At 35.6% G+C, this 144179-nt stretch overlaps 4 protein-coding genes across 4 annotated transcripts; 3 read left to right on the top strand and 1 right to left on the bottom strand.

Annotated features, from left to right (window-relative positions):
* The first annotated feature begins 22916 nt into the window (after positions 1–22916).
* On the top strand, positions 22917–28410 carry LOC100373595 (uncharacterized). Its single transcript, XM_002740893.4, has 5 exons — positions 22917–23123; positions 23578–23656; positions 23975–24436; positions 24965–25321; positions 25771–28410. The coding sequence occupies exons 1-5, from the start codon at positions 23121–23123 to the stop codon at positions 26037–26039; spliced, it is 1170 nt and encodes a 389-aa protein (XP_002740939.1). The 5' UTR covers positions 22917–23120; the 3' UTR covers positions 26040–28410.
* A 10574-nt stretch (positions 28411–38984) lies between these two features.
* LOC100373745 (uncharacterized) lies at positions 38985–55556 on the top strand. Its single transcript, XM_085496462.1, has 5 exons — positions 38985–39065; positions 52091–52169; positions 52714–53178; positions 53458–53811; positions 55120–55556. Exons 1-5 carry the CDS (start codon positions 39054–39056, stop codon positions 55554–55556), a joined length of 1347 nt encoding a protein of 448 aa, XP_085352588.1. The 5' UTR covers positions 38985–39053.
* Positions 55557–89343: 33787 nt separating this feature from the next.
* On the top strand, positions 89344–120571 carry LOC100373893 (uncharacterized). The gene is made up of 25 exons (XM_085496461.1): positions 89344–89564; positions 103180–103249; positions 103674–103853; positions 103951–104140; positions 104334–104578; positions 104690–104932; positions 105347–105542; positions 105677–105885; positions 106293–106399; positions 107873–108073; positions 108208–108279; positions 108931–109036; positions 110476–110592; positions 111163–111344; positions 112599–112645; positions 112739–112850; positions 116244–116353; positions 116890–116992; positions 117282–117432; positions 117639–117778; positions 117990–118075; positions 118191–118317; positions 118423–118464; positions 118610–118736; positions 119311–120571. The coding sequence occupies exons 1-25, from the start codon at positions 89514–89516 to the stop codon at positions 119343–119345; spliced, it is 3249 nt and encodes a 1082-aa protein (XP_085352587.1). The 5' UTR covers positions 89344–89513; the 3' UTR covers positions 119346–120571.
* Positions 120572–125724: 5153 nt separating this feature from the next.
* Positions 125725–141436, bottom strand: LOC144341642 (uncharacterized). Its single transcript, XM_085496460.1, has 25 exons — positions 141401–141436; positions 140654–140717; positions 140254–140433; positions 139981–140164; positions 139500–139768; positions 138862–139104; positions 137962–138163; positions 137653–137843; positions 137337–137425; positions 136575–136775; positions 136378–136440; positions 135716–135830; positions 134712–134828; positions 133895–134076; positions 132719–132765; positions 132507–132618; positions 130362–130471; positions 128919–129021; positions 127992–128142; positions 127707–127846; positions 127436–127521; positions 126628–126754; positions 126389–126430; positions 126062–126188; positions 125725–125914 (listed from the first exon to the last, which is right to left on the bottom strand). Exons 1-25 carry the CDS (start codon positions 141434–141436, stop codon positions 125883–125885), a joined length of 3213 nt encoding a protein of 1070 aa, XP_085352586.1. The 3' UTR covers positions 125725–125882.
* Between the last annotated feature and the right edge of the window lie 2743 nt (positions 141437–144179).

Here is a 144179-nt window from a genome sequence, read left to right as displayed (position 1 = left end):
TCAGTGGACAAGTATTTGCAACACAGCGTTTTGAGTTTTGTGAAGTTTTATGGTGTTTTAATGAGTTCATGAGTAAGGGATATGATGGGAGGAATGATGCCCCCGTGTGTTTTTAAGAGTTTTGAGATTTGTCGATGTACAGAGGTATCGACGTTTTAAGAGTTGTTTTTGTTTATGTGTTGTTTCCGCAATACTTGTGACGCTTTTTGAGTTGAGAGCACTTTGTAACGTTTTTTTAATGTCTTTTTGGAATGGAGGTGGTGCGCTTGTATACGTATTGTTTAATAACGCAAGCTTTTGTTCATGATTGACAGGATTATATGTAACTTAGTAGTTTCTATCGTTTTAGCCTTTTCCCCGTCTTTTTTGCCAGAGGAGTAATGTGTTATGATAGCTTTGTCTTTGCATTCTGTTTCCACGCCGTATGACTTTTGTTTAGATTAACGACTTGTGAGTTCAGTTGAAGTTTATAAGCGTATATGACAGGAGTTTGATTAATAGCTTTTTATTCATTGTTTATTAGTTACCGCTTTGCAAAGCTTTAACGGAGAGACGCATTCCTGGTAATCACGTGATCATGCTGTCGACTGCAGCGATTGGCTGATCGCTTGGTTACACCGCCACGCCTTAGTTTTTTTTGACCTTTTGATATAGAGTTTGTAACCTTAGTAACGAGAGACAGTGCAGCGAAGGGTTACCTCAGCGGACCGTTTTGAGAAAAGTGAGTCGATTGGTAGCCTTTCCCTTTTTTTTTGATTTATAACCGTTGATATTTGAGACTTTATAACCATTGTATTTAGACATTATAATCATTGTACTTAATTAGTGTGTTTTACTCTTTTTTGATTTATACCTTTTATTAGTATTGTATTTAACCTGTATGACGAGGAGTAGTGGACGGTATCTTTGATTTATGAACGTGTTATGCTAGGAGGCATAATCTCAGTTTGGGTGAAGGGCCGTGTCATGAATTTGTTTTTGCGTATCTGTTGACTGACTTAATTAGCTGATTATTAGCGAATTGCTGTGTTATGTATGTCATCATTTAGGCCTATTTGAAGTTTTGGACGGAACTTGGCTCAGTGATTTGGAACTAATTACGAGATAACCGTCGCTATTCTGACTACGATTTCTGACAGTTAGTATCCGTAGTTATTAATGTAGTGAACGATTAATCAAAAGATATGACGTACTAGTATACAGTACTTAGTGTGATTGGCTTTATGATTGAAGGTTACGCCCTAGAGTCTTTTTACTGTTTTGTAATTGGTTAGAGTTTTGAAAATGAATAAAGAGAGTTTGAATTGGTCTTGGCGAGTACTCCACAAAAGACGCAGTCCTGGAGAGTTTTGGGGCGAGTCTTGACACAGTCTTGGGTCAGCCTTGCGATAGTCTTGGGGATTTTTCCCCAGGGCGCTGTGTCTTATAGAGTGCTCGACTGATCGACTAAGACGAGAGTTGAAACGTATTTTGTTGTGTGCGTCTATTTGACTGTAAAGTTTAGTGACTTTCCCGATCCCGTACCTCAAGGGGACGTGATATAGAGCCGAGACGCTATTCCCCCCCCCGACACGTATCACCACTTCCGCCTTTTATTCTGTTTGATATTATTTGCATCCAGTCGTTTTACAGTGTGTATAGTAATACTGGTGGCGGGCATTTCGCCAAGGAAGACGTTCCAATGGAAAACCGCCACCAACAATTCACAATTCTGATAAATCGCGCTCTCTAGTGACAAAGCGCTGTGACATAAATAGACGACTTTCCCGGAATTATACCGTTTTTGCGGTGTAACATAAACTTACACGCGTTATTGTCATTTGGATTGTTCATGCACGGCGACCGGTTATGCAAATGAGCCAGAACGCTCTACAATTTCGAATACGCTCACAAACTACCATCTCTGTGTTAGGTTTTAGCTCTTAGAAGCTACGAAATTGATACACTGAATAAACAGCATATACAATACCAGATTTGTTAAACGAGAATAGAAATTTTCATTATTTCCCCGCAAAAGGCCCGTTTAATAAATCTGACAATGCAGAGACTAGGTCCAAAGTCGGCTGATGTAATTTCCATGTTTGCTTGCATATTCAGGATGGTGTTGTTTATTAATGTAAAAAGAACGAATAGCATGGTATTGATAAAACAATTGACTTGTCCGTGTTCTTGTATCCCGTCGGATTTTAATATGAATCTGACAACTGATTGGCACGTCGTATTACACTAACAAGTACTGCAACTACTACTAATATCAATCTGATTTAAATAAGATTCTAGTTTTAGCTTTAGTTTTTAAATATGTTTTTAAATATTTATTTTCATCATTCACTTGCTTTTATATCATTTAGTGGTGGCGCCGATATGTATTATATGTTGTGTCTTACAAACCAACTATGTACAAAGTCGGTAGTTTTGTTCACTAAACTTTTCTTATTACGAAATACGTATATGAACATTCTAAAACAAGATCTTTTATTTGACTTGGCAATACTAATAGCGTTTAGGTTTTCGTAATGAAACATTTTCGGTTTTTATTGAAATCATCGCTTATATATTGTTATAAATTACCATTACAAGCAATTCATTTTCAAATATGGCTTAAAAGACTAGTTATATTGTTAAGCTTATGGGCCATTCTGGTAAAATATGCTTTTTAAGACAAAACACAGATTATATGATTTTATAAATAAGTTTGTTTGCAATCAAACATCCTATATGTGTTTCCCATATGTGTTTATACTAGTTGGACTGTCCACATATATATGCTAATTTTTAAATATGTTTTTAAATATTTATTTTCATCATTCACTTGCTTTTATATCATTTAGTGGTGGCGCCGATATGTATTATATGTTGTGTCTTACAAACCAACTATGTACAAAGTCGGTAGTTTTGTTCACTAAACTTTTCTTATTACGAAATACGTATATGAACATTCTAAAACAAGATCTTTTATTTGACTTGGCAATACTAATAGCGTTTAGGTTTTCGTAATGAAACATTTTCGGTTTTTATTGAAATCATCGCTTATATATTGTTATAAATTACCATTACAAGCAATTCATTTTCAAATATGGCTTAAAAGACTAGTTATATTGTTAAGCTTATGGGCCATTCTGGTAAAATATGCTTTTTAAGACAAAACACAGATTATATGATTTTATAAATAAGTTTGTTTGCAATCAAACATCCTATATGTGTTTCCCATATGTGTTTATACTAGTTGGACTGTCCACATATATATGCTAATTTATTTCAATTGAAGAAAATATATGTTTTTTGATCCAGAACACATGCACAACGATTTAGCTATAACTTTATCACGTAATTGCGAAGCGCAGAGCCAAGCGACGGGAATGAATTGTTATGGAATGTACCTAGTGTTATGGTATGTAGCGGGTCTTCACTCGTTAACTACTACTTAAACATTCGGTTGTTTGCTATATGTTTGTTATACTCATACCACGCTTCAACAGACAGCACGTACTGTCACGTGATTACACTCATTCGTTAATTTACACATATATATATACCCAAGACCGAGTGACAGTCTAGAAACTAGCAACAGCGCTAAAAACTGGTGAGAGGGATAATTTGTATCTGTGAGACTATCGGACATGTAAGTATCATTTTTGACCGATCTCACCAGAGCATCTCGTGCATTCGAACTAATCACTAGAGAGTTCCCAAATAGACAAATGCGTATATATTATAATTCAACATTGAATTTTTCTTAACTGCATACTGATAAAACACTAATTCAACTTTACATATTTTTGAACTCAGTTTTAAAAAGTAAGTAACGAAACAGAAACCGTCTGTGTATTTTGGTCATCACCAATTGTCATCTGTTTTATTTTTTGTACTACTATGTTTCATTTCTTTTGACAATATTTATTACAAATAAGTACTAAATATATTATTTAACTATGATCCTTGATATATTTAAAACTATGGTTATAATTTAATTAGCCGTTAAACAGAATTTGATTCCTAAAAACGTTTCATAACTCGTGTCGACAACACCTTGATTTTATACTGGGAAAAGATCACACGGACAACAAGAATACAGGAACAATAAGTCAGACTGCTTGGATATAAACATTACCCAGGCATGGCGTGACTCTAAAGAACCCGACAAAGAACAAAACATTCATAGAAATCGGTGTGTATAGCCCCATATAGTAGTATAACAATATGAACAACAGGACCAGTCGATTTATAGTAGAGATAATATAACTTGTTTCCGCTTCAAAGAAATCCAACATGTACAGATTCACATCACGTCTTTTCAGCGGTGCTTTAATTTGTCCCAAATAAACAGCACATAATTATACAGGCACAGATCAAATGCATAATGGTTAAATATTCAATTTATCATAAATCTTGTAAAATTGGTTGAAACATATTACTTGTGATACTCATTTGGATTTGGACCATACCATTTCAAGCTGCAGGGTGTCTAAACAATGACTCAACAAACAATAAACACATCTTTCACCCACCACACAAATTTTAGCCACAATTGAACAACCAAGAAAGCAACAAATATCAGGCTGCATCTTGAAAACAACGAGATACTACATTACAACCAGTCATTACAAACATGAAATCCTCCACCCCTCCCAGTACACCCTACAACATTAATGGTTCCTATACTCATTTGCATCTATGTACAACAAGCTTAGCCAATAAATGCACCTGACTCATCAAACTTTTGACCAACCACTCATTCTAAATATTGTGGAGTGAGGGCGCTATACCCTGAGACATGAACTAGATCTATTAGTTGTAAGTCATGAGCATTATATAGTTATATCATGGGGAAAATTCTTTTCTGGTCTCGGGGTTTCTCCAACACGTGTCAGGGGGAAATTCTCGTCTGTCTATATATCACGTCTGCTTGAGGTACCGGACCGGGAAAGTCACTTAAACCTTGCAGTCAAATAGACACTCACAACGAAATACGTTTCAATAGCTAATCTTAAGCCACATCGAGAACGCCTCGAGGCAAACTGCCTCCTCGGGATCTCTCCCCAGCACTGACCAAGACTCTCTCGCCCCGTGGAGTTCTCCCTCTCTCTCTCTCCGTGACCAACGACTTAGTATGTTTATTACTTATCAAAACCTAACCAATTACAAAGCAGTTTAAACATTGTAAGGCGTAACCTCACACATTCAACTTGCACATAGCCAATCACACTAAGTACTGGACACGTCATATCTTTTGATTAATCGTTCACTACATTAATAACTGCGAATACCAACTGTCAGAATTAGCGGTCCGGATTGCGACGGTTATATCGTAATTAGTTCAAAATCACTGAGTCAAGTTCCGTCCAGAACCTCGCATGAGCCTAAATGATGACAGATATAACACAGCCATTCACTAGTAATCAGCTAAATAAGTCGGTCAACAGATACGCAAAAACTAATTCATGACAGTTACATTAAAGATATTATATGACATTGATTGCAATACTAAAGACCCCATGCTGAGATGCACAAAATTCATACACATACAGAGCAGATACAAGTAATACGCATGCAAATACAATATATTATTATACATCTGTCACCGTAACGCCATAAGTTACAGCGTGCCGTAATTTTGCGGTAATATTTTGTTTTTATTGTCTGTAAAAACGCATGTTTTATTAGATATATAAATATATTTATTCAAACCGTTTGAGTTTATTTTATGAATGATATCGTAAGTAGTAACAGCATGTAGTGTGGTGCGTAAATACTTTCTGGCGGGTCTGTACATCTGTCACCGCAACGCCGTAAGTTACAACGTGCCGTAATATTGCTGTATTTTACGGGGTATTTTCATCCTACCATATTAGGAAATGCGAATTGCAAATATGGAATGATTACGCGCGTAAGTGCCCTCTAATAATAAAAACAAACATGGCTGCCAACAGGGTTTGACTGGACTCAAAACGAGGTAGTTCGGTGATTCTGTTCTATACACTTTAATACTCCCGCTGTACTGTCTTCGTGCATACTTTGAGGTGTCCTCGTAATAACCTTATTATTATTCAATCATTTCGATAAGTAATTCATCAATGCAGAAGTTGATCTTGCCATATTTTATATTGCTGAGTCAGTGTTATATCATGAAGATGTATTTATTGCATTCAAACTTTAATTTATATTGCACTTTCATAATATGAGTTGTTATTATTTGACTTTTTTCTTTAGAATTACAGTTTAAGATGTCAATGACTGGTTTTCGTATGTGTGTTGTGTGTGTTGTGATGGCTTCTATTATAACAGCACAGAACTGTGGTAAGTGACCTTCCTAAAATCTACTGCGTTTCAATGACAATTTTCAAGCTTAGTTTGTATATTTATTTATATTTCTTTATACTTCAGTGAGTCGTGTAAAATATTTTGCACGAAATTCGCAATGGGGAAAGGAACATTATTTTTAAATGGAATATGCTATAAATTTCGTCGAACATTTGTTACGCAATGTTTGAATCAGTACATGTGCGCATGAGCGCTGACATTTTGAAATGTGCAGTCATTAGTTTCATATAATTTACATACTAAAATTAAGCCAGATCGTATACGTTTCTCTACATGACTAGAATGGTATCAGTAAATATTTACGTATATTTAGGCGGTGTTCATAGTACGTAGTAACAGGGTAGGAATGGGGATGTGAACAATTACTTGTCCCAGCCACGTTGTCTCGTTGCAATAAAGAGTCTGTTGTATTAATATGATTAATGAGAAAACAAATCGTCCATGTTGTAGTCATGTTATGCGTAGAACGTTTATTAGCAAACGACATGCAAAAACACGCTCAAGTGAAAATAGCCAAGATTTCTTAATGTGAAGGAATCGTGGTTGGTTTGCTGCATAAACAATTCCTATAAATCTGGGGGACATGGATAATTTGTTTTGTACGTTTATTCATTGACCTAAACATTACGCGGTTTTCGTCTGATATCCAAGCTGCACGTGACATCAATCTACCAATCACAACAGTAAAATATTTGGTGTCACACGATATTATATTAGTAAATAACCATAATTTGTGTACTTATGTTAAAATGTATGTCTCACGAATTCACTCAAATATTTGTATTTTTCTCTACTGTTAGATTTACATATTCATGGCATGACTTTTACAAGTCCAAATCCAAATACTGACGACATTGTCTTCAATACAGATGTTGATACAATGGTCTATGCTCTATCTTTCAATGTTACAAACAATGGACCAGATGTACTCCCAAGTAGCAGTGAAGGGACTCACTACGAGATAACAATGCGGATAGCAGCATTGGATGGTGCAAGCAATATGGATGATCCTTATGACTTGTCATCGTTTCCCAGTACGCTATCAAAATCTGAAGAACTCGAGGTCGGATCCTCATTGAACTGTATGACTTCCGCCTATGCGATCAAATATCCGTCATCACTATGTCATTTTCACAGTCATTTGTGTCTTGAGATTAAAAAGAGCGGAGTGTACACTGATGACGATCCAGCAAATGATTTTGTATGTCTACCATTTATTAAAGGAACGTCTACAGTTGCTGTTGGATTGACTGACTGTCCATCAGGTGTGTATATAACATATATATTATTGGGTTGCATTGTATAAACATAATCACTTGGTTCGAAAAGAAAGAAATTATTCTCAATATATTTAAATTAACTGCCCTAAATTCTCCAGTCTTGTGCTTCGAAGCTGCTAATAAAATATATGGGACAAACATTTTACTCAATTGATATCATAATTCATATCCCATATAGAGAATTCACAAATAGAGATCAGAAGATCACAGAAGAAACACATTATAAAACATGGCTAAATCAGTTGGAGAGCCATGGACCCCTATGCACACAGGCATTACGTGTTTTAAGGGGTTTTCAGAAAGGCGAGCTCATCATGCAAAACATGTGGCATAATATTTAACTTTGTAGTCATAGAAATAATAAAGATAGAACATAACACAAACATTTTCAAATTGTTTCAGATGTTATTCCAGAATTCATAAGAATCTCCGATCCTAAATCGGCAGTTTTCTGTTCAGATCAAATGAACGTTACATTCAGTGTCAGTCTTAAAAACGCAGGCGGGACGAAAGTACCCGGATCAACATCAACCTCGGACAGCATCGCATTTTCATCAATGTTTATTGCGAATACAGCGAGTGAATCTGCATCGATAAAGAGCGACCTCACCGATTCGTTAGTATACACATGGAATGACGTCAGTACCGGTATAGATGAATGGGGAGAAGTGACGTATGATAACTTGAAAATGACAATGTCCATTCCGGAATTACTCATCGAAGAGTATAAATATTTGTGTATAAAATTTGCAAAAGGTATGTGTAAGTGTATTATAAATGGCTCATAGTATACATAGTTATTGGTGGATATGGCAGCAGATCATCTTTAGTAAGCGTGGTGTCGTATTCCGTATTGACAATATATTGTAATACATTTTATTTTAATATTTATTAAATTTATTGCTGTGCGTTTTAACAAAATAATGCGTAACAGTGTTGCAATAAAAATGTCATTGTTTTATTGTGCTCCCATTACTAAGTAAAAAGTTCAGTATTTACATTTATATATATTTTAGTCCCCAATAATGTTTCAGTGTTCCACTTGAACGAGTTTAAAATATCACTGACCCACCTCTGATTCATTCAGTCTCGTCGACGATTAATAATGACTGTTCCCTAACTAGGTCGCGTTATTTTGCCGTCCGATTACATGTTGTACAAGCTCGCAAAATTAGATATCACGTTATGTGTCAAAAACGAATAACATAAACACCCTGAACTCGTACAGTTTATTTTTTTTATTTCTAGGTGATGATGCAGCATTCGATGACGACGAATCAAACAATTTATTGTGTAGTCCATTTGGCGATAATGGTAATGTCGGGGATTTAGACTGTTCGGTACCAGCTACCACTACAAGCAACGACTGGGTATCGTGGTATTCAAAGTACCCGGATACGCCGACTAACTCCTTGATGGCTTCCAATACTTCTAGCACAGATCACACCATAACAGTAGTAGTGGTACTAGTAGTCGTAGTCATTGTAGTAATCTTGTTGATTCTAATTCTGCTGATAATATATAGGTGTAAAATAAGAAAGTGGAAAATCAAACCGACACAATAAACAATAATAAATAAATTGATTTGAACGGTTTTCATTAAGTACATTATCGCATATAAAGTGGACGCTTGGTATATCTTTGTTCACCACCCTTACTCTCTTGTCTGTATGTGTATTTTAATGTATTTATATATGATAATTACGAGAATTATTGTCAAGGGTCACGCTCACGTATTATTTTCAGTAAATTGATGACAAAACAACTTTATGTAACTTTATGAGGTGATCCTATCATATATCAAAGTGGTGTGAGGATTTTCCGGCTTCTGTTAGAAATCTACCTTCCAAACATAAACTCTATTGCACCCTGATTGTTATATATCACATATCTGTATTTTAACGACGGGCACATATACCCGAAAGTTGAACAGAATTATAATTTAAATTTGCGACACAAAAACATGACTGTTTTTTTATTGAAATGTCCATAACTATCTGTTATCAAAATGTTCTACAACTAGTTGTCATTCCCGTGGTAGAGTGGTATGGTCCATGATGCAAGGATTTCCCGGGTTCTGCTAGAAATCTACCTTCAAAACATAAACATATATCTGATAGATAATTATGCAAAATTATGTTTTATCCCATGAGATGTTGTACGTCTGAATTGTCAGTCTATTATACTATCGTAGATGATTTCTATATATCACATATCTTTATTGACTGGATTTTGACGACGGATACATATATCCGGAAGTTGAACAGAACGGAATTTAAATTAGCGACACAAAAACATGAATGTTTTTTTATTTAAATTTGCATAATTATGACTTAGCCACTGGAAAAATACATTTGTACATACTATTCGGCGACTTAGTTTAGTGATTTGTTTTATTTTTTGAAGAAAGTTAACTTTATTATAAATAATAAATATAATCAGAAATTTGTGAAATCATATCTCCACAATGACCTGATAATATATCTATGGATGTAGTCAGCCTTGGCACTGCCGTCGCGTCGCTATGTCATATACTTTCCTTATTTTTCTTGGTGACTTTTTTATTAATGCAATTAAACATATCAGCTTTAACATAACAATTTGTGAGACAGTCTATTTAAAATGGAATGCTTGCCATTTTTCATAAATAATTAGAAATTAATTTGAATGAATGGTGATGCAATGGAATATGCACATTTTATTTGTGATGTCGTTCCATACTTGTAAAAGCACGTATTTATGGCATTACGTCTTGAAGGTAACTACTAGTAATTGTGATTTTAAGAGAGAAAAACAGTTGTGTCTACCGCTTATTTCGTCTTGTATATGATTTATTGCCGTCTACCGTGAGAAACGGATCGCTTTAGCTAGCAAACTATTAATTATACAGCAAATAATCAGGTAACCACTATTATTACTTATAACATCCACAATAACCCTCCACAGTGCGATTTAAATGTCAGTTTAATGAATGACACGCTGATGACAGAAGCGTTGTGCTGGAACCAAATTACCACAACTGAAAAGAAAAACCACAATGCCGCTTTAATAACGTAATTTTTGTTTACTGGTGTTTTCATGGTGATTTTCAAGCTTTTGTTTGATGGTCTTGTGTGTATAACGCAATTAACTGGTCCAAACCTACGTTTAGTTTGCAGATGAAGTATTAGGGCGTGTATTATCAGAATAGTTTCTACGAAAATATATACCCTTTCCTGGCCTATGTACACCGGTCAATATAACAGACCGAATTATATAACCTAGTACAAGTCATTTTTTACCTGGCTGTGTGTATACAGCCCTGTTGAATAATGGATTGTCCCGAATAGGAAAAGACTATTCTAGTTGAAAAAGTGGTTTACGCCGGCGGAACAAATTATATATTTACTCACAATTTCTCATTGGATCGGTTCACTTTGATGTATACATTGATATATCGGTATCTCACCTGGTAACAAATCAAGACGATGCAAGCAAAGTGATATACAATGTAGTTGTATACCGGTACCATAATTGACTCGACTGAACGATGCTTTCAGGCTCAATATTAGAACTCTTGCAGTTACTCCCATTTTGTTGCCAATAAATTATATTGTTCTCCTCAACATAAAACGTCAATTATTTCTCCACATGCAATATTGACAATAAAATGGCAACAGCATATAACTGAATTTCGTTTATTTCACGGAAAATAAAAATTAATGAAACAATTTGCTGTTACAATAAGTGTCCCCCTACATCTACTACCGGTAACACCAGAGCGGAACGAAACGGCTACTCGGTGTAGTCGCCAATGACGGTTACAATGAGAGTAAAGGAGTAATATTGATTGCTCACTACAATATTGTTTGCATTTTCATTTTGAAAACTGATGCCATACGTCAGCCAGGCACAGGGCCGGCCATGTTCGTTTTGAGGTTTAGTGTAAAGTTACAGCTTTAGTCTTGAAAAAAAAAAAACGAAATGAGTTTATACGTTTACCTTAACTTGGTCATGCATACACTCTGGTTTCTAATACCCCCCATCCCACAGTCACGTATTATGCTGTGCCACTCGTCTAATAATTCCACTGGGGCACCTCGTTTCACGGGAGACTGAGAGGGGAGGTCAAGAACTTACCAATAGCTGTGAGAAGCACCCAGGGGTAAGGGCCTTCTCACTATGATTTTGAGTCAGTGTATATGTGCTTGTGTTATATTCAGTTGATCATGAATCATGTAATAAGTACGTGTCTTCGTATCAACGATAATCCCTCAAACGACTATACACTCATGGAAAGTTTAAGTTGTTGTACGAGTACAGGGAATAAAACGTTATTCACTTAAAAGACTGGACTCTCATGGAAAGTTTAAGTTTTTCTACCCATATACGGAATAAAAACGACATTAGCTCATAGGACCGCCAACTCATGGTAGTAATGAACGTACAAGCCTGAGTAAAAGGTGAGTATACCACCGTAACCTTAGTTCTAGATTCGTCTGGTCCCCTGCCTCAATTTCAACGCTGAGGGCGGTTCTTAAGTTCTAGATGTCTTAAAGTAGGCTGATGAGGGCGCTTGTGCTAAGACAGGAACACCGTGACCCAAGAACAAAAAAGCAACAAAGACATTACGTACTTAGTCAAATCAGTAAGGAAAAAATAAACATGAAGTGATGTCAGGCGATTGGAATATAGTGAACACATCATACTCCACATGTGACCTGTGTGAGAATCTCTAGGTACAGCTCAGTGAAAAATTAACTTGTAGCAATAGCAAAACAACTGGTCATGTCTAATCCTAATTCACTGACTTTAAAATTAATTAGGCATGTTTCCAAAATTCAATAAATGAAACCCAAAGTGGCAATATTTATTACAAACAAAAAGTTTTGAATAGAAAAATGTAAACAATGCAGTAAAATTAATGTTAACATCAAGCTTCAGACAGTAACATTGAAAACCGTGATTGTGTTAAAGGGCGTTGGTCGTCGTGTCGCGCATGTGACATTTGTGTTGATAAACATTGAGTTTTCCACAAACCAATGCGCTGATCTAAATCACGAGTACGAATTTTTATCTCGGCGCGACGTGGACTAATTGCCGTCGACTGGATGACTCCTCCGAAATCTCCTAATATCTAAAGAAATTGCCTAATTAATATTTTCTTAACCGCCCTCAGCGTTGAAATTGGGGCAGGGGACCAGACTATTCACTTTCCCAGGTTTACAGCATAACAACGCCCCCAGTTCCCATGTTTACTGACTACTTAGGCCAGCCATATACCCTTCAGTGACAAGTCGGGAGCCCTCACAGTTTTCTGTGGGAGAGTTCTTTCAGGTGGACTCAGAAAGTGGCTTGTATGCTTGTAGCTATCAAACTCTCATCCCGTTCAAAATTTCAATTACTAGGAATAAGTACATTTTCTTAAAAGCTCACAGTCTCACTATTTGTAATATCAGCCATAGCAATATAAAAAGTCTAAGATGGTTATTTTTCGGTATTATGTCTGTTGGCAAAGCAACCTGAGTGATTCAGGTCAACACATCTGAAATGTAGAAAATACTGAAAAACTTTTTATTCCAAGACAATATTATATTGACAAACAAATACTGGGCATCAGGTCAGTGACCATAACGAAATGTTTAATTTTGTTAGACTGAGCATTGATCTATGGCTCTATTTTCATTATTCTCTCATAAACGTGTGCATATTTATAATTCCATATTTGATTTCCGTTTTGATCACTGGATACTTTTGTTTCTTACGAACTATAAAACTGATTTGTAGAGAGGAATAGTTTGTTTACCTGATAAATAATACATCGTCTTCAACGTAGGCTACTTCAATCCAAACGAGCCAAAATTGTTTTATATCATAAATCAAAACTTACAATTGTAAATTAGTTTGTATATGACAAAGTTCACTGCCGAATTAAACTCCGACAGAAGTGAGTGATGGAAGCAGAACTCAAGTATTTCTAAACACTGGAAATCATCAAGAATTGGTGTTAATGTTTAGAAACCAGTGGCATGCCATGAAAACTACCACCTCTCTTAATTTGATATAAATGAAATAAATAAAAAAAAAATTCCATGACTGATTTATTATACCGATTTATCATTTGTTTCATATCAATTCTACCCGAGTCATACTATGACAGAGAGAGGGCGCTAAATTCCAATTTGTTAGTTTGTCAGCCCCGACAACCGATTTGCTGAAAAATATTTGATAAATAGATAATTTTTCGCCTGGTTATATTTAAGGAACTAATAAAATAATTGAATTTAACTTATTGTTTATGGATTTCTTTGGCATGAAATGATTAAATTTGGATCTGAAATATGTCACATGACCAACAAACAGTGTGTCATAATCTCTTCATCAATGTGCATGCTATCCAGTCAGTAGTGAATGTGTATCTACAAAAGATTTCTGGAAATTATATATTCACTTAATTAATGAGGTCATATAACCAGCTAGTATGTTATCCAAATCTATTTACCCATGTGCACAATGTCTAATTAGTAGTAAATGTGTATGTGCATGAATAATAAGGTCACATGGCCAACTAATAATTTATTCAAATTCTCACATTCATATTCACAATATTCTGTTAGTAGTAAATTTGCAATATATCACTTTGGAATTAGATATGTGCATAATTAACGAGATCATGTCATCAACAACATAAATGACAATATATTATGTTCAAGCAGAGGTATATTACTTGGGGTTTGCAACTACGGTGACATGAAACCAAGATCCCGTTTCAATCTCGCTCTCGCATAAGCGTTCCAACTCAGAAAAATGCGAATGCGCATGCCCGAGATAACTAGGATACTGAGATGTCCAGGTGGATCAAAATAGCTGCTCACGGATGACGGATTACGATAACTATATTTTCTGTACATTTTCGATGTATTACATTTTTTCACTATGAATGTGGTAATACATGTTTTATTGTTTTATTACAAACCGCCTATGTCATGTCAGAAGGTCGTAGCATCAGTCTCGCTATATACGAGATCTTGGCATGATGTCACCATACAGTACTATGCGCGTTGCAAACCCCAAGTAATGTACCTCTGGTTCAAGTAAGTTTTACCATAGGTGGCGCTCCTTATAGGTTTGAGACGAGTTTCCATGAAGTAGTCCCATACGGGTAAAATTAAAGAATTGCACAGGAAAAGATGGATTGACTTGGGTATAAAATGTCTACTTTTTTGTAATAAATCCAAGTACGGGAGATACATCAGATCTTCCTATTAATGTGTTATATGTGCCATTGACGTAAAATGTGACAAATATCAGTTACATAATGTTGAATATGTTCATACCGTTAGTAATTAAATATAGATTCAGACGGGATAGTGGATGCCTGAAGATACGGGTTTTGTGGTGTGATTCATAAACTCAGTTTGCTAGTTCCAAACCAAAACCACTCTCTAGAAATTGAACTTCCGCTAAAAAGTGTGAACTTACTATATTGACTGACATATGGAAGTAATTGGAGGGCCATTCTTTGTTAACAATCGTGCGGATAAAACTTAACCAAGCCGAGGGGTTATTTGTGGACCCTTTATGTTATTATTTATCGCAACTCTATAATATTATTGGCATATACACTAACAATGTTATTAATTATGACATTGTCATGGATTTGTAGAATGTAGTCGACATATTCAGAAAGTGATGAAAATATTCTTATATATATATATTGACGCATTCAACAGATAATCAAATCATGATTTTCCCCATACACGTAAAACACACGAACAAGTTTATTTATTCTGCAATTTCTCAGAGGTCAACTCAGGGTCAACTACTCGACTTGTATTTTATGATGATAAAACGCAATTGTATCTACTACCTTTACCGTCTTATACATGGGTTATGTACCGTGAGAAACGAAGACAGACGTAACGAGTGATTGGACACAAACCCAACAAAACAAACAGTTAAATCGTATAGTTACTCGGCACACAAATGCATAAACATAATACCTTAACAATACGGTTATTATGTGTCTGATTACTATTAATAACAGAGGTGAATGACATGCTGGAACCAAATTATAACAGTTGAATGTCATTGGCATTTGCGCTGTAAATGTGTTTTTTTTCACATTGGAATCCTAGACATAAGTCTTACCGTTAACTTATCATTTCCGCTTTAAATTGAGGTTGAGATACTGTTCAGATCTATAACCCATTTCAGATCGACAGTCGCACTGAAATGTGTACACCGATTTGCAGACACATATTTATTAACCCACATATAACCCTTTTCATAAATAAATAAACGCTGCTCGGACTGATAAATATGATATATAGAAGATAATATTTGGTAATCGTAGTCCTAAATAACTATTAAAAATAGCTAGACGTTTCGAGCAATGGCTCTTTATCGATAGCATAGAAGAAAGTGTAATAACGTTGAATTGAACTGTTTGTTAATACCATGGGGTTCTTTAGTTCCAAGGCGGAATATAGTTTCCTCCTCGACACGCCTGAGCTGATTTTCGTTGCCATCATGATTGACAACACATACACCAGAAATAGACATATCTGTAATATTATGTCCACTAGAATTAAAATGAAGTGAAACCGGATAATAACGATTTTTCTGTCTAGTTTGCCGTAGATGCTCAGCAAACCGATCACCCAGTCGACGAACTGTAGAACCAATATAAAGTTTACCGCATTTAATACATGAAATGCAATATACAACATTCATAGTGATACAACTGAACGGATATTTGACCTCAACATCTCCCTTGGGACCAAATATACGATTAGAGTCTGTAATAAAAGGACAAGTATTACACCTAGGACGATTACACGGGACAGAACCATATTTCTCAGGGTCTCCCCTTTCACTCGTATGCACCAATAACTTCCTTAAATTAGTGTCACGGCGCCAGGCAGTAGTAGGCATTAGTGGAAATGTAGAACTTGTCTCCTCGCTGGTCTGTAAAATGTGAAAATGTTTGTACATAATGTTTTTAATCCTGACATTTAAAGGATGGTACGTAAGTGCCAAAATTACACGATCCTGATTGTCACGGGAAACCGTAGATCCAATCCGTTCTTGACATTGTCATGAATTTGTTTTTGCGTATCTGTTAACCGACTTAATTAGTTGATTACGAGCGAATTGCTGTGTTATGTCTGTCATCGTGTAGGCCTATTTGAAGTTTTGGACGGAACTTGGCTCAGTGATTTGGAACTAATTACAAGATACCGTCGCTATTCTGACATCCATAGTTATTAATGTAGTGAACGATTAATCAAAAGATATGACGTATTCAGTACTTAGTGTGATTGGCTTTATGATTGAAGGTTACGCCCTAGAGTCTTTTTACTGTTTTGTAATTGGTTAGAGTTTTGAAAATGAATAAAGAGAGTTTGAGTTGGTCTTGAAGAGCACAGCACGATAGACGCAGTATAGAGAGAGGGCAGTCCTGGGCAGTCGAGAGTCCGAGAGAGTCCAAGGGCGAGCCTTGAGAGAGTCCAGTCTTGGGCGAGTCTTGGTTCAGCCTTGTGAGAGTCTTGGGGACTTTTCCCCAGGGCGCTGTGTCTTATAGAGTGCTCCAAAAGATTGACTAAGACGAGAGCTGAAACGTATTTCGTTGTGTGTGCCTTATTTGACTGTAAAGTTAAAGTGACTTTCCCGATCCCGTACCTCAAGGGGACGAGATAGAGAGACGAGACGAGATTCCCCCCTGGCAAGTGTGGAGAACCCCGTGGAAAAGATTTTACCCCCCCCCGTGACACGTGGTGGAGAATCCGGGCAGGTGTTTAACACATATTGACATCCTGTGAAGAGAAGTGAATGGCGAAGGTGTGTCTTTCTTGCGAACCGAACTAACTGGCTCGATGGCAGAGACAAAACCGCGCTTGACGACTAACGACTTTACCCAACGGCACCGATGAACGACGCTGAAGAGATGAAGACTTCTGAACCCCTTACGAAGGATGAGTACCGGATAGGACTGTATAATTAAGAATTGAGCGACATTAAAGACAAGAAGAAGGTGAAAGAACGACCCAGAATAACGCGACAAGAGAAGAGACGCTTATAGACTTTTACTTTAGCTATCTGTGTATTGCTTAGAGTACTGCTCGCTGGACACTGTAACTGACACTGTGTAACTCAGGACGTTGAACCCTTTTTCACAACCCTAACCCTATTGCTCAGTAATGTAATGTATTGCTTGCTTTTTCTATTGTTTTACCGTTTTTTTGTGATGTTGAATTGTATGTATGTAAGCGCCCAGATTTTTGTTTTGAACTGATATTTAGTGACGTTCGAGGTCCTTTATAACGATTTAAGCGCATTTCAGTGGACAAGTATTTGCAACACAGTGTTTTGAGTTTTGTGATGTTTTATGGTGTTTTAATGAGTTTATGAGTACGTATTATGATGGGGAAAGTAATGCCCCAATGAGTTTTTCAGAGTTTTGAGATTTGTCGAGTACAGAGATATCGACGTTTTAAGAGTTGTTTTTGTTTATGTGTTGTTTCCGGAATACTTCTGACGCTTTTTGAGTTGATAGCACCTTTGTAACGTTTTTTAATGTCTTTTTGAGGTGAGAGTTTGGTGCGCTTATATACGTATTGTTTGATATCGCAAGCTTTTGTTCATGATTGACAGGATTATATGTAACTTAGTAGTTTCTATCGTTTTGCCTTTCCCGTCTTTTTTGCCAGAGGAGTAATGTATTATGAAAGCGAATTTGTCTTTGCATTCCGTTACCACGCCGTATGACTTTTGTTTAGATTAACGACTTGTGAGTTCAGTTGAAGTTTATAAGCGTATATGAGAGGAGTTTGATTAATAGCTTTTTATTCATTGTTTATTAGTTACCGCTTTGCAATGCTTTAACCGAGAGACGCATCCCTGGTAATCACGTGATCATGCTGTCGACTGCAGCGATTGGCTGATCGCTTGGTTACACCGCCACGCCTTAGTTTTTGACCTTTTGATATAGAGTTTGTAACCTTAGTAACGGAGACAGTGCAGCGAAGGGTAACCTCAGCGAACTGTTTGAGAAAAGTGAGTCGTTTGGTGGCCTTTCCCTTGTTTTTGATTTATAACCGTTGATATTTGAGACTTTATAACCATTGTATTTAGACTTTATAATCATTGTACTTAATTAGTGTGTTTTACTCTTTTTGATTTATTCCTTTTATTAGTATTGTATTTAACCCGTATGACGATGAGTGGCTGACGGTATCTTTGATTTGTGAACGTGCAATGCCGAGAGGCATATCTCAGTTTGGGTGAAGGGATGTGTCATGAATTTGTTTTTGCGTATCTGTTAACCGACTTAATTAGTTGATTACGAGCGAATTGCTGTGTTATGTCTGTCATCGTGTAGGCCTATTTGAAGTTTTGGACGGAACTTGGCTCAGTGATTTGGAACTAATTACAAGATACCGTCGCTATTCTGACATCCATAGTTATTAATGTAGTGAACGATTAATCAAAAGATATGACGTATTCAGTACTTAGTGTGATTGGCTTTATGATTGAAGGTTACGCCCTAGAGTCTTTTTACTGTTTTGTAATTGGTTAGAGTTTTGAAAATGAATAAAGAGAGTTTGAGTTGGTCTTGAAGAGCACAGCACGATAGACGCAGTATAGAGAGAGGGCAGTCCTGGGCAGTCGAGAGTCCGAGAGAATCCAAGGGCGAGCCTTGAGAGAGTCCAGTCTTGGGCGAGTCTTGGTTCAGCCTTGTGAGAGTCTCGGGGACTTTTCCCCAGGGCGCTGTGTCTTATAGAGTGCTCCAAAAGATCGACTAAGACGAGAGCTGAAACGTATTTCGTTGTGTGTGCCTTATTTGACTGTAAAGTTAAAGTGACTTTCCCGATCCCGTACCTCAAGGGGACGAGATAGAGAGACGAGACGAGATTCCCCCCTGGCAAGTGTGGAGAACCCCGTGGAAAAGATTTTACCCCCCCCCCCCGTGACACGTGGTGGAGAATCCGGGCAGGTGTTTAACACATATTGACATCCTGTGAAGAGAAGTGAATGGCGAAGGTGTGTCTTTCTTGCGAACCGAACTAACTGGCTCGATGGCAGAGACAAAACCGCGCTTGATGACTAACGACTTTACCCAACGGCACCGATGAACGACGCTGAAGAGATGAAGACTTCTGAACCCCTTACGAAGGATGAGTACCGGATAGGACTGTATAATTAAGAATTGAGCGACATTAAAGACAAGAAGAAGATGAAAGAACGACCCAGAATAACGCGACAAGAGAAGAGACGCTTATAGACTTTTACTTTAGCTATCTGTGTATTGCTTAGAGTACTGCTCGCTGGACACTGTAACTGACACTGTGTAACTCAGGACGTTGAACCCTTTTTCACAACCCTAACCCTATTGCTCAGTAATGTAATGTATTGCTTGCTTTTTCTATTGTTTTACCGTTTTTTTGTGATGTTGAATTGTATGTATGTAAGCGCCCAGATTTTTGTTTTGAACTGATATTTAGTGACGTTCGAGGTCCTTTATAACGATTTAAGCGCATTTCAGTGGACAAGTATTTGCAACACAGTGTTTTGAGTTTTGTGATGTTTTATGGTGTTTTAATGAGTTTATGAGTACGTATTATGATGGGGAAAGTAATGCCGCAATGAGTTTTTCAGAGTTTTGAGATTTGTCGATGTACAGAGATATCGACGTTTTAAGAGTTGTTTTTGTTTATGTGTTGTTTCCGGAATACTTCTGACGCTTTTTGAGTTGATAGCACCTTTGTAACGTTTTTTAATGTCTTTTTGAGGTGAGAGTTTGGTGCGCTTATATACGTATTGTTTGATATCGCAAGCTTTTGTTCATGATTGACAGGATTATATGTAACTTAGTAGTTTCTATCGTTTTGCCTTTCCCGTCTTTTTTGCCAGAGGAGTAATGTATTATGAAAGCGAATTTGTCTTTGCATTCCGTTACCACGCCGTATGACTTTTGTTTAGATTAACGACTTGTGAGTTCAGTTGAAGTTTATAAGCGTATATGAGAGGAGTTTGATTAATAGCTTTTTATTCATTGTTTATTAGTTACCGCTTTGCAATGCTTTAACCGAGAGACGCATCCCTGGTAATCACGTGATCATGCTGTCGACTGCAGCGATTGGCTGATCGCTTGGTTACACCGCCACGCCTTAGTTTTTGACCTTTTGATATAGAGTTTGTAACCTTAGTAACGGAGACAGTGCAGCGAAGGGTAACCTCAGCGAACTGTTTGAGAAAAGTGAGTCGTTTGGTGGCCTTTCCCTTGTTTTTGATTTATAACCGTTGATATTTGAGACTTTATAACCATTGTATTTAGACTTTATAATCATTGTACTTAATTAGTGTGTTTTACTCTTTTTGATTTATTCCTTTTATTAGTATTGTATTTAACCCGTATGACGATGAGTGGCTGACGGTATCTTTGATTTGTGAACATGCAATGCCGAGAGGCATATCTCAGTTTGGGTGAAGGGATGTGTCATGAATTTGTTTTTGCGTATCTGTTAACCGACTTAATTAGTTGATTACGAGCGAATTGCTGTGTTATGTCTGTCATCGTGTAGGCCTATTTGAAGTTTTGGACGGAACTTGGCTCAGTGATTTGGAACTAATTACAAGATACCGTCGCTATTCTGACATCCATAGTTATTAATGTAGTGAACGATTAATCAAAAGATATGACGTATTCAGTACTTAGTGTGATTGGCTTTATGATTGAAGGTTACGCCCTAGAGTCTTTTTACTGTTTTGTAATTGGTTAGAGTTTTGAAAATGAATAAAGAGAGTTTGAGTTGGTCTTGAAGAGCAAAGCACGATAGACGCAGTATAGAGAGAGGGCAGTCCTGGGCAGTCGAGAGTCCGAGAGAGTCCAGTCTTGGGCGAGTCTTGGTTCAGCCTTGTGAGAGTCTTGGGGACTTTTCCCCAGGGCGCTGTGTCTTATAGAGTGCTCCAAAAGATCGACTAAGACGAGAGCTGAAACGTATTTCGTTGTGTGTGCCTTATTTGACTGTAAAGTTAAAGTGACTTTCCCGATCCCGTACCTCAAGGGGACGAGATAGAGAGACGAGACGAGATTCCCCCCTGGCAAGTGTGGAGAACCCCGTGGAAAAGATTTTACCCCCCGTGACAACATTGACACAACCTTGGCCAATGCTTTCCCAGTGACATTACGAGGATAACCCCGTTTTGTGAAAAAATTACATAAATTCCTCGCCTGTTTACGGAAATCAGTATAATCGCTGCAAATACGACGTACCCGGAGTAACTGTGAGTAGGGTATGGAATCCTTCATTCTAGTAGGATGTGATGATTCATTCTGTAAATAACAACGTGAATCAGTAGGTTTTGTGTAAATTGATGTAGAAATCCGATCACCATCTACCTTAGTAGAAATATCGAGAAATGGTAGTGTTATTTCTGATATCTCATGTGTGTATTGTATGGCGGGATTAAAGTTGTTAACAAAGTCAATGAACTGTAATAACTCATCCCGACTGCTTGACATGGCACCAAAGCCATCATCAATGTACCTGACATAAAATTCAGGTTTAGTGCCTTGAAAGGACGAAAAAATTAACTCCTCTTGATATGACATGAATAAACATGCATAGCTCGGACCAAAACAACTGCCCATAGCCACACCTCGTTTCTGTATAAAATGTTTACCATTAAAAGAAAAACAATTCCCGTTCAAAACTAATTCCGCTAAGCGCACCAACACAAACGTAGGAGGATCCTTAACTGCCCTTTTATTCAGAAAATGCTGTAAAGCCAACAGTCCATCAGTGTGCGGGATAGATGTATAAAGTGATTTTACATCCATAGAAAACAAAAATCTGGGTTTATCCGGTGTGAAACGAAATAACTCTAGTTTCCTAAGTGCATCATTAGTATCCTGAACATATGTAGGCTGTGACGCAACAATTGGTCTCAACATTGAATCCAAATATCGAGCTATGTGCTCAGTCGGACAATTACATGCTGAGACAATGGGTCTACCAGGATTGTTTACCTTGTGAATCTTAGGTAATAGATAAAAGACTGATGTCCGTGGTCTGCGCACTATAAGATTTTTGGCCTCTTTCGGCGAATCACCTTTAGCAATATAGCCATGTGCGATTGTAGTCCCTTTTTCGTGTACGTACAATGTGATCCGAAACGAACGTTGATTTGTGTCAATAGAGCACTTTTACTCTCCTCAAGAATAATGGTTTCTCCCGAATAAAGGGAATTTCCGCCATGTTGTATGACTGTTATTTTCTCTGAATAACGATGATGTTATTACCCACAATTCCTACTTCTAGTTTCGCTGCGTCAAATATATTGTTTATTTGTTACCTCACGGTCAGGTTAATTGTATTCAGCGTGCGTATTTGGACATTTGGAACGGAGCTGTGTCAAGTTTCGCACTAACCGCTCCCTCTTAGTAGGAGGGATTACTTACTGGGACCTACCGGGTACCGTTTTTAGGGATTTGGGTCAACTACGAGTCGTTTTTATTGTTTGAAATAGGCAATAATGGTGAGTGTGTCTCTATGAGGAATCCAGTGCATTTGAGAATATTGTATGACGTCTTGGCCTACTTTCACCAAGCACATCATGTGTTATACCTACTATACATATCAGTCTAGTACCACAGGGAGCCCAGAAACTATAATAAACTGTAGTACCCAGTCTCTATGAGCGGGGGGGGGGGGTTATCGGCTGGTATCTAGTGTAAGAAATATGTCTTACACCAGATACCAGTCGATACCCCCCCCCCCGCTCATAGGGAGTGCGTACAGTTGATCATAGTTCCTGGGCTCCCTGTGCTAGTACCTAGCGTGATTAATTAACATATCATCTGTATTGTAATGTATGATGAATGCCCCGACTCAAATTCATTGTACAGCGCCTTTTCGAACTAATGATTTGACGTATTTAGTTGTCATGGTTACTCATTTTTTTTGTTTTTCTTTCTTACTTTGCTGTATAGTTTACCATGGCCGCTTTTCATTTGATATTCTGTCTTGTGGTGTCCATATTGGCGCATAATATATCGGCACTGACATGTGGTAGGTAATTTATTTAGACATTTGTTATGGCTAGTACACTGTTCACACTTTTTACTTGCAACGCAATGAATTCATAATTGACCTTGAAGTTAAAATACAAATCAACGAGATCTTATCTTATTTACAAAACATGAGTATACGTATACGTCCCGGCCCAATTAACCTATACTTACATCAACAGTCACGTGTTCGAGATATTGACATACATTCGTGACTTTATGTGACTGTGCTAATGGTGAACAACAATGGACAAGTTTCACTTGTATTCCATGATTATTTTTTAATTATTGATTGATTTTAATCTTTTTTTTCAATCAGATTTATCTCTCCAGAGTATGTACTTTTGTCTCGGTCCAGATGCCGAAAATGATGCCATTCGTTTTATGAAAGACGTGGAAACTGATATCGGGCTATTGACATTTCATGTGAAAAATAATGGCCCAGAGGAACTGCCAGCTTCCGTTATAGGGGAACACTTCCATGTGAAGATGTATATATCAGCATTGGGCGATACGGGAAGTATGGTTGACCCCTACGAAGTGACTACATTTAAAGGCGGCGAATCGAAAACAAATGCGCTTGCCGTTTCTAGTGACAAACGTTATCCCACGTTCGAGTATAATTTGAAATATCCGTCGTCACTATGCCCGACCCACAGTCATTTATGTCTTAGAATTGAAAACCATGGAAACTACACAGATAATGAAACAACAAATAACTTTACATGTTTACCGTTCATTGATGGACCGGACGCGTCAGGTTTGACCAACTGTCCTTCAGGTATTTTATGAAAAATTTATGAGTGTCAGTCGACGGTTGACTGTTTTATTGGTTGTACATGGTTGCGTGATGAAAAAAAAGTAAATGAACATTAACTATTTCCTACGTATGAGTACATTCTATGTTGCTAATCGTGACGCACAAAATGCAGCACGTATTATACAGAAAGTTGGTAAGAATAGTGGTAGTTGATAAGAAAGTGGTACTTACTGGTAGTAAAAAGGGAAAGTTAGTAGGAAAGTAGTTGGTTAAAAAAGTGGTAGTTGGTAAGAAAGTGGTGGTTAGTGAAAAGTTGAGGTGGATAATAAAGTGGTAGTTGGTAAAGAAAGAGTTGGTTGGTAAAAGGTGATAGTTAGTTGGAAAGTGGTAGTTGGTAAAAAGTTGTAGTTGGTAAAACAGTGGTACTGGTAATTATGTCTATAAAAAGTCTATGATTGCCAACTACCGCTTTTATATATTGTATTTACCTGACATGCACTTTTTACGTATTTGCGTCATATATTCATCATTAAACAATTATTTTTCCAGACGTTGTTCCCACATCAATAAAAGTGATTCGTCCAACACCAGCCAATTTCAGCGTTGACATAGCCGTGAACGTGACATTCGATGTTGCCCTCAAAAACGCTGGCGGTACCAAAATACCTGGATCAACAAGCGAATTAGACAACATTGTGTTCTCATCCGTCTTCATAGCAAATGCGCCAGACGAGTCGGCAACGGTGAAGAGCGACCTCACCGACTCCTTAGAGTACACACGTGATGACGTCAGTACCGGTATTGTTGAATGGGGAGAAGTGACGTTTACTAATTTGAACGTGACCATACTAATCCCGGAGATACAATGTGAAGAGTATCGGTATTTTTGTGTGAAACTTCAAAAAGGTAGATATTGTTACACATATGACTTAAATGTTTGCATTGAACTCATTATCAATTATTTGCATTAAATGTTAAAATATAAAAACATAAAAATGAACATAAAAATGAACATAAATCCACTTTCATTGGAACATAATTAATAAGATTGTTTTAAACGTGGGCAAATTTTAAGAAAAATGTATTGCGAAATAGTTTTCTGAGTACATGTTACAACATATTAAAATCATGGAAAATTGACTTCATAAACAGTCCCAACTCGGGTATTGAGTAATAGCAAAATAACTACACGATTAGTCGATTCTAATCGTGTATATGTATAAATCTTGAACGAAAGTTGCATCTACACAACTAATAATATTCAGCAGACGCTCTGTTCACCGATAACAATCAGTCGTTTAACTTTGTTTGTAAACTACTCATTTTTTTATGTATGTGTATATTTGTATCTCTAGGTGTCAACGCAACATTTGACGACGATGACTCGAATAATTTACTATGTAGTCCATTTGGTGATGGCGGTGATATTGGAGTCATACATTGTCCTATGCCCACGACTACTGTGGCGACCACTGCCATGTTTACTACGCACGATGATGGGTGTGCAGAGCGTCCAAATGTCATCATAATTACTCATCCAGACGTGACCGGCAGCTCTACTGTGATCAACATGTCCACGTGTGTAGTCGTCATAGCAACGCTCATTTCATTTAAGTTATCATAGAACAAAATATAGACTAAAATGGAAAGTAATATGCGTTTCATAGTTTAGTTTATAATTAATATTTATTCGTTGTATAAGGAATGAAGAAAATTGAATAATCATACCATGTCACTGCAAAAATTTAGAATAGAATGTACATACCTGGGTGATATTTTTATATGGTGCGGACTCAAAATCTAAAAAGTTTGGTGGCATAGGGTTAAGTAGACACGGTTTCAGTCAATTAATCAATCAATCAATCAAACAATCAATCAATCAATCAGTAAATACTGACCATCGCTTTGTGACACTGTAACTAGGTTCTTCCAGCAACCGTGCTTGACGTGTGTAGGATAATAAACAGGTGAGGGTGCTATAAAAATATTATTTTCTCGTTCTAAAACATGTGGATTTAGCAGATTTTCCACAATGCTCTCTACAAATAAATATATGTTCGGTGTCATACAAATTTTCGGATTTGTCCTCCAAGAAACCTATGCCGTCTATGATCAAGTCAGAATAACAATAATTCCTTTATGCCAGTTTCGCTGCCTCATATAAGTTGTTTATTTGCTATTAACTCTCACGTTATGAGAACAATGTATTTTTGTCTGTCACCCACTTATGTAAGTGTATGGTCTTTGCAGCTTATATTCTGCGTGTGTGTGGGTATGTACTATGTGTCTGTGTGTTCTACTTATATCTCAGAACCATCCATAATGTACATAATGATTAGCTAATGTACATACTAATTAGCCAATTTTAAGCCTTTCATTTGTTTCTCAACTTGAAGAACACAACAACATATTTTGGTTGCGAACTGCGTGTATTAATTTTATATATATTTTTAAAACAGTTTTCCATATTATACAACACATCGGGGAGAGCATGTAATTTTAGTAATTTGTTGATACTTTATATTGACAGTGTTTCATCTAACGAATACTGTTTGTGTCTTGCAAATGTATCAAAAACCATAATACAATTTGATCTACAGTATGGAGTGTCGAACAACAATAACAGAAAATATATGTTTTCGTACATATTATATTTTTAATATAGGGAATTGGAATTTCATTTCATAGTCAACAATAATGATGATGATGGGAGGGACCATGTTGATCTCAATAATATTAATAACTGTAATACTTCAGACACACCCGTACATCCAGTGCCATCACGATGAAGGCACTGGACAAGAGTTACGACTAAAATCGCAGATGACCATATATGGTCACATGGCCTCATTGATATGCATATCAGTCATATTCTAAGGACTGTTGCCAACATGAACAACGGAAAAAAGATATGACTCTGTTATCATATAAGACCAGCCGTAAGACTCATATATCAGATAACCATATGTTGTCATGTGACCTCTTAATATGCAGGACTGTCATAATGAATGCATCAGACAAAAGATATGACTAACATATCTGTCACAAGGTTCCAAAATACATATGTAATTTCAGATCATAGTAATGTAATTATTATAAAATTAATTCCATGAAGCATGCAAATTTGCAATGATAAATATAACCTGGGCAGAATAATCCCAGCAACGAATTGTGTTGAGTATGTGGGACGTCGATTCCCTACTCAAAGTGAAATGCACGTACGTCTGCTAATTTTAAGTGGAGTAATAAGGACGCCACCAATGTCAACGAACCAACTAATTGCTTACTGAAAAGGATCTACATGCTAATTGTCTGTTATGCTAATTCATGCATGGTATTTAATGAATGAAAAATCTATTGTCAACGTATTTTCCTGCCACGCAGTTGCTGAGTGTGCACATCATTCGTGCGTCGGAAGGCCTGGCTCTTTTATCATTTGTCAACAAATCGCCATGGATGCAGTCTTCTAGTGGATGTCACCAATGGTTTTGCGAGCTGAGTAAACTGACACATTAATCTAAACCACCTTGCCAAGAAGCCTTTGGTTCGTCGAGTGTAACCGGTTCAATGCTCCGTTGCCAGCTGGAATAGGGCGTGTCCATCTCCACTTCGACAGCGTGCACAGCAGATCTACGCTCCCACATGAACTGTACTGTCGACATGGTATGCATAATGATTATTTCAGAATTATTTTAGAGTCGTAGTGTGTTATTTTGTTCAATGCTTTGTTGGGTTTAATACTTTTGCCAACTTTGGTGTGAACGGTTCACTTGGTTGAAACACCAAATAGTTAAGATGTTTACAGTTGGAATAAATCGATACTTCTGTTAAACTTTACATATTTTCTTACTTTTGGCTCTACATACTCCAGTCACTTGTCACTCGTGACCGGAGCTTGAAGCCGTGTGTATATATCAGTTGTTCCGAATATGCCCGCTTTGTATTATTCCTCCTTTCTTTATAGTTGTCTTATTAAATATTGAGTTGAAAGTTGATACATCTTCGTGTTGTCATTGCGAGCGTGTGTCGAATTCGTGTACATTTCCAAACCTGGTCACCCCAATAATGGGTAAAGAACCCACAACACAAGGCAAGGTCTTTTGGTCCTCCTTTGGCTACCATTATTAATTAACTGAAAACAAGCCTTGTGACAATATCATATGACCAAATATGGTCACGTGTCCTTATTAATATGCATAATTATAATATCTAGGGAACTTTTCAGATAGGAGAGTAATCAAGGCTATAATGATATGATGCGGCATTGGACAAGATTTATGACTAACATATCAAATGACTATATGGTCATGTGACCTAATTAGTGTGCTTAACTGAAATACCTAGGTAACTAATGCAACCCATGCTATACTTGGAGCAACTGACAAGAGGAATAACATATTAAATGACCATATAAAGTCAAGTGATCGCATTAATTCTGCCAGCTCATCGGATGAAACTTGATACATAGGTGCTTTAGGGTAATCCAGAAGTTTATATACATTAGCCAATGTTTAACAGTTCCGCTTTCTTCGAATGACAGAGGTATGTGTGGGTCACTTACACTGTCGCGGAACTGGGCGACTCAACCCCAAAAGAACGCACATCGGTATAACATCATGTGAAATCAACACACGTACGTGCTTTCCTACGTATCATCTCAAGTACCATCAGCTTTTAATGAAAATTCGTGAATAAATGTTTGGGGGTAATCAGCAGATGCGAAAGCCCCATATGTATTAATTTCTATAAATAAGGTAAATTCTCGAAAACTCCTAAATTTAAGATTTAAATTGCACTATGTGGCCTGAAATAAATAACAGACGGCAAACCAGGGATGTTATTATCAATAAGAATTGTTTCTTAGTATTAAAGCGGGGAAGTCGTCACCTGCGCATGCGTCAGATGGTCATAGCGTGTCATTGTTCACAAACAAGCGTCTACCCACGAGTCTGTGTTTTAGCGTGTGTTATCGTCGCTTGAGATTCAATTCCCACACTGAAATACCGTATAGAATAAGAAGCTATCGTCGACTGAACAATCTCCCAAGTAACACGCGTCATTCGATATCTTCACATTTCTAGTGGGTACATTTACTATAAAATGTTAAAATAGCCTTCGATACTCAGCGTTGCTGCATGAAACCGTCATGTGAGACGACACACCCGACTGCAATGTAAGTGACATTATTCCTTAAAACGCGGTGGTCGTCGAGCAGCGCGTGTTCGAATTTCATGTAAATAAACAATGTATTTGTATACGTCGCTATGAGTTCCATATCGAACAGGACGCGGCGCGACGACTGCCGCCCTTTATAAAACGGGCTTAAATTACACTGAATGAGCGCCCTCTCGGTGGGGTATTCAGCGAATCAATGAAGTTTGTAGAGCGGCGCTTCAGTGTGTATATATTCCATCGCAACTGCAGAGAGGACTGTATATAAAATTGTGCAGTTTGCCATAAGCCGATTTCTAAGTGCACTACTGAACGCTTCATTTATATCTTGCATAAAAATCTAGTGTAATTGTGTGGTACGTAGTTGTTGGGATTTCAACTTGTTGTAATCACCGACTTGCAGTCTTTTTATATTTTGCGAATAGATTGCTTATTCGTATACAAGATCGTGAACAAAAACAAATATTAGGGGTACCCACCTAATTACAAGATAAACTATATTAATAAACTAATATTACTATTTGTTGATGGGACTCTATCGGGGATTAAAAAATGATCAATTTTATTAAAAACATATTTTTAAACTTTGGGTAATGAAACAATGTGTCTAAAACTGTATTTTGTAAAAAACAAACATACAAATGGGGAGAGGGTGTAAGTACTCGTACGGTAGTCTGAAATTGCTACATTTTTTCTTATATTACATCGGCAAAATTAATCTTCTGAAATGAAAACTGTTGATTCAACAATTCGATCAGAAACAAGCATTTTTTTGGTAGCTAACGAGGAGAATAAAAGAGAACCGTTAAACAATATTTTTTCTATAAAAAAAAACGAAGATGATAAAACATCCAACTTTCTTTTGTGAAAAAATAACAGATGACTGGACATACTATAAACCTCAACAAGTACATTAGAAGGAGGTCAGTGAATATTTGGAGGCGTTTTTTGTTGTTTCCATCGAGGTTCAATAAACAAACTCACCATATTTCTTATTTCAGCTATTTTTCTGATACGTGTTTCGATTGTGTAGCCATAGATACTGCAGAAGAGTCTTCGGTGAAGCTTACATATATAACAATGGGTTCTTGTCCTCGCCGTGCTATGCATGGGACAGTAACTGAATGGGTTTGTGATCTGAACAGCTTGTTTTTTATAATTGTGAAGATGTCTACGGAGACACTCGACCAATGTTCCTTTACAACACTCAATCAACACAGCTAATTCGAATTGAAGTATATGGTAACACTGATGATACAACATACGTTAGTTAGTTAGAACAGGTATGTTTGTTCTTCAAATTGGCATATCACATCTGAACACATTTCATTTAATCGTAGGCACTTGAATTAAGCATATTACATGTGAACTGTCATGTTTCCTAACTTGTTTCCTAACTAAGACTGTCAAGCAATGATTTGAGGCTGTAAGACTGTGTTGTTCTCAGCACTTGCATGTTTTCGCCCAGTCGCTTTCCACCTACGAATAGTGATGTCACGTTGGTTTGCAATTCATGTAGTTTACTTTCCTTTAATAATCGTAATTATAACATATTATTCCGAATCTATTCCGAAGCGAGGTCTTGTGTCCTGCATTAGAAGACTCAAATATCTAACTAAATTGAGATTGTAGCGGTGGGCACCGATTCTGGCAATTTTAAAGTAATATTTTCTGCTCGCTACACAGAAATATCTTTATCACTGGTTAGCTGACCAGAACATTGAGCATGAACTGATGCCTCCAACCCATCCGTATACGAATACGTAGTGATCGCTTCATCGAGCAAATTCACGGCAAAGAGCTTCGTTCAAATAAATGCAATAAGTTCTCGCTACGCTGTATGCATGTACATGTAATTCGGTTTTAAAATGCCTTTGGAGAAAAAACTGCGTGAAAATTAGAAAAAATATTTAACAGTATACTACTGGAAGCTGCCAGGCTAGGTTGTCGACATGTCGCGATATAAGGGTGAAAAAGTTTACTTATCATTTACAACTGTATGTTTTTTATTCCGCTTGCATGCTGGAAGCGTCTACGACTTTTCCGTGTTTTTGTAGTTCGCGAGGCTAAATAATAGCGCTCGAGGTAAGCAGGGTCGAGCACAGGAAGTCACACATAGCCGCACCGTAACTGAGGCCAGCAACTCATTTTCATAGAACGTCAACAGTGACTTGTCAAAGAGCAACGTTATCAAACTTTCGGGACTTTTAATCACATACGCGTGCCTCGGATCCCTATATTTTAAAATCCATTTTTGAGTGTGTTTCAGCATTTACAATACTCCGAAATGTCAACACTATCTAGCTGTAAGAAAAAGCAAAAAAAAAAAAAAAAAAAATAGTTCGCGCACACACACGCGCACGCGCACGCGCACGCGCACACGCGCACGCACACACGCGCACGCACACACACACGTACTTATATTAGTTTCTTCGCCGTGTATATGGGAAGCACTTCTACGTTGTTTGAATTGCGACAGGAATAATAAATTGAGCTGTTATTGTTACTTTAAAGTTATTCATTTCTAGACAAAAAAAATTCAATAAAAGCTCGAGAAGCTATCATTTGTATTTCAGCGCAGTTAAGTTAAACAAAGCATTGTTATTTACAGTTTCACAGCGTGGCAATGTGAACTACTAGTACTTCCTCGAAGCATACGAAATGAATCATGTAAGCAGAAATGTCAATACGTGTATGTAAGGGCAGTGGGTCTTAGGGTCGGCTAATCATGCCACAAAAACACTCGCACTAGAGCATAGCATAGATTAGTCCCCCCAGGGTACACGAATATATACTGCATACAAACAGAAACAATGGTCGAGGTTACTTGTAAATGTCACTGTTATACAATACCCCGAGATTTATGTTGCGCAACAATTTCTAATTTTACCCCCTTGTTCGATAAATGGATGAGTGGGAATGGATTCAGCATAACCTAGACAATACATCATGATGAATAACATCAATGGTTATATAAACTCACTATGACCTAATCAATTGTAAAACAACGTCGAGACATAGACCCTTTACTGGAGGGTCTATGGTTGAGACACGTAATGGAATAATAAAATTGGGACAATGGAAGCCAGTGTTTGCCATGACTCGCACAATACGTCTGTGTAATGGATCACAATATGTCACGGTGTGAGAGAAATACCAATACCGGAGGATATGCACATGCGAATAAGGAAATACAAAAAAAAAAAAAAAACACTCTTGCGTATATACTAGTACTTGTATAATACAAGCGAGCAACAGATTGTTATTATGTTCTAGTGTTGGATTACTCCATATTGATTCGGATATTTGTTCTAATAATTAATCACAAGTCTTAAAACTTAATTTTGCTGTCATCACCATCGAGCAAAGAGAAAATAATGCAAATATAGTGCAAGTTCTAACTTGTACACCTAGTGGTACACCGTGGCTTATTTTTCATCTCAGTGTTGTAATATTAGCGTTGTGTCATATGTTGGTCGTATATCAAGTTACACAATACTACAGGTCGGTTTCGTCTTGAATGTATCCAATCATGATAACAGTATATGTTACCACTGGTGTCGCTGTTACAGAATATCCAACATTAATTATACAAATATTTATCTGTTTACTTGAAACGCTGTCATTAGAGACAATGGCACGAAGAACGCTCTACACTGGCTGAACGCAGTAGAACAACTATTTCGCAAATAGCTGCCATATTGAAGACCATTGCAGTGTACAGGTTATCCCTCGTGAATAACAAACTAACATTATAATATTCTAATATGTAAGCAATTTGTTGGCAGATGGTTTGCATATTTATTCGTTTTTAATATGCACGAACATATTAGACTACACCTCACAGTCACAGTTCTTTTACTGTCTGTTTTGTAACGTTAAGTATAGCGCCATAATCGATGCAAAATGTCCCGTTTCAAATAAATACTATATACTATACTTATTTTCATTATAAACTTGCGCTTTCTATGTATATTTGGTTCTTTCGCGAGGTATAGTTCTATTTAGGCGATGTTTAATTGAGCTTACCGTAAAAATCCTGTACACATTTAGAAACGCATACAGCCGATGTCCTTTTAAGTGTACATGGTTCAGGTTTCGCCAATGGCGTAGTTTAGATTTAGTGCGCGTGGCACTTACTGGGACACGGCCGACACTAATGGTCAATGAGCTGAGAGCACACTCGACGTGTTTGGATTATCAGAATAATTTAATAGTCTACTCAAACAAACTTGAGAACCAGGAAATCCGGCACACCACGACTCCGAAACAAATCTCTACTAAGCTTAGAAGAAGGATGCAATGACAAAATTAAGTGTTTAAAAACGAAAATATGAAATGGCTAATCTTTTATAAGGAGAAGGTCACCTGGCTGAGCAAACGAACAGCCGAACGCAAACACGTCGGTCCTGTGCCGCGGCCATTGGGAATTCATTTTTCAACACTTTCGAATTTGTACACTTCTAAACTTCGCCATTGCGATACATACTTGTACCTGATTGCGTTACCATGGAAATATAAACAGAGCTCAATTGTATAACATACATGCGTACTAATGGTTCCTAGCACAAATCCTGCCATGAGACGGGGGCTTTAATGAGAGTGAAGTATGTGTTCGTGATCTCAACAGCGTTTTTCCATAACTGTAATAATATCAGCGGCATCAACGGAGTAAGACATGTCCCACTCTACCGGTGTTCTATTGTTGTAACATCGGTTTACGTGCACTCAATAAATGCAACCAATTGGATTTGAAGTACGTGATGACACTGATAATAAAAACTACATTGGTCGGGTCATGTTAAGTCGAGTAAGGTCAGTTAAGTTGTGCAAATACTGTGTGACGTGTTTTTCTCAAGTCGGCTGATGACATCCAAATAACATCTCTTCGTGCCACGGCTGACTTGATTAGCCTAATGTGCATACTAGAATGTCCGTGGTTATATGCCATAGCCTGGATATGACACGGTAAACATAAAAATAAAATACCAACAAATCCGGAAAAAAATACTAGAATCCGAGATACGCGTATTTAAAACGACAATTTGTTGGTTGCGCCACAGTGGAGAGACTGTCACGTTGGTTGCGCATATAAACTATTAACGCTTGTAGTTTACATCATCACGTGACCATGATTTAACGGTATCTAATCTATTCCTTCTCACCTATTTTTCTCCTCCTTTACTCCCCTTGCTTTTAAACTGACTTACTGATCAACAACGAGGGCCAGATTTTCACGTGATCTTAGCATATATATATATACATACATATAAACACATCGCTATGTATTCATTCACTAATATGACTATCGCCTAAATTCATATTCAGCCAGTGTGGTTGACAACTAGATTGCGTCCGTATCTGACTGAAGTGTCCAATGTACTTTAGTTCAAACCCGTTACCTGTGATCATGTCATGGATACATTCAATTTCAACTTTCAAGTCCGTTGCTGTGCTTTGCGTGGCAGCCAAGGAAGATATCATTGGAACTACCCAGGCGTATGTTTATAAAATTTGACAAATGAAAAACGCCGTGTGAAATGTATTTGAGGAAGAATGAAACATACAAACAGACCAGCGCACATTGTTGGACTATATCAACCAGAACTACTGGGAAAAACGTTCTATTGTGGAAACACGATTTCTATCTCTACAGACATGTACGGCTCATTGTTGCACACGCGGCAACATTCTCCATTATAGGTGTTCGTTCACCACGTGTCTCTTACTATAAACATGATTCTGCGTGTGTTTTTTTTTAAATCTATGTCATAATAAACCTAGTAGTATGTCAGGATGTAGAAACAAGCACACTGGGAATTTGTGGTCGACAACAATATTTTCTAGCTATTTCATTGCGAGGTATTATATCTTGTTGCATGATATATCCCGACCAGCTATCTCATTTGCTGCCGCAAAGGTCAGTATAGCATGGATTAAAAAATATAAATAAATTGCTGAAAACGCACCCCTTCAGGGATATTGTGAATAAAAAACACAAAAAGGCGAGTATGTAAGATTTTGACAAGTTTCACGACTATCACGCATGCGCAGTCACGAGTAATACCTATTACACTATACTAAGCTTATTTTAAAAGTTATCCCGAGACACAGAAATAACTTTAAAGCACAAAAAAAAACAAAAAAAAAACATGTTCAACAGTGGTTAAATCTCTGAGGTAAAATGAAAGGTCATATAGACACATCTATTGGGAGCGCAAATTCGGACCCGTATCTCTGCATTGCGTGGTTAATTCGTGCAGCTTCTTGTTAGAGGTAACGTCCATATATACGTACGTCTGATTGTATTTTGAGAATTGACAAAACTTCCTGGTTCACGGACCAGTCACTGTAAACTGAACCCCATACACTCAAGGGTCGCCCTTTTATGGCGCGCAACGCTCGTACCGGACAATGTTGCCCAATTCAGTTGACAGAATGGTCCAACAACGTGGTATTCACGTTTGAGGTCTACTTCCAAACGCGAAACATCGTGTATTCAACAACGGCATGTATAATTGAAACATACGCTCGACTAATTGGAACGACGTATTCGGGCATTTGAAATGCAGGTATATTATTAAATTGTTCAAAAATGAATTTCCCATTCTTGAAAAACCCCCACTTCCTGCGAATAGTTCCTGTTTGTAGTTCCTGTAAGTAGACCAATGAGTAATTCCTGTAAGTAGTTGCAGTAAGTAGATTATGTGTGTTGTTTCTGTAAGTCGTTCCTGTAAGTAGTTCGAGTTAGTAGTTCATGACTGAGTAGTTCCTGTAAGTAGTGTCTCTCAGTAGCTCATGTAAGTTGTTCCTGTAAGAAGTTCAAGTTCTGCGAGTAGTTTATGTAGGTAGTTCCTGTAAGTTGTTTATCTGCGCTTTATACGTTATTAATGACTGTGTTACCGTGAAATATAATTATAAAAGTGTTATCTTATGTTTGAAAAAATAAAATAACAATTATATCTTATTTGTATACAACAATATTTTAATAAATAACTATGTATAAGCTGTCTGTGTCACTTGTGGAATTTGAACAAAAGAAATACCTCATGTTAAGATTGTATCCCCACTTAGTAAATATGTAAGATATCACCCCAGAACATACTAAAACATAAAATGTGTTAAAGTGGTGTTGTTTTAGCTAAAAAAATATGTTATAAGTAGAAATTCTGGATCATTTCCCGTTTATTTTGGAAGAGTCGGAGGGTCTTATGTTTTTGACAACTGAAACACACCTAAAATGTAACCGAGCTTTAAAGACAAAGCCCCCAACTCAGTGAGTGTCTGTTGTTTACATGTTGAGAGACGTCCATATTCTGCAGTTACATTCTCCATTACCAATACACTATCCCACGGTTCGATGGTGTATATATTGGTACCTCGCAGATTTGCAAAGTGTGAATGCAACTACATGTATTGGCAAATGAATAGTTATGCAATAGTGCATGTCAATCTTCAAGTTGCTTGGATGACGGTGCATTAGTGTCGTCAAAGACTCTGCGCATGTACTCGATGAGATGCACCATGGGATTACCAACAGGTAAAGCTTCCTTAAAAAACTACCGATAGCCTGAGATGTGCACGCAGATATCACAATGTGTCCTATTATTTATATACGGACGGGCACAATAACATACACTCACACGGTAACAACGTTTCGGCACAGACGCAATGTGTTGACTGTGTGAATTCAACGTGAAAATACGAATCTAATTCGATGCTGTATCACTTTGTAGACGATTTACTGAAAGTACTTCTACCATGGCAACTGTTGTTACTTTTACCATGGCAACTGCCGATGCATGTTCGCAATTTCTGGTAGCGACGTAACACTAAACATACCTGACACTGTTTCGCTTGGCGATTATTTGGCATATTTTGTTCATGCAACGTAGAGGTGTCTGGAGAAATGACCGTGAGAAAGAGAAAACTGACAACATACTGTGGAGAAAATGGCGACCCTACAATTCCATCTTTACAAGTAAAGCAATTAAAATAAAAACCACGGAGAAGGCAGGTTAATGAAGAGACACTAATATACAAAATGTATTCTGTCTGACACGATGTTTTACAGTCATGAACTTCTTTAGGAACTTTGATTCTTGTCCGAAGTTGTCTTCAGACTGATGGAAAGCTTGCAAGTCTGTGTGCATTTTGACCCATAATTTCTGTTATAAAATGTAAGTATGTTAGGCGATTCTTGTAAGACAGCTGTTTTGGGTGCCACGTTTGTTCGTTTTAGTTAGTTTCGGCTCGACTCTTTATTGGACCGAGATCGAGTTTTTTTCGGCACGTACAGTCTCGTACCCGAACGTTCACAAACACATTTCGACGGTTTCAACGCTCGCACGTGTCGACTGGGCTCTCTAACGTGAACGATCATGCCGCAAAATCAAAGTTGGGACTGTGGGCACACTCAGGGAAATGCACGACAACCTATTACCTCACGGTCATTACAAAACTATCTGGTTATCAAGCGGTCGACACTAAAGGACTCTGCATATTGTTTTAAGGATTTTATTAACTTCAAATTAATATGTGCTGGTTCTTCACTGTTTTAACTTTTAAATTTTTACCGTAATATTTAAATAATACAATACAGTAAAACAAAACAAAACAAAACAAATTTTAACTTATTTTAATTTGGCAAATTTTCTCAAAAAGTAAATCGCTCACCCCGAACGTCGGCAATTTGAAAATAAATTCCTGGTCCCACTGTCATCTACACTTGGCGTCATACTAAGGCTGACTTGTGAAGGTAAAACTACGTTATCTTCACACTGGCTATAATTTATATGTACTTATTTTTTGTTGTTATATACACACAATGTGGCGTGTGATATTTACTAGGTGATAATTGGTAATATATGGTGTGTGGTATACTTGTTGGTTTGTGCAATTTATGCGAATATTAATATCCGTGCCGTAGATGTCGGTGTCTTGCTGGGCAACATCATATTCCCATTATAAAGTATTTTAAAGATAGTTAACAGTTCACGACACGAGTAACCCATGCAATTATAAAGAGAATGCCGTCGTGAAAAATTATCTCCATGGTAACGTTTTTGGTGTTTCCCTGCCACCCTTGTGTAAATAATTGCCTTATCGATGATTGTTTATTGGGAATTCTCGTAGGACCAGTCATAAACATACCATCGTTGCCTATACACAATCACTGAACAGCGAGCATAGTCATAGACCTTAAAATACTTGTAAGCTCTGTGGTGTAGTTATGTCTATTAGCACTGGGATTAACCAGTCAAAGAGTGCTATGCCATACACTACATGAATAAAATTCAAGTGCCATACCCTGACTTCCCTTTGTTTGCGGTTATTGTCAGTCGTTTTAGTCGAGTTACTCCCACACTGCCCATTCACGTGCAACACTGGGCGACATTCGCATTTACATCGTACTGGAGCAGACACACAGGACGCATCGCTTACCAGCTGTATTTGCATTATTTACATGAGAAATCAAGTAAGTATAGGATAGAGTTATTTTACACGTACCAAGTCGACGGCAGGCAATTCCAGCGACTTATATAGTTGCTTATGCCATGGAGGTAATACCTACGGTGTATTTCAGTTATCATCACTGTTTGTTTGACGAGTGAACAATGTCGGAGACAATAATCTGTTTTGTGGCGAGGCGGAATCATGTACTCCAACGTAGATTAAGGTTATTCGGACGGGCTGTATCCGCTGGTACGCACGCATACAGTGTACGTGTATTATTTTATTGGTGACACACTCTGTACCCAGCTAATTATAACTCATTAAACTTAAGACTTATACATTCCACCAACAGGAGCCGGATATCCTAGCAATCCGACTCAATGTGTCCACTTATGTCCGACACTCCTAGCAGTATAAGACCGTAAAAAAATAGGTGAAGTCTCCGTGCCTTAAACTACATCAACACTTCGTATCAGCACTTCGTATCTACACTAGATATACGGTGTGGATACGTGAGTCGATTATTCCCAAACAACAAGTGTTCAATGCAAAACATATGCAGGGTGGATAAATGCGGTGATAGGGAAATTAAGATACAACTAGAATATTGAAACTCTACAGAACTGTTTCATAATGTACAAGTACCTCACTCATCAGTAGCTTATATATTTAACGATTCACTGCACCAACGAGCATACTTAATACACTTCGCAAATTAACATATCGATTTAACCTATAGTGCTTGCTTTTGGTTTGTGTCGGCAAAATGATACGAGTTCATTTCTTTTGTTCAGTGTAAAGTAATGGGGTCTAAAAGTTGTGATAAATTTGTCCTTCTAGCATAAAATACGGCGTTTGTTCGAAGTATTATATGGGTTCCCGTGAGCAAGAATTGTCTATGTTATTCATGATATTGAGTGACCAAACATGTGCTTACTCAGTCCTGTCGCATTTTCAGAGACCTTATTACGAAATGAAGCCGTGTGATTTCTGTATCTTGTTTGAAATTCATTTCCAATAATTCCGCCATTTTTTTGCTTGTTTTGTTGTCTAATCGCATAACGTTTGCTTTCTGCATGACGCCAGTCTGTAAACACTTTCCGTCAAGTGGGCAAGCCGAGTCGAGTCTGGCAATTACATAGCTTATTTACTTCCGCGTTGTCGGTCGTGGTGTTCTTATCAGTCGTTATCAGAGTTTGTTTTTACCCTTAATTGTGTGTTTATGGTGTCCATACAACTATAGCTGATATAATTTCTATTTCAAATTTTCCTGATATATATATACAAGCAGCTCTCAGTAATAAGTTCAGCCAAGATAGGATCATCTGCCAGCCCGAGTAACGATATCAAAAACTGTTTAGTTGTATGTGAAGTGAGCTTTCTGTGTTTGTCCACAGTCCCTATGTGGTCTGTCCTACGGAATAGACAGTCTATAATTTCTTTTCGCATTGTCACTATTGCTATATCTGTCGTTTAAAGCACTGGCGCTACAGTCGCCACACCTCGTCGTGTTCTGTATTCTCGGCGGGGGCATCCGGGCATTTTCACCGCATGGCAACCATCACGGTGAAAACAAAGGCCGAAAATTCTCAAAAAACGGTACTTTGGGATGGTTGTTGTTTTCTCGAATTTTCACCGGCTCTTCGCTCGGCGTTCCGCGTTCTTCAGCAGCGCGCACAGAGCACATAGAAATACGTAGTACATTAGTGCGCGTCTTAGCAACGTGAACGTCTTGTGACGTAGCTCCGCCCCCAAGTATAGCACTCATGGCTACGTATACAAATGCGTGCCAAATACATTGTTTACGTGAAATTCGAACACGCGTTGCATAACGACTGTAGCGCTTAATTTGGCAAGTAAATCAATCCTTAGCTGAAAATAAATTAGCGCAGTCGTCAAAACATTTTCGCTCATCTGATTATTTTGTGGAAGCAACTTGTATAAAAGCACCCAGTTCATGCCGTTGATGGCGTATATTGTCGGCCATACCCTGATAAATGCTATTTTAAAGATGTTTTAAAGGTGTTTTTCATGCCAATCTGCAGTAAAGTGTTTTATCATATGCAGCACAGACAACATAGTATTTGCTTGATAAAAGTAAATTAACGATGCAACGCACAGCATACGTGCGCATGCTAAAAATTGAAAGAGCACGTACGTTCACGTAATTCACTATTTCCCTAAATTGAACTAAAACATTATTTTTTGTACAAAAACAATATCGTGGATTACAATGAATCAGAATTCACGCAAAATGCGTATCAATACACAAAAACGTAAAAAGCGTATCTGTTTTCCGTCCGTGGAAAACTCCGCGAACAGACTTAAAACTAAATATATTGTTGAAAAAAAAAAGAAGTTTGGCATATCAGACAGGTTAAAAAGTCACTTGAGTACTATACTTCTATTTTAATAGTAGATGTGACCAAACACAAACATACCACGTGATATCAGCTGACTGACAACACCCGGCGCGCATATCCTCTCCACTAACTCATCTTCATTTTGAAGAGACATGAGCTGTTTATCTGTCGATTTCTTTTTTTAAATTTATGTAACATTGAACTAACATTATCTTCGTGGTAAAGAAATGTTAAATTTGCATGCATACTTGTATGCTTTTGGAGCCTGACGTGCTACCCGTAGTTTTTTTTTTCACAAAGTCATAATTTGGCTCAGTTTTATATGGGAACGAATACATTTTGATGAAAAGGAGCCCGTTGTCTTTTTATCGCGCACGTTTGAGAATAACAAAAATACCGTTGACAAAATGAATTTTGCAACTACATGTTAGTACCATATAGAGGGTGCATGCATAGCGACGTGCCAAGTAGTCTGAGAGATGTGCATGGCAACAAGCCAGTTCCCAGTTACAGCTAACATCCTGGTATTGAGTTTGTTTGGCAATAACTTGGCTACAAGTATTAGTGAAAATAAATTGAAGTCAGACTCATAATTTGACCCTACCCATCCAACCCCCGCAATTCTGTTGTTTATGCCCTCTTGATCACTATAGGTGTCCTCAAGAGGGGCATATGCATTTAATACTAGGGGACAATAGAGGGTAGGGGCCAGGTAAGAGCTAGGATTAGACGTGTTTTCTAGCAACACGGAATTATTCTGACCATGAATATTTCACTTCATCAGCAGAAAATGCAATAATAGTCAAAACAGCACAATTTGACAACAATTACCAACATTTTTAAAATCACTACATAACTCGTATTACTATCTCGGTTACTTAGCCCACCCAGGGATGATATTATCGCCTTCGTTCAACTCGGAGATAATATTATCTCCCTTGTTGTTGGCACCACTCAGAGATAACATTATCTCCATTGTTGTTGGCACCACTCAAATATAATATTATCTCCCTTGTTGTTGGCACCACTCAGAGATAATATTATCTCCCTTGTTGCTGGCACCACTCAGAGATAATATTATCTTCCTTGTTGTTGGCACCACTCAGAGATAATATTATCTCCCTTGTTGTTGGCACCACACAGAGATAATATTATCTCCCTTGTTGCTGGCACCACTAAAAGATAATATTATCTCCCTTGTTGCTGGCACCACTCAGAGATAATATTATCTCCCTTGTTGTTGGCACCACTCAGAGATAATATTATCTCCCTTGTTGTTAGCACCACTCGGAGATAATATTATCTCCCTTGTTGCTGGCACCACTCGGAGATAATATTATCTCCCTTGTTGTTGGCACCACTCAGAGATAATATGATCTCCCTTGTTGTTGGCACCACTCAGAGATAATACTATCTCCCTTGTTGTTGGCACCACTCAGAGATAATATTATCTCCCTTGTTGTTAGCACCACTCAGAGATAATATTATCTCCCTTGTTGTTAGCACCACTCAGAGATAATATTATCTCCCTTGTTGTTGGCACCACTCAGAGATAATACTATCTCCCTTGTTGTTGGCACCACTCAGAGATAATATTATCTCCCTTGTTGTTAGCACCACTCAGAGATAATATTATCTTCCTTATTGTTGGCACCACTCAGAGATAATATTATCTCCCTTGTTGCTGGCATCACTCAGAGATAATATTATCTTCCTTGTTGTTGGCACCACTCAGAGATAATATTATCTCCCCTGTTGTTGGCACCACTCAGAGATAATATTATTTCCCTTGTTGTTGGCACCACTCAGAGATAATACTATCTCCCTTGTTGTTGGCACCACTCAGAGATAATATTATCTCCCTTGTTGTTGGCACCACTCAGAGATAATATTATCTCCCTTGTTGCTGGCACCACTCAGAGATAATATTATCTCCCTTGTTGTTGGCACCACTCAGAGATAATATTATCTCCCTTGTTGTTAGCACCACTCAGAGATAATATTATCTCCCTTGTTGTTGGCACCACTCAAAGATAATATTATCTCCCTTGTTGTTAGCACCACTCAGAGATAATATTATCTCCCTTGTTGTTAGCACCACTCAAAGATAATATTATCTCCCTTGTTGTTGGCACCACTCAGAGATAATATTATCTTCCTTGTTATTGGCACCACTCAGAGATAATATTATCTTCCTTGTTGTTGGCACCACTCAGAGATAGTATTATCTTCTTTGTTGTTGGCACCACTCAGAGATAATATTATCTCCCTTGTTGTTGGCACCACTCAGAGATAATATTATCTCCCCTGTTGTTGGCACCACTCAGAGATAATATTATTTCCCTTGTTGTTGGCACCACTCAGAGATAATATTATCTCCCTTGTTGTTGGCACCACTCAGAGATAATATTATCTCCCTTGTTGTTGGCACCACTCAGAGATAATATTATCTCCCTTGTTGCTGGCACCACTCAGAGATAATATTATCTCCCTTGTTGTTGGCACCACTCAGAGATAATATTATCTCCCTTGTTGTTAGCACCACTCAGAGATAATATTATCTCCCTTGTTGTTAGCACCACTCAAAGATAATATTATCTCCCTTGTTGTTGGCACCACTCAGAGATAATATTATCTTCCTTGTTATTGGCACCACTCAGAGATAATATTATCTTCCTTGTTGTTGGCACCACTCAGAGATAGTATTATCTTCTTTGTTGTTGGCACCACTCAGAGATAATATTATTTTGCTTGTTGTTGGCATTACTAAGGGATAATATTATCTTTTCTTTTTTTGGGAACAAGCTATGGATAATATTATCTCCTTCGTTCAACTCAGAGATAATATTATCTCCCTTGTTGTTGGAACCACTCAGAGATAATATTATCTCCCTTGTTGTTGGCACCACTCAAAGATAATATTATCTTCCTTGTTGTTGGCACCACTCAGAGATAATATTATCTCCCTTGTTGTTGGCACCACTCAAAGATAATATTATCTCCCTTGTTGTTGGGAACACTCAGAGATAATATTATCTCCCTTGTTGTTAGCACCACTCAGAGATAATATTATCTTCCTTGTTGTTGGCACCACTCAGAGATAATATTATCTCCCTTGTTGTTGGCACCACTCAAAGATAATATTATCTCCCTTGTTGTTGGGAACACTCAGAGATAATATTATCTCCCTTGTTGTTAGCACCACTCAGAGATAATATTATCTCCCTTGTTGTTGGCACCACTCAAAGATAATATTATCTCCCTTGTTGTTGGCACCACTCAGAGATAATATTATCTCCCTTGTTGTTGGCACCACTCAGAGATAATATTATCTTCCTTGTTGTTGGCACCACTCAGAGATAATATTATCTCCATTGTTGTTAGCACCACTCAGAGATAATATTATCTCCCTTGTTGTTGGCACCACTCAGAGATAATATTATCTTCCTTGTTGTTAGCACCACTCAGAGATAATATTATCTCCCTTGTTGTTGGCACCACTCAAAAATAATATTATCTCCCTTGTTGTTGGCACCACTCAGAGATAATATTATCTCCCTTGTTGTTGGCACCACTCAGAGATAATATTATCTTCCTTGTTGTTGGCACCACTCAGAGATAATATTATCTCCCTTGTTGTTAGCACCACTCAGAGATAATATTATCTTCCTTGTTGTTGGCACCACTCAGAGATAATATTATCTTCCTTGTTGTTGGCACCACTCAGAGATAATATTATCTCCCTTGTTGTTAGCACCACTCAGAGATAATATTATCTCCCTTGTTGTTGGCACCACTCAGAGATAATATTATCTCCCTTGTTGCTGGCACCACTCAGAGATAATATTATCTCCCTTGTTGTTGGCGCCACTCAGAGATAATATTATCTTCCTTGTTGTTGGCACCACTCAAAGATAATATTATCTCCCTTGTTGTTGGCACCACTCAGAGATAATATTATCTCCCTTGTTGTTAGCACCACTCAGAGATAATATTATCTCCCTTGTTGTTGGCACCACTCAGAGATAATATTATCTCCCTTGTTGTTAGCACCACTCAGAGATAATATTATCTCCCTTGTTGCTGGCACCACTCAGAGATAATATTATCTCCCTTGTTGTTGGCACCACTCAGAGATAATATTATCTACCTTGTTGCTGGGCCACTCAGGGATAATATTATCTCCCTTGTTGCCGGGCCACTCAGGAATAATATTATCTCCCTTGTTTGTAGGTGGGACTATTTAGGGATAATATTATCTCTCTTGTTGTTGGGCCACTCAGGGATAATACTAACTCCCTTGTTGCTGGGCCACTCAGGGATAATTTTATCTACCTTGTTGTTTGGGCCACTCAGGGATAATATTATTTCCCCTGTTGCTGGGCCACTCAGGGATAATATTATCTGCCTTGTTGTCGGGCCCACTCTGGAATAATAGTACTAGTATCTCCCTTGTTGTTGGGCCACTCAGGAATAATTTTATCTCCCTTGTTTGTTGCTGGGACTATTTAGGGATAATATTATCTCCCTTGTTGTTGGGCCACTCAGGGATAATAATATCTCCCTTGTTGTTGGGAACACTCAGGGATAATATTATCTCCCTTGTTGTCGGGACCACTCAGGGATAATACTATCCCCCTTGTTGTTGTGCCACTCAGGGATAATACTATCTCCCTTGTTGTTGGGAACACTCAGGAATAATATTATCTCCCTTGTTGTCGGGACCACTCAGGGATAATACTATCCCTCTTGTTGTTGGGCCATTCAGGGATATTATTATATCCCATGTTGTTGGGACCATTCAGGGATAATACTTTTTCCCCATGAACCGGTCATCACTGGAAGGATAATTTTATCCTACTTCCACGATACATAGACCCCTGAGTTCAGCTATACGTATTTTAGAAAGAAATGTTTCTGCACAATAACCGAGAGCGCCCCCTATTTTTTGAATTTATGTAAGGAAATCCATCGTTAACTAGATAAGTGAACCATCATTGATTCGGATATTTTTCGACTAAAGAGCACACATAAATATAGACTGGCGCCAATTAGGGGGTAGGTGACGAGAAAAAGAGATAATTAAAACAGAATATAATATGCAATATACTAGTTTAATTGATGGTGAGTGGGCGACTTGTGGACATTTTACTCCTTTTCTCTTGAACACACTCCGCGAAATAAATAAATGAAACAGTCATGTATCAAAAAATTATCACGAATCAATTGGTTTTAACATCATTTAAAAATCACTTTATTTTAAAGTCGCTGTAATCTCTAGCCTGAGCTGCGATGTACGTGAACGATAACGTGTCCTACTTTTGTCAGAACAATCTGGATTATATTTTAACATGTTAATGTTATTTAGCCCATCCTTTTGTGTTAACAAGTAGGAATTCAGAACGGAATTCGCACAAAGGTTGACGGACTAAACCTCTATATAGGTTGCCATCCACATTGTATACACATCGAAGCCAATAGTTACAATGTAATAAATAAGAATTAGAGAATCCGCCTTTTCGTTGTATTTTAATAGGAGTGTCGATGAGTATTTCTTTAAGTACTTATACTTTTCACACCGTTTCTTTTAACGATCAATCGATGTCTTCAAATTGTTCCCACTGAGTGGACGACTTAGTGACCGTGACGCAGCGTCATAATGATCGTGACGAAACATCTGTGCAGATGAACGTGTTATCCGCTAATGTTTTTCCATAATGGCGGGCATGTCAATATTCCAGCACCCTTCTGGATGATTGCAGTAGATCAATAATCTGTCAGAGCTTCGTGGTATTTTCAAACGAGTTGGCTCGCTATGCGTAACTCTACGAGAAAGTCACGAAAGCTAGGTTTCCATGAATACCAAAGTAAAGAGTTTTACGCTTGTTATTCAATCCATAATCGTATTAATTTGTCCTTTCACATTTATAAACCGTATTTATGCGATAAATATAATATGAATTTGTCCATGTTCATCCACTGTACAGTCACGTGACCCATTGATGATGACACGTTAAATTCAACGTTCTGCTGTTGTTTGTATTCTTGCGTTTTTATGCCTAGCAACCTTCGGTAACTTCAGTGATTTAAACTGAATCAAACAACGGTATTGTTCAATAAAATACCATAGCATTATCTTTTTTAACGGCGATGATCTTTCCGTCGCGGTTGACTGATTTGAGAAAGGTAATACCGACCCTAAATCAGATAGCAATACATTATTCTAACTTTTTCCATTCACACGACGGAAAAATGGAGCAGGCATTAAACCGTTATGCTACAATATATTGTTTCTTTTAACGAGTTCATAATAGCAAGTGGGGCTTCACCATCAATCTTCGACGCACAGCTATCTTCTGAGAGATGTTTGTTACTTTCGCGATATTTTTGAAACATACTAGAGTAGGCTGTAGAATTTACGTGCCGTTGTCAGGGATGTAAGTATGTCACATGACAGATTTAAGTGTTCCATTTCACCAAATATATAGTTCATGCGCTAGCGTCACAGCCTTGACACCCTAAAATATAGGCCAGATGATATTCACGTGTTTGTCTATTTTAATGCAGCCTTGTGTCCCGTAATGATGTATAGCCCTACGCGTATATCGTAGAATCACAAAAAATGCGACTATTTATCAGTCTTCAGCCAAGGTTCTATTGTGTACTAGGTCAGGGTAAAAGCTAAAAGCTGTCCACATCAACAACACATTTCTTTGTGTCGAACCCTCGCCCAAGCATTACGAGAACAATGTGATTTCAGAACTTTATAAAAACGAGCTATTATTTGAGAATGCACCTGAAATCGAGCGATGACAATTTAGCTGGTCATGACCTAAAACAACTCACCCTATACAGACGCGATCACATGAAATTTGGTAACAAATCCGTCCAGTGTCTGTCAGCATTGAGCCGGATCTGTTCGTGCAAATCCATTATCGAGACACGCACAGACAAGCATTGCTGTCATGGAAGATTGTTAAGTTGTAAGATCGATGTTTTCGGACGCTAGCTAATTAAGTTAAGAAGGCTGTGACCTTATTAGATGCACTTTGATTATAACCGTTTCAGATTATCATTTCAACTACGCAGAGATGCGTGTAAAAACATTCATCAGAATTCGGAATATGCAAACGTCACGTTTTTTTTTCTACGAACAGAGCCTTGTTTTTGGAATTGTAATATTTTCTGAACGCAACGACCTATTCACATCACGATTTTGTTCACATCGTCCCAATAATAGTCTTATGAATAAAATGACACCTGGTTTTTATGGTTATCATTATTTATGTTTTTTTCGACGTCCGATTGTCAAAATTGCATATTTATTATCGCCCCAAGATCAAAATACGATCTCTGCAAAATCCACTTATGCATTTTTATAGACAGCGATTCACTCATTCCTCTTAAAGTTATCATACCTGAGAGCCAAGTCTCAAAATGTTCAGCTTCATGGGTAAATACACTTTAACCAAAAGAAAGATTCAACGATTCGGTCCACAGCCTTTAAATAATTATTGATACTATCATAGCTACAATTGACGTGCTTGGGTGGTTTGACGCTTTCATGGCTAGTGTCTAGCAGGAATTAAACGACTCGTAAATTTTAGTGAAAAACAAACTCAAGGTGCACTGCCTCGTGAACGTCAAAAAATACTTGAAAGATTCACGCTGCGCTGTTCATTTATCACACGTTGTTTAATTTGATATTTAGTTTCCTACACCATCTTCCACAACACATTGAACTATCGTCACATAGTAAATTGTTTCCAAAAAAAGCAGCTGTCCAAACTTGGAATGTGTTTCATTGAACACGTTCATCGACGAATTTGGTTTGAAAATACTAGTAATACCCGTTATATGCATATTCTGAATACTGAATAGTGAACAAATTAAGAATGAAATAGAATACGCAAATGTAAATTTGTTTTTCGTATTTCATTACAGAGGTATAAATTACATAAACAAATATTATTTTAAAAAGTAGAAACTTCGTTATGTCTCGGGCTGTACGAGATCAAGAGTGTCACGAGTTCATTGTCACGCCCAGGGCCACATACAGAATGATTGATAAATAGTTGACGGAGGATAGCGGTGTACTTTTATTAATTCTGAATAATGTACACCGTCACAGTGATTGAACACACCGCTATGAACCATAGTTACAAAACACAAACACCGTTGTACACCGTGATCTATTCATTGATGAACGTGATGCGTTTGTTATTAGTGTATAAAAGAACGATCTCTGCACACACGTTAAAAGTGCACGACTAGAGCTGACTCAGCCGCGCAACATTCCTCATAATGTAAGTATTCTTTTGTCTAACTCTATTTACTTTCTGTTTTAAAACATATTAATTAGGGGATTACTAAATCCCCTATCTAAATTACAATTGGTATCAATTGGTGTTTCAGTGCCACTCTTTATAACTGAATAGAGAAAACGAAATTTTAATAGCACTAAACTTTATCCGATGGAACGAAGCCAAAATCCTTTAAAATATTTCAGAAAATAAGTAAAACTTTAAGAGATTACGTTTAGCACTGCGCTGTGATTGGGCAGTTAGTAATAATATACGAGGTGATCAGTAGTAACTGAGCGCGTCTGAAACGCATTTAGTACATTGTGATTGAACGTTCAGTATCGTTTATACTTCTATTAAGTTTTCAACCAAACACTATCATTGTTTGTATGACCGGGGAAGCCGCCAAAGAAAGTAAGTAACTTTATCGACGAGAAATCGAACACATACGTATCTTATTTATTGGCTATTTTAACCAAAACGTTAAAGTTGCAGAAGAAATAGTCGCATATAACTACTGGTTAGTTTCAAGTAAATTCCGAACTAACGCAAACAATAGCGTTTCCATGTCAACAGACATCACGTCATTAAAGTCAATGGCAACAGCTAATTAAGGCCTGTCTTGTGCTAACAATTTGTGTGTTCTCATGTAGCACAGGGTTTGGATATCAGTTTAATTTGTGATATACTTTGAATCTCTTCTCACAGAGGGAAATCGTTACATTGATTCAGTTGTCGTTGCTGTAGACAGTCGGCAAGTTTGAGAGGACTTTCACAATTCGTTGTTAATAGAGGTTCCAGCAACTATTCTGTATCGAATCATCATTGTTGGTGCCTGGAGGGAAAATGCTTTATTTTTTTAATATGCTCTTGTGACTGAGAAAGCAAAGTAATTTAACTGTTTAAATTTAAATGTTACAAGTGAAATAAGATTTTGCTTTTCTCCAATATTGTTTCTTCTGGTGTATGCCCCCTCATGAATACAGCTAGGGACGAAAGTTTTCAAAACTCATGGTTTTTTTTTTCGACGACAACTTATCATCTAAATAGAGCGTCTAATGTGTTACTCCGGCGTGTGCAACCATCTGTCTTGAATAGTGACTTATCTGAACTTAATATGTTAAACATGCAACATGTATTTTTTTAACAATTTTGTTTGATATTGCATGTTGGTGAATATATTGGACTATGATACAACGCTTTTCTTGTAGCGCATATCTGAGTTTTTGTTCGACGAAACAACGACTTTCTTCAATACGCATGCGCACTGCTTTAATACGTGCAATATAGTCAATGCTCATGCGTTTTTGATTTCAATCTTATATAATGAAAACTCTTGTGTGTCTTGCAAACGCTAGATTTTTAGTTTATGATACATCATAATAGGATTTGGTCCCCAGTATGGAGTATCGAACAGCAATACTAGAAAATATATGTATAAAATATAAATATATAGGTGTTGATGTGATCGTACATTTGTATTGATTCACTATGAATACTATAACTATAGCGACGCACTGATCGCATTATAAAGCAGCCAGAATATTATATGTGCTTTTTTACGCCCCCCTGCTTCATACACTAGACAGTTTTGTTTGATACATGGAGCTGACGTACAGCTCTGTAATTCTGGTGCACTACTGTGTTTGTCTCTATTAATGTTAATTGAACTACTACTGTGCCCTACAGAGATTCAGAATACTATAATTTCTGTTATCATACATGGAACGTTCGTGTTCGTGCTCTCCAAAATATGACCGCCGTATTCGGCGACTCGTAAAATACGAAAATACTTTTACTGTGTGGCCGGAACTATTTATTTGGTATCACTGCGGACGTTTAAAACTCGGCGACGATGTATTTCAATGTTGTTCTTACAACTTTTCACGATCATTAATCGACAACTATGTATTCTGTGTACTTTCTTTTAGGTCTTGCGTTTTACTGTTGACTAAGTACGAGTATCAAAACAGAAAATGTGATAGTTTGCGGTGATAAAACATTGAACAAACAAACTACCGCATTACGTTTGAAACGTTATGTTATAATAACACACCAATTGACTGCCCTCGTTAAACAAATTAAAAATAATAAATAAACAAATAAATAAATAAACAATAAATAAAAAATATATAAACGCATAACCTCATATATAGGGTGTCGCTTTAATTGAGTAATTGAGTTGATTTCCAATGCATTATCATGGTAGATAACTTCCCATTGCTTATAATGGCAAAGTCAAATGCATTTTTTAAAAATGTTTTACTCAAGTATGCCTCGTTTAAAAAAACAAATTTAATATATACATTATGCATGTTTATTTTATCGTGGTTTAAATATTGTACACAGTTCATATAACGTTATGTTTTTACTCATTGCAGATTGATATGGCTGTGTTTCACTTTGATGGTTTTATGTTTTTACTAGTTTTTGCTTCAACTGTAACAGCACAAAATTGTGGTAAGTGTTATTTCTTTTCTTCTACACACTTACTGTTCTTTTTGAAACCAAAAGGGTTCTGCATTCAAGTTCGTTAGTGTTATAATTTACTAAGTGTTCGCCTGGCATTGTCGACATTCCCAGAATATGGCACTGATCATTGGGCTATTTCGGAAGCCATGTTAACGTTGTGTTCCGAAGTTTGTTCCGAATGGCGCCATTTGACAGTAATCTAGACGTTCTATCGATCTTGCAATTATCAAATCAGAGAATGTTTTACACATTCAAGCTGTTTCAGGTACTCCTGGCGGCCAGGGATGTGTTAAACACCCCCAATCCACCTAGCATGGATGAATCTATATTTTTTTGTCCTGTTTCAAACTTCACAGAAACTGTGACGCCTGGACTCTTTATTGTTATCATTGACATGTTGTGAAATCGACAATAATTTTCAATTTTGTGACTTTTTTTCTGCATCTTGCCAACTAATGAAACTTTATGCATAACTTCACTATACAATACAATACAATACATATAGAAAGACTATAGGTTTATTTTCTTTCAGATTTAACCGTTAAGGATATGAATTTTGGTGACCCGAATCCAAACACTGATACCATTCGGTATGTCACAGATGTAGATACAACAGTAGACATATTCTTTGCTTATGTTGGGAATAATGGTCCGGACAACCTCCCAGCAGGCACTGCAGGGGAACACTTTGAAATCAAGATGTACATATCTGCCCTGGACGACTCTGGTAATATGGATGACCCGGAAGAGGTGACTACATATATCAATGGAGATTCAAAAGTCGACGAGCTTCCTGCATCAGACGAAAAATCATACGCCAGTAATGGTTTCACTATTCAATATCATTCATCAAAGTGTTCTACTCACAGTCATTTATGTCTTAAGATTGTAAAGAATGGAGTATACACTGATAATGATCCTACAAATGACTTTCAATGTTTACCATTCGTTAAAGGGGCATCTACAGCGGCTGTAGGATTGACCAACTGCCAATCAGGTACAATATTTTTTCGTTATACTTCGTTATGCTTAATAACCGAATTGATGTTTACGTGTTTACTATAATTAGACGTAGTATTTACCTTGCCGTTTATTCGGTGTTATTTGCTTACTTTACTTTCTACGTCTACAGCAACTATGAGTTTACAATTGTTTCTCAGTACTAAGTATGTGTAATATAATCCTGAGTGTATTTTACTATAAAATGTATTATATTTAGTTACAATTACATTTTCAGGTATAATTTATTAAATTAATCATTCATTTATGTTTTCAGACGTTATTCCAACATCTATCAGTGTATCTGACCCAAATCCGGCAAATTTCAGCTCAAATGAACCCGTCAATGCTACCTTCAGTGTTAACCTTCAAAACGCAGGTGGAACGAAAGTACCGGGATCAACATCAACCTCGGACAACATCGCATTTTCCATCTTCATTGCTGATACAGTGAGTGAGTCTGCATCGATAAAGAGCGACCTCACCGACTCGCTAGTGTACACATGGAATGACGTCAGTACCGGTATAGATGAATGGGGAGAAGTGGCGTATGATAACTTGAAAGTGACAATAGCCATCCCGGTATTGGATTGTGACCAATATCAGTATTTGTGTATAGTGTTCGAAAAAGGTGGGTGTATACTAGTAGCATATTGTTATCAATGGTTGTATTTATTTATTTATTTATTTATTTATTTATTTATTTATTTATTTATTTATTTATTTATTTATTTATTTATTTATTTATTTATTTATTTATTTATTTATTTATTTATTTATTTATTTATTTATTTATTTATTTATTTATTTATTTATTTCAACTCTCCCGATTATGTTGTATAACAGGCCACTAAAAGGAGGTCTGAAGTCGTATCAATTATTCCATTGATACTCTAAATTACTCATATACCATAACTGCGACTTGCCTGGCCTAGCATATATACCGTTGTTCTACTCGCTAACGCGGTATAGCTACAGCGCCAGTATATCTCATTATCTATTCAAATTTATGCTAAAGACACCCCCCCCCCCTACATTATGCGGTGTCATAGGCAATCTTTGAGTTAATTTGCCTATTTAAATGCTGCTCAGAAGGAATTCTCATAAATCTATTCCCATAATCACGTGATTTCATATAATTCCCATTGACATTCAAATAATTGATCAAATCCTAACGACCAATAATTGGCTAGAATTAGATTTTCAAATCGTCGTACATAGGCGTTGCTGGAGTGACGTATTACGAGTGACGTAAGCCATGGCATGTCTAACATGCCTACACTATGACTAGAAATGACGTAGTTATTTTATTAGAAACGACGCATGTTATATTATATTACCATTATATTTAGTTGAAACAATTTCACAGTTAAAGTAACTTTGGCCAGGGTCGAAAATCTAAAGATATGGCGTTTCAGAGTATCCGTATTGAATCAGATATGTAGTTTTGTCTGGACAACATGAAACCCCGTTCTGTCTCGATGATTAGCCACACGTAAAATCTGCGAATCTGTGAGGACTTTATGTATCAACTAAACTGTGGTTTAGAATTTACGCCCTCTTTCGGTACATAATAAAATACTCGTCCTGGGCCAAATTTATTTTAGTTTGGTGCTACAAATTTGCAGCGATTGAAAGACTAACAACCTGAAAACAAAGGACCATCCTAGAGTACGCCTCTCTATTCTGAATGGGTATCTTTATATATAAACTCGCTTACCCGATTATGTGTATCTTTTTGTCGTAAAAACTCACAACGTACCCCCTCTTGCGTGGATTGTCCTATCATAGTAAGCCTTTCGTTTACGTTTTATGTCAATTAAAACGTTCAAGCTTGTTCACAATGGTGTTGCGAAAAAAAATCTTCCCTTTATTTACCAATTAACAGTGACAATTAACAATTTAATGTAACAATAATGTGTTTAATTGTTATCTACAGGTGTAAACGCGGCTTTTGACGACGATGAATCGAATAATTTAGTATGCATTCCGTTCAGTGACTTCGGGAGCATTTCTTGCCCAGTGCGAACCACCACTGCCCCAGTCCGTACCACACCTATAGCCATTGCGTCTACATCTAAAGTCATTTCAACGACTGGAGGAGCGCCAAATGTGACTATGTCCGAGGGAAACACTGGTATAGTGAACATCCATGTCGGGGTTGTTGTGGGTATTGCTCTAAGTTGTGCCGTTGTTGGCGCAGGCCTCGCATTTCTGGGCCCAATTGTAGTCAAGAAAATTCTTGTGAAAATCAACACAAAAAAAGTAGACATTACAGACCATACACCAGATGATAAAACACCAGTTAAGGCGACAGATATTAAACCGACGCCAGACGGCAATGCTAATGGTGGAGCTGTATTAACGGAACCATGACGTCATGTATGTAAAGCATACCAAGGACACATGCGCATTCCATGAACTCAATATGAGATATATGAAATGACTGAGTTTTGGGCGTTTTCTTATATGATGAAACGTGGTGCGAACCTTTCCGACATTTACAATTTTTCATTGCGAGATTCATTCAACCTCAGACTTGTAATACATTTTTTATTACTAGTCTGAGATTCAACATGTGAGTGGGCCAGTGAGTGGCAGGTTACGCCTGCTTCCATTGTGTTAGATGATCAGTTTGAGATTTGGGAAGTATTAAACATTGATTAACTACAATTTGCTACAGTTTTCAACGTAGAATTTGTGTTTGTTTTGAATCATGATAACATATTTCTTAACATAGTATTAAGTTCTTAACGTGACTTATATTTAGTAAGATTTCCATTACGAGGGAAATGCAACACAAATGACTGCATAAGGTTGCAGCCAGTCTGGATAGGGGTATCATGATGGTCCCTTGGGGGCATTTCAAGGTACATCGCTGTCGCGGTTCAGTGCACGGTGGTCGCTAACAAAATGCAGAAGATTGTCGAACTACGTAACTACACGGTTTTGATGATCACGGAGATAAATATAATATTTTGCGAAAAGAGTGAAATTTGCAAATACTGCGAATTTAAGTTTTCTCTCCAAAAAGCGGAAATCGGTATGATGACTCGATTAAACAGATTGTTGACATTGCTAGACATGGTTTTCGTCGTACAAACAACACTGCACGGCGTTTAGAAGATAATCAAAGATAATTTTGCGTCAACATTTGTCAATGACTTGAGGTTCGCACTACTAATATGATACTAGTACACATTTATATAATTATTGTATTCTATATTTAAGCCCGATGTGAGATGGAAACCATATTTTCGTCGCTGATTATAATTTATTGTAAATGTAATAGTCATTTATTGACAGATATCATGTTTTTCAAGAGTAATCAACATAAATATTTGCCTTATTGTGTCAAGTTTCCGCTACAATAGCAATCTTTGTTATGTAACCAGTTTAAATGTCATATGTATTTATTACATTCGCATGTATTAAAATATTTGTTTTTTTAAATTCTACTATTAATTGTTGAGCGATTCAGTGATTGTTATTAAAACTAAAACCCATATATACTGTGCAAAACGATGTATTGCTTGATGTCCAAATGCGTAATCGCAACTCACTGTCAAAATAATTTGTTTTGTTTAATGTTTCCCTCAAGGTAACTCGAAGTTTGGTTAACGGGTAATTACATTTTAATTTGATAAATTTGAACGTTAAACATATATCGAAGTTCGAAAATGGGCGTGATCATTTTTGTAACTCGATTTATACGTGTTAAATATATGTTACAATTACATAATAGAACACAATATGTTAGTGTTCACATCATGCAGGTAAGATCATTGTTATCTTAACGTCAGAAGGGTGATGGTGGTGGTTTCGGGTGTTAGGTTAATAACAAATGGAACAGAATCACGACGACTAGAGGATTAAATTTCCGCTACCGTCCGGTGTATCTAAATTCGGGATATTGCTACTTCCATGGAACGTTTTTATTACACGTTCAGAACACTTTCCTGTAGTTAAGATTTCGTTTCGTGATATAATATACTAAGCGATGATTTTTTATTATTTTATATTGATGGATTCACGTATAAATAAAAGACCACGTGCTACTTATTATTAATTGTTGTTATCACTATTGTCAGAATAAATGTATTTTATGACATCATAGCTTTACGTTAACACACGGCAAACCCAGTAATTTATAACAACAATAATGAATAATGAGAATATTGTAGACGCGATAGACGCTTCGTTTCACATATAATCTAGCCAATCATGTAGACTCTTCGTTCGTCTCCTCCTCCAATATGGAGCTGTAGGGATTCGTCATGGGCTACGTCTCGCCCTCGCAAACTTCCACAATGATCAGAGCTTATTTCAATTATAGTAGTAATCTGAGAAAAAACTAAATACACATATTGTCAGCGTGTCGTAGATGCTTACATTTTAGGCCACGAGCAAATACAATGCGAAATTACGAAAATAACCATATATTAGTCTACCTGAACAAATATTGTTGAGCTTGTTGTTAAAAAATTTGGGAAACTTTGAGTTGCACACATACACATATTTTTGTTTTCGTGTGCTCGTGCATTGACCTCGAGTGTACGTGCTACCGATCGACAAATGAAGATTCGACGTTTCAGTGAGATACAGCCGTGTTATCATAATTTTTAATAGCGCCCGATAAACTGAGAATAGCTGCGTGTTCATGGGTGGTGTTCATTTTTGCATATGAATGAGAATGGACCCTGGGCAAGGACGCTTATGCTTGGACAGACTACAAATTACTATTATAGTGGTAAGAAATCGATGTGGACGGGTACATGTAATAAGAAGAATATCACAATTCGTGACTCATGATATCATATTTAGCAGAACTCTTTACGTCATTTTTAACGCTTTCCGACGCGTATTTTAAAGGTACTTTCACTTCTTTCGTAAAAAAACGTTTTATGTATATCCCGCATTAAACTGGATAATCCCACTTCTCGTGAAGGCCACTCTCTAAATGTCCATCGTATCGCTGATGCTCACTGACCCCGGGCGACATCATCGACACGCTCTACGCCTTTTTATCCAATTGAGCGCGTGTTCGATTTGTTAATATTACCGCAAATTTCATCAAACTGTTCGTTTACCAAAATAAATATGTAAATGGCACTACGGGGCGCCATATGTTGAAAAAATATATAACAGAAAACTGTCATTAATAATAATTCTTGGCATTTTTGTGTAAATTAAAGAAAAAAGAAAAGGTTGTCCGTTTTATTCCTGTACGCGTACCAAATTCAGTAGGCGTGATGCCAGACTACGATAAGGGCGCTATGTCTGCAGGACCAACACCGGGACCAGTCAGATCGGCGAAGGCATTTTGTGCAAGACCGGAAAAGAAAGTAAAAGGTTGGAGAAGAGCGTTGAGGTCACTGTTTCGTCGTTTGATAGGACGTGAGACGAGAGTCAAAGAGATTCACCTGAACAGCGGACATTGTGAGAACAAACCAGAGGAAAATGCCCATCTAGGGAACGACGATGTATTACTTTTCCGTCCAGACAATCCGCCTCCTGTCGCTCATACACCAACTCCATTGCCGTACACACCGCCACCAACGCCTGAAAATAGCTTGCAGCCTCTCAATATAAACAGAATACCAGCCTGGTACAATTCAGAACCACTTCCTAACTTTATAGTATATGAAAATGCATGTTTGTGTTGAATTCCAGGTTATTCCACAAAGGCTTCGGCTGAACTACATCGTCTGTAAAGATAATCAGTGTGAGGTTTGATACGTTCGTTGTACGTACTAGTATACATATTGCAGGGTATTCAACTGCTGAGAAGTGACGACTGACAAGCGTTTCCGGGTTGTATGTAAATACTCGTTGTCAATGATTGACCTTTGACGAGGATGTTGACATGCACTTCACCTGGCGACTTCTTTAACGCAGAGACGTATTTGTTACCAACCAAAACTCTTCCGGACCTTGATGAGAAAGTAATGCTGATTTTGCTTATTCTACAATTTACAGAATGAGTCATGAGTGTAACGTGGATCAGACGGTGAGGGCGCCACTTTCTGAGTGTTTGCTAAGATTGTACAGCGTTCCATCGATGAGTTGCGTGCTAAGAAGTCACGAATTGTAATGAAATGAAAGGAAGTTTGACAATACAACGTTAAGATTTCCTAAGGTTGAAAGAATTGGTTCATCATTAAGAGTCAATAATTTCACAATAAAGCTTGATTATGAACATGTCAGCTGTTTTCTGTGAACTTTTTGTCAGTAGTCCGTTATTGTTTTCTACTTATGGACTGAGTCTCATAAATTATGTGCATGTGTTGCCGGTGAAGTGTTTCAAGTACATTTATAAATGACTGTGTTACTTATGTACTTATGTTTATATTTATGGAATTATTATTTTACTTGAACACAAATGAATGATTCCAAATTGTTGGAATCAAGATCAATTTACGTTCAGTGTGGATTTTCCATATATTTAAAACAGGTGGATTATTTGTGATTCATATAGTAAAGCTATGTTATTCACAAGTGTTGACGTAACTTTTTTTACCATGTCGGTGGCGTTGTTGGTATTGTTCCGGGTTGCACTATCGTGGGTAATGGTGACTAAAGTTTTAGCACGTGGAACTCAAACGAAAGTAAAAAAATAATACAACGACTGGGAAACCCCATCGTCCGCCTGCACGGTGTTGTTTCGTTCGGATATTCGTCCCTCTACAACACCGTGCGGTAATTCTATTCATAACCGTGTATGTCACGTGGTTGCGCGATAGAAAGTTTACCGACCAATAGAAAGCTTTGTTACAATGACTGCCAGAAACGGCTGGAGCTTTGCATTCCTGATGTCTTCGGCTTCATTTCTGCCGATATATGTTGCAGTGACATCATGAACTTTGAGGTATAACACCTACTCTTCTATAGTACCCAACAGTGGTGACAACACTATTACCATGCTCGACAGTCGCAAGGCCGGTAAAGCATAATAAATTACATAAGGATTTACTATTTCCAGTGCGACTAAAAACGAGTACATCAGACACGGCACTAAGTATAGTTTGAATAGCTTTAGTCTGAATATCAGTGAGTTGCATGATGTATGGATATCGTCGCTGTATTGCCTTGACATCCAAGCCAACACAGCTTCCACTGTGCGCAGCAAAATTTATTCTCGAGTCAGACATTTTCACCGCCTGGCAATCATCATGGTGAAAACAAAGTCCGATAAATTCTAAGAAAACGGTGTTTTGGGATGGTCGTTGACACCTCTGAACAGTGTAACAAGATTACCCCTACATATGCAACATATTTAAATTTGGTTGTTTAGGATTTCTTCAAAGTTAAGGTCATGCTGTTTTCTCAAATTTAGTCGTTTTCACTGGCTTTTCGACCGGTACTTCACAGCAGCTTGCGCAGAGCCCATAGAAATACATGGCAGAGTGGAGCGCGTGGGGCATCTCGTGATGAATTTGATAGCTTGGCCAAGCGCGTTGAAGAAAGAAGCAATATGATTGGCTGTTGGTAAATTGATTCTAAACTGTGAGGGCATTGTCACATACACATATTCCTAATGAAATACTTCAAGGTGATAGCGGAGTGCTTCGCCGGAACATTCATCTTGAAAATTCAAGATGGGGAAACCCAAGACGGAATCGAATAGACTAAGTGGATTTATGCCCGACTCGGAATCATAAAAAGAATCGCATATGCGATTCTTTTTCTAACACAAGAGATTTACGCTTCGCTGTGTCATTAGATCATCGTAAAGACTTTTTGCGGCACTGGTGGTAACCGCAAGAAAGTCGTGACAAACCGTGTGGTCCTGGCTTCTGAGTGGTCATTGTCAACAGGTGGTGGAAATTAAATGATGTGTTGATGGGGAAATTATCTTGACCTTGTCTTGTTCTTCAAATTACGTTACACAGCTTGTGCATAGTAACACCAAGGAACATTGTTCCGGGCTTCGCTCTCACAACATCCGTCTGTACCGTAGACGGGAAATTGCCGTGATTTAGTGGGCATATAATAAGAACATTTGTTTTATCGCCATACGACAACTACGTGTGAATAGTTATTTATTCCTAATATTTTTCTTATATAATTGTCGATAAGGATATTTGAATTGCACGCGGCTTTTATTCTTCTTAGCAAACTCGACATATGTTATTAGGTGGTTACAGCTCTGTCCCAATATAAAGCGAATCAAACCATGTTGATAATGACCGAGGAAGAATGAAGGGATATTACATTATAATTCGGAAACCCCGTGCCTTGAAAACAGAAAACGCTTTCTAGTTACGTAATATGTAAGTTACAATCGATCTCGATTTCAAAACTATTAATATTTGTTTTGACACGTACAAAATGAGTTTAAGCCAAAACACCTTGGATTCCGAGTCGACCTATCTTTGCTTTATTTAGCACCGACATTGCTATGAATTATAATTTCCGAAATTATACTGCCCTCTGCGACATTGGCTTCATTGACATTCCTTCTCGTGTCCGCTGGTGGCGCCCTATGGTACGGCCTGTGGAAAGGCGTACAGGAGCTTGCACTATATAACTGAAAGTTAGGTCTAGTAAAAGGCTTGAGCACTCTATAAAATAAAGTAATACACAGAACACGCCAATAGTATTAGAAACGTGTTAAACCTGCACCAGTGGAAAGATGAATTTCACTATGACGTTGTGAATTTAGAAGAAAATACAATTTCGTACGACACATTTTCAAACGTAGAACAAAGTACCAATATACCATTATAGTAGATCCCCGAACTCCTGTTCGCTGTACTCCCCAAGCGTAGACTGAGTGTGTCTAAATTAGTCTCTGTCTCTGAATTTGAATATTTGAATATTTTTGCATTTTTAGTGCTACTCAAAAGCAGAAAAACAAAAATCTCAGTATGGACCCAAACCAGAAAACGTTTATCCAGCCTTGTTTTCGTTGTGGTAATTATGATATAGTTTTCACGCCGATTCTTTTACAGAATGAGTTGGTTCGGCACCTTACCGCCTTTGTACTCATCTCTCATTTCTGTGTTTAACGACTTTTTCGTGGCTATTACATTTGATGATTTTTTTTTACCTCGAATCATTTTTATATAACGCATATAAATAATAAGCGGATAAAAAACGCATTTCATTTAGATAAAAATGTTGCCCATGGCAGAGTATTCTACATTTCATTTCCTTCGTAGATGAGATTGGACCACCAAATAAAAGCGTATATATATATATAATTAAACAATTATGTCTCCCGTGTCGATATATTTTATAGAATTACTACACGAATGCATAGTTTACTTTACGCAGGTCTCTTGCAGAGCGCAGTTGGTGGACTAAATTGTGTATGCGGACTGAGCCATAGAAACAGCCACGATATATTTACAATAGAGTGCAACCATTGAGCGCATACGGAAGACAACGCCCATCACGTGTAAACAAGACATCGTCTAGACTGCACGATCTAGTCATTTAATCTGTTATCGGCATACTATCGAAAGTTGAATTATATGTCCACGGCTTTTGATAATAATTTTAAGTTTAATTAAATAACGGATCATGCTAAGTTAATTGACTGATGTATTTGGCATTGGTGGTCTTCTTCGTGTCGTACACGATGTGCGACACAGACCGAGTCAGAAGAATAGTCCGATACGGCAGTAAATTATCAACGGCTTGGCCTACGCCTACACTGGGCATATGGGATATGTTAGAAACATATGAATCAAAATGCCATCTCAAAATATATCCGATGTAAAAAGGTGTTCGAACGATTAGAATAATCGAATGGAAACACGTCTTATTATGTTTTATTATGTTTTGTTTATGACCGGTTTTCGGTTTGAACAAACCGATTTATCTAGACAATGTGTTTCCAATCTCGTTCCTCCCTAAGACAATTCATAACAACATGACCTATCCACCTATGACCTCAATATTTGTGTTGCCACACCAACAACCCATGACACCTAGAATTTTACAATGAAATTCAACTAAAGATATAACAGCCATTGACAGTACATCTGTCACTAGTACTGTAACCATGGAAGGTACTAACGGAGTACCTTCTATGCTGTAACCAATAAACATCCACCAGCTGGGCAGATAATCGCAGAGGGCGCTACGCAATTCAATGTAATACGATGCAAATAACATAGTAATCTACCATAAGATTAAAACTAATTTGACACGAAAATTGTACAAATCAATTTATATTTCAATAATAATAACAAGTGAAGGTATAAATCTTCGCATAAACAAACATAAATAAGCTTACATGGCAGCAACTTAAAGACAACTGGCCATTTGTTTTATCTGTTTGAATGTTTGAATTCACGACTGGTAATACATTTGCATTGATATAGGACCAATGCTCAGTGCTATGAACTTGACCTCCTCTATTGGAGCTTTTTACTATTAGAAGTCCGCAAAAATGACAGATTTACAGTTTTTACCTAAATCTCTCCATTCAAATTATAGCTGTAGTTACACTGAATCGGAATTTAGTTTCATGTACCGCCTTATTTCACAAGACAACGTTAACGTTGTCACAATATTTCATTCATTATTATTATTATTTTTAGAACTTTTAGTCATTTTAATAATAATTGTGCTACATACTTAGACAGTCGTGTTCTAGGCTTTTGTAATAATTATTATTTTTCTTAGTATTGTAATTCATTTCTTAGGTTAAATTGTCATTGAATTTTTACCTTATATTTAAAGGGGCACCTTCCAGTTACTAAGCCTAATCTCACAACAAATTTACTTTCTGGATTAAAATAACAATGGATAACAAAAGATAGATTAACATTGTGAACAACATAAACAATAGTGTCCCATGATTCTTTGGTGCAATCCATGGCGGTTAAAATAAAATAAAAATAGTTACTCCGCATGCTATGACAACAATAGCAGACAGTATTGGCGTAATGTCAGAGTGTCAGAAATACAACCGTTTCTAAAAGACACGTGATAAGAACGATTGTTTTCTTTACAATATAGATATCACGACATTGCCACTAGCACTGTATATAACTAACTTCATGCCTATAAGATAATGCCTGAGCCCAGACGTTAACCACGCAGTTCGATTAACTGGTATCTGGTGTTTTGTTAGTTCAGAAAAAATATTGTTAATGACTAAATTATATTTATTTGATTATAAACGAAAAGATTTCCAAAAGAAATATTAATTTATCACCCCATTCACCAATTTTAGATTAGATTAAATTCCTAACAGCCATCTCGATGTGGAATACTGTGCTACAACTGTTCGTCTCCATGGGATACGGGCGTGTCGCGATTTATGGCTTACTGATTGATTGTATGTGCTATTAAACCGAGTTCCTTTCTTAGTTGGTCTGTTAATAAATCTTCCGAATAAAAACGTCGGGTGTGGTTAATTGTCAAAAACAATTGCCATATCAACTTGTCTTCGTAGTTACGTTATTCCTTTCTCACTCGTCCCTGTAGATTCGATGATAGAACATCATTTCGAATAGTCCATTGTCTAACGATGTATCACAAGGAACATGTAAGTATGTCTTTAAGTTACTAATAACAATATATTAATAAAACTTACTATGTTTTATTCGTGAAAACAAATCGGGTAAGTTTTAGTTGGTGGGATCAGGCCGTTTCCAACTTGAACGCAACGTATCCCGCACTATCACCATCCATTTATAAACGTGTATAACCACTACAGTCCAAAAAGTTGAATACATATTTAAGACACGATAGCTACAAAAGTCACGCACCCTGTAATAAAAAAAACAGTTGACGTTATTTTTCACAAACTTTCCCGCAACACATCTATTCAAGGTTGCAGTGGATGGCTTTTTTAGCAAAATATGTTCACTTTACACTTTCACTCAACAGTAAGCAGTAACCACAAGGAGACAAAACATTCAGTACAAACTTAAACTATGAACATATTCCGTAGCGTGGTTCCCAGGTGTAAACTTGAACATGTGCTCTACCACGCAACGATAATGTAAATATGTGTTTGCAGGTAGAAAATGCTCTGTCATATGTGTTTTGTTGCAGTTAGAGATGACCAATGTTTCCTTTTTTGTCTGCTTACTTCTGACGATGTTTGTCATGATTACATTTGCAGAATACAGCGGTAAGCTTGTCTTTCATAAACTTCTATTTCGATATTTATGAGTGTGTATCATCTATTTACCAGAAACTGTCGTAATCTGTGACAATTTAACGGTTTTTAGTATTATTTTATTCACAGATTTATCGGTGACAGATTTTTCAATAACAAATCCAAAACCTGTCGAAAATACACCAGTCTATAAAGCGGGGATTATCACTAATATGAGACTGGTGTCGTTTAATATCAATAATAACGGCGTTCAAAACCTAACTATCGTCGACAGTTATGATGTTAAAATGTATATCGCTGAGATGAATGATAACAAAACCACCATAGTTGAACAATACACTGTAACTTCATTCATTGCTACTACGACGGACAACACGGCCATACATGTAGGGGATTATGCATTCTACGTGGTAAAAGACTTCCAATTGACGTATCCCAGTGTCCTTTGCGCCTCGTACAGTCATTTATGTATACAAATTGAAAAGAAAAATATTGAAACATACAACGATAGTGATCCCCACAATGATTTCAGCTGTTTACCTTTAATTAAGGGTGTCATTGGGTCAGCTGCTGGCTTGACAGATTGTCCTTCAGGTAAGTAACACCCATAGCGTTCGCAGATAACATTGGATGCATCACAATAAATGTGAACTAACCTGAGTTGCAACGTGCACATGCAGCATCTGTTGTCTGATTGAATAATTGTACCTGACTTGACATATGCCCAGGAGACGAATCAGTCATCAGTCGTTAACTAATATGAAAGGTAATGTACATAACCAGAAATGAATACACAATTTCATGTGTAATTAGTCATGAACTCAACTTTATTAGAAAATGGGTTTGTAACATCTTAATTAGGCATTCCGGAGTCAATTAAGGGGGTTTTCTCTGACCCTGTTATGTAAATCTGTCTAGAAATATTCATACGTTGATTGTAATGCAATCCATCTGAGATATTGCTAAAATAACCACAATGGTGTAATTATAGACGTTTCTATAAGTTATTTCAAGCCAAAAAAATTGAAAAGGAGACGCATAAATTACTAATTTAAAACAGGTTATTAAAATAAATACAGCCCATAATTTTAGCCACCTTGACCTACACGTTAATGTTTAAATTTATGTGAATTGAAACAAATCCCCAAAATGCATGCACATTATACCAGACGATCAGTTGAACTTGACAGAACAGAACCAACTCCAAGTGCGATTGACGTATTATAAGTTTGATTTAAGCCGGGGTCCAGGAATATGAACAAGGCACGACATGAGTGACCTCTACTGAACTAGTGAACTTGAGAACCAAGTTTATCCGAACCATATACTGTTTATTGCTTTAATATTTTTGTTACATACCGTCAATTTGTAAGGTTTAGATTTAAACCAGCTCACCAAGATTTAATTAAAAATTTTATAGGCTGTGATTGTTCAATCTGGAACATTTTTTTTCAGACGTCATCCTGACTTCGCTGAGAATAACTAGCCCAATTCCGACAAACTTTACCTTGGACGAACCTGTGAATGTGACATTTAGTATAGATCTTAAGAATGCCGGAGGTACAAAAATACCCCCATCCACAGACAGCTTTGGGAACCTCGCAGAATCGTCCGTCTTTATCGCGCGGTCTGCGGATGAATCTACCGTCATCAGCGATCTCACCGACTCATTAAAATACAGTTCTGATGACGTCAGTTATGGGATGGACGAATGGGGGAAAGTGACGTACAGTAATTTGGAAGTGATCATTCTGATCCCGGAAGAGAACTGTCACCTATATCAGTATTTGTGCGTCAAATTTGAAAAAGGTGAGCACTTAAATGTATTTTTGACAATAATGGGGACGAAATAACCTTATTATAATTAGATGCAGGTAAAAAGTTTGTCATCTAATACATATCATATGTTATTTAGTTGAAAAATATATTTTCGGTAAAATATCATCTTTTGTTTGTTGAGTGCTCGTGAACAACCGACACACAACGATAATGTGAGGGGTGTGAATGAATTACATAGACCGATGTTTTTTCTCTATCCCCAGATGGCAACGCACCGTTTGACGACGACGATTTGAACAATTTGCTGTGTGAACAATTCGGCGACGGCAGCCCTGTAGGTATAATACATAATTGTCCAATGCCGCCCACTACGACCCAAGATATTGAACCTACGAGTCTTATTGCCACGGCAACCGGTGCCCTAGTAACAGAGGGGGCAAACCATGCATCAACGCCTGAAGGCAATGTAATTATAAGGTACCCGTACAATCTGACCTCATTGTTTGGCATTGCACTGGGCTGTGCTACTGCTGGTTGTATTTTGGCCGTGCTTTGTACGTGTCTAGTCAAACATTTTATAGTTGATCGAAGTGAAGCGAAAGTGAACGTCGCCGGATAAAGTAATTCACTAGTACCACATGTTAAGTAAAACATACGTATTTCCATTAACAAACGTTAAATAAGTCAATTTGTTTGTTATTGATATAAAAAAAATGAGATATAATATAAATCAGTGGTAACAGAGTTGATGCCAGGATTTGGAGAGCATGGGATATTATCTCGCAAATATACGACTGAGTTATTTTTTTGAGAGAGAGAATTTTCGAAAATGTGTTTATTATTCACTATATTCGTAATACATGCTCACGTAATATAAAAAAAAATATTTCTTACAAATAACATAAATAATATTGAGATAGAGAACACAATTATTTAATGATGAGATCCATGTTCATATGACATTCTAATTGAAATTTATATTTTTGTACTTTTTCAGAATCTACACAATGTTTTGTAATACGTACAATTGTAATACGTACAATTGAACACATTATAAGTGGGTCCAAATCATTCAAATATGAGAAAATCGTTTTGATTCAATGACTTGCATTTGCACGCAATTTGCATATTTAAATAAGACATTCAACACGTTTATACATGCACCACATCAGTCTGTTGTTTTTGTCATTTGATAACACAATAAAGATTATTTCACCCATCACCGGTTTACACGATTTAACTTAACAACTTATTTACCCCCGCTCTACATGAAACTCAATTGCAAGTTAGCTAACGTAGGTCTTCTTGTCCAGAAGATGAATGAATTTCATACCATTACTTTGAATTGAAAATGCTCGATACAACTTTCCTAAAAAATGCGCCCTCTAGCGATAGTGCTGTGTGATATTTCAACTAGTTTGTTGGGCGATGTTACTTCCACATATCTGCAAATTAAACTGTATAATACTATAAAGTATTTTATTTTCACTTTCTTTTCATTGAAGGGATGGGTTAGTGAAAATAAAATCCAGTGAAAATACATTTTGTTCTTTCATTTATTTACATTGAACTTCTAAAAAAATCAATGAAAATCAACTTCTTACTAAACAGTCTTTCAGCAAAAATTAATTTCAGCTAAAATAAAATATTTTGCAGGAGTTACAAATTAATGGGTGGTGCGTTAATTACGTCGTGATAAATAGAATTTGTAATCGGCATTACACAAGTAACATGACAGAATATAGTGAGCAATCGAATCTAGATATAATTATTTGTGATTTGTAAACAAGTTATCTGTTTATTCGGCCAACTAAAAATAAATGAATCTTACCAAGTGAATATACTAGTACAGCCAGAACACAAATATACAAACTTAGACAGATGTGAGAATAGGTCTACGTTTGTTTTGGGGTATTTTTTTAGGTTTCGTATACATTGACTTGTCACTGTTTTGCATATACACTTTTTTTATCAACGACACTCATTAAAAAAATAACTATTGCTTCACTGATTAAGAATGGATTGTGTTACGGTACGTGTATTTGCCAATGGTTTGCTACAAGTTTTACATAGCGCTGTACACTCACTCTTTTGCAATTCAATTTGTCATTAAAGCGGAAGGATCGTCACCTGCGCACGCGCGGGAATTGAGTTCCAACCGACCATAATAACGCATGCTAAAAACGCAAAGGCTCATGGGTAGACGCTTGTTTGTAAACAGCACGTCGCTATGGCCGTCTGACTCCCCCGCTTTAAATCTGGCGCGTTCTGCAGCTAATGACAACACCGACGACGCCACAGATTGTCCACCGAGCATCACGTATTTTAAATACAATAACATGTATAAGCCTCTAACCAGAACCGCGGGTTTAGAAAGAACGATAACAGCCCTATACATACGGCATTACAATTAGGTTCAGATATCACACAGTATAACACTCCTTTCAGACCTAGCATATGTCTGCATTGTATGTTCTAATACATAAACTCGTTACATCATGGAGTGTGGGCGATGTTTTGAAATACTACGTACTAGCCGCAAATAAATTACACGGAGAAATGATCCTAGCTCAAACACGAACATTGTGCTGTAATACCAAAGAGCTACTCCGTTATTTGATGAGAGTTCGTTCGACCCCGTACTTCATGAGACGTCTAACAAAATAGTCATTTTCGTTTTTCACAACGAGACCTTTATGACATCGAAATTTAACCTACAAAATCCCAGGTCTCTGTCGATGTTATCTCTTCGCTATAGAACGTAATCCACGAACGATGAAATGGCTAATCAATAATCTTTTAATAATAGCGGGTTTCTGTATCTTGTATATGCGCATTTAATTACCTCCGATCGACTGTATTCTACAGCACGGTGGGTTATTTAATTGGCTCTCGTCCTTCTTTCACGAAATTTGGTCGACTGGCAATCATTTTTTTTAACAAAAAGACAAGTTCTCAGGCTTTACAGGAATGATTTCATTCAAAAACTATCGTTACGGTACATCTTGAGTCACTGGTGCATGTCACTCCACATCGCGACTATATTCAACACGGTCTACTAACGACATTTTGTGTTCCAGATGTTATTCGAATTTGTTCATTCACGAGCATATTAATTTTGTTTTGCAGCCTGGTTTAATACAATTGACGAGTATTATCTTGACATTCATTACATACTTTAGTATGTAGTACATAGCCACGGTATATTATGCATATCTGTGTTGATTTCAAAGATGTATTGTTAAGATTGATTCGTCTGTTACTAAGCCAATTAATTTGATTTGAAATCTGCGCTGTCTAATTCGACACAGTGATTACTTTCATCATGGTTTTATGATTTTATAATATTAATATCCACGAGTATCTATGTTTGGGAGTAAACAATAATATAAAGACGAATTGAAATCCATAATCACATTACGTGAATAATGCGTGAACACAACAAAATAATAAAATAACCAATAGCAACAGGAAACATACGAATTATGTACGCCTTCTTTTTAGACAGTTGCATGAACAGCTAATGGTAAATTATTAGGTGTTCGGACAAAAAGTTTCTTTTTTATTCAATGAATACACCAGTCAAATCGAGCCTCTACTCATAAACAATTTCACATGTGTGATTGAAAGAAAATAGTAACCTTTTATCGAAAATACTCCAGTCAACGTTATCTGTCATCAGTGCACTCGGTGTCACTTAAGAATGTTGAATGCACAGTGTCTTAGAAGACACACATCTTATGTACTAAACGTCTTGCAAAGGTTATTGTTTTTGACATATAACATGGCACTTCATAATATACGCCACAGCGTAAATGATATCTGAAATACGTTGGTCATTTCTACGTTAATATACATGTATATTAAACTATACCACAGTGTTTACACGATTATATGAGGATACATATCTGATTATGACATAATTTATATAATAATATTTTTACTATCAAATTCTACCATTAAATGAACATCCAATTTAAAGTTCTCATTGGTGTATGTGTAAAATAGCTTTCTCTACGTTTGAAATTTGTATAGCACAGATACTGAATAACATTTTCAAAGCTATATCTCATTACTGATTACCAACCATCAAAAATTAAAATTTAACAATGATCTACTGAATTGTAGTAGAACGTTTTAATATATACAGCAAATTACATTAATATAGTGCTAAAAGAGGTAAACATTCAATGCGATCGTTGTAACATTGGTAAAATTTATTTCTGCTCAACTCAACCATTTTGCTTTGTTTCGATTTCGTCTTCCATCGGCAAAGGACAGTACTAGGTAATTCAACTCCATTAACTAACTGCATTACAACAGGTCATCTGAAATAATATATAAAAAGGAAAATAGTCATCTGTCTTGATAGTCAACACATCCAATTTCTTTGAACACTGTTTAACGGTTCGTTTGTCGTGTTCTTGCTAAATTACTATAGTCATAGTACATCCGTATTTGCTGTGGCAGAGCAACATATTTTAATGTAATATTAATCTTGCTGCACCGAAACAAGATGGCCGATCATAGTACATTTATCACGGCATAGTTTTTAGGCTATTATGTCTCAATTTGTGACGTCAAAGATTCGAATTGCGCATGTGTATATGTGCTGGAATTGCTTTGCTTAATAGCAATTTACATATTTTTATGCTGTGTTAATCAACATAACATTGTTACGCCACACTGGTGCCTATTTTCACGGGATTGCATGAAGTTATTTTTAATATGATAATTAATATAATAGATTCATATCATTTTCAATTGTTGGGCAATATGTGACGTCATTGCTGCACATTGCAATAAGATAGAGAATATATCAAAGTATGTCTTACATTATTATGTGGTCAGTGATCTACCCAAACGTACATGTTTCAAGATTGTAAACAAATTGATATCATTCGGAATAACACCATATTAATGGTATACTCCTATCATGATAAACAGCAATGAATCATATACATAGTGCATTCGAAGACGAATCCACGCGTCATGTTTTATGCCGCACTGCGCAGTGTGTTTGTGTGTGTGTGTGTGGGGGGGTATTTCCATAGTACGACAGCAAGGTTTTTATACACGTACACCTGTGCCTTGCGCTTGGCAACTTTGAATAAAGACAATTTATTAGTATAATGTTTCGCAGTTGTCCGTGGAGATCCTATAAACAGTTGTCTGGATGAATTCACGTCAAAATACAACTTGCATACAACTATAACCCCTGCAGGTTAATCTTTATATCCGACTACTGTATACGAGACATCGCTAAAAGGTTGCATTTCGACACCTTTCAACTCATAATTACGGTCGGCTTCTCTTAATTTACTCGTGAAATTGTTGTGTATGCCATCGGCGCAGAACATAAATCAAATTGTATTTTGGTAGTGTTTACTATTGTCATGGTAATTGGATTGCTTTTAAAGTAGATTCCTATTCAACAGCGAAAATACATTATAGTTCAATTTCAGCCAATATTTAGGGCACATGCGTGGACAAGGAGGGGGTATCGCCTTGCTTTATTGCACTAATTATGTATTGCGGCATTATTTTTAATCAAAGAATAATTTTCTAAATGAAAAGTACCCTAAATTGAAACTTGTGCAAAAATGCTTCCGTATTTAACCCAACCCCAGTTTTCACGTGTTTGACGAAATCACACATTAAATTGTACTTTAAATATTGTCCGATTAATTTTATAGAATATTTATTGAGCATAAAATTACTCTATATTAACTCCATCCAAATACATTAATATATAATGTTATATCGCCCAAGAATGTTTGTACTGATACTGTGTAGCAAGTGTAGCATGACAAAGCGCATACACGTAAAATTCGTAGATGCGAGTAAATATAATTGTTTCATTACCTTTGCATCACTGAGGATGTCTAGGTCTATCAGTTTGTTCATAAAACACATAGAAATTTGTCCATCTCAGCAAAAAGATAGTTAGTATGTTTCTATAATTATAAGTAGTTTTGAATATTTAAAATGTTTGAGAAGGATTCAGTGAACATAACAAAAACTATTTATACGACTACTATTTACAATAAATTGACCTGTGGGATAGTGTCCATTGCATCTTGGCCACATGTAGTGATTATTATATAAATAAGAACTTGCACAGCTCACAGAAGTCCGCTACACATTGTTAATTACGTCATCACTCTAATTTGTAATTATTGTAATGCACATAATAATCACAACGTGCAGTTAAAATATGTCAACTATAGGTGTATTACTATTACGTGCAAATAACTATTTCAAATATAAAATCATTTTAGTATTTGAATCTGTCCAAGTGTTGACTAAATGAAATTCTATACATGTTGAGTATCTCATTCGATCGGACAACGTTTGGTACGTATTTCCCACAAAAATATTTTACGTTATAATCCGAAGACCTAAATGAAAGTGTAGAAATGTAGTTCTTGGTATTTATTTTCTAAATTTAGACGTGTCGGACAATAGCCATTCATTTGTAGACATCAATCATAATTTGTCTAGAGGCCCTCGAATCAACCGATGTAATTACCTTGTTACTGCGACACGATCATTGTCTATTCCATCACAAATATCAAAACATGTATTGCTTTATAAATCAAAGTCGCTGTCTTTTGTTGACCTCTGTCATTGTATAATTGTAGTAAGATTCGACTTTCCATTGGAACTCAGTTTTTTATTGCTCTAATACTCACTTATAATCGGCCCGAATCCTGCATCATATGTCAACTCAATTGGTGAGGGCGCTGTGCGCCACCATAGTGAAAATGTCGATTGAAAACACCGTGACACGCTTTTGGTATTCCCGAAAGCTGCAGTGATTGAATTAATTGGACTTCGGTTGATATTAGATTTGTGATATTGATATGGCAGTCACGATGGTATATTTCATAACTGTGCTCAATAATGTATCAAATAAAGGTTATTACGGTTAATGACATTTGTACTGTCACGTGACATCGTACTGCACTACTGTTGCATAGCGAACAGTCTTATATTGTAAGTTGGTTATGTGAGCCGACAATGTCGACTTGACTGAACATCAGTAGCTCTAATGATTTATGAGTTCAATAATCTGCACTGAATGTGATTGATTAATTTTCTCCAGAATATCGTCATTTGTTTTGGCACGAACGAGTCTTAATCGCTTATGAACGACATTGTGTTTTTATTTAGAACTGCAGAGATACCGTCTTTGTTATAGATTGAAAATATTGTGTCAATCTATCTATGCTGCAAATTGAAACTAAGTAGTTACAAAGCAATTAGAACAATGTTATCTTGTTATAACGTCCTCGACAAATTTCGTTCCCACCTGTGATAAAAGAGCGCAGAAATGGACGCCATACCTACCTTACCTACGCATGTATTGGTTTATCAATTAAAACGTTTCATGCTCACACAGGACTGTGGAATTTGCACATTCTCAAATTACAAACATATTTGACCAATGCTAGATCATAATGTCCATATAACGAAACAATAACTTGAAGAAAATTACAGTTTAATAATTTTTGGGAAATTTCTATGCTACCATATTACTAGTTCGTACATATCGCCTAAATATTTTTCCTATGCAATCGAGTGGCCGGGAAAGCCTCTTAACATGTGCACTGTTTTTATCCTTAAATGCCTAAATGTGTTCTTTATTCCTCTTACATTATTTCCAAAGTTGATTTGTATGCATCATCACGTACATTTTGTTTTTTCGTCCATTAAACTACTTTGCTATCATACAAATTTACGGAAGTTCTCTTCATCCCTCGGTGCTTCAACATTTACAACTCTGATAATGTAGATATATTTAGTAGCTTACTATTGAATCAGAAGTGCGTTTTGTATGCTGAGACATTTTTAAAAATGATGCTCGCTTTAGTACTATAATCGGTGGAACCTAAATAAATAAACAAATGAATGAACAAACAAACAAACAAACAAACAAACAAACAAATAAACAAATAAATAAATAAATAAATAAATAAATAAAAATAAAATGTTAGCCCATTCAATAACGGGTACACGTTCTACCAGCTATCGGAACGTTGCATAGCTCAGCACGTTCGAATGCTCAGTTCAACTAAGATTTACAAAGCGCAACAATTCGCTATGATCAAACGTTAGCAGCGACAGTTGCAATCGACTTCCTACTTCATATCGACAAACTGAATTATTAAGAGTTGAAAACATAATCGAAACATTGTAAATATGCATTACAATTTATAAATGCTTCGTTCAAATTGCTAAATCTGTCCTTTATATTGTTGATACGCATTCCCCCCTACTCACAATAGTCATGTTGCTTGGATCTTCACGAACAACGATGTCAACGATGCCAAGAATCCCGGTGGTGTAAATCCTAATTGTGTGTCTATTGTTGAAGTACCATAATTTCAAGTTAGCAGAAGATTTTAATGATTTTGGTTGCTGCATTCTTCGGTATTCAATAGCGAGTATCATTACAAAGAATGGTGTACAATTTCGCGATTTATTTGAACAATAAAAAAGAACACACATATACGTTTCTCATCGCATGAGTGCATATCTTCTAATTACACTGATTTAACTTTAACAACCTGTTTGTTGAAAGAATTAATGTAATAATGTAGCTAAATCTACACAGTGTAACTTTACTCCCGTGTGATTTATATATTGTTTATTTGCCACGCTAGGACAACTGGGAATATTATTTTATCGTTGATATGCTACCTCTGAAGTTAATTAAGGTTTTATGCCACTAATCAACCAATCACCGCTCAGTTTAAATATCTTGCAAGAACCAATGAAATTTTGTTAATATTGTTTTCTCAGGTGCGCCCTATTTGAGGGCATGCGTCACCTGGGTCAAAGGTAAGACTAAGATGTGGTCTTTTGTTTACTACTTAGCGGCTGTGTACCTGTTGGTTTATTCTGTGTGTATTTGGATGTTGTAATCTTGGTGTTTTTCAAGTGATTTCTCTAGGTGCAATCTAAATACAGTAGGTGTGTTTTGTATACCTGAGATTTGCAAGAGTTTGAGCTGGCCAACATGTTAGTTTTTCTTTCCATGTGGTTCAGTTGATTACTGGCATGTTGATTTCCCATTTTTGAGCCATGTTTTCAACTTTGTTTATCATTTTTATATGGCAATCTCCTCATATGTTAACATTGTCGTATACGGTGTTTCAATTAGTGGTATGAGCCCTTATACATATTGTCCATGTTCTGACATGAAGTATATATACAAATATACACTTTATTCAATGTGGTCACCCATTGGGCACTGTTGCCATAACAACCCATTACCTAAACGTAACTGAGATAAACTCGTTTGATTTCACTTGATTGAGGTTTTATACCTATGCGTATTAATTTTGTTTTATGATTTAATTAACTATTATTTATTTGTTTGCGTCCGATAACATTGATTGTTTGACATTTAATACATTGACATCATCCACATAACTTGTAATTGGACACAACTACATGAGAACTATTTTGGTGACGTCACCACAAAGTTGAAATCAACCTATCACACAATATGTTCTCCAAAATTGTTTACGATGACAGTATCGCGTGGCGTAATCCTATTCGTCAAGATCAAATTATTCGTAATAATAACTATTTCACGTTGGCATTATACATGAATATTAATATTGCTTTAGTTACCATGTTTACCCTAATTACTCATGCTTATACAAAATCGTCTTTCTAGTGTCGAGACGAGGTGCTCCTGTTCTCAATCTGCCATCTTGTATACATAAACCCCCATGACAATCAAGTACCTAATGCCCTTTTACAGGCATTTCTATGCAGTACGCTATGTAACTCTCAATGAATGTCTCATACAATTAACTATATAACATTTTATGTTAGTATTCACACAACTTCAGTCTTAATGTACTGTTTAAATAAATTACATCGCGTTGCATCCGTTATAGAACACACTCATTGCAATGGCGAATGATGAAACTTAGTAACCTTCACTTTAACTAACAGATATATAACCTTAACGCATTATCGTTGTCTTCTTATACTAGCATAGGTAACCTTGACAGTGGCCAGCTGTCATTGTTATATAATTTCCACAACCGCGTTGCGCCCCCATGATACCAATGTTATAATATTGTGTAGGGTTCATATTGGGTGAATATTCGGCTTATATGAGTATAATTATATAATTTACGTTGTTTGTACAAGTCCGAGATTCGTACTGTACATTAAAAAATCGTCACTGTGGAAGCGTGCTCAGCACACTCTATTTTGAACTTTTTCTCGAGACAGTTACTGTGGCGTAACGAGGAGGATATACCCCAGTATTGGCAAGGTGCATTGCCGTAATCATGAGTTCGTATCCCGTCTTTCCTGTTGTATTGTAAGTATCGTCGTTTGCCGTTGATTGCATTGTAACTGAATGAAAAGATTGTAAAACAATGGTTTGCAAGCAAATGTATAATCTCACCATATGCTGAGCTGAGTCTTATCACGAATTGATAATCAGAACCAAACTCGACACAGGCGTCTCTCAAATTTAGCAACGCATATGTGCAATCCGTTCGTATATAGTTAATTATTTGCAAATCAGATTAGGAAATGCTGTCTGGTTTGTTTAAGTCTCTTGTGATCATACGTCTGCTTCCATGTCTGTATTACATCAATTGTATATGTTGTGTTGTGGTTCCTTAAACATTATTTTTTTAACTCATAGTATAATATTGACGCTTAATGTACGACGACTTATAGTCGGAGAATGAAATGTCCTTCACCTTATGTTGTAAAAAAAAACCCGTAGCACAGTGGGCAAACTACCTTGTAGTGGACCTCCTAGTTATCAGTCTTGCTAGTCAACGTAAATGAGGAAAGTCTGACGAGTTGAGATTTATCTTTTTCTGATTATGCTGGCATTGGAGATGTTGGCTGAAGAGAAAAGTATAAAAAATGTACCTGTATTCTACATCTGATAAATATTTCTTATTTGTTGTTTTTGGTGTGTAGGAAAACATTCCAAGGTAAATGATTGGACATTGGAAAATACATATTATGTAATAAAATTCACTGACTAACACTGACGTTTCATAATCACAGTAGACAATTTGAATGTGTCATCTGGCAATTATGTAAAATAATTATAAAGTTGCTCTCCGTGTAGAAAGGTCTGGTAATCTTGATAAGGAAACATGAGAATACTACCCCCTCTTCCAACAAATTCCACGGAATGTAAACAATTTTAGACGAGACTCGCCGTAATATTATTTTGAACGAATAATATCCGCATTAGCGTCTCGTGAAAATACAAATGTCATGGGTAAAACGTGAGATATCACGCCCGTATTAGATCAGCCCTTATTAAGATCAGCCATTAATAGATCAGCCCAACAGAAATCTCCACCACGCATCAGACAAGTGCATAATTTAGTTGATATGTTTATCCGCTGTAACAATCGAGAAACAATACAGAAGGGCAAATGTGACACCATGCATTCAGTATGAACATTCACTGATGTCCAATAAAATGCAATAATATATGGCGTATGTAACACTATTCAGGTGATTGTGTTGGTACTGGAACTGATTGAATTTACCCTTGGTATGCTTAACAACTTCAGCTTTAATAATTTGCAGCGTGTGTAACGGTTATTCAATTTTATCACAACTACAAAATGTTTTGTGAAACCCTTTATATGGTAATAACAAAAGTTTGTATTCGAAACACATAAGGGCACGTATTCCTTTATATCACAAATAAAGTAGCGTTGTATGCTACGTTGTATCGATTGAAGCCTAGAACGACAGAAAACTTGACTACCCGAAAAATAATTGCAAATCTGTGCCGTCATACTCGAATATCCAATTGCAATGTCACGTGCTAGAATATGAAATATTTAAATCTTTTTAAAATTGCATTAATTTAAAATATATAAACATATATATCGAATGACCTTGATTTATGCATGAATTGAAAATATCGAGGGGTAATGCAACGTTTATTGCATGTCGATTACCTTGTTAATAATTAAAAAATGCAACTGACACGGTGTTTTGAAATTAATTAAAACAAATGAATGAGCTCATGACAATGTTGTTAATAAAGTCCAATATTAATTAAATTTGACTGTTGTATTGCGCTAGTGTGGGAAATATCTGTATGCTCCATTCTGCTTTCTAAAGAATTAGTAGAATAACAACCATCGCAATAACTTCTGTGACAATAAATAAAAACAAAAACAAAAATAATAACCGTTCCCAGTCGATTATTTAAAATATTGACATCGAAATGTAATCATATCGCCCACACTTGCGTGTAACACATGTAATGCTGGTAAATAAAGGGAGCGATCTGTGTTTTTTTTTGTATCTGTGACCAGAAACTGTTATAATTTTATGACTAAAGGTATATAATTCATTACACTTTATGCAGCACGGTTTTTTCAATATATATTAAAAGCTGTCGATAATATTTCTGGTTAAAACTTTATAAATTCCATTCAATTGCTTTTTACATATCATATAATTGTATTTTTATATGGAATGCAAAAATATTGTGAAATGAACAATATATCTTGATGATTGAAAATTTTCAATCAGTTTTTACTTGATGTATGAGAGCAATTCCCATCAATTTATATATTTTTCATATTTCAAACACAAATATCGACATATTGGAAGGTCTGGTTGCAACGTACCGATAGTGTCTACCTTTTTTATCAGTGGACCTGTCACCTTTAAAATGACCCGCAACATGCGATGTATTTGGTATATATATATACAAACGTAATTATGGCATGAAATGAATTGATATAACAGCTTCCTTTATAGAAAATGAAAAAAGGGAATGTAGTTAATTTATGATGAATGTAAAACCTGGGGCGATAGAAAAATATTGTTATTGTAAGCTTTCGTACGTGGTTATGGATGTTATTTTTAACCTGTGGAGGTTTGTTTTGGCGGCGACGGTTGCTTAGAAGGAGAACTCATTTATTGAACTTTTATGAAAACATCATTTTAATTCTAAAATGAAAGACGCCCACTCATCCCCAAATTGAATTTCAAATTTCAGCTTAACCTTTTGGCCACCAACGTGAATAAGGACTTTTTTCTTCTTATTCTGGAATTGATGTTTGGATTAAACAATGTCAAAAGTTCAGTGGTATTTGTGGGGCATTTCCGTTTTCGGGATCGAGGTATGGTCCATATCTGTTGTTTAAGAAATAATATAATTAAAAACTCCCTCCTCCAAATAGCCTCGAATATATCGCCTCGCAGAATATGAAATTAAATTTATTGAGCACCTGTGAGATTGCTTGACGAATGAAATTACAGTGCATATGCGTTTATTGGTTTATATGATATTTTGATAAGGAACGTAATTAATTACTATTTTTCCGTCGTATACAATCAGTGTATCACTGATGGGCAGGTTGTACCATATTGCTTACGCCTTTAAAACCTACTTGATTTCCACTTGAATTACTGATTAGTTTCTTCATACTTTTAATAGAATACATGGACCAAACTTGTGTATTTTGATTGCGATATGGATATGCACACACACGATAAGACGGCCGAAGGGATACTGTTTTCCAGAGGGAAAGGTTTAAATGAGCTTGCATTCAGTTATAATACACATCACACACAGTCAATAATTTAATTTATAATAATATTATTACAAGCAAACTTTATCTCCGGTCAAACAACATTACCGTGATTCAGTGCAAGACATTCTGCCACCATGGTTTCTCAGCAATGTATTGTAATAATGACGTATTCATATTACAGATAAGATGGTATCTAATCTGATACGCTTGTTGGTTATATTGTCAGCTAATCCTATTTCAAAATCACAGAAATCACAGAATTTTTTTCGTTTGTTTGCGGGAAGTGGGACAAAAAATTCATCGCGTGGGTATACGTGATGATGTCACTTTGAAAAAAAATGTGTGAAAACGCGTACTTTTATCCACGTGGTAATCTAACCGTATAACATACATTGTTAATATATACATTGTTATTGTTGCACATTTCACACAATTATATTATTTTGCAAAATGACCTTAATGTCCCCTTGATTTCCGTGTCCAAATATATTTCACAATCACAGCACAATTAATGTTGTTTTTTTCTCGAATAAACTTCAAGTGTGTGTATGCTGTAAATTGTATCAACATGAAAATCACCCGCAATAACACAACTTAATTATATTTGTTTGTCACTGAAATTATTAAGAATATCGTCGCAATGGAGCTGATAAATAACTCATCTATTTATTTTATTTATTTATTCATTTATTTTTTATTTTTCTATTACCAATATTTAAACATGAACGTCAAATTCAGACGAGGCCTGCTCTCCCTGACACATAAATAAAAAAATCGACTGGAATTTGTGCATGTGTTAAAATGTGCACTACTTGCATGACCTACACGTATCGTAAATAATCTGAAATATTCTTGCTGAAGATAGAATTGTACTTGAAATGCGTTGCCTCCATAGCAAGAGTGAGCTTATTTGTTTGATTGAAACCCTGAGTAAAAAATAATATATACTTCTGTTCAAATTAGTTTAGGAAATCGCGTACATAGTAAAAATAGCACATATAAAGATAACGTTCATAAGTAAACCATATTGGTTTGTGCTCGGACCCAGTCACACTAGGATATATACGATATGTAGAATATATTTGATTTGATTGTGTAAGCTCATCAAGTATAAGGCCTCTTATGTGATTCTTAGATAACAAAATAAGAAGAGTCATATTATTAATGCGATATTTAGTGTTTAGTGTGTCTACCCATAACAACGACATAGCTACATACGGGTATTACAACATTTACATTAGGACGTCTTTGAAAATGGATGATTTATATACTTAACAACATTGAATGTGTCCCGTTTTCTCGAATAAATTGAATCATTCTAATATACTTGGTTTATTCAATTCTATGGTATGTTTATACATAATTGGAGGTCGTAAAAGCGACCGAAAATGGCGATTTTTTTTAATATCAAAGTTTCATTACTTCTACATGTATTTTCTATTTTCCGATTTGTTCACCCACAAAACGACTATACATCAATAACAGGATAACAAGAGTTGTCACGCGCATTCTATTTATTTCCTGTGAACACTATGATATCGCTAGTAAAACTCCAGTAATAAAATAACGACAAACACGTGACGTGACGTGACGTCTCGGCATCGGTTTTGTAATGGATTGCATTATAACGCGAATGCTAAGTATAATCCCCGGGGATTTTTTACTTGGATTGTAGGTTGCTGATGGATATTCCTTGGAATTACCCCTGTGTGATTAGTGCAAGAATAAGGTATATATAGTAATCTCTTTTATTGACTTGACCCGGTCTACGGTTGCCAGACATGTGTTCTAATAATCGTGAACAAGGTTACGGCATTTTCCGAGCTTTCAGGTAGCGTAAATATATACGCAGCCATTGTGGAATAGTTGGATATAGTAGGACAGTACACGACCAAGTATATAATCTTTGTTTAGTTTAAGTCTATCTACAGCGCAGTAATATTTACAATGATATTAGGATTTTGTAAATCAAATTATAATTGTTTGTGTATTGTCATTGTAAGATTTTAATTGCTCTGTTGAATTCTGCAAATCCGAGTTTTGAAAGTCTATAAAAAAAAGCCTCAGCTCTGGTGATTATTTAATGTTTCTAAGTGGAGGACGAATTTATTTAATGAAATAAATAAGATTTTCTATTTTGGTGTTATTGGTATTATTATGTTATAATTTAATATTTATATTGCGATGTTCATATCAATATGCTAAAAGGTGAGGAATGGTTCTTCCAGACAACCAGAGAGTAGTTTGTAATTGCGTCATTAATATCCGTTCCTAAAGTGTCTCATACCAGGAACTCAGACACGCCGAAAGTTATTCTGCATGGTTGGGTAAAGTAATTCCGTTCATAACGTGTGTTTTATCAATCATAAACATAATATTGAAAAATACGTGCATGATTGCACTTGAGAAATTATTCTGATGTACAATATTACACCAACAATATCGTCAATATTTGTTTTACAAACGTCGTCAAGATTATCGTTAAATGTGTTCGTATATATGCTTTTCGTAACGCTGACTGACTTTCAATAAATATGAATGTGGTAATAGTCTCGACGCATTTTTCTTTTATGCTGTATTGATAACCTGTGAAGCGCTAATTCAATATATTTAACAAAAACATCGAGTAATGTCAATATTATGTGAGTCAATTTTAATATACTGGAAATGGTAATATTTCTGATACTGAAACGTGACGGAAATAATAAGTTGAGTTGATCAAAAATGTATATAATTCATAAATAATAATATTATGTAAATGCTTCGGTGTGTTTCCAGTGACCAAATCCATCACCATAGCAACATATATGAATCGTAAAAGTATGCTCTACGAAGAATATTACTATTTTTGAAGTATAGTGACAATTTTATAGGCAGAATCTATATTTGGTGTCATTGACGCAACATAGTCAGGGATGCAGTTATTTATTCTCGCCGCAAGCAAAACCGAAACACTAGAAACAACAAACCTGCACAATATGTTACCTGATTTATCATCTTAATACAAGATTTGAAACATTGAGATCGAACACCATTGTCGGAGTCACATTCAATGAATGTAATCAGTTTGACGTTGGCAAGTCGTGAAATTGTGCCAACCAATAATGTAACCCTGTGATAATCTTGCCTGTGTCACTTTATCGTCTTTGCTTGATTTCTAAAAGTTATCGTTCGTATGAACAATTGTAACTAAACAATTTTTCGGCAAATATATTATTCAGCGCACTTTATGCCAATGTGTAAATTGTGCAACATCGTTTTTCTATGTGGCTAATGGCGTTAGTAAACAAATTTAATTACTTGGAAGACAAATTATAATTGTGGAACAATTTATTGGTTCAGACGTTGATTTTTTCACAACGATATTAAATTAATATCCCTAGTAATGGTTGTTAACGTGTTAGCATTACATAAGTTAAATAGACTGCGATAATTTCTACATTAAAAATAATTGACTAAACACACAGACTACAGCCTCGCCACACGACATTCTATCAGTGTTCATCGATCCGAATATACGTCCACATCAATATATATCGGTTTGCAGTGTGCGCTCGTTGAATTACGAACATGTACATAAATACTATTTTTCGTTACGCATTTGAAAGTAGTTACAAATTTTGGATTTGGTCACTGCACTAAAATAAAATTACCCGATTCAAGTATTGACTGTGATATTCGGTATTTAAAACAATATGCAACGTAAGAACTTGTCACTTTCTTTGTTTTCGAAATAGTGTTAATGCTTGACGATGAATCTTTAGTTGAATCGTTAACGAACAACGTATGAAAGTGCAATATAACCTAGAAATTGATCGAGACATGTCTTATGAAGTATCTCAATTTTAACAAGCATTATCAACCAATTCTATTGACATGTTATGTGTTTACTTACAGACTAATAATTTTTATATGATATTGTTTTTTCCATTACTTTTAAAAAAAAGCAAAATTCTCATTATTTGTATTGAGTATATCAACATTTGTAACATTCACACTCATTATCCAAACGCACCAACGCACCATATATTTACATAAATAAATGTAGAGCTTGTTGTCTTTAGGAGTGAGAATACATTATATAAGATGTAAGTACTGTGTATACATATTCAATATCGATTACGACGGCATTTCCACAGACATGTGATGAACACGTACCGCTCATGACATTCTTTCTCGAACCAAATTGCGAATTTAATGTCAAACACAACAATTCACCTCTAAATGCAATTAAGAACACTCTAGGGATGTATTTCTAATGGGGTCTTGAAAGTGATTACACATAATACTACATATGTTCATTTTTATTACAGCCTAAATCTACACGAACAACTCCTGCATACCGAAAACATCTGAAGTACGCTTTTGGAGGCTGTGACTTTATCCATGAAAGTGACTCTCTCACATTTAGTGACGTGTACATTTCACAAGCATTATCTCAAGTACTAAGTAATGCGTTGTTAATAATTATCTCAAATACGTATATTATGTATTATATTTACGGTTTCAGTACAGTCTGTGTAATATCTGGACCACTTTTCAAAACTGAAACGATGATAATTGGGATAATAACCATGCAGTTCAATTCGAACACTAAACACACTCCGAAAATTTCCGAATACAATTATTTCCACAGATTTCGAACCTATTTATGGCGCCGATATAAGATGCATTCTTCTGCAACAGTGGATTTATATTCGTGAACAGATTTTCAATTGGCATACGAACTTTAATTCACCTATAGAAGCGAAATAAACAGTACTTGCATCTGCACCACTGAGACTATGATTTCGATATGTATATATATATATATATATATATATATATATATATATATTAATTATTTCCGTTATGATATGACAAATGATTATCAATGACGCTTTTATTATTAATATCTAAAATCTGTAATTAGTGCGGATGAGAAAGTTGTGCTTAATATTATGGAAATACAATATTCTCATTTCATACTGGCAATATTGATATTATCATTTTTATGAGTCGAATTATGCTTTCGGAATATCAAGTAGTAATCATATTACACAGTGTGCGTGAGTAGTATTGTGTATTGAATTTTTGAAAAGCGAAAGTGATTTTATTGTTTACATCCTCTGTAGGTTGACATTTTCTAAGAATCATTTGTTCTCAGTCGCCCAAATGTGTCAGACCGCGCGAAATTCTGCTGTTTTACAATGGAATGCTCTCAATGAAATGAAATAATTGTCTTGTCTATACTAACACGAGCAGCAAATGCGTATATTCCTATTCTGGTTGGGTTATAAATCTCAGTGTTTTTAATACTGTAGTACTATAGTTCTATAATGAATGAGAGGATTTATGGTGAGTCTTCTTTCGTACACATGATACAATACTGCCCCACCGAGGAATACGTCACTTGTCAAATAATATACAACCAGTATGCACATGGCGTGTATATTTTTCCTCTGGTCATACGAGTCTCGAATAAAAAAACAGTACGAGAATGCATGGTGGTTCAGTTGATTCATTATTTTTGAAGCGCAATATATCGAGAATGTTATTATTTTTCCTCGAGGGAAACCGTATATATTTCTGATTATGAAATAACATCAGAAATACGTGGTTATCGTTGCGTTGAATTATGCAGCAGTATAATGTATTATGAAACAAAAACCTAAACATTAAATATTTGTATTTCAGTGGCTAAACAAAAAAAAATCAACAATGTAGTAATTGATAAGCAGCAATTAATGAGTTTCATAAAATGTGTCTATATTATCAACGTAATTTGCATATTCACTTGTGTATTATCGACGAAAGATAATATTCCCAAACCAAACTCGAAGAATGACATACGTAATTAAAACGGTTTCGGAATAACATGCAGCTACTGCATACGTAGTATACGTAGTTTAGATAACATTCAGTAAGTATGCTACAGTTCTCTGCATTAGTCAACACGCGTGGATTTAGGGGGAAATAAAAAAAAATGACAAATCAATTGACAAACCCAGCCCACGCCAATAGGAGCGTCCCCCTTACAGAATTTCAGGATCCGCCAGTTGTCAAGACAAAGTTACACTGCCATTAATATTCCGACAATTCTATATGTGAATATGCTGATATTTAATATTTTGAATCTAATAACAAATAATAATGTACACTATAAACAACACTTACTAAAATAAACTGTGTAAAACGTGATGACTGTTTTTTTTATGAAGCACACTGGCGTTATACTTACTACAGTGTTTCATCTGTACTTTAACGTTAATCGCATATAACGGTATCAATAAAAGTCATCTAAAAACGTGAACGCATTAATTATAATGCAGTCGGATCGAAATTGTATTACCTGAAAAATAAATCTGGCAAAATGGCCTCCCTCATCATATTTTTTTTTAATATATTTTTTGTGCCAGGCGACAGTTCTGGACATTGAGTATCACTGTTGTCTCTCCTGAAATTTTTTTGTATGTGCAAGTGCTAGTGCTGACACATTTTGCCACAGAAGTCATGTCCTGTTTGGGACTACATGACAGGGCTGTGTGGCCATCTCTCTGTCAGATGGTATTTTTTTAATGCGCTATCCTGGCGTCAACCAGACTCAGTCGAACACAAGCACCTGCGGACCTTAACCAAGGTTCCTCCAAAGTCGCATTCGTTAGTGAATGAATCTCGGCCAGTGGAATTGACCCAGGGTAGGGGTCGACCCTTTGATGTTCAGCCTAAGGTAGGATTTAAACTTGGGTCTACCGATCATGAGTCTGATGCGACAACCACTATGCTACCAGTGACCGGTTCTTATCATAATTTAAGAATACCGATATAGATAGAAATTGAAATAAAATATTTTAATATATATAGTTTGTTTAGTTTGTATTGCACAATGATGTCTCGAACTTTCGTAAAAGTGTTGCTTTATATATACCGTAAACTACATTTATATGACGTTTTAAAAACATCCAGAAAGCTAAACAAGTACTTGTTTTTTTTCTTTGTACGCGATACTCTGACGTCACGTTTAACGTCACTAAATTGGCAGTGTAACGGAGGTTATGTATTGAGAGTTTCATTGCAAGTTAATGCAATACACGATATACAGACTTCGCCGAGTGTTTTCCTGTTTCCGCCACTGAACGACCCCACTGAACGATTTTGAATGCAATCTCACGATGTCTATCCAGAAACCCCATTCGTATAAAAAGACCCAATACATTGAACTCTCAAATAAATGTAAATAAATTACTCACAAAACAAAATTCATCAATCAACCAATTAACTTTCCACCCATCCAATCAGTGTGTTACCTTTATACATTAAAGAAGTAGAACACAAACGTATTTTTACCATATCAAAAAACAGGAAGCTGATAATTAAACACATTGTTACTAAAAGGTTATGTCCTGATCAATGCATTAATTAAAGACTAACTGTTTTGGAACAATACCTTGTCATAATTAGTTTGGTTGTTGTTCATTTATTTTATTACATACGCTATTCTGACATTTTGTAGCTCAGCTTATTTCACTACTGGTTCGTTCGAAAGAGGGGATTTTGTTCGTCTTACGACTTTATATCCTAGCGACGGTGTTATAACAGGTTTGTGAATGCATCCGACCTATCAGTTATGTGTTTTATTGCAAAAAAAGCGTCACAATTCAGCTTGCAAACAAACACTGACTATACATATACGTAATCCTTACAGCAAAGATGAAAACATGTTTTTTTTAAAAAAAAAGGATTTTTGATAATCCCATATTTTGAGTACAAAGACTGAAATTGTTTTGTTGCCAATAGTATTATCCCGTATATAATAAAAAAAAAAGATATTTATTTTTACAAAATCTCAGTGACAATGTGATACATTTGTTTATGTCTAGTAGATTGGTTTATGTACATCTAATTATGGCATTGAATTCATACGTTGTATAGCTTTGGGAAAGACAAGGGGGAATTACATTTCTTTATGCCTTTTATATAGCAACACTTCGAGAAAATAATTAATTTTTGTAAAATATAGAACAATCAAATTCTCAAAATGCGGCAATATGTTCGTTTAAATACAGAAATACTTTGGTATATAAGTCACATGTACATAAGAGAGACATGATATTCTCATCAACAGATATATCATTTATCACCTAAACTATACATATCTCCCATACATTTACAGCGCGTCGTTCAGGATTTACGCCTGAGTACACACTTAAAAATCCACGTGAGCGTTCGATTTCCTATCTTTTAATTACGCTTCCATCTTCTCTTAGATTAGACGCTAATACAACTGAAATACGAGTTGCATAACGTAACATGCAAATCATCATTAACAATAGCTAAGTATACTAGATAGTATGGAAATATCGATCCAACCTATATAAACATCTTTAATAGAGTGTAAGATATCTATGATGGGCAGAAATGTCCAATTATTATGTTAAAAACCTTGATGATGATTAACCTCGTGCATTATGTTATACGCATACTGCTTGCTACGTCAGAATAATACAGGCACATTAATTGCCCAAACCGAATGTGGCTTGTGGTGTATATGTCTCAGTGAAAAACACCAAAAATCGTGTTTTTAATGACATTGCTTGTTTTAAAAGCACCACTGTCGAATGTGATAAATACCCCCGACGAAATACTTAGCATCCGTCCCTACATATAATGGAATATACTAACGTACCGAGTGTGACGTATATAAAAAAGTACTGTATAATGAGCTATTATTCAGACGATACCTTAGCCGTTGGGTACTTCATACGTGCGGATGAGCATACTCCACGAATAAGTTTGCGGGATGCAAGGTGTTGTTCACTTTCGGTGAAGTAATATTCAAGATCGTTTCAAGCATTGTTTTTCATCGTCATACCGTTAATTTTCTCAACGTACAAGCTTCAGCTGAGAATTACTTCGGTGATGAATATATGCTATACTATGATGATCTTGCATATGGTAATATGCAGTATGGTAAGTTGTTCCTGAAAATTTATCATCGAAGTGTGTGTTGTACACTAACTGACTAATCTCGTATATTTAGTACGACTTGTGCTTTCTCGGCTCACATGTCCCATGTAACGCAACATATGTTCACAGTGCTATAGTCTACATGTTTCATGTTTCGTTCTAACATGCGTCACAAATTCAGGCGTAATAACAACGATCGGCACGGTGCTCTCATCAATCCATCATATACATGTGATCAATGTTTTTAAAGTGATGTTAATACATACTGACACAACGACTGTGTTACTGAGCTTTGGTAATGTTTGAAAAATATGTCTTAAAAGCGTTTACTACATAGACACTAACGACAGGTGACATTCACCATGGATTAGGTGTGAATTTAATTATTCGGCGCAACACTATTTCATTTTAAAACTCAGATGAGATATGCGTGATGCTGTACGGGACACTATTATGTTGAATATATGGGAGGAAGCGCAAATAGACTATTAGAGAGAGTGTCTTAATATGAGCTATTAAGAGGAAATACGGTGAAAAATGTCAATTAACGTTTTTATGTATGTTCAGCTTGTTGCGTCTTTCCAGACTTTTTAGTGACTTTGGTGGAAAGTATAGTACATTTCTAATTAGTTTGTTCTAATGTAGCTGTGATGTCATGACTGTAGTAATCCTATTTGTAGAACACTACCAAACAGATAACAAATATGTTGTGGGTGTTTTTATAGAGGATCGCGTATTAGCTTGTTGAGGACATTCATTCTTGTAGCATCTACGAATAGCCACACTACAAGTACTCATTTTTCATATCGCTTCGTTTCTATATATTCTAAATATACACTTGTTTGATCTCAGATACGAGACACTGTGCTGTGTCAGGGTTCGACAATTCTGTTGTTTTACATTCTATGTTTCGTATTTCATTTACACGAATAGAAATGCGTGTCGATGCATGCCGTGCTTTGAACTGATACTTGAGATATACTGTCATGTTGTTCACTTCATAACTACCTCGGGACTACTTGTTTTCTCTATAACATAGAATTAATAACGATAGGCGGCGAATCAAACAAAAATTCCTCATTGTGTAATGTACGCATAGCGAGTTGGTTTTGATTGGTGGTTGTGTAACGTAATTTCGAATTGTCACGGGAGTTGTGAATTGATTCAGTAATTATATGAAATGATTTCTTTCAAATTTGAAGAAAGTGATTTCACTGATGTTTACGAAGCGGTATTTAGCTTGAATAATTTATATATGTAGTAGTTATATACGATTATGTTAAGTGCCGCGGTTTACTAAACTAAAATAAAGAACACCAACGTACCGACGTACAGGTGCACATTTCAGAATAATTGAATCAAATGTATTTAATTAAACTGTACCTTGCTGGGAAAGAGTGATCTAAGAAATATATTGCATTACTAAACCTTTGCGCAGTGTTAAAATGTATATTTAACACAGCTTTCTATTATAAGAGCTATCTGCCGATTACATGCAAACAAGCAATTGTCCAACATTTAGTTTATTGTCCTAATTGTGAATACATGTATCAGTTCTCAGAATGAAAATCTGTATGAATTGTATGTAATTGACCTAATTTGCATAATATACGTGTATAACACGTGCCTTGTTCATTACAATTAATGAGACTGAATAATACAAATGTTTCAATGTTATACTATGATTTCCGTGGCGCTTGTGTGGAGGATTAGTGTGACGAATTCGTACGCCACAATATCAACAATTATATAAAATATTAGAAGTCAGTCATTTGTTTTGTTTTCTTGGACTTTTAAATTTGGAAAATATGTAACAAAACATTCAAGTTTTCATTTGATTCGAATGCCATTGAAATGTGTATTTGAATTTCATGTGAAAAGTGTTCCAGAATACTCGTTGGTTTACACAGATAGGCTTATGTGTATACAGGGCAACCCCAGGCAAATCATTGATTATTTCCTACAATTCGCGATTATTCAGACCTTAAAAGTCTGAAACTTCAAATGAAGCGCTACGAAAGTTCACAGAGCGCAATTGCAGCGCTAATTATTGTATTGTGTTGTATCGTTATTAAATAAGTTTTGAAGGAGTTACCCAGTTACTTTACATATGATATACAGATGGAGATGGGATTAATGCAATCATTAAATCACGTGGCGTAACGCTATGAATTGCCATGTTACGAAAACAGATTATTTAACTTAGTATTATTATGCCATATAATACGGTTCATTTTTTCAAGCTTCGAACATAGTGAAATACGTTCTTGTGAAAACACACTTCAACAGTAATCATTGGTGATATATATTTTGTGAGATATGTTATAAAACCAGTTTGTTATAAAACAAGCTATCTTTTCTGTACCCCATAAACATGGATTGGATATAAGTTATTTTTTCGATAAGCGCATCAAATATCACTAATGCAGAATATTATCGCATCTTACCACGCAATCGGTAATTGTGACAATGTATGACCCTCGTTCAAATGTATGCAATACAATCGCCCGTTGATAAGCTGTGTCAGTGCATGTCAATTCATATAGATAAGGGTTTCCAATGTTGTGAACATATGTGAGGAAGCATAACTCAAAAGTATATCACAGCATATATGTTTTAGCCTGGGAACGTGACAGCGACAATATACCGGCTACTGCTTTTGATTTCCCAAGGACTCGTCTGTCTTTTATAAAGCAATGCTAATTAATGAATTTCAGGATGCTGCTGGCAGCGCTGTCTCCAAGTTTATTTTTAATTATTTGTGTAGTTTATACATATAACTGTATTATAATATTGATTCTGCAGTCCAGATGAAGGATCACAGCAAGAAAACGCATTTATCACCTTTTATCTTGAGGCAGGCGCTTCTTGGTTTGTAAATAGAAAATAATACTTGTGAATAACAAGTATCAAAATGCAATAGTGAATGTAGCGATAACACTCAAATACATTCTTGACTGAATTTGCAAAACTCAAATAATTCCCATGGAATAGATGATATAATTCCTTTTCCATATTCAAGACGACTCGACTATGATATGATTTATAATAACCGGAGGATTACCCTTCCCGTCTTCGTTCATATGTAGCTAAACCTACTGTTATGATTTTTCCATGCAAATTTTATACTGATAAAAAAATGTAACACTAGGTATTTTGAATAAGTGCACAATGCGCTTTTGAAAGTTACTCTCGTAGTGTGATTCAATGTGACTCGTTCGCTTTAAGTATTGAATACATCCATGTTATTATAATAAGTATTTCTATTCGCGTAAGTATGTTATTTTGCAAATGTCTAAAGTTTAGCGGACAAAAGTATAGACTGTATTCCAAATGCTGTATATACATTCTACAGAATTTCTTTAAAAACTTTCTGGCATTCTTTTTTTTTGAACCGCATTGACGACTTTCTCATTGGTAGATATGCACACACACGCATCGCTTTGCTGTGTAATTTACATCACTGCAGTAGTGATGAAAATGACTATGTATATTAGATTCAGAGATTCTCGTGCATTGTAAGAAAGATAGCTGGATCAGCAGCGATGTGGTAATGATGATAATTAACAAACAATATTACATTGATAAATTGTCAATGGTGCATTCGCTCATGCAATAATCTTTTGAAATATCATCAAAGAAAGAATTCACCATCACTACTGACGTCGGGGAACTACTAAACTTAACACAACATGTTGAGGTGCTGAATTTCCAATCAGCCGTTTTTTTATTATAAAGGAATATACGTGTCGTAAATTCCACGCTCGAAGTATGCCTTACGCACGTTTTGTAGAAAGATGTTTTTGTGTCTTTGCCAATATTGTTACACATTGGGAAAACCTGCACTGTTAATTGGGATGAACCAACCATTATATGCTTTAACACGATGCTCGATGATGTGAACAACTAGTACTTGAAAACTGGCAGCTATAGACATTCCTAGAATGTAAATTAGATTCTTTACTCAAGATATCACATAATGCAGGATGATTGGACTATCCGAAACTTCACTGTGAATAGAAAAATATGTAAACAACTCCCACGTGAATAAATTAACTGTATTCCGTATAACTGTGTAATGAACTTTGACAAGTTCTTCAGCCATGATAATTTTAATGTATGCGAATTACGCAGTACAAAGGTGTTGTTATTTGATGAGAAGTCCATCAGTTTTTAAATTGTACAGTATAAACCATGAGGGTAAATGACCTTCAAACAATTCTAATCTAATTTTCAGGATTCTAACATCTTTTAAACGTTACTTTCAGAGTTGAATTGTATCTTAATGTAATACACACAGTCGACGATATAATGTGGCAATCTATTTCCGTGTTATGCCATTCCTAATTACGTAGTAGGACGCGGGTTGCAAGTTACCATGACAGCTATGTAAAGAACAGCGCAAACACTTAATGCATTCATAGTCTAAATTAGTTGCGCTTTCAGGTCTTTATAAGCCACCTCAAATCCATTGTGAATGAACCATACATAATAAAATTGAAGTATCTGAGAAGGAAAACGACGTCATACGCTTGAAAGTGTCCCATTTCGTTTCATAGTTTTCACCTATGCTATGGGCAGGCACTAAAAAATGTGAATTCTTGGTATGATTTAGTAGAAGAACATGTCTCGCATTTAGTTTGTATGTGTTTATTTGTTTTTATTTTAGTATTTAACTATGCCCGTTTAGTAACGTTGTAATCGACGATCAGAATGTAATTTAACGTGATGTTCTACAAAAGATAATATCACATTCCAAATCAAAAAAATCACAATTAATCAACTGGGGGTCACGACTCACGATAAACTCTGTTGAAGAGTATGCTAGGGAATTAATGTATCTGGTTGTGTTGAAACCGAGACAATTTGTGTTTGTTTCATTCATTAGATTTCAATCATACATCAACAGTCGCTTGTCCATAGTATGCGTGATGTTGTCAGACACAGATCTCGTTATATTACTATGATCTATTATCATGAATACATTATTCAGAAGAAAATCCAAAGAATAGCCATAGTATGTTACACATACATTGTGTTTTGTTCTGGGCATAACTGGTGCACATTTCTTTCGCACCAAACATATGCTCTTATTTTTCGTACTAGTTTCAAACTGGTTCGAAACTAAACATGCGTTAACACTATGTCAACAACTACTGTTCATTTTTCTTCACTTATGATTCTTTACATGTTACCGAGAATTACAGGATACAAGTATATTAAGCAATCTTGAATAGTAATTAGACGACAGAATAGCAGCTAAGCTGTCTCAGACATCATCATCTAAGCTGGTGGGTCAATTGGATAAATGTTTATTTTTTTCACGTCTGTTCAATCGAGCTCAAGTGAGCTACAGGGTTTTATATTATTTCTAGTTTTTTACATTTATGTATGGAGTTTTACCGTAACGAAGGACAATTTGTAACCATTCAAAGAGGTTTAAGGTAGAGATGCAGGTTCGTGGGCACTTGGGGTGAATTGTTTTTTCTTTGCTGTTTATTATCCAAATAGTCTTGCCTATATACTGTTAACATTTTGTAGAATTGTGAATAGTGGAACATACCCCAAAAAGATTTTAAATTGTAGATAACAGGTTCAAACATTATCTTTTTTGAATGCTTAGTAAGATTTAGCAAGGCTGTACATAAATAATAAAAAAGAAACATGGTGAAAAAAAGAAATGACGGGATCTCCATATTATGCACTTTATTTAACTTTTAACAAAACGATAATACATTTAAATTTGGAACTGTTACGGCCATTTTAGTTATGGGCATTAGTAAACTTCTTACTGAGTGAATTGTTATGCAAATTAGCAATTGTCTCAGATTCTTGTTAGTGCACATCCCAGAACTTAAAAAAAATAGCTCTTAGACGCTTTGTTTTGAAATTTACACAAATGGTTGATAATATGCATATATTCAAAACGTCGTCAGTGCATTGTTTTTGGTTGGACAGTGTTACAACAATCGTACAGACAACCAGCCTGGGAGTTAATTTATGCATAAACTTGAAGTAGTGAAATTTGAGCTGCTGCCCTGCAGAATTGACAACTGGTAGACAGTTTTCAAGACGGCACTTTCTTCATAGTAAACAGATGTACCCATAAATCATTTTTGACAGAAACAGAAGCATGGTTTAGAAGAAATTTTTTTTAAATCACTTTTGACCAAAAACGCGCATGTTTGTGCATATTTCAAACTACAGTGTCCATAATAAAAAAAATACTTACAAAATTTTAAAAATTCATACAATAAGCTTTCCGAAAATATATAGTTTTGTGGACAAGGGAGGTCATCTTGGTTTCCTAATTAAATAAGTAAAATACCTGTCAGGTAAACTGGATCTCTACCTTAATGTAGTTATAGTTATTTAAATGATATGCACCAATTAATTCTTGGCACGGACTGAAATTTTTTTGCGGTATGATTTCAAGAAAAACATTTAACCATATACTTGAACGACGTAGTACTGCGTTCATCCAATTAACCAGTGTCACGATCAAAGAAACGGTCTTGATGTATAACAGGATCATTTTCAAGGTTACCCAATCAACTAGAAGATGCAGGTTCAGTAAACTGGAGGAATGCTTTTTTTTGGGTCAAATCTCTCGTATTTTATTTGACAAAGTTTCTTGGTTTTCAGTTGGATGATCAGCTCATTGCATGTAGTAGTAGCATTGCATACAGTGTCTTTTTGAATACAGCGGCCGTGATTAGTATTAACGATATTGTGGCGATGTGCATTGCTTACAGTGGTCGAGAGTTAGAATCATGCGCGTTGCGCGTGTATATGATCGCAATTTGCCTTAACGTATATTGTAGAAATACTTACCGTTAGTGTAACACCATACGGCCTGATATTATCGACTTAGACCTCGACTTATAACTCTATAAAACAGGATATTTATATGCACATCGTCGTCAGGATATGAACTGAGTTAGGAAATTCTGATAAATAGTTACGGGGGGGGGGCTTGCTGTCACCATATCATTATGACAGTCATGAGTACGTAACGTAGCAACCTGATACATTGCGTATCATATATCACTAGTTTTAATAATAAACGTGCGCCCCATCTTTAAACTTTTGTCAGCTATTCCCGCAAACATCACAGACATTGCAAATATCCACTACCACAACAAATATATGAAGCTAGATATATTAATACCAGCAACTTTGTACATATCTGTAAAATATTTGTTTAAATTTATGTGGAAACAAATTTAGAACATATATAAACTGTATACAGTTTGGCGTTATTGCTCCCTTCCACCTTTCACCATTCAGAAACTAATTATAGTTGCAGCAGGGGGAGTCTGTCCATAAACTATTGTGTGTATAAGTTACTTATTAAACTACAAAAGAGACCTAGGGAGTGCTGAGTTTAAAGCAATACTGTTGAATCGTACAAAGAAATACACCATGCGACGTTATAACACGTTTTTCTACGTCATGTTTTGAATCACTTAATAAATATTTAAAATTTCTAATTTAAATTCATAGTCAGATGTTCAGTTCATTTTTGTTCATTTCTTTTCAATACCAACTTTCTGTAAATGTCCATAACAGTATGTTGAATGGTTCACCATATGACAATATCCCTAATTTGCTATTTTAAGCGAATGTTTTTGTTTTATTATCAAAACCAACTAATACCAACCAACTAAAATGTCAAAAGTGTTATGACATGTTTGTAATCGCTTATTGTATTATCGCGGCGGCCATCTTTTATTTTGCTTTGACAATACCATGATCAATGTTATGACCTTATATGTCACTACTAATTACCTTTTTAAAATGTGATGGGTCATATTGAATAACTTGGCTTCGACTCAACAAAATATTCGAATAAATAGTATCGGAATAAACGATAACAGTTATAATTCGATTGACGTTGTTTTACTGGTAAGGTGTGTACGTGATCTGAACATACTAAACAGGTCATACGTACCAACAATATTTTAGTTAGTATGATGTATTTGCTTAGCGAAATTGCAATTACCAAAACTATTATCAATACATTACGTGACATTAATAAACCATATGCAATTAAAGATTATAATTCATTGTAGTATCAAATTATCGTTTTTTAATTATTTTACGAAACGTGCAAATATACTGAACTAAATAAACAGGTAAATCGGGTAAATATTCCTAGACCAATGTTTACTGTATTTCCCAGGGGCATTGACCGTCCATTTAGATTGAATTATCATTTAGATGAACGCACAGACAGGAGATTACTTAATAAGACAGAACCGCAACTTGTGGGGTCGGTCACAATGTCAGAAAAGCAAAGCTGTATGGAACTGCATTATTAACGAAAGATTGATTCGCAAATATTTGCATAGCATTGTTATCAACAGATTGACCCAATTTCCACAGTAGATCGTCAACATAAGCGAGAGTTTTGATGTTTAACAGTATTGTAACTTCGTGGAAATTGAAAATAAATTGAAATATACTTAAGTTAGTCATTTAATGTAATAACCCCACTGTATACACGATGGACTTCTCAAGTATCGGTTAATAAAGGCAAAACGAATGAATGGATCTTAGCAACAACGCAGCGGAAATTACACCACAATGCAATTTACAATCATTGGCAATAAGTTAAATGATGAATGAAGTCGACTGTTAATCCCAAGGTTCATTATTATAAAATCTATATTTAACAACTAGATTGAACACATGTGACTGTGTGAAATGAGACACGCATCTGCATTATATGTAGCTCTTTGTTAGTGACTCTCTTTAACGACAATGGTGTGTCGGATTATATTTTTTCTTAACTCGTGGATATACACGAGCCATGGATATCTGTCAAATGCAAAAATGCAGATCAAATCAATTATTGGAGAATTTGTGGAGATGTATGTGACAGCTAACGTCGGATGATTTCAATCTTACTGCAATTCAAGTGAGGAGATTACTGCAGCAATAAATCGGAACATACCCGACACCTTCTGATCATATTGGAAATTATATTTAAGCTCGTACGGGAATGTCTTGACATCATCTCGCCAATTTCTGCGTCTATAATTGCCCTATTATCACACAGTAATGAACAGCGCGTCTTTCTTTTATTTTCTAACTAATCTAGACATCTGATGCTGATATGCTGATGTAGTATAAGTAATAAGTTTTAATAGTGCATAAGGTGGTCCATAATTTTTCCCTATATCCTCACATTTTTGAAATTAGATTAAATAACTTAATAAATAAATATATATCATAGTACAATAAATAAGGCAGCGTGATTTCACAATAAATACTAACTTGACTACTGTAAACCACACTGTAAGATTGAATGATAACTATACAGAGAAAAGAAGTCATTGTAACAGGGAATAAAAAAGCTTTCATCCATAATTGCCCAGTTATAGCGGCTTTTTTCCGTAGCGTGTGATCAGGTGGCAGAACCTTGAATAGCAATTGCTATATCAATACAACACAGTAATGGTAGGCATTAACTCCATGCACGTCATTTATTACGCATGGATGATTTGTTTCAACGTGTGACTGATTATCTTGTGTCGCCGCCAATACGAAAAAATATATGGCTATCCAGTTAATAAAGTCATCGGAATTCAGTGTGATGTATTATTAGACAATATGTCACGCTCAAAGTAGAAAACGGCACGTTGTTTGTCAATTTATCAACGGTTGTATTTCTTCAACTTAAACGCTTTGAATACTTAAAGCTGTTGTAATTTTCTAACACAGGTTCAAACGAAATCGATAATTTCTTTCGTCATATATTAGTCTCTTCATATGGACATGCGGTTTGATTTCTTATTTTAGGTCATTGCTGTTTTCCTGGTGCATTTTTGTCTTGTTAATGTGACTGCAAGTGTATGTACAAACCTGACTCATTATACCACGTATTTTGTAAGACATGGCAGACTGCACTCTACAGTCATTCTGTGTCAGGAATTGATCCAAAAACTTTCCTGTTATGAGGCGATTACGCTGACTACCGTACCGTTCATTAGCATTCTTACAATTCCACTATCAACAGCACTCCAATATTCTGCCATAGCGAGCATCACATCGCGATACATTAAACGGTGTTCAAAATATCATCTACATGTGTTTGATGATGTGGCTCGCTACGCTCACAATGAGGGGAGGGGTGTATCCTAATAAGCGTGATAATTGCAATAAACCCTTTATGGTAGATAAATGACTACACGTCCTTGCAAGATAATCTCAATCATAGACCATGTTGTCTTTATATGACAAAATACTTAGTACATATTGAATACCATCAACAATTATTGAGATTGTCGTCTGGACACAAAAATATTTTTATGGGGAAAAACACGGAGTAGGTTTACTTTTAAAAGAAGTAGTGACATTTCGCTTTTTACAAAAACTATTAAAATCTTAGAATAAATGTGTTTATTACATTATCAAGTAGTAGCAGTAGCCGGCGTTGATGTATGCAAATTATTGGAACACACAAATAACGATCATAATGTTAGTTTCTGCTTGCAAAATATCTCGGAATGTTATTTTACTTTATTTTATTTTATTTTATTTTATTTTATTTTATTTTATTTTATTTTATTTTATTTTATTTTATTTTATTTTATTTTATTTTATTTTATTTTATTTTATTTTATTTTATTTTATTTTATTTTATTTTATTTTATTTTATTTTATTTTATTTTATTTTATTTTATTTTATTTTATTTTATTTTATTTTTTGCAACATCGTTTGCTTTATCATGACCGAGCCCGAGCACATTTTGCATTAAAATGAAATATAGTTATTTGTGGACAGAATGTTATTAAATATTTGAACGTCTTGAAACCTAACGTACCATATAATAAACTAATACGTGTCTAGAGTATCAAATTATGTTCTGAGATTCATCTCCACTAACATAGTTGCTCATAAATATTTGTAACAGAAATCGCATAACTTATTAAACGATATTTGATAACTTTAATATTATTTAAGTATCATAACATATAATGATTATAATTAATATACTAACAAACCTGCACAAAAACGACAACGAAATGAATCTGGAAACTGAAAAATGCCAAATGAATTGAAATGAAGAAAAAACAAACTGATCGATATCACTGATGTTCTCTGATAACATCTAACAACGTAATTGCACGGATTATGAATCGGACAGTGTTTCAGAAAGATACAATTCCCATGGTAGTTATTACAGGAAGTAATTTTGTTTATTGAGTTCCGACTTTATCGTTGTGTTTGGTTACACTGTAGACACGACGCCATGTAAAGCTGCCATAATTAGACATGAATCCCAATGGCCTATTGGACTAATGTGTATGCTCTGTTCATTTCCACCAAATATTTGAATAATCTCTATTTGGGGCAGGGGTTAATCATTTATATACCTATAATCTTGTTTTGGTTATCCAGGATGACCGTACACAGCTGACCGTATACAGCCCAGTGTTGTGGACATGCTTCTAGAGTGGATGTAATGATACAAATACATATTACGCGTTACTTCAATAAAATTACTGATTTATTTCTGAAATGTATGCGGAAAAGGTTATTTGAAATTAGATACCGTTGTAAGTTATTAGGCATAGGATTAAAACTGCTAAACCAATTGTGTATCTAATCCATAGTCGTGAGGATGGGAATTATTAATAAAAAGTTCATTTCGCGGCCATTGAGATACTATTTCACACAAAAAAGAAAACACTGTATTTAAAACTACCATCACAAATTAGTCTTGAAATTGCACTGGTACTCAAACGAGAGACTAGTGTATACAAATGTGATACACACTGTACTCGCCCATTGTACATAGCACACATCACTTTGTACGACGACGTCTATGTTTAGAAGGGAACACAATGATTGGTTTCATAAGAACTATTATATGTAAAGTTTAAAAAAAATCAAAATACATATATAAAATAAAAGTGGCGCCTAGCCAGCTTCCTTTAATTGCATACTCAAATATTAACGGGTCATAAATTGTGTTTTTATAACACGTCACTAGAACTATCATACAATAATTTATTGCAAATTGCAAATTTATATTTTTCCAGTGAAGTGAATCGCATTTAGCACTAATTGTCTAGCAGTTAATATTTTAATTAGCTAATTCAGGGTAAGACAGGTACGTATACCACGCTTATTAAATACACGATGAGCTCAACGTAACTGTCGTATATTTACTCTATAAATGAAAATGGTGGACAATATTCAAACCATTCAAGATATACTGACTTGGAGAACTGACAATATACTTGGCAACAGTTGCTAACAGTGTTTGTTTTGCTACTTAATATGAGTCCAATATACGATCAATACTGTGTTTTTATATTTCAGTTAGTTCTCTTTAATTGTAAAGGTTGTTCGTAAGAAAGGTGTACTCTAAAAATTGCCCAGTGCCCATGTTCCATGTAATTGCACTGTTACACAAACGAGAGTCTTGTATGTATACCAATGTGGTACGCACTTGCCCATTGTGCATAGCACACACAGTATCTTCACCACATTGTACGACGAAGTCTATGTTTAGAATGGAACACAATGATTGGTTTCATATAAACTATTATATGTATAGTTAAAAAGCAAATTCAAAATACATAAATAAAATAAAAGTGGCGCCAAGCCAGCTTCCTTTAATTGCATACTCAAATATTAACGGGTCATAAATTGTGTTTGTGTAACACGTCACTAGAACTATCATACAATAATTTATTGCAAATTACAAATTTATATTTGTTCCAGTGAATTGAATACCATTTAGAACTTATCGTGTAGTAGTTAATACATTTTTTTTCATTTTAAATTTGCGGTAGTTTGCAATAAGACAGGTACATATAACTCGCATACTATATACACAATGAGCTCAACGTAACTGTGGCATATTTACTCTGTAATTGAAAATGGTGGGCAATATTCAAACCATTCAAGATATACTGACTTGGAGAACTGACAATAAATTTGGCAACAGTTGTTAACAGTATTTGTTTTGCTACTTAAAATAGCTCAAATATAATGTCAAACGTGTTTTTTTTTATCTTGCAGTAATTTCACTTTATTTGCACAGATTGTACAGAGGGATTTACTCCGAAAAATAATATAATATAGACCTGTACATCAGTAGTAACAATATACAATCACTGAATACCTCTGTTATTGTTTAGTTACATAAACACACACATGTGAAAACTAGAAATACACATATTATTTAATTCGCACATAATATATCACATAAATTAAGCAGTATGCATTGTGTTAATTTTCATTACATAAGTGAATTTATTTAATTCGTGGAACATGTTTAATGATATCCATTCCACCAGTCTGAAATTTAATTATGTCAAAACAAATCTCATTACACAAACTGGTTGTATTTTTTGTTTCGTAATGTTTATATTATTGTTCCGTCTATATCGACTGTTAAAAATAGTGTATACGTGCATCAGTACACATGTAATGGTATGTCTGGTAATATATATTGATTGTATCACTTTAATTAGTTCATAATTTTTTTAAATCATAATAACCAATTTTTATAATTCATATGTTGAGTATTGTGTGTTTAATTTCTACCCGGTGATATGCATAATATACTAATTTTAATGCGTGTTTACTTACTAGATTGTGGTTGTTGAGTATGCGAGTTGTACAGTGGATGTACATCGCATCAACGAGTTACAAAGCAACCTCGGTAAATATTAACATGAATTGATATGCATTGTTACATGGAAACCCGGAACATGGTTTACAATATGAATATCCAGGGTATTATGCGGCTCGGTGAAGCTCGTAGTGATCGTTACCATTGACATTCGTTGCTATGCAACAAACGGCTGCTCAGAATCACGGCCTTTGCTAAAGTTGCGATGAACTGTGTTAATTGTTGATGCATTACATTTGTTTTTAGCTAACTTAATCAACGCAAGCACAATATTTGACCGACTAATGCTTGGACTATTATGGTATATTATATATCAGCAAAATCCACGTAGTTGTATTGCGTCACATAAATGATCAAGAACTTTTATTTCGATTAACAATGTAACAATTTATTTGGGAAATATAAAGAGGCTGATTATGGTCTGCCAATGTTCTTATTGATTTATTGTCACCAGGAATACCGCACGGACGAGTACGTCGACAGACATGCTCTGCTGGCTGGAGTGATGTAGCTGGTGTATGCGTCATATATGGAGACACGCCTAAAAATTGGTGGATGGCACACTTAGACTGTATCGAAAGAGGAGGATACCTCGCATCCAAGGATAACTGGGACACTCCATTAGAAGCGGTTGGTGAGTGTGTGTATGCTTTTACTATTGCGATTAATATGATGCATTCGTGAGGTGGTAGTCACATCTATTTTTAAAAAAATGTTAAATTTGTGTATAGTTTGTCCAAGTGGAAGCAATCACAATGCCGATGAAACGTACTGTTATGAACTGACGAATACGAAAGGGACCCTACAAGATGCAGAAGAGTATTGCCAGTCAAAGGGAGGTACAGTACCAGATGTAACAAGCTATGAAGAAATTCAATTTATCCTGGCACAAGTGACTACTCAGAACATTCCAAACCCGAGGTACAACTAAATCATCATTTTTTAACCATAACAATGACTCGACAATGACTCATATTAACCATCCTTTCAAGAGCTGATGATTTAAACATGTTCGAAACGACTTAGTAGCATTCACAATAATTGACGATACCATCAGCTTTCAATTTTCTTCCTTACTCATTTTAATAGTTATTATCATATTCTATGTACTTAGTTCATGGAGCAATGGTCTGTGGATTGGACAGAACAAAGATAGTTCTGCTACATGGGTGTATTTGTCGGACGGCGAAACACCGGCTTACACTGACTGGGCATCGGAACAACCAGATGGCGCTGATGAACAGCTCTGCGCGGTGATTATTTACGATTCTACGTCGTTGTCTGGACATTACGGGAAGATGCACGACACTAGCTGTGATAACTCTGAACATACAATTATGTGCAAATATAATGCTGGAGGTACATTTTACATTCTTCTAGTGATTTGTCGTAGTTTTATAAGTCATTAGATTATTAGATCTATATAAATCCATTCTTTAATTAAATGTAATACAAAGTATTTGTTTGCAGCGTGGGTTGGTGCATTATGGGTAGGTTCTGGCATTCAATGTTTTGACGGAATATCGCCCAGTCCCACGTGGGTAGCAGGTGCACCTCAAAGTGATCAATGCGCGTTAGAACTTAAATACGGCACATGGAACACAGCCGACTGCTCCACACTTCGTCTTTATGTATGCAGAGAAGGTAAAACTGCGGACCTTACAGACTCTGTCGTCAACGCTATAATACCAAGTGTATCGCAGGATAATATCGGTAACTATTATGTTCCAATCTGCTATGTGTTTTATTCGACTGCTTTGCATTTTATTATGTTAAAGAACGTGGTTGTTGTTGGGTTGTAACAATGTATACATAAGTCTTTAGCTTGATGAACTCAAATGGCTGCGTAATATATTCACTTCGAGAAAAGAGTAGAATTTACAATCGAAAAACTAATTAAAATAGGCAAATAGTATCTAGATAGTAAAAATGTTTTTCCTAAGGCAATTTACAGTCATCGTCATTAGCATCATTATTGGATTTTTCTAGATCCATCCATCTTTTGCACTGAATAGTGTTGCAGCCTTTTCAACATTCTCAGTTATTTAATTGCATTCTGAAATTCATCTTAACATCACACTGCTGCGTGCGTACTTTGACCATCGTTTATCCGTATATCCACGACAGCATGTCCCGTAGACAACCCTCCTGCTGGTTCATTTTATAATCCGGATACTCATATGTGTTACTGGTTTACCGCTGACGCGTCCAGAGAGTCGACCCTGGCAATGTGCACGGCTAGTCATAATGCGAGTCTTGCAGTTATTGATGATGAACTTGAAGGGGAATTCATCTTCACCAAAATGCTCCAAAACAAACCTAGGTAATTATACATTAAGGAGATTTATAGCCATATCTTCCAATACAGATGAATTCTCGTACTATATATCTGGTGGTCATTACTATTTCAAGTTTAGAATGTTTTCACAAATATGTTTTCTCTTGTGACTATTCTAGTGTTGATCGTGTAGCAATTGGCATACACTACTCATCCGTATCAACAGAATGGGTTACTGTGGATGGAATTTCACTTACATATACTCATTGGGAAAATAACATTATACCATCTGGCTCAGAGGAATGTGCATATATTGGGAAAGCAGAATATGGAAGATGGATACAGTTTATTTGTGTGTTACCGTTTCCGGGAGTCTGCGAATTTGAAGGTACGATATTTTATAAGACCCACACGTCGTTTACTCGTATACGATCTAGAACTGATGTGGTATGTCGTTCTTGACATATTCCGCCAATATCTACGTATATTCTTGATTAGAAGCGTATCATCTGAAGAGATTGCAAAGTGTTCAAAATCTGATGGTCGTGTTCAATAATCTTTGTAACAAATTTAAGAGACAAACGTTTCATTATCAGCAAGCCGCGTAGTTTATATTGATATCAAGCCCATACTTGACAGCTACACTAAAATGTATTACTCACGAATTATGCCCTTATTGCAATATACATGTATGTAGATAATTTAATCATGCATGTTAGGTACGTGTATTATCATGTTATAAAAACCACATTCGTTTACTTAACTACGTGTACGTATGTATAATATATTTTGCAGTTGTTCTTCCGACGACTGTTGCCCCAACTATTGCGGATACAGTGGATACGTCTTTTTCACGAACAACACTACCTATAGATGCAACTAGTACTACAAAAGACACGGAGGTGAGTTATATGTGTTCAACTGCCAAATACACACATTTTAACCGGGTGACAAAGGTAACATTATATTAAAATAAAATAGTGTATGTGCTCTTGACACTATTTGGCAGATGTGGTGTCAGATGATATTCAATCTGGTAGTGCAGGCTGGAAGTTATTTCTTAGTTGTTTCATTTATGAATATACTGGCAGCCTTTGCATTAAACTTCCTCCTCACCAATGTGTGTAGGGAAAAAAGTGGTACACCGATAATCTTTATGGACTGGATACGTTTTTTGTGGCCCGAGATCGTGCGGTGGGAGCGCCGAGCTTGCGAGGGCGTGTAAGCAGAACGACCAAGGGCAGCAAAAGCTGTATCTAGTCCATACAGTTTTTACCTTGTAGCTTATAAGTGTAATTTTACTACGGCGTGACCTCAAACACAGGGCGAATTTAGAATGACGCTTTGTGTTTTGAGCGATGAAAGCCAGGCTCGCTGGGTCTGGCGTAATTCCTGAAATTATTGCCTTTATGTGAGGGCGCACTTCCTATAGCGTTACGAGGTCGAGCAATACTAGGTATAAGATAAACATTATTGACAGGGATACCACGAGGCAATGTATTGATATTACTCGTTTGAAATGAAGTTGCATGCTAATTTACGCACGTGATTAATAATCCTCGAGACTGAGATCTGCTTTATTTAGTTCGTTCCGTTTTCAGATGTCCATAAAAAGACTAACTAACAATGTATTTTAATCATGAAGCCCCATGTGTCTTGCATCCATGTTACATATATATATATCACCTAGGCCACATGAGAGTAATGTGAGTGACATTTTTCTTTTCGCAATCCAAGCCACACACAGAGATGATGCTTCCTAATTAGGCAAATCAGCATGTACGATGACTAATAATTATATAATATTGAGGGATAAAAGCGTAAGTGTTAATACACCAGTACCAACATGGGACAGGGAAATCGATATATACTTTCCAATTTTGCGATGGTAATTACGTTGCTAGAGCGAACAATTGCATGCAGTGTATTTAGATGTAATAAATGTACCACGTAACCGAAGATCGAGAAGTGGCATGTGACGTGTATCACTACCGACAATGTTATTGTCTTGAATCAGCATAAAATGCACGAATCCGACATGAAATATTTAACAATGCAAGACTTACTGTTAATGGTGCAGAATACGACCTGGGCAATAAGTAATTCCCTAGTGGTATTTGTTATAATATCGCGCCATCGAAACGACAGAACCGTCTACGTGTAATGAATGAGTGATTGAATGAAACGCAGTTTTACAGCAAGGATATTTTGGACTTAGTATATTACGATGAATCGTTAGTTTAAGTTTGTCTGAAATTTCGTCGATGTAAATTCCCCCAACTGTCAACATGTATTGTCTTAATCGTCTAGTATTATAAGACATCCCATATATGCACTCAGTATGCGCTAATGAATCGTTCACGTTTTCTACTTAGCTGGCGTTGGAAACTATACGACACACTTTAGTTACCAGCAGCGGGAGTGTAGACCAGAAAACTGTGTCTGGTCTATTAACAGAGGTGTTGACGTTACTTCAAGACCCGTTAGAACAACTGAGCTCTACGGCTATTACATACTTAGTTGACATTGTCATGGCATTAGCTCGAATGAGTAGTACATCAGAAGATATTTTCGAGGTAATACTGTCCTCGATTTCAATTTAAATTCGGGATTTGTTTATTGATATGTAATTGCTCGTACTATTTTTAACCAAATATCATTACTTGGTAAACTGACCCTTTTCAACTGATAAAAAGACATTATTTTTTAGCTTTTTCAGAAATTGCTGTGGCTGTGCGATTTTGTTCTTTTGGAGAATAATCAAGAAGCATTGCTTAATGATGTAAGTAATGTCAAAAAATTACACTTAATATTGGAGTAATTTAATAATAAAACACTATGACTTTACAGCAATACGCACACTGATACTCTCGAACGTTCTAATGTCGCGAAGGATCGATTTCAAACATACATTTCAGCAATCATGGTATAAACAGTCAATTGAGCACGCTTGAACGTTGGCCTTACGGGTATCATGGATCTCACCAAGTTATTACAGCCATAACTCACACAACATGTGCTCAATATTATGGACACACTGCCTGTTTTATCTTGTGTATGTTATATTTTGTTATGAAGTTCGCATATAGATAGAAAAAAATATTCCCCGTTGTTATTTTCGTTTTACAAATATTTAATAAAAAGGATAGTCAAATATAACAATTTATAATGTTTACTTTGTCTTAGGAATGAGTCCTTAGATTTATAGATATTTTGCTTTTTCACTATTATTCCAGAAATAAGATTACTGATCTATCTACGATTGTTTTTATGTGTGTGGAAGTTGTATATTTAAATGCTATACATAAATGTCTGAATCATTATTAATACATTTGACATATTCTCGAATACAATGTAGTAGTTATCTATTTCTAATACCTCACATTGCAAATTGAATACAAATATTATAATGATAACGCATGGTACATTTCAGATCAGCGATGAAACATTTGCCGAAATACTCGAACTAACGGATACACTGAGTTCATTAGCTACTTCAGAACTTATGAATGAAGACGTTTTTACTAAAGATAATTTAGGTATGTCATTCAACCATATATGGTCTATACTAACTGCCTAGTTATTCTGATTCGGGAAATCAACAGATGACGAAAGCATTTATGTGCATGTGTTATAAAATAGAGTGTTTTGAATGCTTGAATTTAAGTTGTTTTTGTCTGATCGTTCATTTTATTAACTTAAATTTAAATAGTATGGCGTATTTAAAAAAGATAAAAAAAAAGTAAAATTGGCGATCGTTGCAGTATATTTTTGTAAATGACTGAAGATAATTATTGTTTATTATTAATATTAAAATGTCGTTTTGCTTTTGTTTTTTGTGCGCCGTTTTGATAACTCGACTCAGGTGCGATACAAGCATATTTAAACAGCGGTGTCTTGGGATTTATGTTGAGGTGAAAGCCCTCGACCTGTTGACTCGATCACCGTTAAAAAGCTTCTATTTTATACTAATGCGCATTTGCGTCAATCACACGTCACTTTTAAGGAAGGCGAGTACCAAAGAGTTTTAGTTTTGAGATAATATATTAAAAATGATGTATACTCGCCCATGAATAATGAGTCTAATATGTGGTTTGCATTCATCAATCGTTATTTTTCGAAAGCGGGCGTACTGTATATTACAATCTCTGTTTATACTAGGTAGTAACTGGTCCTATTCATGCTATTTACCTGAATAAGTAATTCTTTACTTATATATATATATAAACCAGACGTCTTTTGTATTTGTAATATTTGTTGATCTGACTGTACATTTGGGTTTATTTTCATGACAACGTTGTGTATCAAATGTCGATAATTGCATCATGAAAACTATTATAACCCACAATTGATGTAGAAACAACAATCATTATATATAAATAAAAGTGATTGACTAACTAACTCAAACACACAGAATGAAAACTTAAATCACCTTTAAAACGGGAAAGGAAGTTATGATTCAGTACTTAGAATGGCGGAATATGAACGCTGAAAGGAAAGTGTCGATGGGAAATTGGAAGTTGCATTTACAGTGGAAGTAGTTACTGAAAGTTCAATTAAACACGACATTAGATAATAACAGGTAAATTCTAAATAAAACCGGAATATCAAGGCCGCTGAAAGGAAATAATTGAAACGTATGCTTTATAATTCATTAAATGAATGGATATGAATGGTTTATTTGAGTGTACAAACTGAATCATTCCATTACATAGATACAATTCAAAGATGAAGGTGATTAATATTCAGATATATAAACCCATCCGTCGCCGTATTATATATATATATATATATATATATATACTATATATACAATACTATATATATATATATGATTCGCCGTAGAACTTAGTCGAATCCGCTCATGACTCATGAACTATACGTTAGTTGTATATTTGTCTCGTGTTGATATATACTATTTGACTACGGAGATATTACTTATACTCAGTCATTACTATTCGTATTTATTATTTTGTAGATGTGCATATATTTCGTGACATTAATCCAAATGGACAGGATTATTACATTGAAGTAAAAGGATCGGAGTATTCGAGTTCAATTATATTACCAAAGGAAATATTTGGCCAATCAAAAGGTACAGTTTGAATAGGTTGCATGTACTTTTATTTACAGTATATAACATTCAGTTATCTCCATTATGTCTCACATTGTTTGGTGAATGAAACAACTGTGAAGCTTATCATGTAATTGTTCAGTTTTGCCGGCAATTCGAATGGTAAACTATTTTAAAGTTGAATTGTTTCGTTTTTCAATAAAAAAAACATGTGCATAAATCGGTATTGTTTTCAGTGTGTCCGAGATTTGTTGCATAAACCGATCATTAAGAGTATTTGAAACAGAATCATCTTTGTACTTTGGCAATAAATGCATATGAAAGTTGGCGTCAGTTGTGTTGCATCTTTAACTGAAAATAGTTATTTTGCGGGGCATCACTTATTCAGCGTTTCATTCGGTTGGCTGTGGCACAATGGCACAACGCCAAAAGTTCACTCTGACATAGATTTTATGTTGGCCGCAACATGTCCTTCCGCTATATATTATCAATAACTGTATTTAATATAATCGCCACACGAGTAACAATTCGAATTATTAGAATCAGCATGTTGTCTACGTGACTAATTGGTTGAACTCCTTATCGTTGTAGGTACATTAGGCGTATTGGTAGTGAAAACGTTATACGTCACGTCATCTAAGCGTGCATTTGTAGACGATTTAACCTCAGAAAAGTTCAACAGTTTGATGTATTCCGTATCATTCACAAGAGATGATGGTGAGAAGAGTGAATTTGGGGAAGATGTTATCACATTTTATTTTCAAAACGTAGAGGTAAAGCCATGATATGTATTTGTTTTTCTTAAGCGGTATTTGGATTGTGGTAAACAAATATTGGGAATCAAGTTAAATGATACTAACATGGAGAGAGTTCATCAAGAAATCGCAGATTTTTGAAATAATTAAGGAAATGCGTTTCTTGGATCAGCTGCCAGCCGCGATAGATAAGATCTATTCATTAATGTTATTATAACATGTTTCAAAATAAGATAATTAGGAAAGAGTGTTAATTACAGTATACAGGTCTTTGTTATGTTGATCCAAGGCATTTAACCGCACACTACCGATAAGCTCAGTGCATTTGCCCAGTTGCGAGTTCAAATTTTGAGTTTCTTGTTTATATGTTGTGCCTGTAATTTTGATAAGTTTTACGCGCATTCCCTTTTTTCGTTTATGATATTTTTACGATCGTTTCGTTCTTGAGTTCGCCTCTTATATGCTGATACGCTGATCGAACGTTGAAAGAGATGCTCAGATTTATCTGTGAGTTAAATGTATAAACGTGTATGTATGTGGAAATATTGGCTTCCTAAAGGAGATTGGTATCTGGTACCTATGGGCGCTTACTACCTCGTGTCGATTTATACGAGTGTCAAAAGCTTGGTCGTTGTCCTGTTTTAATTGGTAACTTAGACCCGGGTAACTAGATAAGTTATCATTATGATAACCCACTCAAGTAAACACATGTTTGTGTTTTTTATTATTATGGACCGGTTACACCCAAGTAGTTAGATGAATGGGGATTGTGATTCACCACAGTACATGATATGCGCAATCGTTTAAGTACGAATAACAGTGTTGGTTGCGTGCGAACATATCATTTTGATTCGTATGTTTCGATGCAGCTTGTCTCTGAAAAAATCGTCACGGAACATTTCGCATGGATGGGTACCATGTTTATATTATCTGTTTCATCAATCATTTACTTAAAACGACATCACGTGTATCGCGCATGGCTGCATCGTGTATTTCCTTTGTTGCGTTTCAAACATACTGCAAACAGTGATGCACTGTACCATAGTTACCGGCAGTATCATGTATTGTCCTTACTGCATAAAAGTTCAGTATGTTTACTTCAGTGCAATCGGTAATAACTCTGGTGAGCATAACTCAGCGAGTGTGTCATCTTTCACATCACCGTGTGTATTGTTTCGAATAATATGGTTACCTAGGTGGGGGAACATTCGACGCGACGACGGAGAAGAGTTAATCGCTATTTGAGAGACATTATTTATATTTATTCTACAGAATCCAACTGAATCCCAACGATGTGCATTCTGGGATCCCGATATCAGGTGACTGTCAATATTCGTTAAATTGAGTTACGATTGTTTTTCTGCTATTTTACACGGAATACCTTATAATGATGTTTTATCTCGTTTGTTAAGTGAGTGGTCAGTTGTTGGATGTTATTTGGATGACGATGCCAGTAATTCATCACATACCGTGTGTCATTGCAATCATCTTACTAACTTTGCAATTTTGATGCAATTCACTGAGGTAAGAAGTTAATGAATATTTAAATTATTTATCAATTGGAACATTCTAAATATACGTAATCATGAGTTAAACATAGATACCATTGAACTGTACAAATTAAATCGCTAATCTGGAAATCGCCACATATGACAGGAAAAACGATCAACTAGTGAATCAAATTCAGTCCCAGTTTTATGAAATCGGATATTATAAGTTGTAAATGAGAGAAATCTTAAAAACAACTAATACGAGTCATTGTATTCAGAACGCCGCGATGTACGGCGATAAATGAGTCTTAGCAGGAGAACTAGATAAGTGTTAGTTTCAACGGGAGATAAGTGTGAATTTGAATGGAAGATAAGTGAGATTGAGCGGGGATAAGCATGAGTTTGAGCAAAAGACACGTGAGAGTGAACGGAGCTCATTGTGAGTTTGAACGAATATGAGTTTGAGCAGGAGATAAGTGATACAGGTTTGAGCTGGGATGTAAGTTTGATTGGACGTTAAGAGAAATTTTGAGCGGGATATGAGTGTGTTTTGAACTGAAGATTAAGTGAGATTGTGTGGAAATATTTGTGTGATTCAGCGGTAGATAAATGTGAGTTTGAGCGGAGATAAGTGCGAGTTTGCGCGGGAGATAGCTGTGAGTTTGGGCATGAGATTAGTATAAGTTTGACCTTGAGATAAGTGTGAGTTTCAGAAGAAGAGGAGTGAGATTGAGTGGAGTTCCAGTGAGAGAAAGGTGAAAGTTTGATCGAAAGGTAAGTGGGAGTTTGAGAGGGAGATGGGTGTGATTTGAGCAGAAAATAAGTGAGATTGTGCGGGAGGTATATTTGAGTTAGAGCATGAGATAAATGGGTTTGAGGGGGATGAATGTGAGTTTCAGTTGTAGGTATTTTGAATTAGAGCGGAAAATAAGTGTGTGTTTGACCATGAGATAAGTGTGAGTATGAAGGGAAATACAAGTGATTTTCAGCGGCTGATAAGTGTTAGTGAAATGTAAGTTTGAGTTTGAGCTGAAGCTTTTTGTGAGTTTGATAGAAGACAAGTGAGATTGAGTGGAGTTTCAGTGGAGATTAGTGAGAGTTAGATTGACAGATAAGTGAGAGTTTGAGCTGGAGATGAGTATCGTTTGAGCGAGATTGAACTCTGGATAAGCGGTAATTCGAGCATAGGATAAGTACGAGTTTGATTGGGAAATAAGTTTGAGTTTGAGCTGAGATAATGTGAGTTTACGCGAGAGTAGAGTGCGAGTTCGAGCAGGCGATAAATTGGTTTGAGTGGAAAAAAATGTGATTGATCGACGATAATTATGAGTTTCAGGGGTACTTGTGAGTTTGAACGAATATAAAGTGTTTGAGCATGGGTTAAGTGTAAGATTTAGCGGGCATATGTTTGGGGTTGAGCGGGGGTATATGTGAGTTTGAGTAGAAGGTCAAGTGTGAGTTTTAGCTGGGGATACGAGTGTATTAGAATGGATAATACATGTGAGTTTGAGCACACAAGATGAGTTTTAGCAGAAGATATTTGTGAGTTTGAGCATCCCGTCCCGAATTTGAGTAGCAAATAGGTGTGACTTTGAGTATGAGTTGAATGAGAGATAAGGGTGAATTTATGCTGATGATTATTGTGAGTTTGGGCGGGAGATTAAAATGAGTTTGTCCTGGAGATAAGTGTGAGTTTCAGCAAGAGATGTCAGATTCAGTGGGAGGTAAGTGTGAGTTGGAGCGGAATATTAGTGTGAATTTGAGTGGGAGATAAGTGTAAGTTTGATCGGATATAAGTGTTGATCATGAGATAAGTATGAATTTGAGCATGAGATTAGTGTGAGTTTCAACGGGAGTAAGTTTGAGTTTGAGCGGGGAGTAAGTGGCACTTTGAATGGCGGGTAAACATGAGTTTGAGCGGGAGGTATGTGTGAGTTTGAATGAGGGTGAGTGTGAGTTTGAACGTAAAATAAGTGTCAATTCGAGCTGGAAATAAGTGAGGGTTTGAGATACGGGTAAGTGTGAGTTTGAGTGGGAGCGGGAGATAAGTGTGAGTTTAAGCAAGAGGTAAGTGTGAGTTTGAGCGAGCAATAAGTGTGAGTTTGAGAGAAGTGTAACTGTGAGTTTGAGAGAAGTGTAACTGTGAGTTTGAGAGAAGTGTAACTGTGAGTTTGAGCGTGAGATAAGTGTCACTTCGAGCTAGAAATAAGTGGGGTTTTGAGAGAAGGGTAAGTGTGAGTTTGAGAAATGGTTAAATGTGAGTTTGAGCGGGAGATAAGTATGAGTTCGAGAGAAGGTTTAGTATGAATTTGAACAGGAGACAAGTGCAAGTTTGAGAAGGATATAAGTGAGTTTAAGCGGGAGATGAGTGTGAGTTTGAGCGAAGAGTACGTGTGAGTTTGAAAATGAGATATGTGTCAATTCAGGATGAGAGAAGGGCCAGTGTGAGTTTAAGAGGAAGATAAGTGTGGGTTTGTGAAAATGTAAGTTCGAATTTAAGCAAGAGATAAGTGTGGGTTTGAGATGGTGGTAATATACAGTTTGGGCGGCAGTGTGAGTTTGAGCGGAAGATAAGTGTGAGTTTGAGAAGAAGTAGGATCTCTCTCAATTTGCTCTTTGACAGATTTACGCCGTTCTCATAGTAACCATTATTAATATTATATTATCATCGTGGAATATTGCAAAGTTTAGTGACGTAATTTCCTTTGCGCTGTTGTGGATAAACATAATTATTATGTGACACAAAAAAGGAATATGACATTTAAAGCGACACGGTATCTCAGTGAAGGTGTGATTACAATAGAATAGACAAATGGGCAATGTTTTCTCAATAATTAAGTCATCATAAGAAATTATATGATACCCGTAGCAGTAATATATATTTACATTCGCTTGGACGCACAAGCAATATATTTAGACTACTTGTAATGTTTATTAATTGTCACATCATACGTACACATATATTTTTTTACTGACAATTTAATATATTTGTTATTTAAATGGCTATTTATATGATTTATACACTTCAAATACATATGTTTAAAGGGCATGGGTTGTCATGCCGCGCATGTGCGACACTTAATATAACATTGTTTTCCCCCACAATCCAATGCGCCCTTCCAATGGAAATCATGAGTACGAGTTTTGACCTGGGTGCAAGATGTACTAATTACCGCCCGTGACTCTTTCGATACCTTCCAATCGCCAAGGAAATGCCATTGTTTGAGCTTAGTAACGTATCAGTCTGTACTCGCTGGTCTGTGCAACATTCACCGCCCTTTAATATAGAACACCTAGCATACGTTTAAAACGCGAAATAAAAATTGCATACCATGAATAATGGTAGACTTTTAGGCATTGCTGTTACGAATACAACGTTTGTATTGTCCTCGTCCAAATATATTCACTGAATATTTTTGTTCTGTAGCCGATTGACCTTGGAGTTCATGACGATGTCTTGGAATATCTGACATATATTGGAACGAGTATTTCCGTGTTATGTCTTGTCATAACACTGCTGATTTATTTGCTTGGAAAGTAAGTGTGATATCGTACGACGTGTCGTTGTCATTGCACTTTGATTGGTGTCTCATGCCATGCCTAGTTATAGACAGTATAACATATAACAAGAATTTAAAATACGTTTGGTGTTACCGACCTTCAATACAAATTGCCATTCTTGTGAGTTGCGCCATCTAACGGTGAAGTGTTTTTGTGGCGTAAACTTGAATAAGAATAATGATCCCCGTCGTTACGTCGATATTGTCGCGACTTCACAGCTGAACAGTGTTGTATATTTCACGTTAACGTCACAGAATCGTCACAAGAGGGCGATTTTATTGAATAATGAGGATTAGTTTAGATGTATTAAAGTATGCCTGATTGAAACTATATTGGATTACAAAATATTATATACATATATTATTGTATTCTCATTTTCCAGCAAATGGTGAATGATGGCTGACATGTATGCGTACATCACTGTAAATTATTTTGTTTTCTATTAAATGTGATCGCTCAGTGTACTGTATAGATACGTATCACAGCTAACCACGTGTATCGTTCTTTGACAGGTTATTGAAATCTGAACGAATTATCTTACATTCTAACCTTGCAATGGCGTTATTGATGGGACAGGTGTTGTTCATTAGCGGCGTCGATGCGACATCAAATTCGGTTAGTAAGACTACACTGGCTGCAAGCGTATATTACCCGCTTAGATATGAACTGCAGCAATTAGAACGTTACAGCGACTCGTTTATTCAGCGTTAAAATGCTTTTGTCGCCATTACCCGTAATGTGTCTTTTGTGTGTCTCACTATATACGTAAACGTTGTTATCGAAGCCATTACAAGTTGAATTGCTCTTAATTACCCCGTTTATATTATCACATTCGAAAACCACAATCTTTTGTCTATGTCAAGTCAACGATTTATAACATCTCAATTTACTATTCATTCACAAGTCCATTTGTACAGCCATAGCTGTCCTGCTACACTATTTCTTCTTGGCGGCTTTCGCGTGGATGCTTGTAGAAGGAATCCACCTGTACATGAAATCAGCAATGGTGTTTGGTAGACATATCAAAACATGGATTTACCTCCTCTTGGGATGGGGTAAGTAGCAACTGTTGCGATATCTGGAATCTAATAACATAGTACTGGGTATGTAATCTGATATATATGATAACTGTATAAGAATAATACATTTGGTATTATCGTGTGTTCTGAGCATATAGCCATTTTGACGCATATTACATCATTAGTTATGCACAATGTGTAATTATACTTTAAGTCGATTTTAATTACCTCTTTGTTACTAGGACTCCCTCTTGTTATTGTTGGCGTAACGTTTGCTATTCGGTATGATGGTTATGGTGCTGAAGGAAGTGGCAAATGCTGGCTCGCTACAGAAGCTGGTTTAAGCTGGGCATTTATTGGCCCTGTACTGGCAATCATCCTGGTAATTAAATGTTTCATGTATACGACTGCATGTTTGTAATTTCAAAAACGTGATTATTTCTAAATACTTTATATTCCATAACTGCTAGTCTCAATACGTATATACACTCACGTTGAAACACGAGACACGATTTTGTAAAAGTTACAATTTACTTGTTAAATAATACTATATTATTAACACAAACTATGTTCAATGATAATCTATTTCTCAGATAAATACGGTACTTCTCATCTTAGTAATTCGTGTCTTTATGACGCTGAAGGCTAATGCAGACAAGTCCGAAGTTCAACGTATTCGGTGAGTATATCTGACAATTCCTCACTTTATCCAAGCGTTTAAACCGATACACAGTTATAACTAAAATATAACTATTATTTAATAATAAAACTAATATTATGTTTCCTGAATTCAGAACTGGTATCCGTGCAATTCTGATGCTCCAACCACTGCTAGGTATATCCTGGTTATTTGGAATATTCAGTGTAAACGAACATACTATTATGTTCCAGTATTTGTTTGTGATCTGCAACTCCCTCCAGGTGTGTAATTAGTCAAAATAATGTGTACATATTATAAACTCTAGCCATAATGCGCAAAATTGAGTTATGATTGACTTTTCTTTTGATCTCATTTTCTTGTTTCAGGGTGTGTTTATATTCATATGCCATTGCCTGACAAATGAAGAGGTGAGCACTCACTTATTTTATTTGCGACCAAACAATTGTATATTCACCAGCAATCATTGAAATCAACACATATTCATTCGAATACTCATTCACTTATATAATGATTTTGTTGATATTGTTAAAACTATTTCTTCTTTTCAATCAGGTAAAGTCCATCTTCTTGAAGAAGTACAAAAAAATGGCATCTTCATCCATCCATACATCTTCAATGGGAACAGCATCATCGACGCTGACAGAAAGTACACAGGCTACGACAGATGCTAAATATAAAGGTATGGATGCAATCACGCTCACTCTTCAATTATTTCACAAAACACTCGGATTTTGAATCTTGATAAGATTCTTAACGTTTTTCGACAATGTAAAATGATATAGATGTAGATTGGTTTGAAAAGTCGAAAACCATCTCTCAATGAAATTGGATATCTGATTACAATTTTTCAACTAGTTTACGTAAAATAAAAAACGAGATAATTGGTGTACTACGAATAATGTTCACATTTTGTGTATGCAGAAAAATTCAAAATTTTCGTGTACGGCCTATGCACTGAAACATTTTTGATGTTTCAACTACATGCGATATACCGTGATGTTGGTTTCATTTACAATGCATCTGGTATAAAGTGCTCTATTATACACTAATGGACTTTCATAAATTGTCCCTGCTTCATCGTTATATTAAATTGTGTAAGTAGTTTACGACTTTTTTAAAGGATCTGGTATAGCTGTCAATAACGACAACAACAAGACAACGTCGTTTGGCTGATGGTAACAAAGTCATATATTTAAAAGAACAACGGAATACTGTCATGTCTCATTGTTACTGTATTATATCTTTTTTTGCAGGTTCGTTCAACAACAAACACGCATGGAAAGAATAAACTGCTACGTATTAGACATTATGTTTTATGTAATCAAAACTGAACGCAAAGTGTAGTTATAAGTTACTAACTTTTACTCCGACAATATTGAATCACAAGTTTGTTGTTTGTATTTATTTACAAATAAGAGGAATAGTAGTTATTATTTGAACACCATGCGTGTGCTATGAAGGTTGTTAATATGTAGCAAAAGACCGTTCACACATACACTACCATATGAGCAAGTGACAGTATAAATGATCAAGTAACCTTTTGACGGATATTTTTGACAACCCAATACATTGCAAAGAATCTGGGATACAAGACAATTATCATGCCTGTTCAATGGATGGCATATTTGTAGATTCGGTGTACAATGTCTTTGGAATAACTGGTATATTATATTTAAACATGGTGACAATTTTTAATATGTAAAAAAATGTAAACATTGTTCTCAAAAATAAGAGAGGGAATACCCCGCTTCCGGTGTAAATAGTGTGAAAACTAAGGTAGGGAACATTTACAAATATTTGTTGATGGGATTTGTCTGACATTAAATATCGTATGTATTTCATTGATCGACGTCATTGTTGTAGTGTATCAAGTTATAATTATAGTCATAGAATAGCCTCGCATATTCGATATCCATTATTAAATAACATATGATCTGCTGTAAATCCTCTTATTGCCTGGCATCGCTATATGGTGTTAAGTTTTTCTTCTCAAAATGGGGTGTTCTTTTTCGCTTGTTGTGTCATATTATATCATACCTATATGATACCTAGGGGAATGTTCTGTTGAATTCGTCGTTATTGTATTCTTAATAAATCGTCGCTATGCATATTTAATATGGATGCCCAAGCGTCAGTGATTTTGTTATTTGGAGTTATTGATTTTTATATTTGCATTTCACTGCTTCTGGCTTGTATATTGTTCATGAAATATTATATTTAGTTTTTTTTTTTCATAAAAATATCTACGATAATTCTATTCATATATCATATAAGATTATTTAATAAGTGGCCGATTATGGTCACCACGTCTTTGAAGTTTCCGTCCATTATTCGTGCATGCTATTTATAATATATATAGTGTTATATATTCACATAGATATGATAACGAAGTTTTATAAGCGAATATAATATATATATATATATCACTTTTGAATTTTAACATAATTCTGTCATTACAAATATAATCTTTAACCTCACCGTGGATGTATTTAATAAATGTGTTTGGTGAAAATATGTTTATAGACGTGTATTTGCATTATTCATGTAATCACCAATACGGTTGTATCACTGTGTGTGAAGATGGCTGGAGACTGATATATGTCAGAATATATTTTAGTAGCAAACCCTTGCATATATGCAACTTGATTAGGTTTGTTACCACTTAGAACACTAGAAAGGCATCACCACAGATGCTGATTATGATATCACAGATACTGATTATGATATCACAGATACTGATTATGATATCACAGATGCTGATTATGATATCACAGATGCTGATTATGATATCAGAGAGTCTGATTATGCTAACATAGATGCTGATTATGATATCACAGATGCTGATTATGATATCAGAGAGTCTGATTATGCTAACATAGATGCTGATTATGATATCACAGATGCTGATTATGCTATCATAGATACTGATTGTGATATTGCAGATGCTTATTATTAAATAATATATGCAGATTATAAAATCGTGAATGCTGATTATATCAGTGATTCTGAATTAATATGAAAGATGCTGATTATGATATTATATATGCAGATTATAAAACCATAGATGCCGATTATACTGGAGATTCTTATTATGATATCAGAGATTCTGATTATGATATCAGAGATTCTGATTATGATATCAGAGATTCTGATTATAATGCCATATGTGTATACAAGTCTCAATAATGAAGCCTAACAACTAAATTATACTGTACATACATTAATTTTTATCCGTCCTTTAATCATATAATAATTGAAAAAAGTACGATATCGGATGATGTATCATCTTTAGTGAGTCTACAACACACTGTTTATATGTCGTCGCACACGGCACTTGTATAGTATGCAAACAAGGCACTGGCCAGTTAATAACGTTAAATTTACCAATAAAGTAATCATTCACCTTTTATGTGTCATTAGCGTCTATTACCCAGTTACTATTGGTGTGTTGGCCGCTAAAGGTCTACACAGGCGGTGGTTGCAAACAACAACACCTGCACAGCAATCTTTTATCAAGGTAGAACCTAGAACACTCAGAGTATTTAACAGTCTCATATTTTAGAAGAATTGTGTGGAAAAGTTTAGAACAGGAATTTGGCGAATGGCGTAAACATCAATATTTTTTAAACATATTCTGTGACCATATATGGTTATAAAACTAATATAATATGCATATCTATAATATCTCGAGCATTATTGAAGATAGACACATAAAACCAACGCTATATTTAAGACATTGTACAATAGAATTTGCCAACATATTCGATAACCATATATAATCATAGAACTAATTAAATATGCATAACTATAATATCTTGAGAACTATTGAAAATAGAGATATGTAACCAACCCTATATTTAAGGCATTAGACAAGAAAAATTGCCAACATGTCCAATGACAATATATGGACATAGAACTAATTAAATATGCAGGTCTCTATCATCTCAAGCACTAATGTATATACAAACATGGAGTCTACATTTATTTTCAGTGTTATTGCAAATAGTCATACAAGGTCATGCATGTGACTTTGCAATGTGTCATGGTCTTGAAAACCGTTCATTGCCGCCATGCAGCTATATTCCTTATTATTATTATGATTATAGATGCATCGAATAAAACATAGAAGCCGAATTGTTGCCATCCAGCTGGATACAGTGAAGAAGAAAATTAACTCGTATACGTTTTATGATAAGTAAGTCATGTGTGAAATATCGAATGAATAATCGTCGTATTGTTATATTCCGACCCCATATTTTACTTTTCACAACGTTGGGTCACGGTCTGTCATTGGATGTTTTGTAGATACAAAATAAATTGCTTGAGAAGTGTCGTCCAAATTAAATACATGCAGCCTAGCAAAGTTGGATAAGTTGGACATTTTTCATATGTGATATATTGCATAGCATATTGTTTTGCATGTTAATTCCTTGCTTAATCAACGTGTTGTTTTGCCTGATGTATATTATAGTATGTTGTTGACATGACATGAAATGAAACATGGTACATATGGTTTTGTCTTGGTGAGCTGGTTATCTAACTAAATGAATACTATGGCTAGTTGATATATGTGATTATTTGAAAATGGCAAAGAGAATAGTAGTGATATGATACATGTCCGTACCCATGATGACCAACCTTATATATGAACAAACACGTACATGTATTCATTTATAGCGCAATTAACATGTTTTAATTCAACTACTAAATGACTGAATTTATTTATAACACTTACTTTAAATCGTACGTTCAGACAAAAACAAGATAAATTTAAACATCTGAACAAATGTTACATACACCGTACATTTGTTCTGTATACTTACAGACATATATTGTCGCCATGTTTGTAAAGAAAACGTTACCGCACCCTGTCAATTAATTGCATTAATAGTCCCTTAGATTGAAATCCAGTTTTTTTATTGACACGTTCCAACTTTTGTTCAACTTGAATGCAGCATACAGGTGCTTTCAATGAAGCATCTTCCAATTTTTGTGGACCCACGTTTTAGTAAGTAACATTTTAAACTTGTAGCATAAATATGCCTCAATTGCAGCCATTTGAGACTAGTATGCAGGTAAAGCTGTCAAGAAATACAGCATTAATTGGAGATGGAGGGGAAAATACCTACATTCAAAATAAGGAACCACTATACAACATTCTGGGCAGAAATATTTCACTGGCAGAGCAACCACTTTCCCCGAAACAGATGTAGGAAGGATCATAAAATGTAGTGAGTGGCTGCACCGCTAACATAATTATACAGACACACCTTACGTGTGTGTAGTAATAAATCCCATCAAAGCCCATCATTATCCGATGAAGCCAATGTTTATAAAGCAATGTATGCTGACCACAGTAATGTAAATAGAGGTGAGACAGATGGCAATCAATTCATTAGTGTAGGTACGGGAAACGTTGCTTTTTATTTAGTTGCACATGTACAGTTCAATGACGACAATATGTTTTCCAGCAGTACAACACAAAGTGATCAATTACTACGACATTGACACATTATATCACATCAAATGATTCATTTATGCTGCCTTCTGATATTAAAAACATGCCTATTCGTTAGCTGATTTATGTTGACGTTCAAATAGATGTTAGTTTGCCTCACTGATTTTTCCATGTCGCCAATACACTATATTATCGTGTTTTTGTATTTCAAGCAGAACAGCGCCACCACAAGATCATTTCTTAGAATGTTAAATAAGGTGTATGATTCCAAACATTGTTAAAACTTAAAGATTGTTAAAGATTTTGCATAAATTGATTTTCGAATTGATGGTAACAATGTGAATACAAAATTCAGTGATTATATTCTCACGGTAAATCCATCGCGACTAATTAAAAACACTACTACGCCTTAAGCCATTATTTTGACCTGACAACAATGACCGGCTTCCTTCTAATCCGTGTGCAAGATTCCATTTTTGTTGTACCATCGCTTATTTCATTGAAAAACAACAACTGTTGTAATAGGATTATTTTATCTGTGGATATTTTTTGGTAGCGAGCTGTTTTACGAACCAGTCTGATTAGAACTCAGTCATATCGTGTATTTGTGTTTGTGGTTTAGTTTTAGAAAGATCTGTTCACCGTTTTCAAAAAAGCTGTAACTTGTTTTATTTATATTTGTCGAACGTTTGGCAAAGGCTACTTTCCTGTCGATATTTGCACGTTGAGATTCACTGTCATACTCACGCTAGATTGTGACGGGAGCGAGCATATGACTGTAAACGTATATGCACATTTGAGTGATAACCAGGGGAATAACCAAAAGTTATCTGAACGTCAACAAATGTCTGAATAAAAATGTACACATAATTAACGTGTTTAATGAAAACATTGGGGTTAAGCTTTGAAATACAACTAAACACTTCATATACTTGATGTATAGTAGTGATTGTAGAGTGATCGTTGCCTAAGCAGTTATTCAGACGAATAAGATAGGGTATTAACCTCTTCTTAGGTAGCTTATGACAATGAGATAAGGCATAGCAAAACATAAAACACGCATAACGACTACAAAATAGAACCATAAAACGATTCCGCAATAAGACAAGTAAACGCACACTAGGTAGTATGCACATGAAATGAATTGAACAGTTATTTCTGTGAACCATATATATGTCCCTCTTCGACACGTCTGAGATGGCTCTCGTTGCCATTGACAATACGTACACCAAAGTAAAAGTAAAATGGGATAAGCAGTATGTTTATATTAAGCAATCAGACTCTATCGTTTTAAGGATGACATTTATTATGTAAGATATAATACACACACATTATATTATTTTCAAATTACAGTAATAAGTCTGACTCTATTTTTCAAACATTGATTACAACTGATTTGAACGTGTAACAATGACACCTCGGTGAATCACGTCGATACTTGGAAATGTGTACGCTCACATTCAACACAACAACGCGGTAAGTAAATGTCATGCATTCAAACAATTATTATTAATGACATATATATATATATATATATATATATATACAATAGCATTTACTATTCGCCCTGCACAACAAAATTGGCGACTTTTCCTCAATCCGCACTCACTGCAAAAATGTACATGTAAATTAAAATTGCTCTATTTTTGAATATATCAAATAAATATATTGAATCACTGTAACAACACATGTTGTAAGAATACAATTCTAACTCAGTGAATGATTATAAATACATGAAGGTTTAAACAGATGACATACATGACATAAAGTTCAGGTATATTATAAGTCAACTCGATGGAAATAGATTGACTTATTCCGTAACATCTTTCTTCCCATATTACATTTTAGACATCTTTTCAATAAAGAACTGAAAGTAAATTCATCAACGTCATAAGGTGTGCCTTTTCACGTGAATCAAGCAGCGTGTATAGATGGTAAATGTGGTTTAAATACTACTAGGCAAAAACTACTCAAGTGAAATGGATAAGTTGAAGTAAAAAATACAATTACTACTAAGATGTTATATTAACAAAACTTATAAGGAATACAAAACTAACTAAGGACGTAAATACAATTTGTGGTGAGTTTATGTAATGCCTGTGTAAGAATTTAAGTACTACATATATATCTATGTGAAAACCAACGAATATTGAATTTGTGTTTGCCTGTTCTGAAAAAACTGATCTTTGAATTCTCTCAAGATATTTAATACTACATAATTGTAACATAATTATAAAGGCATACACATTTGACATTGATACATGGAAATTCACGGATGTGATATAATCGCAATGGCACACCGTCGCACGTTTACGAAGCGGCTACCTAGTGAGTATGTAACAATATTGATTATAACGGCAGAAATCTTCATTTCCATGCTTGCTTTTTGTTAGATGAGCCTGAAAGAATACGAATATTGAGAATATCGTGTGATTACCTACCTTGACGTGGTTACATATATGTAGATTACGTAATATGATAACATTTGTACTAGATGATTTAATGTATGTAATGTAATTAAATGTATGTAAATGCGAAATACATACTCTTTCGATTAGCAACTGCGGACGTCTGCGTACTCTCTGCCAACGTTGATGACGCTGTATTAAATGACGACGTATGAATAGATGAAGAAGCCATTCGTCTGTATTTCTTTAAAAAGATTGCCCTAACCTGTTTGAGAGATAGATAATTGTAACTATGTATGTTTGTCACGCCATTGAAGTGTCAGGTTTGTTATAAACGTGTCGATGTTTTTTCGTGTGTTTTGTTAATTGCATGCAATACAAAACAGTTCTCTAGGTATAACCCATGCATAACATTAAACATATATAATCTATTTTGTTTAACTCATAGTTGTAGTATGTGCTTACCTCGTCGTTGGTCAAACAGTGACATATAAAAATAAACAGACCCTGGAAAAAACAATCAAAATATCAATCTTGTTAAGATCACATAAGTATGTGTTTCCCATAAATAATAAATCATATTTACATAAAGGATGTTTAAGTTATTCAGGGCACCTTGTCGACCATCGACGTAACATTGTAACTACTGGTTACAGGTACAATCGATACATGTAAATACCAACACTCATTTCAGTAACACTTACCTGGAGTGAGTTACAAAGCACGAAGAGATACTGGAACACAATAGTATGCTTGTTTACGCTGAACAATCCGAAAAGCCAAGATATACCCAGTAGTGGTTGCAGCATAAGTATAGCACGAATACCGGTTCTATAATCGAATAATGATAATATATAGATCATTTTTAGACTTTATTTATTTATATGTTTCTTATATACATAGGTTGTTTTTCGCTATTATCAGTGCGCCCTCTGAGTCGAAATGACGTACCACTAACGCACAGAGATTCGTTGTACCGCAACTAGGTATGCCAATTCACTGACGCATCATTGACGTAACAGAAAATTGTATATTGATATCTTGAAAACATCTTACTATCTTTGTGGAAAATTGTAATTCAATAAACTGAAATGTGCATTTTATAAACAAAATAAGTGTAAAACGAAGGAAATCAATAGCAAAGCATTTTTGTTTACATTTACATATAATTTACATTTTTCTTGAAGAAGGACCTCCAAGCAGGCAACAAACTGATTAAATTTAGTTTGGGGGATTTTGACCCCCTACAAAATAAGTATTGTAAAAGTCTCGTGCATCGGGTCTCGATTTGGTAAAGTTGTTTTCTTTCAGGGAATCGTAAATTTGCGACAAATACTGTTGTTGTAATTGTGTGAGTACTTTAAAATAGAAAATGTTACCAGTATCTTTATATTTATTGAGATAGAATACTTTTTTGACAAAATGCTGCATTGACATCTTGGCACTACTTAAAGTATCTATAATGCGAAAGGAGTCATATTATACTCGACTCCTGATAACATTTATACATACCGGATACGCTGAGCTTCTGACTTATCGGCGTTTGCCTTCAGTGTCATAAAGACACGGATGACTAGAATAAGAATTACCGTGTTTATCTTGAGAGAAAGAAGAGTGTGATTATAATGGATTAGAAAATAAGGAAAAAATGGAGAATATGTGTAATAACAAATTTTATAATTCTCACACGTGTTGTCGTTACGACACATCATAAAATACGAAACGCGTATGATTCATTGCATGTTATATGTATCTATTTTGTTATATAACTACGGATACTTACCAGAATTATTGCCAAAACAGGGCCAATAAATGCCCAGCTCAAACCTGCTTCTGTAGAGAGCCAACATTTGCCACTTCCTTCGACACCATAGCCATCATGGCGAACACCAAATGTTATCCCGACTACGACTGCCGGCAGACCTATTGTTAACGACACAATACACACAGTTGTATCACTGGACAGACTATTGTATCGATCAGATGCGTACATATACGTGAAAAAATACCTTCACTGAAATAAAATCATGATATCGCATATATCAAATTACAATTATGATGTACTCACCCCATCCCAATAATAGATACATCCAAGTTTTAACTTGTTTGGCAAAAGCCATAGTCGATTTCATATAAAGATGTATTCCTTCCACGAGCATCCATGAAAAAGTGGCCAAAAAGAAATAATGTAGCAGGACAGCTATGGTTGTACACATGGACTTGAAACAAAAACAAAAAAATATGCCAATAAGTAAATGCACTTTCGCCGATAATAACACTAAGTTCAAAAATATGATTGCAGAACGCTGATTATTATGCATTTTGAAATTTGGGTTTCTTGTTTAACCCTTGTGTACAAATATTTCTAAAGCATTTCTCTAACTTCACCAGATTGAGATACGATGGAAACAAGCCGATTTTGTAGAGGATGACAAGAGTTGGTTTTGGCTGTAAAAAAAATAAGAAATTGGAGCTATTTATGTGGGCGATGAAACACGTCGTCAAATCCTTGATGGGCAAGAACATTGTTTCTCATATAATCGTTTTACAGTAATATGAGGTTATTACGAGAATACTTAAAATTATGCACGAAGACAGTATAGTGCAGTATCGACCGACGCGCAGTGGAGGTCGATGCGCGGCGTACCGTCTGAATGCATACTTTGAGGTATCCTCGTAATATCCTTATTATTATACATCGTTTCCTTCCAATGATACACCATGAAAATGCCGAAATCCAAAATGTTTAGAATACAATCAGCAAACTTATTTGTGTGGAGTCTGGTCAAACTCTGGTGGTAGCCATGTTTGTTTTATTTTTATTAGAGAACGCTTACGCGCGTTTGGAATTTCCTAATGTGGTAGGATGAAAATACCCCGTGAAATACCGCAAAATTACGGCACGCTGTAACTTATGGCGTTATGGTGACAGATGTATAATAATACCATATATGAGTAAGTACCATAACATATGAAAGTATATATTTCTACTCACCGAGTTTGATGTAGCGTCGACACCACTTATAAATATTACCTGTCCAATCAATAACGCCAGAGCAAGGTTGGAATGCACGATAATACGTTCAGATTTCAATAATCTTGAAAGAACAACAACATGGGTATATTAATTCAAATATTCGACCATTGTGATTTATATATACCATGTACCATGTGTATATTATGCCATCAATAATTTATATAGCGTGATTGAAAGCCTCATGCTCGTCATAGCCTTTAGTAGTGTTGAGAGCGATGATGGCATGATACGGAAGCTGCTCTGAAAAGTCCAATTTCAGGTCTTCTGTGAACCATGCATAAACATGTTGGTGTATTATTGACTGTTACATTGTTTGACTATGTGGGTATACACAATTCAAATAAAAGTGTGGGATAAAACGTTGACATATAAACAAATATTAAAACCATTGATTTACCAGTGTTTAAGGTTGAATAACATATTTCATCTATAGTGTAACTAAATAAATTGGTGTAACGTTGATACTTGATACAAATTACAATTATCTGATTGGTCCATGCAAACAAACTGAATTGTTAATGGGCATGAAGCTAACATTTCTGCTATCTTAGACATAGCTTAAATTAAAAGTTAACCACATTTCGGAAAAATTGACATACAAAGCTTGCAGAATATAATGTTAATACCATCTTCGTCGTCTATCAGCTAAACATGTTGCATCGTTATATTTAATTGTGTTTTATATAGCCGCATATATGTGAGGCACAATTTCAAATTTTCAACAATTCAACGTTTTTGCGCATCCTAATTTGGGTTCACTCTATAATTAATTAATCAATACAGGTTCTTTTTTTTCAAATTAGGTTTATAAGCCGCGAAATCAATACTTGGGTGCAATATGTATCAAATTCGCGACCTTACAATATCAAATTAATTAAACCTGAATAGTGATTTTCATTTGTTATCCTTGTTATATGATACCCTATGTTAATTCATCCTAATGCCGGATTGTCACTCCAAACTTGGCTGCAAAGCCATGTCCTGAAAAACAAGGGCCTGCTCCCACAATACATTACTTCACAGTGTGTACGCGACAGATATACATATGCATGAACGAATTACATCTATGAGAAAAACCTCTCACACTGCTTCGCATGCTAGTCCTGTTGAGTCGTCACTGACATGTTGTGAAAATGCAAAACTAACTAAAATTATAGGTTTGTAAATATGCAAATAATCTTTCATACGTTGTTTTTTTAACATTATCTCAGTAAAATAACTCTGCAGCTTAGTTGGGCATATATAAAAGACAGAATTTGATACGTCGAAAAAACTTTTAACAAACAAGCTGCTTTCTGATTGGTCTTACTGTTAGATGATATAATCGGGTAGCCAATCAGACACAATCTTCGCATTCAAGTTTAAATTCTGTGAATATAGACACTGATAAAAATGACTTACTTTCCAAGCAAATAAATCAGCAGTGTTATGACAAGACATAACACGGAAATACTCGTTCCAATATATGTCAGATATTCCAAGACATCGTCATGAACTCCAAGGTCAATGGGCTGTACAAGGAATCAAATTACCATATGAGAAAAAAACACACACATATACAAATATTTATATTTCTATTTTTCTCTGAATTTGACGATCACAATGGCTCAGATCGTGTTTGAACACCAAACATTGTATCGTGTTGCCAAATATCCGATGGAAATTGGATATATGAAAACGGATTATATATTTACCAGTGCTTCAAATAATTATTTGACCGTTGCGGCAGACAACACAATTATGTGCAGTGAAACCATTCACTGTTTATCATGCCAAAAACTTCGGAACTTATAATTAAAACCTGGCTGCAATCACCATTACCGCTGATTCAGTGACAGTCATTTAGGGATGGACATAACAAGTTCACCACGATTACATTTAAATATTGCATTGTCAGTGCAGCAAATTGTCACATTTCGACTCTAATTAAGGTTAAAGAGGGGGTCGGTATTGAATAATTAGTTAATTACCAAGTAATGTTCTACACTTGATGAACGTCCAATATTTGAACACCGTGTACAATAACTGATCTGTAAAAACGGCATAAGTAAATCGCGCTTTCGCAAAATGATATTTACAGGTAACCCACGATAGTGCCTCAATAGTCAATGTGCATAATAACGAGTGCATTTTAGTTAGTTACGGATATTCTGTAAAATGTGTTTTTTTTCGCTGAGTCAGTTGAGCGGCGCCGTCACGTATATCCTGCCAACTAATGGAGTAACAAATCACAGAAATGACACTTTCTATGGTGCGAGTGTTGTTCTGATTATTGGACCACTTAATCCCATTTCTCGCAACGACAGTTACAATGTGTCATAATAAACACATGTTCGCAAATTGTAAGTTATTATAACATCTTCTTCATGACGAGCAGGGCATTGGGGGCACAGAAAAGGTAATTTCGCATTTGGAGATACGAGTAATAAAATTGGTTCAATGGATGACGGGTAAATTGCGTTTACATAATTTGAAAATGTTCGTCTAATTACTAAAAATCCGAGACGATAACAAAACTTGGAGACGGTAGTAACACTAGTAAAAGTTAACAACCAGGAAGACATTAATAAGTACATCTGTTTATTGGGTTGCCGTTTGCACGTCAGTGTGCGTGTTGCCAATCAGGATAATATTCACGCATTTTTGGTAAACTTAGTGATTTATAGAAAACGATAAACAGTAAAAAATCGACAGTTTGTGTCATAGTAGGATATGAACTAAATTGCCGATATTTTTACAGTTGTTTCACACAAAAAATCCATAAAAAACAAGTAAATAGGTAACTATTTCCGCACGTTTTCAAATAAGAAATTTCCATTATTTGATTACGGCCTATATGCCATGTATCAATTCATCGACTCAACATCTTATAAGAACGTAATGAGCAGTTTAGCGTGGTTCTTTTTGTACATATATTAACGAAATGCCACTTAATATGCCACTTGGGATTGCATTATGTTAAAATATTTGGTAAGTACGAATCAGGATTTTGAATCAGAATAAAAACAAATTTAGAAATATACTGATCTAGTATCGATATAATGCTCCCTTTAATGTAGTTAATTACCATTAAACAGATGACTAGGCTTTCCTGAATTTTACACTATTAGTTTATTAATTTCAGTTGTTCACAAAACTCAGACTATAATATATAGTCATAAAAGATAGATCAAACATCCACAAAAATTAGTTATTTCTGGCCCATTTACCACTAAATTCTGTGGTAAAAAAGGTGTCATCACATCTCAAATTTCGTTTTGTGAACGAACGCTTGTTGACAATACTAATTGTCGCGTTATCATGATGTCCGATTACCGGAACCACAGTTCGATTACTCGTTACTAAGCTACCATAGCAATTTACGCATTTATCATTGGAACCTATATCATCAACTCTTTCAAATATCTTTATAACAAATCGATTATTTCAATTTAGTGTGAACACTAAAAATGCATGTTGTGAATAAACTGCGTTCATAAACTGATACTGTGAGTGCAACTTTTTACATAACACATACAAATCAATTAGCCTACAAAATGTGATTACCTCGTTGAATTGCATCAAAATGGCAAAGTTGGTGAGATGATTGCAGTGACACACGCTATGTGTTGTGTTACTGGCGCCTTCGTCTAATTGACAACCAGCAACAGACCACTCACTGCGAATATCGAAAAGAAAGACAAGGAAGTTAAATAAAATACAGATAATAAATCGCGAAACTTCCAATGCAAATATATTAACTACACGATGACTCTCACCTAATTTCGGGATCCCAGAATGCACATCGTTGGAAATTACCAGGATCCTGTAGGGTTAATAAAAATTGTTTAATTAAATCACTTTGAGATGGTCTAGCATCAAGATAATAAAATGTATATGTCATGTAATCTTTGACTCCTTCATACGCGTTTTCGTTTTGTTGTTGATACATCGCATTGATTAATTTCTTTTACGCTTTTGGAGTATCTTACGCCCAGGTCAATAACGCACGTGATTACAGAATATCCAGCTGTGCAATATCAACTACCTATCAATCATCCTTGGGCGACTGTGCTTATCAATACACATTCTCATAGGACCTCGATCTCTTCGTTTTGGATGCCGACAAAAAAGTCGATTATACTAGCCCTTGCTCCCAATATCTAATTATTGCGATGTTCTTTGATTACACAGATGTAATGACCTAATAAAATCTGATGTGTAATACATTTCGTCGAAGTTGATTGGTACATATATCATGATAGTGTCACGTGATGCAATATCGTGATAGTTTTGATATTGCTTTACTGTGTGATATAAATCATATTAATGTGACTGGCACTTGAAAACAATTTTTACGGTTTTTACGGACACACTTCGAGCAAGTTTACTTTTTTTACATGTTTAAAGTCGGGTTTCGTTTTAAAGTAACACATATATTTAACGTGACAGCGTACGATCATTTCCCCGTGTTCGTTTGATTAGTTCACGCGGAATGTGTAAATGCAACTGATTGGATTTCCTCAAAAATTAGTAAACCTGTTTCCAATGTGTCTCTAAACGGTAAATTTATTAATGGCCTCCAAAGAACATGTGACTCATTAATCACAGCTATGGTAACCTATCAGTAAGCAGGATAATCCATCGGTAATCTGAGGGTAATCTATCGGTAATCTGGGTTCAAGGAAGAGCGATACTGTATGCAAATCAGTTGGAACGCAAAGGAGTCTTGGATATGTTACAATCTACGATTTCAATGTTAGTTTTGACGTTTAAAATAGAAAAAAATCGTATGCATGAGATACATAGGTAATTTGAATTTGTTCCTCGCAATATGTATGGTTAGTCGTATCTTATCGCATTAACAATTACACAACCGCGTTCACCGTGTACATTTTATTATTAATATATAATTAGATAGAAGTGAAAAGTGATATTACGTAATGTGGACTCACCTTCATCTTCTGAAAATAAAACGTGACAAAATATGTCGCAAAATCCCCTACCAGACCATCGTCGCGTGCAAACGACACGGAATATATGAAGCTATTGAATGTTTCCGATGTCAAATCTTCCAATAGGGTTACCTGTGAGGAGGTTTCGTATATGGTTTTCACAATCAATATGCTTAGCGTACCTGCATGAATAGATATAGTATGTTGATAATGAAATTGTATGCGTAACCACAACTGACCGTTCAAAAACTAAACATAGTAATACACGTTATGTCAACAGTTTCGGCTTTATCACTGTAATTTTGTGCTCACACTATAATAATAATCCGTACAAACTCTAGTCTAATATCTAATTATAAATTCTCTATGATGTTGAATGGGTTTTGTCGGACAAATTGTGCGTCCGTGCATGTATAAAAAACAAATAAATGAATAAACGCTGCTCGGACTGATAAGTATGATATATAATAAAAAAATATTTGGTAATCGTAGTTCTAAGTAACTATTAAAAATAACTAGACATTTCGAGCAATAGCTCTTTATTGATGACCATGGTATAAAAACAAATGACGTTAATACATGTTACAAACTCCTTTAATGAAATATTTCACTCTGGTCTGATTTTCAATGGTTGTATGGTGGAAATAATATTGACGTAAATACATTTGTTCATTGATTAAACACATAATCGAATACGTGCTGTAGCATAATTTCTTTAGTGTATTCTTAAAATTTGCATGACTGTTTAGAGCTTTGATATAATTATTTCTACAAATTATTCTCGCTGAATGTAAATTTAATTGTATTCAAATGTTACCTTCTGATTGGCCAAATATTTCTTTTGGTAATTCTACTGCACTTGTATAATCCAATCCGCTGAGTTCTATGTAGTAATCCTGTTCACCAGGTTCTATGTTACGAATTATATGCAAATCTGAAAAAAAAATACGTACACAATATCAGTTATTTTTGAATTAAATACGAAAATATGTTAATTAAATAATATTGTATCCGATGAAACGTGTTTGAAGGAACTCTTTGTGGAGTTTACCTGAATGAGAGAGCACTTGCCAAATAATGTAAAGACTTCTCAAATAAGAACTTCTGTATGCCAAAGTACTCTCATTCAGTCATTACCTACCCATAAAGTCTATTTTGCTCGTGGTGTATTTAGAACATTGATCTAGGAAAATTGGGACTGATTTATGCGGATTTGGTCTTCAAATTAGGCTACGTATATGGCCATTTGCGCTGTTATATTGACAGATTGTATTCATGGTTTGACTTAGATGTGAAAACAATTTTCTATTTTTATGTTCGCTGTGACTGTATTTAACCTATCTATACAAACGTACTCTGCGTGGTGTTATCGAAGTTTCACAACTTTGCATACTATAGCTGACACAAATTCACGAAACGAAATGAAAAGGACACAATGAAAAGACGCGTGACTGTGAATATAGGAGTATGATGAATGTCTTTGATATGTTGTATTCGACCACTGTTCCTTAAGTCCACGGCTACTAATTATGAAGGCTGTTGAGAAAAATGCTTCATACTTGCGCTAGGATGAAACAGTCAGAAATCATATATTTCATTCTGTCTCCTACGATATTTCACAATTCCACAATGGTACAATCCAGCTAAACAAAATAGAAGGTATTTTGGAGGCTTATAGTGCTGCCTAAGAGGTTGGTGCGTGGCGGCAATTGACAAAAACAAAACAGTAGACAGTATGCGACACGCTACGGAGCGTTCATGCAACAAACACACTTTTCTGTTCTCGGATGTATATTCACATGAACGTCAGAAATGACTTACCCAAATTATCTTTAGTGAATACATCCTGGTCATTATTAGTATTACTTTTCGAAGCAGCTAATGCAGATAATTTATCCGTCAACCCCAGAACTTCGGCAATAGACTCATCATTATTCTGTCAAAAACCAGAATGTCTTTTGTCATTACTAGCTTTGCATCCTAAAATGTTTAAGACATATTACTAAACAATGGTAATGTCATTTTGTTTATTTTACATAAGCGACATTTCACGTGACAATGGCTAAGAAAAGAAAATAGCACATTTCGCCTGTTTTAAAGCATTTTATCATTGTTTATTTATGGAAAGGATATATCGGAATATCTCACAATTTGGCTTGGTGATATATATCTTATTATGTCTTGGAAGTATTATGAAATTGACAGTATATGCTTTCATTGTCGTCTGCGAAAACTTCTGCTAAATTGCCATTATAAGCATATTATTTGACAGTTTTTTTCTAAAAAAAAAACAGTTTGACATTGAATTAAAAAGTCAACAAACTGCTTTTAGCTCAGCAGATGTTCACTGCTATAGACGCAAAGATATGTGAAAAACGCCATTATAATTTAAGTGAATATTCTGCCAAATCATTCGTGTTACTATTACACGATGTTCTCTACTGAATGTCAACGAATGAATTCCATCCCCGAATAATACTCACGTTCATAAGCAACGTCTCTTGATTGTTCTCTCGCAAAACGTAATCACATATGTACACTAGTTGCTGCAAAAAGGAAACATAAAAACACTTATTTAGTCATAATACCTTTAAAAACCATAGTTCTGGCAAAAATATATCAAAAGAGCGTAGAAATGACTTTCTTATATGTTATGTGGTATTACTATGACAAATAGTACCTCGAACATGTCTGCGGAAACGCTGTTGATTTCAGCTATTGCCGTGGCAATATTTAATAAGTATGTAATAGTCGTTGAGCTCAGCTGTTGTGCATAGTCCTGTAGTAATGTCGTCACTTTTATTAGTATATCAGAGATGGTTTGGTGATCCATATTTGTGTTACTGGTCACTACGGAATGACGGATGTTTTCTAAAATCAACTGAGGGGAGAATAAATAATTAAACCAATGGCGCAGAGCATTTATAATGTAATCTTGACATTTCAAAGTGATAGATTGGAAATTGGAAAATACATAATATCTCAATTTGGCCTTATATTTAATGGATTTATTAATCGAAGATGCAGACTGCCAAAATTGGAGTCGTTACATTTGGCCTCATCAAAGTAATAAATATACAATCGTCGCCGTGAAGCAATTTTAGCTTTAATCAATCGTTCGAACTGATTACCTAACCAAGGGATATTTTTTACAGAGTCAAGACCCGGGGACATGTATTGAACAATTTGTTATTCTCCTTATGAACCTTCATGACAGTTCACTTTCCGTTATATCTATATGTGAAGTTTTACAATTACGAACTTTATACGTGATATCGTTGCAATAGTCGTCAATATGCACGGATATCTGTAACTGTCTATCCTAGTGATATCTCCATTCATTTGTATGTGATTGGTTACACGCCTTGCATACATAATTGTTTATGTCGCAGGTTGATTCGCTATATCGTTTATCACTAACACAGTTAGAATACTCACTTACCTCGACCTCTTCATTATCACTGATTCCGTGATATGGTGTGCTATGTGGTGTCACTTCCGGCATGATTGTAGGTTCAGGAACTGTGATATCTACAACACAGCACAGATCGGACATGTTGTTTGTAGACCAATTGATGTAATATCTTTAAGTATATTGATGCAATTTGCACAATGATATTACTTTTTCAACAATGTAAGTTTTATGTATTGTTTTATTCTTTATATTTAATATATGTATTGATTATAAAGTTACGTGATCGTATAAAAATACATGTCAAATTCATTACACAAAACAAAGCTACATATTATTCACCAACCTTTCAATTCACAAACACCGGGGAATGTCAACTTGCAACTGAATGATTCCCAACGTCCGTGGACTGATCTTGCCATCACGGCACATGCAGATTCATTTTTCTCATTTTCCCACTGTGTATAGGATGGTTGGTTTCCATTTACGTCCACCCATTTTGCTGAAACATATTCCAGCCCGATCCAAATGAAATCACTGACAGAAAAAAAGGAAAAGGAGGATAAAACAAAAGTGCTCACGTGGGAGCATTGTCAATTTTTACACTTTTTGCGTGGGGTTGAATCCTGAATCACGTGAAGGATTGGTAACTTACTCGGGAATACTTTGCAGCATCTTTGTAAAAATGTAGTTTCCTTCTTTTGCATCATCTATGACAGCAAGATTGGCAGCGTGCCCAGTAACAGTATTACATTCGTCGAGTGCCGAATCTTGGTGAGCAGTCGCCGTAAACCAGTAACAGGCGTGTGTATCGGGATTATAGAAGGAATCACTCGGCGCATCGTCAATAGGACATGCTGTTAAAGATGTAATACCATACAGGTGAATAAAAGTAAAACGAAATAAGGCAAAATAATACCAAATCCAAATCTGTTATTTCTAAAGCAAATTTTAAGTCTATTAACTAATTAAAATGATAATCACGGTTCTATTACTATTACAATGCCAGAATCAATACTTTACATTATTATTAGTTCCGATTGGTTTCAGTAACAGTGTCATACACTGCATGCTCTTATAACGGATTTGGTGATGCTAGTAAAAACCTAAATGATGTTGAGGAAAACTATTTGCCAAGATTGCTTGATTGTACGTGCACCCTATATCTGATGAGGTGTGTCAGTCGTATGTTATCATGTGTCAGTACTGTTGTTTTGTGTTGGTCGTATCATTATACCCACTCAAAGTTTATATATTGAAACTGGTAAATGATAAACTTGTACGTAATATATTGTTGGGATAATATAACATTTCTTCATATTAAGCTCCCGTTTCGTGACGATTTAAATACATGACAAGAACATGTATTGTGACATTGTTTCAACTAATTGGTTCTAATTATATGTATATGAACCTACAGTATTAATAACATCAAATTACCTGCTAAAATAGCATGGCATGTGGTGCATTGTAACGATATTATTCAGTTTGTACAATCATGACGGTGGTAGCCTTTGTGTGGGGAAAATGTAATAGTATTGTTGTCTGTATTTACCTATATTGTCTTCACTTATACGCGGTATTATAGCGTCAACGATGGAGTCATCCAGGGTAGGAGGACTACCCTCTCTACATACATAAGGGCGTAGTGTAGTACATACGTCCGTGTCCCAGTGGCCATCACTCAATTCGAAAGCGCACTTATCAAGTTGTGACACGCCTGGTGCCCATGTAGGATTTGCATATATTCCATCTAAAAACTGGACGCCGGTCACTACCCACAATGCACCAACCCATGCTAAAAATAAATAAAAAAAAACATAACCAGGCATATTAAGGCATTACTATTACTCATTAATAGGGATATTGTATCAAAATTAAATTATTGAGGTAAAAGCGAAAAAGTTCTAAACAAACACGTGTATTTATTAACATACAACATATTCTATTTCTACATGCTTAATGCATACATGCATGTTCCATTCACGGCGAGCATTTGGAATTAATTATCTAGTTGAATTCTAAACAAATTCCCCCGTACATTATCTGGCATACATGAAATAAATCTCAGAAAATAGAAATATCGAACTGTATATAAACAAGAACAGTTTCAGAAGAAAAAACAACAATAGATGCAATAAGTTCAGAAGAAATGCAACAATAGATAAAATAATATATAGAGATATATATTACCTCCAGCATTATGTCTACACATTATTATATTATTTGAATCATTACAGTTTACGTAATGTATCTTTCCATAATAACCAGCTGGTGATGAAGTATCATCATAATTGATCACTGTACAATTTCCCAAACCAGCAGCGGGAGATTCAGTTGGTGGTTCTGCATCCGTGTCTTGGTCAGCGTCAGTATCAGTATCAGCTTGTTCAGTCGGCAAATCAAACCACGCACCAGAGCTATTACGATTTGGTAGAATCCAAAGTCCATTGCTCGATGCACTGTATACAAATTAAAAATGTGTCATTGAAGTATCGTAATAATCCTCAACGAGTAAATTGTTTTCATAGGTTTGCGTAAAATACACATTTAAGCGAAGTTCAAGCAATATAAACGTAATATAACACAATTCATCCGTGTAAATAGCCAAGGTATTATTATGTACATATACCACATATACATTAGGTGTCATATATGCATGTAATGTTGTTACCTCGGCTGTTGGATGTTTTTGGCAGAGTCTAGGATAAACCTGATTTCTTCATCAGTTGACTCAGTTGGAACACTACCTCCCTTCGACTGGCAGTATTCCTCCGCCTCGTGCAAAGTTCCAGCGACGTTTGTTAATTCGTAACAAAATTCTTCATCTGCATCGGAAATACTACCAGTGGGACAGGCTGACGAAATCAAGCAAAATAGTGGCATTAAAACAGTTGAAATTGAACCAATAATATCGCTGCGATTTGATTGTGTGAAGTATACTCACTGACAGCTTGCAAAGATATATTCATGTCATCCTTGGTGGCGAGGTATCCTCCTCTTTCGATACAGTCTAAGTGGGCCATCCACCAATTTTTAGGCGTATCTCCATATATCACGCATAAACCAGCCACATCACTCCAGCCAGCAGAGCATGCCTGTCGACGTACTCGTCCATGTGGGATATCTGGAAAACAATTCATTTTTAAACTCATAATTTAAGAACTCTTATGAATATTACATCATAATTGTATGTCACTATAGTGTTTTATAAATGAGAAAAAATGGTTGTAACATAGAGATGATAGATGAACACCTATTCCCAGAAGATCACACATTTAAAGGTCAAAAGTTATAAACAATAAAAACGTTATATTAATACTAATTGAACGACGGGGTATTGTTACCTTGACTGTTTTTTAATGTTTTGACACTGGTTTCTGTACACATCGTGTGGCTAACAACTAATAACTGAAAACAGAGAATACATTTTGAAAATATGAGTCGGTTATACAGAGATATGTTAAAAACGCATTTTACTGGGCATATAATGAGATAACTAGTATCAGAATAGATTTCCGTTTTTTTCAGAATCACGTGGTATTTTACGTAATACGATATTCTGTCTCGTTCGTAACCAATCGTTTGTAAGTTTGTATTTGTTTGAGTCATATGTTTTATACACGAGACGATGGTCATGCACGTCATGCAAATGAGTCTTGCTGTTAATGATGCAATCGGGTAGAATATATAACCAGAAACCCGCAAATAGTCCCCATACGTGTTTTTTTGAAAATAACTAGATGTAAAGAGTGAACGCTGAAGCGTAACTGTATACTCTCCTTTTAGTCACTTCTGAGAAGAAGCACGGTAACTTGACTGATGTCGACTAACAACCTGGCATGTCGCGTAATGCTTATTCAGTCAAGTACCTTCCACAGATGTGCAGAAGTGTATATTAGGGTAGGAATTGGTTTATTTTTTTTTTCAAACTTAGAAAATAAATTTAAAACAGGGCACGGAATAAAACCATTTGCCTGACAGTTCAACAGCTCTGAAAAAGAAATATCTCTTGTATGCCTCTAGTGAGACATAATTCTCGACGAAACGAACGTATACTAAGTTACAACATAGATACAGAATCGTAGGCTAACCCGAATATGTCTTTGTTCCTCGTATTCAGAAGCCATTCTGCAGAAATAGGTCTGTGGCCCATTCACAACACCGTCTTAGAACAGAATACAACCTCGTTTTTACGTAATATTATCATATTACGATTTTTATGTCATATGTTCATGTATGAAATTGGGCGAAACAGCCATACTCAGAAAAGATTCGACGATCAGTGCATCCATATTTGATCATATTCTATTTTGCATATTCATTAATTTTCACGAAGTATTTTGTTTCCGCATCTAAAAAGTATTGTTTTGTAATAAAATAAAACAATGCATTAACATTATATACATGTTGTTACCTAGAGAAGGATGTGAAATGGAAATAAATTGCTCAAATCTGACATTATGTGTTCATTGTAACAACTTACTATTTACCCAAAACATTTGTATTGTAACATAATGCATTGTTTGCAGTATAATCAGATTGTGTTCATAATATATGTGTAAATGTATAAAATTCTCACGGTAGTAAGATGAGAACCAAAATTCCACAATTATAATATGCACAGGTGCGCCGATTTGCACATTCTTATTTTATGCAAGCTACCTAATTACATATTAAGTAAGTAAAACTTATCGATTATCTAAATGTGCCGATTTATAATAAAACAACAATAAATCTGCAGTTTTTTGGTATTAACCCTGAACGATGTAGAGGGAAAACTGATATTCTGTTTCCATGGTTACCAATTGATATTAAATTCCCCAAAAAATCAGATATTAATACATGTCAAGCCAAATAATGTACGGGGGAATTTGTTTAGAATTCAACTAGTTAATTAAATGCTCGCCGTGAATGGAGGAACATAAATGTATGAATTAAACATGTAGAAGTAGAATATGTTGTATGTTAATGAAAATGTACTACGAATTAGTTCCGTTTCGTTAGAGCAACGAATTTACTGAATTAATCAAACTTTGGACTTAATAATCAAACATGACAACAACAAAATCACGTGACATTAAATATTATGAGTGCACTACGATAGACAAATCAGGGAAAGGTGAAAGAGGAAACCTAACATTTTTTTCAGTAGGTCCCATTGTGATGTGATTGATGTAATATGTAACCCGAAACTCGTGATATCCATGAAAATTAAATGTTAGGGTCAATCTATACAAAAACTAGGTAGAAACAAAGCAGTCTCTGTGGTTTTCCTCAATCTGCAGTTTATTTTGAATATACTAATCAAATTAAATTGAAATTAAGGATGAGATCTGAGTTTGTTTAACACTTATATTCAATTATTTTAGTAAAGATTCAATTTTACTACCTATATGTTGTATATGTTTTGTTAGCACTATAATTAAATTTTCTGAAATTTATTGTCAAATAAAATCATGTTTTTGATTTGTGTTTATTTATATAAACATGTTTATTTTTGGAATTGTTCACATAAATGACTACTCACTACTACTGTCTATTAAATTCAACTGTTTATTGGATTTAGAAAAATTCCGTTTCTCAAATCTTTGAATTTGTCTGCATTTTTCAATCAAAGTATCGATTTTTGTCAATGAAAACAACGTTTTTCTTTTATTTCAGACACGTTATCCAATATCTGAGACAAGTTATAATAGCGAATGTGTAAAATAACTGAAGATCAGAAAATGCCAATTTTCTTCACAAATCTGCAAATGCCATTTTTACATATAATGTGTATAACGGCAATCAGTATATTGATGTTCTGTGTAAAGTCATATATACAGACTGATTTAGAATAACCCTCAAAGTATGCGTACACTTTTTGAATGATGTCATTATTTATGCAAATTGTATGTGAAATAGGTCATTACATCATATTTTTATTGAATTGACGTAACAATAGAAAGTGGTCGTGATTTGTATAAGATTCAGAACATTCTATGGAGATTTCAGGAACGTCTTAGTTACTCCAAAGCCCTTCATTGTTTTATTATTTTTTTGGCGTTCTAAACAATACATACTTGTTATGAACCAGATACCTTAAGTACTCTGTTGAGTACACTGTATTGTTACATACTTTGATGCGTGTCTTACATTATGATCTTGACAACAATTCGCATTGCATCCTTCCGCTACTAAATTGCAAATGGCTGTGATTTTATATCATGGTGTAAATAGATCAATCACGATCAATTCATCAACGGATGTAAAATGTGAAAAGCTACAATATCAAACATGGCTTTTCGCATTTGTAAAAGTCTGTTACAGTAACTGTTCACTGTTATCATGATAATAAATAATCAACTTTGAACTAACACTTGAGTTGCTCTAGCAGAACGTGGTTGAAAGCAATTTCCTATAATGAGATACCATGTATAAAACTTCCTATTTCGAATTTTAGCCAATGTTAGATTATTGTTCTATTATTTGGGGTTACACTTCGAAACGCAATACGGTCTCCCATCAACAGAATTTATATTGATTACCACATTACTTTTTGACAGCTATTGTAACCATGGTGTTGATATATCATCAAATGCAGATCACGACTGTTACATAACTCTGGGTCATGTAGCATTGCTCAGAAAACGTGTATCCATTTATAATTCAACCAGACTCTTCTCTTGGGATAATATTTCACAATAAACATATTATTCTTTCTTGATAAACAAACAAATAAATAAACAACATCTTCTATAAGCTGCCACTTGTTACCATGGAAACAAATCTTTATTATTTTTAATTTGAAACCTTGTTCTTTAAGAAATATAAAACAGAGTCATTTTTCAATATATTACATGATTATACTGTGTATATGACATTTTTACC

Source organism: Saccoglossus kowalevskii, chromosome 1 (genome assembly GCF_978046115.1).
Source record: "Saccoglossus kowalevskii chromosome 1, keSacKowa6.1, whole genome shotgun sequence".
Taxonomy (NCBI): domain Eukaryota; kingdom Metazoa; phylum Hemichordata; class Enteropneusta; family Harrimaniidae; genus Saccoglossus; species Saccoglossus kowalevskii.
The sequence above is the reverse complement of the archived record's forward strand: the minus strand, read 5'-3'. Positions and strand labels throughout refer to the sequence as shown.

Coding starts and splice junctions, on each gene's coding strand:
- LOC100373595 (XM_002740893.4), top strand. Junction 23,657..23,974: donor TATATCGGCACTGACATGTG/GTAGGTAATTTA, acceptor TTTTTCAATCAG/ATTTATCTCTCCAGAGTATG. Junction 25,322..25,770: donor TTGTGTGAAACTTCAAAAAG/GTAGATATTGTT, acceptor TTGTATCTCTAG/GTGTCAACGCAACATTTGAC.
- LOC100373745 (XM_085496462.1), top strand. Junction 53,179..53,457: donor ATTGACCAACTGCCAATCAG/GTACAATATTTT, acceptor TTATGTTTTCAG/ACGTTATTCCAACATCTATC. Junction 53,812..55,119: donor GTGTATAGTGTTCGAAAAAG/GTGGGTGTATAC, acceptor TGTTATCTACAG/GTGTAAACGCGGCTTTTGAC.
- LOC100373893 (XM_085496461.1), top strand. CDS start 89,514: ATGAATATATGCTATACTATGATGATCTTGCATATGGTAATATGCAGT. Junction 89,565..103,179: donor ATATGGTAATATGCAGTATG/GTAAGTTGTTCC, acceptor TTTACTTACTAG/ATTGTGGTTGTTGAGTATGC. Junction 118,737..119,310: donor GACAGATGCTAAATATAAAG/GTATGGATGCAA, acceptor CTTTTTTTGCAG/GTTCGTTCAACAACAAACAC.
- LOC144341642 (XM_085496460.1), bottom strand. CDS start 141,436: ATGGCTTCTGAATACGAGGAACAAAGACATATTCGG. Junction 135,831..136,377: donor AAGAGACGTTGCTTATGAAC/GTGAGTATTATT, acceptor GGTTTTTGACAG/AATAATGATGAGTCTATTGC. Junction 126,189..126,388: donor ACTGTTTGACCAACGACGAG/GTAAGCACATAC, acceptor TCTCTCAAACAG/GTTAGGGCAATCTTTTTAAA.